Raw genomic sequence first — 116,566 nt, forward strand, 5'->3', positions numbered from 1 at the left:
AAATGTTAGCTATTATCATTCAAAAATAATTGTATATACTGTGTGTGTATATACACACACGTGCGTATATACCTTTTTTTTAAAAAAGAGATCTTTATACGATGTGTAAAATAAATAAGCTACAAGGATATATTGTACAACACAGGGAATACACCCAATATTTTATAATAACTTTAAATGGAGTATAATCTATAAGCGTTTTGAATCACTATGTTGTACACCTGAAAGTAATAGAGTATTATACATCAACTATACCCTAATGAAAAAAATTTTTTTTAATCCACTAAAAAAAAGAAAAGAAGAGAGATCTTTGCTTCCCATTCTAAAGACTTGAGCAGGTAAGTGCTTGACTCAAATTGTGGCCTTCCTAACTGCTCTAATGGCTCTTGAGCAAAATTGGAGTGCAAACCACTGCTTCAGGTTTCTAGGCCTGCACTGGGCTAGCAAGTGAAACCAGGCCAGAGAGTGTGCTTTTGGGTCTCTTCTCCCTTTCTCTCCTCTTAATCCCCTCTTATTCAGAAAGCCGGCTCTACTCCTTTCCTCACCTCCTCTTCCCCTTTCTTCTCCTTCCCATGCCCTTCTGCTCCTTTATCATTTCTCATCTTGGCATCTTTTGTTGTGCCTAGCCCAGAGCCAGGTGCCCAACAGGAGCTCGATAAATATTTGATGAATTGAATTGAATCCCACCTTGTCTACTGAAAGGAAAAGGGCATATCTTCTCTCACCCCCACCCTCACTTGCTCTGAGCATCCAAGCGAACTCACTTAAAGCAGGTCTGTCATTTGAGAAGGCAGACCCTGAGGGGTGACGAGAGAAAAGAGATTAAGGAAGCTATAATGTAATTATTTAGGCTTAACACTTCTATATATGTTTAATCTGATAAACCATGTTCTTCTCTACAAGTGAAATCATTACATTTGTAAGAGGGGAAAAATATCCCATATTATAGAAAAGGTTAGACTCTTCAACAGGAAAGTCAATAAGTGAACATGTCATAGGTGACAAGAAATATTGTTGAATAAGAGCCAAAACCAAGATAACCTTTGCTTAACTTTGTTACCAGCAAACCAAATCACCACAAAGTGAAATCTCTAGAAATTTGTCAAATATTCTCATTTCGGACCAAAGAAAGGATTTCTGAGAGGCTACAGCATTAGCTCTCAGAAATAACATGTATTAAAATCACTTGGAAAAATAAATAAACAAATAAAATCACTTGGCAGTTAGGGCTGATTTGGTTCCATTAGCCATGTTCTTCAGGTGTGCTTCCCAGGCCTTTAGGCCTGTGTTAGAGGCCATGAGGGATAGACATAGCCCGCGCCCTCGAGAGTATGTGACCTGATGGAAAGACAAGGCTCACAAAGTCAGAATACATAACCATGGGCTTTGGTAATTCTAGAAAAGCAGAGGATCTTCTTGGTAGTCAAGGAAGGAAGAGAATGAGAATTGAATTAATGCATAGAATTTTAATCACCTGAGAGGAGGTGGGGGCTGCAGCATGAAAAGAGGAATGAGCAAAATATATGTCCGAGGCCCAGGAGGAGGCAGGTCCGGCTGGAAGGGACTGTGGTGCCGAAGTGAGTGGAGATCAATAGGTCCAGGAAGATAAAGGGCCTGGAGCCATTCCTACTGTATTTTTATACTTTTTGGCAGCATTAAACATTTTTATTAAATAGAAAAAAAAAAAGAAGGGCCTGGAGTTGTAGTGCTGGGATGAGGGGTTTGATCTAGTTCCCTTAACAACAGGCAGCTAGTGAAGAGTTTTTCATGAAATGTTTCTGGAAGTGAACTTTAGCAGCTGTGTGTAGGATGGATTTTAGGGTGTAGTGACTTGGAAGCTGAGGGACACTGCTATAGTCATCCAGATGGGAGGTGCTGAGTCTCTGTACTAAGGCAGGCTACACTGCACTTTGCAAGAGTTTCTCAAAATGTGCACAGGGGCCCGTGTGCAACGTAATCATCTGGGGTGACTGTAACACATGCAGGTTCCTGAGCCCCACCCCACACTTACAGAATCAAAATCCGAGGGAGGTAGGGCCCAAGAATATCTGGGTTTTTAACAAGCACCCCAGTGATGCCTGTGAAAATTTGAGCCCTACTACCAGGCATCAACTCAAATTCCAGATGAATTAGTTGAAGGTCAAAAAAAAATCAAATCATACAAGCCCTAAAATAAAATATAGATGATTATACATCTGAAATTTGGAGGCAGGAGAACTTTAGCAGTGGGAAAAAACCACCACATACGTAGATTTTACAACATAAATCTGAAAAACTTCTATATGATAAAAATATAATTAAATTCAATCATAAACAAACAGAAAAATATGTACGACTATGGCAAAAGGTCATTTTCTTTATTGTATAAAGAGCTATATAAACTGATAAGAAAAACCCGATGACCACAATAGAGACCTTGGCAAAGGCATGGAGAGGTAATTCGCAGGAAAAGAAATATAACTGGTCAAAAAATGCTTTGTTCTACCTCACTAATAATGACAGAACATGCAAACTATATATCAAGTAGATAATACTATTTTATCTATAAAATTGATGAAGATTTAAAAGAGAACTGATATTCCTCAAAGTAGACCATGGACAGTGAGGCAGATGCTCTCATGCATTGCTGGTGGGATTGTAAATTGATACAAACTTCCTGGAAAGCAATTAGAATCCAGAGCCTTTAAAAATTTTATACTATTTGCCCCAGAAATTCCACCTCTAGGCATCTATTCTAAAGAAATAGAGATGTGAACAAAGATATATGCCCAGAGGCTCTCAAAGTTAAAAATAAGAAACCATCTTCAAGGTCCAACATTAGAAAAATAGGGAATGGTTACGTAAAATATGGTCTGTCCATAGACTATCAGAGAGACACTAAAAATTATGCTCGTAGTATGGTGTTAGAAGTCAGGATGGCATTACCTTTCTGGTGCAGGGAGTGGCTGGCAGGGGCTATGAGGAGGCTTCTGAGGTGCTGGTAGTATTCTATTTCTTCATCTGGGTGCTGGTTATAAAGATGTATTCACTTTGTGAAAATTCATTGTTATACTCTTCATATGTGTGCTTTTCTGTATGTGTTATACTTCAATAAAAAATTTAGCTTAGGGCTTCCCTGGTGGCGCAGTGGTTAAGAATCCACCTGCCAATGCAGGGGACACGAGTTCAAGCCCTGCTCCAGAAGATCCCACATGCAGCAGAGCAACTAAGCCCGTGCTCCGCAACTACTGAGCCTGCACTCTAGAGCCCGCGAGCCACAACTACTGAGCCCGAGTGCCACAACTACTGAAGCCCACGCACCTAGAGCCCGTGCTCTGCAACAAGAGAAGCCACCCAATGAGAAGCCCACGCACCGCAACTAAGAGTAGCCCCCGCTCGCTGCAACTAAAGAAAAGCCTGCGCTCAGCAACAAAGACACAACGCAGCCAAAAATTTAAAAAATAATTAATTAATTAAAATTTTTTTAACTTAAAATTGTCTTTGAAAAGTTTATAATGACATAGAAATATGTGTAGAAGGCAACCTTAAGTGAAAAGGGCAGGATAAAGAATTGTGCATTCAGTATGATTTTAAATTTGTAAAGAAAAAAATGCATTGGAAGGCAATATGCCAGCTGTTTACAGTGGTTGTTTCTAGAGAGTGGGCTTGGGGTGATCATTTGCAAAATTTTTTTTCCATTTCTGTACTTTCTAATTTTTTATACAATAGACAGTCATTACATTGAAAATTAGGGGGGAGAGAAAAACACCTAAAATATCAGAGAAAAAAAGTGACTTGATGAATCTTGGTGAAGCTCCCATAGTCCAGTATGTGGAACTGAGAACTAGATTTCATCAGTTCCCGTGGAAGTGATTTAGACTCTGAGGGACTAACTTACACTAAGCAGATTAATAGGAGACTGGCTTACAAGCCAAATGCCAGTGAGGAATACAGTATCTAGTGACTGACATATTCTTATCTCCTGTAAAAGGTTATACCTACCAACTATTAATGTACCTGAGAAACCAAACTAACGATCATTTGTAATTTGAATATATGGAGCTGAATGGTTTTGAGGGACCTCTTTGGCTGGGTTATTTGTAACACATTTTACCAGATCAGTGTTCCTGTTACTTGAACAATGCTGGATAAACACTGACGCTCCAATGTTCTTTTTCCACCATCTCTAACTAGTTGCCAGAATCTTCTGTCATTACAATATTAACTGCCTCCTAGCCTCATTACATGTCACAGTTGCCAAGGTAACAGCTCATCTTACATGAATTACATTCCAGGTTGGTAGCTCCCAGGTGAGATATTGGGAAGCATCTTAATCTCATCTGCAGTATATCTACAAATTATATTTACAAGAAGCCACTTCGGGGAAGAGTCACAGATGGCTAGGTTCATCCACTGTGAGCTTTTATTTTTTTTTTAATTTTCAATTGAAGAGTCTATCATTTTCTGATTTATGTGTCTGATTTTTTCTAAACTCTACCTCTTAGGTTTGGAGATACACATTACTTTTGGGGCCCTTCAGTTCCCTGATTAAATGTTAAGGGTTTTTGACAATAGTACTTAGGAGAATGGCACTGGCACTTACTTAGGGAAATCAGGGAATCTTTTGGGAGAGGGAGATGATAGTGCAACATCAAGTGAAGGTCCAGTGGCCATGTAGAGAAAGAGTTAACATAATAGGAAAGCTCTTATGTTGGAGGTGGGAGGAATTACCCTGGAAACTGTCACCAAACTACCTAGCTACCTTTATGTTCTGGTTTCTAGGGTAACACAGATATTTACTACCTCACATTTACATGGTTGGTGCTAATGTTCATTTTCTGACTTAATAAGGTCTCAACTCTTTGCTTTTCATAGTGTTGAAATTTGCAATTCAATGCCAGTAACATCCCAGCACTGACAGTCATCCCTTAGATCTAGATGTAGAGAAATAACATGGGGACACCTATCCCATGTCCTGCTCTACACTGTAATGCCATCAGTACATGAACCTTGGCTTCATGCTTGGGACTCAGCACCGAGGGCACAAGTTCTACAAATTACTTAGAGGCTAAAATTTCAGTCCTTTCCAAATCACCATCCTCAGCAAATACTCAATAATAAAGAGACTCATCTCTACTTTCTTTCCTGATGCTATGCACCTGGATTTCTTTTAAGAGCCATTATTAGGCTGAATGGAATGGTAGAACTAGACTGCTTTTAGGCATGCCCCCACTTTTATGTTCCATGATTCTGTGAAGAAACTGGTAGATGAAATACTTTCTGCCCCATTCCCATTGAGTTGTTTAAGATACACTATTTGGTTTCTGATCTTATAATTAGGATCTTTTCCAGAGGAACCCAATCACATTGGAAATGAAAGTTGATTATCCAGAACAGCCAATATAATAATAATAATGAGTATCCAGGGCTTCCCTGGTGGTGCAGTGGTTAAGAATCCGCCTGCCAATGCAGGGAACACGGGTTCGAGCCCTGGTCCAGGAAGATCCCACATGCCGCAGAGCAACTAAGCCCGTGCGCCACAACTACTGAGCCTGCGCTCTAGAGCCTGTGAGCCACAACTACTGAGCCCACGTGTCACAACTACTGAAGTCCATGCGCCTAGAGCCCATGCTCCGCAACAAGAGAAGCCACCGCAATGAGAAGCCTGCGCAGTGCAACGAAGAGTAGCCCCCACTCGCCACAACTAGAGAAAGCCCACTCGCAGCAACGAAGACCCAACGCAACCAAAAATTAATTAATTAATTAATTAAAAAAGATAATGAGTATCCAACATTTATTGAATCCTTACTTTGTGCCTCCCACTGTGCTCCGTGTTCTGTGTGCATTATTCCATGTAAGTACCTATTTTACAGATAAGAAAATTGGCGGCTGTATTTTATAGATGCGATGACTGAGACTTAGAGAAGGATCAATAACTTGACCTAGGTCACACAGTAAGTGATGGAACCAGAACTTAAATTCAACTATCTGGTGCCACATCTCCACTCTTAATCTTTTAACTTTCGGCCAGCGGTTCTCAAATTTTGATGCCAGCATGCATCAAAATTCCCTGGAGGGCTCCTTAAAACACAGATTGCTGGGTCTCATCTCCAGAGGTTCTGATTCAGTAGGTCTGGGGCAGGGCCTGATGATTTGCATTTCTAACAAGTGCCCAAGTGATGCTGATGCTGCTGGAGCATAGGACCTGCACTCTGTACTCTACTGCCTCCGGTCAAGAGCAGAAGAGCCTTGACCTTCTGAAATGAAGGACAGGGGGCTTGTGCTCTCCTCATGGCTCAGTGCTCAGGGATCCTGGGGATGTTCTGATCTGCAGGTTTCAGTCACTACCTCTGCCTCTCCAGGAAGACCAGACAACTGACTAGAGACTCCACCCTGGGGGAGTACACAGTGCATAGGCTGCCTTCATAGAATACAATATTTCTGGAAAGAGCTGGACATATCCTGAGTTAGGCTCAGTTTCTAACTTAGTCCTGACAGCTATAAAAACCTGCTGCATGTACCATGTGATCTTGGTTCTCCTTTGGATGTAACCTGAAGAGTTAAAATTGAAGCTCAGTATTTGCTGAGTATAGCTACCTGTCAGTTGGGATTTTGATATAACTCACACATTCAGTCTGAGGCTGCGGAGGGGCTTGATTAGCACCACTTGTGAAGCTGAGGAAAGAGCCATTACCTTGCAAACTCTCCTCAGAGCTGGTTGTTCACACCTACCTTATGAAGAACACATGTTGCCTACAGTAGGCAGAGAGAGGCACATGTTGAACATAACACTTACCCCACCATAACATTATTTCTCTTTTCACTTTTTCCACCATGTGCCTTGTAGTTTCCTGAGATACAGCTGAGGCCGCTGAGTTTCAAGGCAGCAGAGTGAGGTGTTCATTAGTGTAGCTGCACACTAGAATCGCTTGGACAGCTTTGTAAAAATACCAGTACTGGGGACCCCACCCCAGACCAATTAAATCAGAGTCTCTGCAGATGGGCCCCACTAATATGCATTAAAAACACATTTCCAGGTGATTCTAATGCTAGCCAAGTTTAAGGACCAATAATGATCCAAAAATATAGGCTCTGCTACGGGGCAGGCTCCATTTCTAGCTCTGCCACTTAGGAAAAGATGGCCTAACCTCTCTGAGCCTCGATTTCTTCTGTCTGTAAAAACTTGCATAATAATTGAACCCATTGGACTTGTTTCATAGGGCTGTCTGGAGGATTAAATGGGCTGGTGTATGTAATGCACTATAATGATACAGTGCCTAGCACAGAGCGATCTCTCTCTAGATGGTAGCCAGTAATAAAATTAAGACATCCCACTTCAGTCTACAGAGCAAGTCCTCAGATTGTGACCCTATGGGAGATGTGGGTGTTGTACCCACTCCTGGGTGGATCTCACAGTCTTTCAATCAGGACTGCTATTACAAGGCAAATGACTCTGCAGAACATCTACTGTACATCACAGCAAACCTCTCCCATAACAAACTGAGGAAATGATGCTTATTTGAATAAGACACAAGTAAATGCAAACCAGAAACAAAGTAACATTAATAGTCTAAGAGAGCAGCCCACAAAATACCTCAAGGGAATAATAGACCACTTGGGGTTCTCAGACCATACTTCGAGAACCACCAAAAGAATGCGGGACGATCTGTGCTATAACTGGTCGCCTCATTAGCAGTTACCCCAGAATTTCCAGAGCATTCAGGGGTCACAGTACAAAAAAAAACCCCAGTTCTGTTGCCTAGTGTCTCACTAATTTACACATTTATGTTAACTCTTCACTCTCTGCAGGCATGTGAGTTTGTGAACCCTTGGGCAGTCACCATCCAGAGACCTCTACAGTTGAAGCAAAAACCTACAGATATTTAAGTGGTAGGATGTAAGGAATGAGATGGATCAAGAACAGAATTTCTCAGGCCCTAAGAGACAACAAAGAGGGCTACCTCTTTGTAGGAACCAGGTATAGGGTCTCAGCTCAGTTTCAAGTTCAAGTTGAAAAATCCAGTATTCTATTTCGCCTCCAGAGCCAGATAAAGAATATCCATCTCAACCAATAGCCAACATCATGATAAATGATAAAATAGAAGTTAGTATAATGTAGTTGTTAACAAAATGAACTTTTGGTTTCAGACCTACCTGGGTTTTATTTTATTCTTTTAAAGATTTTTTTTTTTGATGTGGACCACATTTAAAGTCTTTATTGAAATTTGTTACAGTACCGCTTCTGTTTTATGTTTTGATATTTTGGCTGCGAGGCATGTGGGATCTTAGCTCACAACCAGAGATCGAACCTGCACCCCCTCCATTAGGAAAGCAAAGTCTTAACCACTGGACCACCAGGGAAGTCCTCCTACCTGGGTTTTAAATGCCAGCCCAGGGACATACAGGCATGTGACTTTGAGTAAGTTACTTAATCGAAGTCTAACAATGATAGTTCCTACTTTTTAGGGTTGCTATAAGGAATGAATGAGATTATGTATGTAAAACACCTAGAATGTCATTTGACACGTGGTAAGCCCTCAGTAAATGATAGCTCTTTACTAACTTGAAACAAAAGGCAAATACAACCAAATGTCATGATGTGAGTTACGCTGCCGCTGATGTCAGACATTGCTTTGGTGTACAGGGAAAATTTGAGCAGCAGAAGTGCTTAGTAAGAGAAAAGACAAATTAACTTGTCAAGTCCTTCCTCTCTCAATAGCAATAGATTCTTTCATAACAATGATTGTTTCCCAGTAGTAACAAGCATTGGCTTTCATGTTTCTTTTTGTGCTCCAAATTATGGTTCCTTGACATGTGGTAAGTGGGCCTCCATTTGTACTCTTGCCCCGGGCGAGGCAAATGTTAGAAGCTGGCCTGTAGCTAACACAGTAAGATGTGAAAAAGCAAGGAGGCATAAGTATTGGAAGGGAGACAACAATCATCATTATTTGCAGCTGATCCAGTTGTCTATCCAGAGAACACCCAAGGGAATCAATTGAAACACTCATAGATTTAACAAGAGAGTTCAGAAAAGAGTTCAGCAGAGTGGTTGAATACCAATCAATAGTTTTCCTGTAAGTCAGCAACAACCAGTTAGAAGATATAATGGAGAAAAAAAAAATCCATTCATGATGACAAAAAAATAGCATAAAATCCATAGGAATAACTTTAAAAAAAAAGTGTAGGTTCTACACAAAGAAAACAAGGATATTTGTACATCTCTCAGCAACTGGGATTTGAATAAATGGAAACTGATGCCATATTTCTGGATGGGAAGGCTAAATTTTGTAAGATATCAACTTTTAAAATTAATTACATGTTTAATTCAATCCAGTTAAAATTCGAAGTTATTTTACCTTGATAAAGTGATTCTAAAGTTCACCTAAAACAATAAATAGGGGAGAATGGCAAAGAAATTTTAGAAAAAGAATAATAGTGATGGGAGACTTGGCTTATAAGATATTAACATGTATACATAAGTTATAATATTTAAAATGTAGTACTGTCACAAGAATCAACAAACAAATCAGTAGGACTGAACAGAAAGCCTTGAGACTCACCTAGAAAAAGACAAGAACCTGATATACAATAAAAGAAGCATCACAGACCAATGAGGATAGAGTTAGTCAACAATATTAAATGTAAGAAAAGATGAAAGAATAGAACTACTTTAAGAAAATATAGGCAAATGTTTAATCTTCAGGTTGGGAAGAATTTTCTAAGCATAAAAGCAATGAAAAAAATCATAAAAGTATTGTTAGATTTGACTCCATCAAATTTATTGACAAACACAAACTGGAAAAATATTTAAAACATGATCGATGTCATACAGATCTCTTACGAATCAATCAAAAACCACTAACACTCAGAAATGGCAAAGGACATAAACAGAAGATATACATACGACTAATAAATATATGAAAAAATGTTCTAACACACAAAAATCCACAAAATACAAAATTCTAAATAATGAAATTAGTGAAGATGAAAAACGCACTGATACTCTCAATGCAGATCTGATGTGGTGATGCATATATATTTCTCTGCTGCTGATCAGAGGGTAAATTTTTTTCCTGGAAAGCTCTTTAGTAATACATATCGAGTCTTTTAAATATTCATATCTTCTAAATGAATTAAAGGAGCAGCAGCAGGAAACTGAGGAACAACGCGGGTTTAAGTTCAGTACCCCAACAGACGGCAGCCCTGCTCTGGACCTGGGGAGCTGCTTCCCTGCTGGCTCAGTTTCCTCATTCACGAAATGGAGAGAATTAGTAGTACTAATCTCACAATACATGCAAGTCACTTAGCATAGTATCTGGCATCCTCTAAGTGATGAGTAAATGTTAGCTGTTATTAAATTTGTATACATATGCATATGTATATATGAAAAATTCATAATTTTGACCTATTCACCTTCTAGGAATTTATCTTAAGGAAAAATTCAGGAATTCAGAAAAGACTGATATACAAGGATATGCAGAAGGAAAAACCATGGAAACAACATCAATATCTAACAATAGGAGAATAGTTAAATGAATTATAGTATATTCAAATGATGCTGGAGCATTATACAATCATTTTTAAAAGATTGTGTTTTTGAAGACAGTCTAATGATACAGAAAAATTGCTAACAACTGAAAAAAGAGCAGGGCATAAAACTGACTCTATAGTAGGATTAAATTTCGAAAAATAATTTATATATATTTTGTACATAGGTATTTAAGAAAAAGGTCAATTAAAATATTGACCCATCAAAATATTAAGAATGTTTATCTCTGCACACTGGGATCATGAGTTATTTTTTCCTTGTAATATTTATTATTCAGTATTTTATACATTTTTATAATTAATAGTGTTATTCCCATTATCATGTAATTTGAAAGGAAAATAGCATATATATATTCTGATCATTTGCTTAAGTATGTGAATGCGCTTCCCTAAGTACTCATTTTACTGACATATTCAATGTAGGACATTTGGAAAACAAATTATAAAGACAAACATTTCATTTCGGTTTATTCTTTCCAGTCTTTCTTTTATGTATGAAGAAATTTTCTCCTCTCTAACAAATCCTACTCTCTACTATGCAACAAGCCCATTGGGAGCAGGGTCTATGCCTCATTTATCTGTGTATTCCTACAGTGCCTAATTCACTTGTATGCACGTTGTAGTCACTCACTAATTTATAGGTAGAATCATAATAAGAAAAGAGTCTGAAATGCTTCCACTATAAGATATAAATGATTGCTAAATCTTAAAGTGTTACCACTCCCCAGGATATTTGCATTTAATTCATCAAATTTTTCCCAAGCAAGATATATTAGGATCTGGTGCACAACAGGGGTTGTTCTAGGTACTGTAGGGGATATACAGAAGTTGTTCCTCCCTTTTAAATGCTTATAATCTAAACTAGTTGTGGAGTGGATTAGGAAGGCAGAAGAAGCAAAAAGAGAACCACATCCATTGAGGTATCATTATGTTAGACACTGTGCTAGGCAATTTACTAACATGGAATTCTTACAACAAACCTTTGAGGCAGAATTTTCATTCACATTTTATAAATGTGGAAATGGAGGCTCAGATAAATGACTTATCCAAGTTCACAGAGTTAGTGGTAGAGCTGGGATGGAAACCCTGGACCTTCAGGGTCTGACGCCAGACTGTTCTCTCTCTCTTAATGAACACTGCCTCTCAAAAAGGTGTGTGTGTGTGTGTGTGTGTGTGTGTGTGCATGCACGTGCCCACTGTGTAATTGTGAGCACTGTGTAATTACAATGCTCAGCAGTATCAGGTAAGTGTCATATTTACGATACAAAATATTATACAGAGAGGCAATAGAGCAATGGATAAGAACCTGGGCTCTGGAAATGACTGCCCAGGTTTGAATTCTGTCTCTCCATATACTAGCATATACTCTAGGACAAGTTACTTAACTTCCCTGTGCCTCAGTGTCCCATCCATAAAATAGGAACTCATATCTAGCTCACAGTGTTGCTGTTAAGATGAAATTAGTTAATACAAGTCAAGGGCAGTGTCTAGCACTTAGTAAATGGTCAATAAATATTGGTTACTATCACAGGAAATCAGAGGAGGGAGAAATCATATCCAGCTGGCAGTGGATCAGGGAAGGCAAAGGAGGTGACATTGAAGAAAAGGCTGAATGCTAATGAAGAGTGATAGAGCAGGGAAAGGGAATGTAGGGGAGGTAGGAAATCTCAGGTTGGATGGGACCACGAGTGGACAGGAGATGAGGGGTGGCAGTGGGAATTACTGGAAGATAAACCTCCAAAGAGAGGCAGAGGTCAAAATGTGGAGGCCCTTAAATGCCAAATTTAAAATTCTGGAGTTAAACACTGGGCAATGGGAGCCATGAAAGGTTTTGGAGGAAGAGAAAGATAAAGCCTTCTTTGGCAGCAATCAAGCTGGACAACTTTGCAGATTTATCCTCGAGTGTTACCAACTGCAGAAACCACCAACTCTGAGGACTAATGTTTTGACTGAGGGAAAGGAAAAGGGGAGAGAAGGGGAGAGGTTGGAAAAGGGGAGTGAATAATTAAAGGACTATACAGATAAAAAGCACTCCTGGTGCGAAGTGATAGAACGGTCTTCCTTAATTCCTCATTGCAGAGGCAGCCCAGGGACTGAACTCGAAGCATAACCTACCTTTTCCCCCATTTAAGACTTGAAGTTTCCACCTCAGTTTAGGACTTCCTTTAACATCGAGACTGTGCTTTTGGCCAGTGCGGAGAGAGCGTAGGGCATTAGGACCCAGCGATTGTTGTAGTGAGAGAGGTTGAATCTCGGTCTCTCAATTTTTCCCTCGAGCTCCCTCCTCTCCCTTTGTCATTCTCGCTGCCTGCTGCCTCCGCAGCGTCCCTCTAGCTCTCTCTGTGCTAAGTGCCTGCGCCTTAGACAGACAGGGTGCGCAAAGCAGCAGTATTAGTCGGGACCTGCCTTGGTGACCCCATGGCATCCCCTAGAACCGTAACCGTCGTGGCACTTTCAGTGGCCCTGGGACTCTTCTTTGTTTTCATGGGGACTATCAAGTTGACCCCCAGGCTCAGCAAGGATGCCTACAGTGAGATGGTAAGTGAAGCAAACGGGTGATGAGGAGCGCACCCCCAAGGGATGGCGAGTACCTCTCCCCTTCTTTCCTTCCCGGTCCACGGTCCCAGCCCTTTCACCCCTACCCCCACCCCGGACCCTCCCTTCTCCCCAACAACTTTGCAGCTGGGAAGGAGCAGCTGGACGAGAGCGATTTCATTTGCGGGCTATGCCGGGAGCAACTGTTTTGGAGCCACTGAATGCCAGTTGGGGGAGGGGTTGCCCAGTGAGTACCCCCACCCCCAAGTAAACCGGAGGGCTGAGACCTGCGTAACACCTGTCATTGGCAGGAGCCCTTCCCTCCTTCCAGCACACCCAAAGTCCCGGCAGCCAGTCTGCAAGTCTGATTCCTTCCCTTGGAGCTAAGAGTTTAGCAAGCTGGAGAGTTTATTTATCTTGGGGAAGAACAAAAGGCAAGGAGGAAATAGCTGAGGGCGAATGGGCTACTGAAACAAGCAGTTTTTAGGGGCGGGGAAGGTATTCCTCATCCCTGGCGGAGAGCCGATGGTGTTCCCCTAGCCGCCTGGGCGTGTGTCTATATCCTCGAGACAAAGCCGTCTTGGCCCAAATAAAGGTCACGGAGAGCCTGCTTCTTCCCCTTCTCTCAAGGGACAGCTGGATGTTTTGTTTTATTTTGTTTTGTATATGGGCTAATCTGCAAAATCTGCAAAGTCTGCTTTTCCTCTCCTGCAAAATAGTCCTTAATCCCCACCTTGTCTCCTGTGGATGCCCAGGGCCAGGCCCTCTGCGGGTTTTCCCCTCCGCAGAGTTAGAATCACCTGAAGGTGAATGGCCAAAACATCTCCTCTGCAACCTGGGGGCTGGGCTGCTCTCCACAGTTGGGTGTGAAGAGGACTTGTTCCTATTGCTGTGGAGTACGAGGTGATGGCAGGGGATGTTTCCAGCACTTCCGCTCTCGCTTCTCCCCCTGTCACTTTGCCTCTTCATTTCCCCGCCCCAGCTGAAGAGAACCTGCTTCTCTCTGCTTTTGCCAGGCTGCCAGTAATGGGAGGGAGCCCATTAATGGGTTCTCAAGGTCAAGAAGGAAAAGAGCTTAGGGGAGGAACAGGAGGGAGAGAGAAGAAAGGCAAGAGGGATTCCCCATTAGGGCTAAGGCAAGGAGGAATACACGTTGACAGTTGACAGGAATAAATAGCTCTCCTGGAGCTCACTGCAGAGCCTTCCAGAGCCCCTCAACGTGAGCTGCAAGTGGATGGAGTCTGGCAAATTGTAGATGCTCAGAAATGTTTGCAGGCAGCTCTGGCTTCTGTCTCAGGGTTTGAGCTGGTGTTTCCCATGTCTCTCTCACCACAGGATCACCTTGGGGTCGGGGAGGGTGGCTGGGACTCAGGGGCCAAGGTCTAGCCCCAGTTGCAAATCCTAATGTGTTTCTCCTTCCCCCTTTCCCTCCTCCCAGAACATTTGACCAGATGGAATTGAAATCAGGTCAAAATGAGTATCCAAGGCAGCCTGCATTGGGGAGGGGAGGGGAAGTGGGATAGCAGAAGCCACCAAAGGCAGAGGGAAAGGGTGGAGGGGAATTGCCACTATATTTTTTTCTTGGCAGCAGCAGTTTGGCGTTAGATTATAAATAAATGCATATGCTCTTGCTTTTCTTTCCTTTTCATATATGCATACATTTATATGTTTGTGTGTGTGTGCCTTGGGTATATTTAAGCTTTCCCTTGCCTTAGGGACATAGTACCCTTCTTCAGTATACTCCCTGTCTCCCTATGTCCTGCTCAGCTGCTTTAGAGGCCGCCCAAGCTGCACCCTAAGTACAGTGTTAGGTTTTGCAGGCAATCCAACTAAGATGGAGTCACCGGGAAGCTTCCTATCAGCTTGGCAGGAGCTCATGAGGAGGACCAGCCACAAATGGGTTTGCAGTAGGTTTCTTCCTAGGGTGTGGAGCTATTACAGTTTAATGAAAGGCAGAAGAAATATATGAAGATTCCATATCATACAAAGGAACATATTTAAATAGGTATAATCTAATACAGCAGTACAGAACCATTGTGTGTGTGTGTGTGTGTGTGTGTACGCACAGTTCCGTGCTTCTGTGCTCAGGGGCATCTGGAGGCAATGGAAGAACTATATCTAGCTGGGAGGTAAACTTCACAGTAGCATGAAGCTTGAGGAGGATTTTCAGACCGCCGTTTTCCAGGGTCCCCTCCTGCATTGAGCATTGGACCCCAGGCTAGAGATGGCTTTCTGGCATAGGGCCCACTGCATAGTGCCTGGGCCGGCCCAGCTTTATTGTTGAATCCATAGGGAGTGGGGACAATTCAGTTCTAGTACAAAGAAGTTGCTCAGTTTATATTTGTTGAGTGGCTGGGTGAATGAATGAGTCATTGTAGCATTGTCTTAGCTTGTCACCACCCTTCAGATTTCTCTGGTTGGCTCTTGATGATGCAGCTCAGAAGCCATTTCTTGCCCAACCAGAGATCAGCTGGGATGATTATCTGGGATTTTCTGTTTTGCATTTAGGAGTGATTCCTCTGCATTGATGGAGTTAGTCATGTATTGACTGCAGTGGCTTTTTGTATAAAATCTCAAGGTGTTGTTGTTGCTCTTGTTGTTTATTTGTTCTTTAAAACATCTCTGTGAGGTAGATTCATTTTTTAAAGTTATGCTTATTTTACTGATGGATAAACTGAAACAGAGCAAGTTTAATGACTTATCCAAGATCCTAGGGTAAGCTGCTGTTGGAGCAGAGATTAGAAACCAAGTCTGTGACTCAATATTCCCAGTAGAGGAGTCATTAATGGTTACAACTGCTTTTTTGGATGTCAGAACTTACAACCGATTCTTGAAAATATCTGGCACATTTTTTTCTCCTTTTTTGGTACCAGTTTAACTGCCCCAATCCCATATTTTGGGGTTTCATTTTACTTCGAAACCAATTTTTCAAATTTAGAGTTTTTTTTTTTTTTGCTTTTCTGTCAACTATTTTTTCTTGTTCTAAAGCCATTAGTGTTATGCTTAGGTGTTATCCCCTCCGTGGAAAATCACTGCTAAAAACCAGACAGACAAATGACTATGAACTTCTTTCCTGTCTCTCCTGGGGAAGCCAGGAAAGGTTAGTGGAAGGAGTACAGACTTTGAGTCATGTAGGTTTGGGTTCAAGACCTGACACTCTTAGTGTCTGTCTCAGTTTCCTCATCTGTAAAATGAGGATAACAACCTACCACAGGAAGTTGTAAATATTAACTGAGATTACATATGGAAGCATCTAGTACAGTGTATGAATATGGTAGGTGTTCAAGAAATGCTCTGGGTTGAGGTGATGATAATTGATTCTATTTTATGCAATGGTTTCCTGACTAATTTGAATGGCCAGTTTAAGGGATTGAAATCAGGCATGTAAAAGAGCAAGATGCTATTTCCTTATGCCATGGTGAACAGACCTCTATGCGGTCAGCTAATATAGAAAACTCCACACCTGCTGCTGGGTAATACACAGTGGATCCCATGCAGAATTTCCGGATGCCTCTCTTGAATAGCCTGTTTGGTATGTGTCACTCCATACCTCCTCCCAATTTAGCAAGTGTCATTATAGAGTACTCTAAATCCCACGTGAATTCAACACGACTGACCACTCCCCTGACTAAATGCCTTCATTAATTCACTTGAAATTGTGAGACAGCACTTACAAATGCTGCTAAGCAGTTTAACATATGAATGGTTGACTTGCTCTAAATTTGGTGTTCAGCTCTTTGTAACAGTGGTTCTATCCTATAAGCACAAAGGGCCACAAATGGAATAGTAAGAAAACACCACAAATCCTGTCACATTGAAGCCAAAGGATTTTGACCCTGAGGAAGAGAGGGCAAAGTCTCTGACAGGGCAGGTCTCTGCCACTTCTTTGCATCCCCTTATAGGGAAGGTTTGTTGTTGATTTGGATGATTTGCTTATTTATAGTGAAATGCCCTCCAGTATTTCCCCAGGGTTTGTGTAGCCCTAGGAAAATACTCCAGATAGGTTTGGGCAGTTTATTTAATGTCCATAGGTGATCTTTTATACTTCCAATCACACTATTAATTGCTTTCCAACTACATAATAGTTGGAATGATAAGGTAATAATACTAAGATAATAATAATAAGATAGTAATTTACTGGTGCTTAGACTGTTCTCTGAGGTGGTACAGTACGTTTATTCCTTCAGAGAGGCAACTGACCCTGAGATGTGAAATGACTTTGCTTAGTTCACACAGCTAGCCATCCTAAGTTAACTACATTGAAATTTATGCCAGGGAGTTTATAGCCTCTCAATGGCCAACAGCTGTGCTTGTTTCAGAGCGACTTTTGACTGACAGTGGAAGTCAGACCCTTCTCCCCTTAGATGCAATCTGGGAGGGATCCACTTTGGTTAGTAGGACCAGGTTTGCCAGCTTCCTTTTTAGGTGGGCATTTTATGACAGTGGAAGGTAGAACTGCTTAAAAGGTGTTTTTCATTCACATGGATATTTGGCAATTAAACATGTGATGGTTTATTATTGCATTTAAGAAATGATCTATGATTCACATATGGCTATTTTTCCTACAGAGATTCAGGAAAATCATACTTGAAACAGTAAATTTTGCAGCACTTATGTAGCCTTTATGATCTAAGATATCAACCAGGCTGAGATTTTCAGCCAAAATATATTTTTGTCAGTGCCCTCTTTTGCTTTCATATAGTTTTTTCCCTGTAAATTGTATTGAAGTATAACATACATACTGAAATGTGCGCCTAAGTGTATACAGCTTGAGGAATTTTCAGAATCCCCCTGCGTAACCAGCACCCATATCAAGAAGCAGAACATGACTAGCATCCTAGAAACCTCCCTCCTGGCCCCTTCTGATTACTACCTCTCCAAGGGTAAATCCCAACTCCAACAATATAAGTTAGTTTCATCTGTTTTTGAACTTTATATAAATGGAATTATACAGTATATTAGCCAAAAATTTTTTTCTTTTACCTAACTAGCATAAGTGAACTAAAGTAAACCAGTTGTGAGCTGCTCAAGTTTAATGTAATTAATATGAGATCATGGCCCCTGGGGTGTTGTGAAGAATAAATGATAAAAAGAAAAAAGGTATAACTAAAGAAAGGCTCCATATGATTTTGACTCATGTCTGAATCATATCGTCTCATACGATAAAAACGGACCTGCTTGAATCATTGCTATTATCATTTAAATAATTACTGTGGCTTGCAAACATATGGATTTCTAATTGTGTGGTTCATTAATGATAAAATATGTGTGTGTGGCCCTTGGTTGATGCTATGATGTTATGATTCTTTGACCAAATCTCCAAAATGCTCATTTAATTTACAAAAGGGGAAACTGAGGTAATAAAATACTTAGTAATTTTCTGCAAGCAATTTAGGGGCAAAACTAAAATTGGAATTTAGCTTATCTTAGCCCAAAGGTATTGCTAGATGACTGCCTTTGATTAAAGGGATTTGAAACATTTGACTAAACCCTTCTGTCTCCTGCTTCCTTCCCCTATAAGGAAACTATGGTTTCAGGGTCTGGGTCATGGCAATGAAAAAGAAACAGACATAACAAAGTGAACTTCCAGAGCCTTTTGGGAGAGTGACTCAGTCAACTCCTTTTATTCTTACTGTCAGAACAATTAAAGTCGTTAGAGATCTAATTACTATAGACTTAAGACACGTGGCCCTTCTATTGTTGGAATTGAGGTGGCCCAGACCAAGTATTGTTGCTGCTGGCAATAGCAGGATACTCTTGATGTCTCTATCCTACTCCACAGGAGAAAGAATAAAGGGCTTCCTAGACTGTCAAAACCACATCCAAGCTTAGTCCCATCTCTAAGTTAAACATGACTTCCCTATCAGGAGTCCTGGAGAATAGATGCTATCTGTACCTACTCAGCTTTGAACTAAAGATTTGATGAAATGGCTTATCCACATGCAGTTTCCTCTTGAGAAAAGAAGGAAAGAAAGAAGCAACTGCTGCATAAAAATATCTACAGCTGCAGTTTAAGAGTTTAGATAAACAACTGAAAAAGTAATATGGAGTTAGAGCAAATGGAGAGAACAATGATCACTGAAGTCATAGGAACTTGATTTAAAGACCTGGAATTTGGCCTACAGATTTCACTATAGTATAGATAAAAATCTATTCCTAAATGATGGGTGGTTAGCCCTAGGCAAAAAAGGAATGTTTCCAGAAGGCATTCAGTCAGCATCTGGAAATCTTGGCTCTGCACTGACTGTAAGAAACTCATCCTGCTTCCTGTGTTCATTATGTCAGAAGGTTACACTTAGGATTTAGGAACTGCCTCTTGGGGAGCTTTGTGTTGCTAATTTAAAAAGGTCCTAGCTTGAAAGTGTTAAGGAAAACTCTTGGGTCTAGATTTCTTTCCCTTATGTCCCCCTGCTACCATCACCAGAGCGTTGAGGGAGAGAGAGTGGGCAGGTGGCATCTAGGTTAATAGTGAGAGGAAACTACCAGATGCCCTAATCCTCGGCTCAGCTCTGCTCCACATGGGTCTAGCTCAGTTCAGCCCAGGGTTTTACTCTGCCTACTGGTCAACCTCTCTCCTAATTTCTCTCTGAAAATCCCTGATTTAACCTAAAATGGGAAGAGGGAGGAAGAACGACTGATACTTTGTGTTTCACTATATGCTCAGGAACAGGTTAGGGACTAGAGGTGAATAAAGGTAAATAAAGACAGGATCTGACAGGGCTAGGATTAGGAAGAGGTGTGAGGCAGTGTTGTGCAAGTGCAGAATCAGATCATGCCTCCATTTAAAGTTGTGATATTTTATTTGTTGTGGATATTATTTACCTTAATCAATGAGTGTTTTGGTGCCTTCTTAAATTTTGCACTCAGGGGACATAGGCTTACTTCATCTTAGTCCCAGCCCTGCTCAGGAAAATGAGGCTCAGAGAGGGCAAATAATTTGCCCGGGGACACCAACTAGAAAATGACAGAGATGGGATTTGAAGCCAAGCCTGTTTGAATCCAAATCCATTCTTTATTTTTTTTTTTTTTTACTAAACCACTGGTCTTGAAACAGTACTCATAAAGGACTATCTTGTGCTACTCATGGTAATTAATCCATGAAATAAAGGTGCATTCACTAGAGAAATGACTTAACATTTGTTCCAAACTAGAATGTGTGTACACTATTCTAAGCACCAGATGCTCCTGACAGGTCAAGTTGGCTTTCTGCCTGATTCTTGTAATACTTGTCTTGCATCTGGTGCTTTTGACTATTCTCTTCTTAAAATTTTTGGCCCCTATGACCCCATCTCTCCTGGTTTTCCTCCTACTTTTCTGACCACACTTGCTTCTGTCTATTTTGTGGATTCTCTTCCTCCTCTCATTTTTAAAATGTCTGTCACACATTTTCCCACTGTATACATTCTACCTGGGCATACTGATAACTGTCAATTCTGTATCTTTACCCCAGACCTCTATTATTGAGCTGCCTACCAGACATCTCCACTTGGGTGTCTTAGAGATACTTCAACTAAAAAACTCCAAATTGAGTTCCTCATTCCTTCCTGCCCCATCCCCCTCTTCTTCTGGATGCATTCTTGACTTCTCCGTTTCCCTCAGTGTCCACATCCAATGAGACATCAATTCCTGTTGATTGTGCATTCAAAGTATCCTTGAGTCTCTCCCCTTCCCTCTATCCTTACTGTCATACTCTAGCCCAGTTCTCTCACCTGATCTCCTCGCTTCCAGGCATACCCCTTCCAATCCATCCTCCATGCTACTTCCAGAGGGACCTTCCTTAAAAGCAAATTATGTTGTTCCCCTGGCTTATAGGATAAAGTCCAGCTCCACAGCGTAACACTCCATGATCTGATTCATATCTGTCTTCTCTGTCTCATGTCTCACCCTTTCCCCCTTCCTCCCCCAACCTATGCTGAGCTGGGGCAGTGTTTGAAACACGCCAGTCTATTTTGTGCTTCAGGGCCTTTGCTCATCCAGCTTCCTCTGCCCTCGATGCCCTTCCCTTATTGATCTTGCAAACATCTGCTCTTCTTTTAAGATTCTACTCTAGCTTTTCTCAGTCCCCATCTAGGGAGATTTGACCACTCTGGTGTGCCTCCACTGTACCTACTACATAGTTTATTTCAGCACCCATAACACTTTATTGCACTTATGTACTTCCATAAATTTTCTTCTCATAAACTCAAACTTCAGGAAGGCAGGGCTTTTGAATGATTGATGTCTGTATCTGGAGTACTGAGTACAATGCCTAGCACAGGAGGCACTTAATAAATATTGAATGAATTAATGGATACTTCATGAAAACAAAGTAGTGGGCAAAACCAGAAAGACACTTGATAAAATCTCATCACTTTACTACAAAAGGAGGATTGGGTCAATCTGAATAGTGAAAAATATGATTATCTATTACTCTAAGGTCAGTATAATTCTATTACTTTGTAGTATATCCAGTGCCTCCCTTCTCTGTTCCATGATATCTGCCTTTGGGCTACAATTAGATCTTATACAGTACTCTCTTATATACCACTAACCATGCTGCTTTATAATGTTGTTTATGCATCTGTTTCCCCCCACTACACTGAGAGCTTCTTGACCCTATCATATTCATCTCTATATCTCCACCACATAATCCATAATAGGTATTCAGTAAATGTTTATTGAATTAAAATTAATGAACTTGAACTAGGCTAATCAAAGTAGTGTCTTGTAAAATCCTAGGGATTTATCTCAATGACCATAAGAACGATTTTTGTCTTACTATATTTTAAAGATATATAAGGGGCTAACATTTGCATACATTTAAATTTTGCTGTTTGCTTAGCACACACTTTTTTTATTTTTACAGATACCACAAATGTAAACTCCAACTCAGCTCTTTTTTGAATTAACACAGATTCCAAATTAGGGAAGTCCAAATTAGTGAGGCTTTACCGCCTTGTCTCATTTTTGTTGGTATTCATATGCATCTGGGTTTGGACAATGTAGGCACTAGAAAATGTGGATATGGCTAATCAGCACCAGTTTTTATGGGCCCAGTGAATTTTCTTTTAAATTCTTAATGTTGTTTATGATTTATAATCAGAAAAAATTTTTTTTAATAAAAGGTGCTTCCACTGCAGGGGCCATGGGTTTGATCCCTGATCGGGGAACTAAGATCCCACATCCCGCCCACATGGCGTGCCCACCCCCCCCCCCCAAAATTTTTTTTTTAAACTATAAAGCCAAATTCTCTTACCTTTGGTGCTGTTACTAAGGTTTAAATCACAGGGATCTCAGCAGATTGCTTGCTTTTTTCCTTAATTACAAGGCTTTTATTTAGGGGGCACAGTAAAAAAGAATATGACACCCATGTCTGGTGTGGAAAGGGAATGGTGGGGAAGAAGGACCTTGCTTGTGTTTTCTTCATTCTGTTAAAATCATGGTTAATGCAGCGATTTCCTTATGGTATTCCACTCTAGAAACGTGCTTACAAGAGCTATGTCCGAGCCCTCCCTCTGCTGAAGAAAATGGGGATCAATTCCATTCTCCTCCGCAAAAGCATTGGTGCTCTTGAGGTGGCCTGTGGCATTGTCATGACCCTTGTGCCTGGGCGTCCCAAAGATGTGGCCAACTTCTTCCTACTCTTGCTGGTGTTGGCTGTGCTCTTCTTCCACCAGCTAGTCGGTGATCCTCTCAAACGCTACGCCCATGCCCTGGTGTTCGGCATCCTGCTTACCTGCCGCCTACTGATTGCCCGAAAGCCCGAAGACCGGTCCTCTGAGAAGAAATCCTCGCTGCCAGGGAATGCGGGGAGTACCGGCAATGCGGTAAATACCGAGGAGCAGCCGTCCTTATATGAGAAGGCCCCTCAGGGCAAAATGAAATTGTCGTAGGAAAGCGGAAGTGCAAGAAAGTGGACCTTCCAGGCAGTTGCCTCCATGACACCCAGGAAGATGTCAGTGTGTGTTTTTCATTTGATTTATTTATCTTGGGGGAAAAGGGACACATATAACCTGCAAGTTAATGGCCCTATTGGCTTGTGTACACCTATACGCTAAAATGACCTCCCCACATAGATGTATGTGCACCACCTTTAATCACTCTGGGGCAACTCTCACATCTTGCTGCATGTACATGTATATGGCTAACTATTGAAGTGTATTTGTGAGATGGACTCCAGCAAGCATGTGACTGTGAGATTAAGTGTGGGAAAATGTTACTGTGTGTGTGTGTTTGCGTGTTTGCACACACGTGCGAAGGAGAAGGCTCTGATCTTGAACTAATCCTGCATAGATATCCTTCCCTTCATAGACTGATTCTGGTGAAGGCAGAATAAAATAAATCTCCTATAAAGAGAATCCTACTTACTTCTTGGTATAAAACAAACTATGTATTCCCATGGGAAGGGGGCATCCCTCACTAGATTAAGCTGAAAACTTAAACCTACCACTTTAGGAAAAATTTCCTTCAATCTGAGACACTGAGTTACACGTAAAATGAATTAACTTCTACTTTAACAGTTGTTTACATTGTAAATACTCCATACTGAGTTTAATTAAAATAAAGGAAATGTGCAGTCAATAGATAATCTAATTCTTCAAGTGATAAAATTGGAAGTTTCACCTTGCCTTTGTCGGAGCCCAACCTACTAAGCTCCTTTACTCACACTTGGAAACTGAAACAGTAAACTTTATATCGGACATCTTTTTTGGATTTTCTTAAGCCAAAAGCTGCCTCACTTCCACTATTCTCAGCAGCTAACCAGGATTTGGCAGCTGCTCCACTGTTGCGGTTGAGGGAGCGAGGATTAGTCCCGTTAGGAGTCTGTGAATCTCAAACTAGCTGTTCTTTTAAATCATCTGAAATTTGACAGAGGAGCCGTATCCAGTGTTTCGCTGCCAAACAGATTCACTATTCCTATTGAATTTTCATTGAGCTTTGCTAGTGTAAGCAGAGATCCAAGTTACCCCCACAGCTGTCTCCTCTACACCTCTTTATCATTCCAGTGAGTGGAGTTTAGCTGGGGGAAGGACATTTGATATAGGCTAGTTGGATTGAGCAGTATGAAAATTTGCTTTCTTCATTACGTACTGCTGCTTCTCCTTGTTAGATGTGCTTTGATGGTTTTAATATTATTGTGCCAGGGATGGGAAAAGGGGTGGGAGTGTTGTGTGTGGGGGGAGTACAAATTATTGTATTTTCTTCGATATCATTGTTCTTGTTGATTGATACCTCTCTGTCTTATTTCTCTCATTCTTTCAAAATAAAAATTTTTGAAGTTTGGAGGAAGTGGTCTGGACAAATAATGAAAATCTGGAAAGAAAGGGTCATGTCATGGGATTCAGGTTGTCTTATTTTTGAGTGGATGAGGGAGGAGGATAAAGAGAAGGGGGAGTACAATAACTTAATATACTAATGAGGTTACTAACTTTCCAATCTCATTTAAGTTTCCTCACACTTCTGTGATGTCAGCACATAAGACAGAAAGCCACAAAATTAGATCTCAATACAGTTCCCAGGTTTGGGGAGTTCTGCTTTATTAGGTGATGCCAAGGGAAGGTAGAAGAATGATTTCAGAAATAATTGCAGGTATATTAAATAAAGATGAACCAGTGTCTCTCACTATATATGCATCCACAAACTGGCACAAATTCCCGTGCCACAGACTTGTCACATTAGGCAAGTTATTTTACCACTCAGGGCCCCAATTTCATTTACAAAAATAAGGGGATTGAAGGCTTAAAATTCTTTCAATTTACATTTGAGTATGAAATGATTATGAAAAAATGACTCGAGAAATTTTCAGTTTTACTAGATAAGGAAGATCAGCTATCATAGAAAATGCTGAACACTCAGTTCTCATGCATGATTAAATATGATTTCTTGAAAGTACTCTGAAAACAATGTAAGATGTGGTAAATAATCATTTTTTGCTGTAGTCTTTCCCAAATACATCAACTTAGTCTGATTCTTCATCTCTCCCCAAGATTGCAAAGTTTCCTCCCACACTTTTGCCTATAGTTTATGGGTATATTTTGGCCTCAAAAAAATCAGTGAGAGTCATTAAATTTTTATCTTTCCTCTCCAGTTCCTACTCTAGTAAGAGACTAAACTAGGGACTAAGTTCAGGCCTCAGACTAAGCCCTTGCTGCTGTTTTAGCCAGTTTCTTTAAGGTCCATCGATTCCTCAAAGTTAGGAATCTTTACTTGTTGACTGGCCGGCTACCTACAAGATGCCACATCTGGCTCAGGACATACGTTTCCAGCATACTCTAGAAGGTATGCGTGCCCATCCTCGGTAAAAGGAGGGCGAATTCAGCCGCTGTCCTTTCCTCCCACCTCCTAGCGACAGCTTCAGAGGTGTCAGACCCTTTAACCTAATTCTCTTGCCCAACATGGGAGAAGCAGCCTTTATTGAGAAGTTTGCAGTTTCATATTTTCCTACAGATTCAAAGTCCCGACCTTTGGGGTCAATCTGAGCAAATGGATCACTGTAATTGGTCTTGTTAAACTCAAGAACCGAGACACTAATTGTTCCGTTTTAGGCACAGTGACGAATGGGAACAATATTAGAACAGTGGGAACATCAGCCAATGGGCTGATTTCAGCAGCAACTACCCGCTAGCCGGGCGTCCCCGGGCCTGGCGGGTGTGGCCGGCGGCTCTGCGGAATTGCGTTTGCGTCAGCGTGGGCGCGCGCGCCGCTTCGCGCCATTGAGCTGTGACCCAACCAATCAGGCTTCAGCAGAGCGCGTGGCTCCGCCCTGAAGCCCCTTGTGTCGCCGCGGAAGCGCATGCGCGGGGCGGAGCCCGCTCATTCAAATCCGGGAGGTGACGTTTGGACTCCAGAGGCTTTGGGACTGAGGAGTATTTTAGGTGAGGTGCTTTTAAACACCGGGCAAAGTGGGAGCCCCGAGGCCGAAGGGAATCAACCTCCTGACTTCTGAGCAAGACTGTCCTACAAGGTATCGGGTTTTTCCCCAGACCGGGAATCTGCCCAGTGGGTCAGTTGTCGTGGCCAAGTTCGCTCCTTGCTGGGGCAGGCTGTGAAAGGGGGTCCTTGGGGAGCGATGGGACGGTTCCACCGGAAAGGGCCAGAAGCTGCTCGCCCGCCCTTCTTTCGTAGGACCCGAGGAAACAACTCGGAACCTGGAACTTCTTGGTGGGTTAGACATACATATTGCTCTTCTGCTCCAGCCTCATCTGTTCTAGGGAGGTGGGGTTGATTGTCATTACGACCATTCCCTCAGTTTTTCCTATTTGAAGCCCAAAACTTAGAAGTCATTCTGGCTTCCTCTCTTTCTTTTTCCCTACATCCAATTCCTTTATTACGGCCTTGCCCAGTCTCCTTCCAAAACATTTCACGAATACAATCATTTTCTACCTCTCCTACCATTTACACCTTAGGCCAGGTTCAGATTGCAGTCATATCTCTTCGGGACTTTTGCTAGACCCTTTTAATTGTCTATTTCCACTCCTGCGCCCCTAACATTCTGTTTTCCGCACTGCAGCTAAAATGATCTTAAAACATAAATCAGATGGTATCACTCCTCTCTGTAACAGTCTTCCCTTCCCCCATAGTTGCCTATGACACTTAAAAACCAAATTCCTTGTTCTGGCTTACAACCCCAATATAGCAGTCCCTGTCTGCCTTTTTGACTTCGTCTCCCACTACTCTGTACCTCTTTCATGCCACTACCCCACCGACCCTCGCCTCTTACCGGTGTTGTTGCTGTTTCTTTAACACACAGAGCTCTTGCTTTAAGGTCTTAGCATGTCTTGTTCTTTCCTCTCCATGAAATACTCTTCCACCAACTCTTAACATGGTTGGTTCCTCCTGGCATTCAAATCTCAGCTTAAAGGTCACATCAGAGAGGCATTCTCTGAACACTTATTCCAAAGTAGCTTCTCACCCCCACCTCTCTTCTATGACATCACTGTATATTATGTTCACTATTAGTTATTTACTTATTTATTGACTCTCACAACTCCTCTTCACTCCACCCCCATAAGTTTCATGAGAGCACAGACCTTGACTGTTTTGTTATTTTATCCCCGGTGAGTAGAATTGTGCATGGCATATATTGTAGATGATGCTCAGTAATTATTTATTGAATAAGTGAATTATCGGGGCATGTTTCTGTTCTGAGAATCCTTGGTTTGGCCACCAGTTTGTCTTTAACTTAGCACTGACAAAGCAGGCAACATTAAAGTTTAAAAGCAAAATCAAGGCAGGGTGGAGAAAAATAGGAGTGGAGAAAGTAACATTGAGTTCATGAGATGGATTACTTTTGGACTCACTTATGTGATATAGCCCTTTTAAGAGAATTTGTTATGTTGCCTGTACTCTTACTGTTTTTTTCCCCTCACAAGGCCAGTTAGTGAATGTTACCTTGGAGAGTTGTTTCTGTTCCTATTTAGGTCAAGGGCTTTTTGAGAAAGTTAACCTATAGATTTTGTTGCCTGGATTGCTGTCAGTTTTTTTATTGTGTACCTGTATGCTAGGTCCTCTGTACTAAATGTGGGAATACCGGCATGTGTGATCCCTGTCTTTGTGGAGTAAAAAGGGAGGGACAGTTTGGCTGGTTAATGGTAACTTGACACTTGTTTCTGTATAGAACACGTGCAGTAATGTCACTTCAAAGGAAAGTTAAGAACTCTCAGGCACAAAAGAGGACTTCACAAGGTAGTAATAGCTATCAGACTAGACTCTCGGCCTGGAAAGTAAAAGAGGACCTAAGTGACTCAAAGAGCATCTCGAAACATGGACAAAACAATCCAGTGGAAGATTATGAACATGCTGATGATCAAGCAGAAGGCGCTCTGCAAATAGCACTGACATACTTTGAGAAAGGTAAGACAGATTGTTTTCCTTATGTTAAGTCCTATTCCTGTAAAAATATTCAGACTTTTTTTCTTAAGGATTTTTAAAGGAAAGCATATTTTTGCTCATTCGTGATTTTTGTTTATTTAATGGACATTTATTGAGCACTTACTACATATCAGTATGCTAGGTACTAGGGATATAGCAACAAAGCATGTTCCTGGCAGAGTGGTTTCCAAACTGTTGCACATTGGGATTTCCCGAGAATCTTTAAAACCCACTGGTACCTGGCATCCACTCTTAGACTTTCTGATTTTATTGGTATGGGATACAAGCTGGGCATTGGGATTTTTTAACGGCTCCTTGATTCCAACGTGCAGCAAAGTTTGGGAACCACTGCCCTAGTTTTTGCAACAGCTTAGTCTAAGTTCAGTGCTTTTAGTTAGTTTAGAGCAGAGAAGCCAGGGAAGGATTCAGTTTTCCTGCTTTGCTGTGAAGTGTTCTAGGGTTTTAAAGGCTTTGAAGGGTTTTTAGGGAGACATCTTTTACGTAAAGCTATTCCTTTGAAGAATCCTAATTGTAACTGTTGAGGCTGAGGAGTGAGAGAGTTTTAAAGTCCTCACTATTTAATATTGTTCCTCTTCCAGGTCCCGTTAAAACTTCACAGAGTAAAGATAAAACCTTGGAGAAACACTTGAAAACTGTGGAAAATGTGGCGTGGAAGAATGGGTTAGCTCCAGAAGGAATCGACATTCTATTAAATGCGGCACTCAGTGGCAAATTTGGTATGTCAAGGGGATAGATTTTTCAGTTTGCTATTTGTTTTGCCTTTCAGACTTTGAATTAGATTGTTGATTGGAATCAGCTGCAGTTAAAGAACTATATATTTTTCCTATTCTCTTCATAAAACCAATCTGATAAGACTATATCAATAAAATGGGCCTTTCTTGTGTTCAGACTACCTTATGAACCAAAAGTTTCTATGTGCATATGCTGAAAATGGCTAGTTATCACATATCTTTACAAATAAAATGGATTCTTGTTACCAAATACATGGGAGCCATTTTTAGTATTTCTCTTAAGAAGGATAGATAATAATTAGTGTTGCTGGAAGGCACATTAAGAGATCACTTGGTCTATTTTATTGCCTTTAGGTTCACTTATCTATGGCAAGTCCCTGTTGATACTGTCTCCATTCCAGTGTCTGTGGCCTTAATAGTCAAGATGTTTTTTCTTTTGTGCCAATGCTTCCTTTTCTGTTCTAAGTTCATTTGTAATGGCAGTGGGGGGAGAGTCTTAGAAAGAAATCATATCTGTCCGTTATTCTTTTTACTCGAGAAGAACCTTTTAACCTACCCTCACCCAAATTGAGACTTAGAGAGTATTTTAGCCTTTGAACATTCTCATTTTAAAGGTGAGGAAACTGAAGCCCAGAGTGGTTAAAGAGACTTGCTTAATCTCAGAGCTAGAACTGGGGAACTCAGATCTCCTAACTCCCCTTCTAGTGTTTATGCTGCACCACACTGCTACTGGGTTTTCTCCTTTTTTTTTTTTAAATTAAGACAACTATCAAAATTGAATACTTTATATACCATTTTCTAGCCCTTGCATATTGGGTTCCTTTGTGCATACCCTATCATGTTTGCAGGTGTGTGTGTGTGTGTGTGTGTGTGTGTGTGTCTGAGAGAGAGAGACAGCACATTACTAGCCGAATTCAGTATATGACTTCCAGGAATTTTAGTTCTCTATATTTTTAAAATTTTTTATTTATTTATTTTTGTCTGCGTTGGGTCTTTGTTGCTGCACGAAGGCTTTTCTCTAGTTGCGGCGAGTGGGGGCTACTCTTCGTTGCGGTGCGCGGGCTTCTCATTGCAGTGGCTTCTCTTGTTGCAGAGCACGGGCTCTAGGTGCATGGGCTTCAGTAGTTGTGGCACGCGGGCTCAGTAGTTGTGGCTCACGGGCTCTAGAGCACAGGCTCAGTAGTTGTGGCGCATGGGCTTCGTTGCTCCACGGCATGTGGGATCTTCCCGGACCGGGGCTCAAACCCGTGTCCCCTGCATTGGCAGGTGGGTTCTTAACCACTGTGCCACCAGGGAAGTCCCTAGTTCTCTATTTTTACCTGATTAGTTCTCTTTGTTTTCCTAGAAAGTTAAATTTGACCTAATAAAATTGGTCTTCTTCTAAGTGGTTTCAGATTGGTTTTGACAAATTTCTAGGAATTCATATTTAACTGATTAGTGTCTATTGAGAACAATTCTATCTATCCCTTCTCCCCTTAAAACATGTATAGAATGTACAGATGTTTTCTATTTTGGAATTTCTCTTTTCTTTTTTGATATCTCAGAAATTAACGTTTAGAAGGTTTTCGTGATGTTTTCCAGGTCTTGTTGCAAATGCATGCATGTTTCAAAATGCATGCCTCAGACTTAGAAACTTGTATGTAACAATTTAAAAAATAATCTCTGGCTTTCTAGTCTAATTTCGTTTTTCTGTTAAGCTGGAATTTGGTGACATTAAATGTAGCCTCATTAATTGCTTTTCTCCTTTTAGTTATTTCTGTGATATCCACCATCACTACCAGATCTTTATATGTAACTCTTTTGCTAAGTTGAAATACATATTGAGGGGCAGGTGTGCTAGAAATGTCATAATTAGGTACAAAGGGACTTTGGACTCTTTAGTAATTGAAAAGTCACTGGGAAGTAAGAATAGAGTCTTTATTGATTTCTCCCTTTGAATTTGGTGCATGTGTAAAGTGTTAGCGGTCAGACTGTTGTAAACTTTACAAGGGTTGGGGGATGGGAGTAGGGGAGAAGAGAGGAGTAAAAACAAGATACCACGAGACTGGAAAGCAGAGATTTTTATTCTTGTGATTCATTACCTGCCATCACTGCTTCCTTTCTTCTCCACAGAATGATGGGGTAGGAATTGATGAGATATATTGTTGAAGTTATATAGGATATATAAATCTAGAGATCTGATGTACAACATGATGACTATAGTTAGTAATATTGTATAGAATACTGGAAATTTGCAAGAGAATAGATTTCATGTGCTCTTACCACACACAAAGAATGGTAACTATGTGAGGAGATAAAATGTTAATTAGCTTGACTGTAGTAGTCATTTTATTATATATAGGTATATAGTATCTGCCGGGTGTTGGTTCCAGGACCCCCTGCGGATACCAAAATCCTAGGATGCTCAAATCCCTTGATAAAATGGCGTAATATTTGCATATAACCTACACACATCCTTCTGTATACTTTAAATCATCTCTAGATTACTTATAATACCTAATAAAATGTAAACACTATGTAAATAGTTGTAAATACAATGTAAATGCCATGTAAATAGTTGTCTTGTGTGGCTAATTCAAGTTTTGCTTTTTGGAACTTTCTGGAATTTTTCTTTTTTTAAACAAATATTTTCTGTCTGTGGTTGGTTGAATCCACAGGTGCAGAACCTATGGATATGGAGGGCTGATTATATCGTATCATCATGTTGTGCATCTTAAATATATACAATTTTTATTTAAAAAAATAAGAGGTCTACACTAGTAGGAAGAGAAAAGATGTATAAGATGTTTCTGAGAATGCTGCTTGCAGGCGAAGTTAAGAACAGTGTTATCTTGGTGAATGGATGTGATAACCATGCTATAATGCATGTAAGACAGCGTTTAAAGACCTGTATGTTTCTAAGAATGCTACTTGTGGGAGAAGTTGAGAACAGTGTTATGCTGAATGGATGTGATTACCACGCTATAATACCTGTAAAACAGTGGTTAAAGACACATGTATCCAAGATATTGTTGAGGCTTCTACTTGCATGAGAAGTTGAGAACACTGTTTTTTCAGTGAATGTTTGTGATCACCACTGTATAATGCAAATAAAATAATGTTTAAATACAAAAAGAAATTGATGATATACATGTATATTTAATTATTGAAGCCTTAATAAGCAGAAGTTGATATAGGGTATACACAAAACTACTCGCAAAATCACTTCTATTAGCAGATGGGAGGATAGCATAGAAGCCAAGAGAGTATGATGGAAAGATTGGACCAATATAGAATGATATTACTACCAGCTAATAGTATAGTTGTTTCATTCTGCTATCCTTCCCACTTTTTTGGGGGGGATGGAGACTAGAAATATATCTATTTATTCTTAAACATAGGAGCTCATGCAAGATATCTTAGAGTAGCTTTAAATAAATCAGAATCTATTATGCCATTTTAAAAAGTCCTTGAAATTTTCCTAGGAGTAAAAGACTTTTTGAGGTGTAATTCACGTACCATAAAATTCACCCTTTTGAAGCATACAATTCAGGGTTTTTTAAAAATTTTTTTTAGCATATTCATAGAGTTGTGCAACCATCACCACTATCTAATTTCCAAACATTTTCATCATGCCAAGAAGAAATCCTGTACTCATCCTCCCTTGTTAGATAAAAATATTAGAACCAAAGAATTTGCTTTATACTTTATATTAAAAGTTAAAGGTACATTTTTGTTTCAAACTATGTTTTGTAATGATGATAAGAGATATTGAATATTATTTTATTGCCTTCAATGTGAAGTGAAATTTTTAGGACCAAGAGTTAATAATAGTAAGGAAACAGTCAAGATCCTAAAATGTAGTTTGATTTAGAGTTTGTCTGCTTTCCAGGGAGTGCTGTAAACACTCGGATATTCAAGTGTATGATTCCAGCAACTCTAATATCAGAAGATTCTGTGGTTAAGGCGGTCTCTTGGCTTTGTGTTGGCAAGTGTTCTGGTAGCACCAAGGTAATCTTTTTAAACCCTTTGATGATAAGTCCTTCAGAACCACTTAAGGGCTGGCAAGGAAGAGCCACTTATGGAGTAATGGCAGTGGCCTTTTGTGCAAAGCCTGTAGTTTTGGAACAATGTAGCTTGATGCAAGGAGTCTGTTCAAACAGAAATTTTTACTGAGAGATAAAATCTATTATCCTTCTTTGTGCTAGAGGCTTTTAAAACAGCCCTGAGGTGGGGGGGGTGGAAATTAAGCTCCTTCCTCTGCAAGTTATATTTCTCTAAAGATAAGCATTTTGTCTCTCAATAGGTACTTTTTTATCGTTGGCTGGTTGCAATGTTTGACTTCATTGATCACAAGGAGCAAATTAACTTGCTCTATGGCTTCTTTTTTGCTTCATTGCAAGATGATGCACTGGTAAGTAAAAATTGGACAGCATCATGCATTGATCAAATGGTATGTGCTTGTATATCGATGCACTGTATGTGCTTCAAAGTGCCACACAACTTTCCTTACTTATTTTAAAATATATGAAACACATAGAAAAGTATAAAGAGTAACATAACAAACATCTTTACACCTGTCTCTCAGATTAACAAATAAAATTTTTAATGCATTTGCTTTATATCTTTTTTAAGGAAACAATTGTAACAGATAGAATTGAGTTCACATTGGAGTCTATTTGCTGATATAGAGCAATGATTGCCATCTTTTCCCTTTTAAACCACTTCAGCAGGGTCCTTTGGGTCACTTATTGTACAGTTTCTTGATTAACACTGCGAAAACCTCATCAGAATTAATGAGGAGAGGATTACTTTTCATGAGATGCCAATGGACTGATTTTGATTAAATAGCATAATTATTCCCATTGAAAACATTAATAACTCTAAGAAATCAATCTACTGTCCACATGGAAGACTTTCAGGGACCATCAGTAGTTCACAGACCATGTGAACCATTCATCTAACCAAATTCCTCTTGCTTCTGGATAGGGAATTCATCCATTGGTTTCATTTTTAAAAAATTGACTGTCTTCATTGCATTGATCGAGGCAATGTAGAAGATTCAAAGTTTAGCAGAGAGTTTCCATATTCCAGGGGTTTATAATCCAGTTGGGGGACTAAGGGAAGCAGATAAAGTTAAATAACAACGCATAAGTTAAATTATCAAAGACAGTATATGTTAACATGAGGATAATAATTGCTGTGATATTTCCAGGAAGGAAAGAACACTGTAAACCAGAGTGATTAGAAAAAGCATCATAAAGTATGTAGGCATTGAGCTAGGCCGTGAAGGTTGAGTAGGATTTGAGGTTTGATGTTTGATATGACAGGAATATTTCAAGCGAAGTTGTGAACTGTGTAAATTGTATTTCAGGAGACCTTAAATAGATCAGACTGACTTAATTACAATTGGTGTCAGGCAGTGGTGGGTGATAAGGCTGAAAAAGTTGGGTGAGGAAAAATTGTTGAGGTCTTTAAATGTGATGGTAAGGAATTTGAACTTTATCCTATATCCAGTGGGGAAATCACTGAAAAACTTGGGGCAGAACATGTTGAAAGCAACACTGTAGGAAGTTGTATCTAGTAGTGCCAAACATTATGAATTAGGATGGAGACTAGAGTCAGGAAGACTAGTTAGGAGACTAACATGATGATGACATCCTAAACTAGCAGTTCTCAGATATGCTCTGTGGACCCCTTGAGGCTCCCTGAGAACCTTTCAGGAGGTCTCAGTGGTTCAAGTTATCTTTATAGCAATATCAAGATGTTATTAGCTATTTTCACTGTGTTGACATTTGCACTGATGGTGGATAAAACTGCTGGCGCCTTAGCACAAATCAGGTCAGTGGGACCAGACTGTACTAGTGGTCGTTGTGTTCTTCACTGCAGTAAAAAACAAAAATGCTAGTTTCACTTAATAATGTCCCAAATGAAGCAGTAAAAATTACTTCATTAATTATATTAAACTTCAACCTGTGAGACACATCTTTAATATTATGTTTGATGAAATGGGAAGTACAAATAAATCCCTTCTGCATACTAAAGTACAACAGTTGTCCTGAGGAAAAGCACTTGTGTGATTGAGTTGTGAGCTAAACCAGCTGCTTTTTTCACAGAATACCATTTTTACTTCAAAGAGTGACTGACATATAAACTGTGGTTATTCAGACTTGGGTATTTGGCAGATGTTTTCTTGAAAATGAACAAAGTGAGCTGGTCATTTCAAAGAAAACAAGTGGCACTATTTTTTGCCAGTGATAAAATTTGAGCTTTTAAGCGAAAATTACAAGTTTGGAAAATTTGTATCTGCCACTGTGAACTTGACAGCTTCCCAATACTTAAAGACTTTCCTGATGAGGATGGTAGCAATATTAATGAATGTGATTTTTAGATATTGTATAATGAAATGTGTCAATATTTGGAAACTTGGTATAACTAATTTCCAAATTATCAAGTATGGTATTATGAAATTATGCATGGGTAAAAGAGCTATCCAAAGTGCAAGATATATCAATGAATTTTAATGGAACAGAGTACAAAGAGAGTTCATTGATAAGATTTCAGATTCCACATTGCAGCTGTTCCCTAAGAGACTATCACTTACCAAGTTTTAGTGAAGTATCAAAGACTAATATCCACAATTTTCTGAAAAGGCTATTAAAATATTACTTTCTTCTCCAACTACATATCTGTGTGAGGCTGGCTTTTCTTCATGTACTTCAATCAGAACAGCATATTGTAACAGATTTAATGCAGAAGCAGAGAATCCAGCTGTATTCTATTAAGTCAGAAACATTAAAGAAATTTGTAGAAATGTAAAACTGTGTCACTCTAAGTCATTTTTTTGGGAAAATATAGTTATTTTTCATAAAATATTTCATTTATTGTTAGCATATTTTTTAAATGAGTTAGTAAACATTTAAAAATTTCCGAGTTTTAGTTTCTAATATGGTAAATATCAACAGATATAAACCAGATAAACAAAAGCTCTTCGGGGTCCTCTAAGTTTTAAGAATGTAAAGAGTCCTAAGACCAAAAAGTTTGAGAATCACTATCCTAGACTCAGGGGAATGAAAAATTGAAAGGACAAATTTTAGGGGAAATTGTAAAGGAAGAATTGACTTGGTACCTATATTGGATTAAGGGAAGGGTCAAGAGATAAAGATCCAAGTTTTTAAGGCAGCATGACTCAGAATGATGGTACCTTTGACCATAAAAGGAAATTTGTGAAAAGGAGGTAGTTTTGGAAGGAATATAATATATTTGGCTTTAGATGTACAAAGTTTGAGGCTACATCCTGTAGAAATTCACTCAATGAACATTTATTAACCACATAATATGAAAGGCATTGAACTAGTATTGGAAATACAAATATGAGTAAGAATAAGTTAACTATAAGCCTCATATAATTAACTTATATGAGGCTTATATGCCAGGCACTAGTATACTTTATATACACAGTATTTCATCATCTCTAAGATGCCATCAGTGTTAAGATGCATCATTATCTTATGAACCGTTACAATAGAATGCTGCCATTAAAACTATCACATGATATGGATTTTAGGATTAGTTCTGTTTTCAGAGATGTTAAAATGTAGAGAAAGAAATGTTAGACTATGTAAAGTGTTTTTTTCCCAGTTCTGAGGGTCTGAAAGTTCTTTTCTTACATCGATATTCTAAAAGAAATTAATGAGCACCTACTATTTTCTATACTTGTGCTACCAGTATAGTAGCCACTAGCTTCATTTGACTAAGTGAGCACTGGGAATGTGGCTAGGCCAAACTGAAACGTGCGGTGAGTGTAAAACACACACCAGATAAGAAGTGGTTTTAACTCACATGAACCTCTTGCCAGCCTTATGTGGTATACACTTTTATCCCCATTTTAGAGATGAGGAAGCTGAGGCACAGAGAAGTCAAATAATTATCCAGAGTCACGTGACTAGAGCCAGGATTTATGGAAAATGATATTCCCATTTTAGAGATGAGACAACTGAGGCTTGGAAAAGTTATGTAACTTTGCTAAGGTAAGCTATCTAGTAAGAGGCTTAGCCTTGAAGATCTTTAAATGTAGTAGGAGAGAAGATAAGTACAGTGTGATAAATCCTGTGATAGTATCCACAGAGCTCCATGTGAGTATACAGGAGAGGTATCAAAATAAGACTGGGGATCAGGGTTAAAGTCATAGGAATTTGTTTTCAACAGGAAGAGAGACATGGGTGTTGATGTCAATAAATTTGTGGGTTAGTAAGGGACATGATTGAGGGAATTCCTGCCCAGTGGTTTTAGTGATTTTTTTTTCCTCAAAGTTTCACTTAAGTAGGAGGCAAGGTCTTCTGCTGAGAGTGAGGATGGGAAGATAGAATATTATGTTTGAGGAGAGAGTATACATTTTGAAATAGCTTTTGGTGGAAATAGAAATAGGAGGTTAGAGACACAGTTCTGAAGGCCCAGATGAGTTTAGGGAGCACGAATTTGTGATAGGTAATTTCTCCAGGGTGGGACAAGGAGGCAAGAGAGTGACCGCTGATGGATCAGGAAGTCTAGAGAGAAAAGGGAGAAGGTGAAGACAAAACAGGGCAGATTGGGAGCACACGCAGCTGAGGTTCAGGATGCCTTGGTGACATTCAGGAAATGTATTGGGGTTAAAAACTGGAATGATAGAAATTGTAGCATTGGAGTTTAAGATTTCAGGAGGGGATGGTTCAATGTGATGACAAGATTCAGAGTGACAATGGGGTGAGTTGTTGAAGTAGGGTGAGGGAATGAAGGTTATTGGAATTGAAATTTTCTCTATCCTTATGGATTTATTGTTATTGCTGCCCATTTATCAATTACAGAGTGAGGTATGTTGAAAATCTCCCACTATGAAGGCAGATTTGTTAGTTTTCCCTTAAAGTTCTGTCAAATTTTACTTTATATATTTTGAGTCTATTACTAGATATATGCACAATTATAGTTTTCATATTGTCCTGCTGAATCAAACCTTTATCATGGAGTTGCCCTTTGTTAGAAATGCTTTTTTTTTTTTTTTACTTGTAACAAGATGAGTTTAATAGTTATTTCATATCAAAAAATAGCCAGAAGGAGTATACAACACAAATATAGTGAGATCCATAATAAATTTCCCTTACTTTTTAAGTGGAAATAATATATATGACTTGAATTTATATAATTATTATAAATAGACTAAAGACAATATTTGTCCTTTTGTGACTGGCTTATTTCACCTGGCATGTCTTTGGGGTTAATCCATGTTGTAGCATGTGCCAGAATTTCCTTGCCTTTTAAGGCTGAACAATATTCCATTGTATGTATATACCATGTTTTGTTTATCCATTCATCCATCAATGGACCCTTGCATTGTTTCCACCTTTTGGCTGTTGTAAATAATGCTGTTACAAAATAATAATAATAACAATGAAATAATAACTAATAATGCTATTACAAACATGGGTGTGGAAATATCTATTCAAGGCTCTGCTTCCAATTCTTTTGGGTATGAATGCAGAAGGGAATTGCTGGATTGTATGGTAATATAGTAATTTTATGTTTAATTTTTTGAGAAGCTCCCATACTGTTTTCCACAGTGACTGCACCATTTTACCATCCCTTGCACAATGCACAAGCATTCCAATTTCTCTACATTCTTGCCAGCACTTGCTATTTTCTGTTTTTGTTTTGTTTTAAATAACAGCCATCCTAATGGATAAGAATTGGTATCTCACTGTGGTTTGCACTTCCCTAATAATTAGTGATGTTGAGCATTTTTCATGTGCTTATTGGCCATTGGTATATCTTCTTTGGAGAAATGTCTGTTCAGGCCCTTTGCCCATCTTTTAATCAGGTTGTTTGTTTCATTGTGGGAATTCTTTATATATTCTGGATGTTAACCCCTTATCAGATATATGATTTGCAAGTATTTTTTCCCATTCCATGGGTTACCTTATCACTCTTGTTAATAATTACTTTTGTTGCACAGAAGTTTTTAATTTTGACATAGTCCAGTTTATCTATATTTTCATTTGTTGTCTGTGCTTTTTGTGTCATATCCAAGAAATCATGGCTAAATCCAACATTATGAAGATTTCCCCTATGTTTTCTTCTAAGAGTTTTTTTTTTAAACATCTTTATTGAAGTATAATTGCCTTACAATGGTGTGTTAGCTTCTGCTTTATAACAAAGTGAATCAGTTATACATATACAATATGTTCCCATATCTCTTCCCTCTTGCATCTCCCTCCCTCCCACCCTCCCCATCCCACCCCTCTAGGTGGTCACAAAGCACCGAGCTGATCTCCCTGTGCTATGCGGCTGCTTCCCACTAGCTATCTGTTTTACCTTTGGTAGTGTATATATGTCCATGCCACTCTCTCACCCTGTCACATCTCACCCCACCCCCTCCGCATATCCTCAAGTCCATTCTCTAGTAGGTCTGTGTCTTTATTCCCGTCTTGCCACTAGGTTCTTCAGAAATGCTTTTTGTTTTAGTCATTTCGTTTGATATTGACATTGGCTAGTATATTGCTTGGTATATTACCATCTTTTGGTTTTTTGAAAAATCTTCTTTTGCCCTCATGTCTTAGATGCCTCTTTTATTTATTTATTTTTAAAAAACAATTTATGTTCTTTTTTTCTTTTTATATTTTTGGCTGCATCAGGTCTTAGTTGCGGCACGTGGGATCTTTCGTTGCGGCGCAGGCTCTTTGTTGTGGTGCGCGGGCTTCTCTCTAGTTGTGGCGCGGGCTCCAGGGTGCGTGGGCTCTGTAGTTGGGGCGCACAGGGTCCAGAGCACATGGGCTCTGTAGTTTGCGGCACGCGGGCAGGCTCTCTCTTTGAGGCTCACAGTGCGGGCTTTGTTGCCCCATGGCATGTGGGATCTTAGCTCCCCAACCAGGGATTGAACCTGCGTCCCCTGCATTGGAAGGCAGATTCTTTACCACTGGACCACCAGGGAAATCCCTTAGATGCCTCTTTTCAATAGCATATAACTAGATTTTATTTTTAAATCCTGTCTGACGGTTTTTCACTTAGTTTATTTACTTTTGTAGTGATTGTTGATATAGTAGAAATAAATTGAAATATCAATATCTTATTTTGAGCTTTCTAAATGATCTGCTTTTTTCTGATTCTTTCCCTCATCCCTCTTATTTTGGATTGATTGTGGTTTTCCCCCATTCTTGGTTGGAAATTACACATTCTGTGTGTGTTGTTTTAGCTGTTATTGTACCTATTTTAACATGCATATATAGTGTAAAATGTAAGACAGTGTCATCCTTCTTACTGCTTTTCTTTTGTTTGGAAAATGTAGTTATTTTTTTGTAAAATATGTCATCTAGCATATAATGGGTTTATTATTTTTTAATGAATTAATAACTTTATAATGTTCTCAGTTTAAATTTTTAATGTTTTTTTCTTAAAGTCCAAAGGTAACTAATATCTTTACCTTCATCTTGAATGATACAAGGACCTCAGAATGCTTTAACTCTGATCACACCCCTCCCAGATTATATGCTATTATCTGGTTTTAGTTCTGGCTCTTTCTTCTCCATCCTCCTCCACATACACATACAGTAGACATTATTATTTTCTTCACAGTTGGTGTTTGTTTAGATTTGCCCACATATTTGCCAATATCTTTGCTCATCATTTGTTTTTGCATCTCAGACCTTCAATCGAGCTCGTTTTCTAGAATAGTCTTTCAGTAGAATCTTTGATGGTAAACTCTGTCTTTGCCTAAAAATGTCTTTACTATGCCCTTGCTCTTGAAAATTGGTCCTACTGTGTGTAGAACTCTAGGGTGACAGTGAAATTCTCTCAGGACATTGACAATATTGCACTGGCACCTCCTTTCCATTGTTGTCAAATCAGTCTAATTGTAGTATGTCATTTCTTTTCTCGCTGGATACTTTTTAAAAACAGCTTTGTTGAGATGTAACTCACATACCATACAGTCCACTCAAAGTAAAATCCACTGGTTTTTAGTATGTTCACAGATATGTGCAACCATGAACAGAGTCAGTTTTAGAACATTTTCATCACCTCAAAAATCTCATACCCCTTGGGAAACCAAAAAATTCGTGTGACTTGCTTTATTGTGACATTCTTTCACTTTATTAAAAAAAAAAAAACTCATACCTTTTAGCTATCACCCCCATCTTCCTATTTAGAGGTTCTTAAGCAACTCTTAATCTATTTTGTGTCTTTAGAGATTTGCCTATTCTGGACATTTCACATAAATGGAATCATACAATATGGGGTCTTTTTTTCTTTTTCTTTTCTTTTTTTTTTTTTGGCTGCCCTGCGCAGCATGCAGGATCCTAGTTCCCCAACCAGAGATCAAACCCAGGCCCCCTGCAGTGGAAGCACGGAGTCTTAACCACTGGACCGCCAGGGAAGTCCCTAATATGGGGTCTTTTTTGACTGGCTTCTTTTACTTAGCATAATGCTTTCAAGATTCAGCCATGTTGTCAGCATGTATTAGTACTTCATTCTTTTAACCTGTTATCTTTTTTCCATAATGTAAAATTTACCATTTTAACTATTTTAAGTGTTGTTAATTGTTATGAATTTTTAAGTGTTATGAATTTTAAGTATTATTAATTGTTATTAATTGCATTCATAATGTTGTGCAACCATCACTGCTATCTATTTTCAAAACTTTTGTATTACCATAAACAGAAACTCTCTAGCCAGTAAGCAATAACTCCCCATTCCTCCTCCATCCAGCCCCTGGGAACCTCTAATCTACTTTCTGTCTATGAATTTGCCTATTCTAGGTGCCTCATATAAGTGGAATCATCCAGTATTTGTCCTTTTGTGTCTGGCTTCTTTCACTTAGCATGTCTTCCAAGTTCATCCATGTTATAGCATGTGTCAGAACTTCATTTTTATGGCTGAATAGTATTCCATTGTATGTTTATACCACATTTTGTTTATCCATTATCTGTTGATGAACCCTTGGGTTGTTTCTACCTTTTGGCTAACATGAATAATGCTGCAGTAAACGTTAGCATGCAAGTGCCTGTACAAGTCCCTGCTTAGAATTCTTTTGGATACATACTTAGGAGTTCTTCCAGGCAGGGACTGAGCCTCTTATAACCCAGGTATTTAGTATTATAAACTTCATAAGAGCAGACCTTTTTGTCTGTTTTATCCACTGCTTAATAAGTACTTATTTCATGAGTGAATGAATGAATAGGAACTATTCATAAATGTTTGTCAGATAATTGCAGTATACTTGAGTAGTTTTCATGATGCTGACGAGAGAGTTTCTTGCTCAGCATGGCAGGGGGGGAAGGGGGCCTGCTTTTTTTCCTTTTCTTTTCTTTTTTTCTATCTTTTAAAAAATACTTATTGAAGTATACATACACAAAATTACTTATAAGTGATCAGCTCAATTAATTTTTATAAACCGAACATATTTGTATAAACATCACCCAGATCAAGAAATAGGGATCCTAACTTTTAAAAGCATTAAAAGTCACAACTTGGCAGGCGCCTGACTCTGTAGTGACTGAGATGTGGTGGTTAACTATTTGCCAGAAAAGCAATTGTAAAGTCTTAGATGCACATGAATTTTTCCTTTCTAGATGTGATTAAAGGAGAATGTCAGATAGAATGCTGGGGCCTAGGGTGGCACTTGTTTCATACCCAACATGATAAGCAGTATTGCTAATGGTTCATATCCTAGGGATGTGAGGCAGTGAGTTTTTTTTGTTTTTTGGTTTTTTTTTACTGAAAGTTACTATGTTTTGTGTACAATGTGGCAGACTTGGTCATAACATGTATTCTTCCCTTAAAAACAAGAAGATCCTATATATAAATCCACGCTTATTACAAGTATGTTCAGTCTTTATCAACCCATTTCTAAGTAAAGGAGTGGCAATATGGAATGCTGTACTTCAAAGTTTAGAATCAAGACTACTAAAATATGAGTTTGTTTAAAGAAAATCTTTGCTTTTGTTGCCTTCTCTAGTCCTATTTAATAATTTACTTTTTCAATTTCCTAACATCTAAAGCAGGTATTGGCAAATTTCTTCTTAAAGGGCCAGGTAGTAAATATTTAGGTTTGAGTGCCATACTGTCTCTGTCACAAGTACTCACTCTGCTGGTGTAGTGCAAAAGCAGCTACAGACAATAAATACATAAATGAATGACTGTGTTCCAATAAAACTTTATTCACAATAACCAGCAGTGGGCTGGATTTGACCCACAGGTTGTTGTTTACCCATCCCTGCAATAGAGTATTATTTCCTTGTCTGATAAACAGATATTCTTAATTTAATGAACTCTAATTTATTGGGGTTTTTTTAATGTTTTATTTTATGGTTATCATTTTTTTTTTTTTAATGAAAGTAAAACACTGCCACCCGCTGGTCCTGAAGATATTCTACTCTAGTTTTCTTCTAGAACAGGTATCAGCAAACTTCTCCTGTAAAGGGCCAGATAGTGAATATCTTAGGTTTTGCAGGCCACTCAGTCTGTGTCACAACTGCTCAGCTCTGCTGTTGTAGCGAGAAAGCAGCCATGGCCAATACATAAATGAGTGACTGCGGCTGTGTTCCAGTAAAGCTTGATTTGCAAAAACAGGTGGACTGTAGTTTGCTGACCCCTGACCTAGAATAAAACCTCAACAAATGGACGCTCAAAATGAAGTGGTATAAGGGAACCAAGGAATCATTTAGTAGTTTAACAAATTTATTATGTGATATTTGCCAAACTGAGGGCTAAATGATTAATTAAATTCTGGTATATCCACTCACTGGAATATTAAGATCATTGAAAATGATCATTTTGAAGACCAAGTAACATGGGAAAATACTTCTAAGTGGGAAATCAGGATAAAAATTTTAAGTTTGTATCTTAATAAATACGGACCTACTAGAAGGAATACATGAATTTTTGTTAGGTAGAAGAATCTTTTTCTGGTTTTCAAATTGTCTGCATTGTTGTTGTATTCCAAAAATAACTTTAAAAATGGCATAAAGGGATGCCAATTAAAACTATTGTTTTTTTTATCACTACTATGTAGTATGAAAAAGAAGCTTTGTAAAACTATTGTTCAATGAAATCCCGAAGCCTTTTTTCTTAGTATAAGATTGACATTTGAGGAAAATGCATTGTTGCCCCGGTCAAGATATATTGTCATTTTTTTTCTTTTATTTTTTATATTTTGACAGTGCCCTTATGTCTGCCATTTGTTGTATTTACTTACCAAAAAAGAGAATGGTGAGTATTTTCATTCCAGTTGTATTACATTCACTCTGTAGAATTAGCATTTGTATCCGCCTTTATAAAGTTAACTGTTAGCATTAGTTCTATGACAGGGTTTTGTGGGATTTCTTTTTAGTACTTTTATCTAAGAGCATCTGCTTAATGGCTTAACTGAACAGGGTAATTATATTCTTGATGTGTTGTAAGGAGAAGCTACATGAACAAGGTTTCTTTTTATTCTGAACCACAGACTAGTACTTCTTTTCTTTACCTTTTCTAGTCAAACCATTTCGTGTGAGAAAACTGCTTGATCTTCAGGCCAAAATGGTGAGTACTGAAAAGACCTAAAACTGGCCAGTGTACTCTGTGCTAGGTACCGAGCTAGGCTTTGGGGATGTAAAATCGAATGCGTGTTTACCTTCAAGGAACTTAATTGCCTGGGGAGCTCAGTCAACAAAATAAAAAATCAGAATCAGACTGGGGTCAAGGAGGAGTGGTGATGGTGAGTAGAATTTAACTAGGCCAGGAAAGAAGAGAAGGGCACTCTTGGCAGAGGGAACAGCATGAGCAAAGCCAGGTCGATACCAAATAGCAGAAACCGTTTACAGAACTGGGTTGGTGTGGCTGGAAAATAAGTGTTAGGGAGTAGTCAAAAATGACTACTTTATTTTATTAAAGTGACTAGCTTATTTATTCTGTGGCTGTGATCTAGGAAAGCATTCTTTTCTGGATACTTAAACTTCAGTATATTCCCTTACTATTATCTCTTGTCCTTACAGCTCTCTTGCATTGTTATTTCCACTATACCTGCCAGGTAACAGAAGTCTGTGAAGGTTTGGGTGTAAAACAATAGGAAGTTGTAGTGCCTATGCCTAACTGTTGAAGCCTGCGCAACCTATGTAGAGGCATTCAAATTTCATGAAAAACACAAACACATGTGCACATGTGTGCTTCTCCGTTGTGAGGTTTCCTGTTGGTACAATTCAATGATTGTTCTTGCTTTATAGCTTCCTATTTTGGCGCTCTGGGTGCAGTATCTTCTCGTAGCTCTCTGAGGATAGTAATGGTAATGTTTTTGTCCAAATTTAATTTTATTTCACATTAATAGAAATTATGAAAAAGATGTACATTTTTCCGTGTTAACAGCAAAACATTTCAATGGAATAAGAAAATCTTACCATAAATAAGATCTTGTTGATTTGTATTAACTGAGACAAGTATATGTTAAAGTTAAAAAAATGACTCAGTACAGTGTCTAAAAATTTTTAACCCAGACATTAAATATATGGCTTCATTATTAATATTCTATATAGTACATTACTAAATTACCCCATTATCAATGCCTATTTATAAAGATACATTCATAAAATTGTTTTGATAAGCTGGATTTCGGTGACTTTGATCACATCCAACAATACCGAGCCTAGAAGACATAGCCATGCTCACATGTAACTGAACATGTAAAATGGTAACAGGCATAATCAGCCCGTGTAAGCAAATGTATTGGGTATGTGAATTTTTGATACCTGCAGAGGCATGTGTCCCCTCTATACCCATCCGTGCCCCATAACTTCCCATCATGATGGACACAAAACAGAGAAATTGTCTTTCTGGCGGCAAGCATGAATGGTGGGAAGTGGAGCAGGCACATTGTTATCTTATATGCACCAGGCCCTTTGAGAGCAGTCTTTGGAAAAGGAAGGGGGAGTTAGGTCTCATGTTGAAGGTGGGTAAGGGTGGTTTCTGGGATTCTCCCTCTACCAGGCATGAATCTGTGTGATTTGGGCTGATTTTTTTTTTTTCTGTTCCGAGCTTTGTCTCTGTTTCCTCAGAGTTCCTTTCTTGTTTGTTTGGTCTTTCATGGTAGAGGCTTTTCTCAAATACCTGGTAAACCTTGTTTGCCCATATTTAATAGTAAAGCACTAAAATGGTCATTGGAAACTTGTGTACGTGAGCAGGACTTGTTCATTGTAGGATCTTGATGTTTCATTGGGGAATCCCCCAGATGATGGTGTCACTTTTCCTAAGAAATTCTCCTGGGGACTTCCCTGGTGGCACAGTGGTTAAGAATCCGCCTGCCAATGCAGGGGACACGGGTTCGAGCCCTGGTCTGGGAAGGTACCACATGCCGCGGAGCAACTAAGCCCATGTGCCACAACTACTGAGCCCGCGTGCCTAGAGCCTGCGCACTGCAACAAAGAGTAGCCCCTGATCGCCTCAACTAGAGAAAGCCCACGTGCAGCAACGAAGACCCAATGCAGCCAAAAAATAAATAAATAAATAAAATTTAAAAAAAATTCTCCTGTTTCCTGACTAGAGGTTGTATTAGTCGGGCTTCTCCAGAGAAACAGAACCACTAGGATGTGTGTATATATAGAGAAAGATTTTTATAAGGGATTGGCTCACATGATTATAGAGACTCATAAGTCCAACATCTGCAGGGTGGGCCTGCAGGCTGGAGATCCAGGAGAGCTGATGTTCCAGTTTGAGTTCATCGGCAGTCGGCAGTCTGGTGGAGAATACTCTTGCTTGGGGGAGCTGGTCTTTTTGTTCGGTATAGGCCTTCAACTGATTGAATGAGGCCCACCCACATTATGGTGGGTAGTCTGCTTTACTCAAGAGTCCACCGATTTAAATGTTAATCTCATCAAAAACACCCTCAGAAACACCCAGAACATTTGATTTGGGCACCCCATGGCCTAGCAAAGTTGACATGTAAAATTACTTGTCACAGGGCTATAAACCTGGCTACTAGCACTCTGGGACTTAAACAGTAGAAAAGATTGGGGAAAGGTTCTGGTACACTCCCTCAGTTCTGCAAACTGTATGAGTTCAGCTTTTATCTTCAGTGAGTAAAACCCTGATGTTTGCCAGTGTAGTGAAGGAATTTGGGGTTCTAACTGCTTCTTATGTAGGCTTTCAACCAGTCCTTCTGTTTTTCAGCCCTCTTGCACCTCCACTTTTCAGAGGTATCTGATCCCTCAAATTCCTGAGCCTTTCTGGGAGTTCTCAAGCATGAATCTGCTGCTTTTGAGGCTTTTTCTGTTGCTGCCTTAGCTTTCGTTTTCTCTGTTCTGCCAAGTTGGTTATTGTTTGTCCATCTTCATTTGAGGTTCCGAAATCTTGTTGAGACCTCACATGTGCTATTGTCTGCCTTCTTGTTCTCTTTGAACTTGTGCTTTGTGCCTTTTTCCATTCCTTTACTTTTTAGTGGGGTTTTATGAGGACCCAGAATTAAACATGTATGTTCAGTATGCCATGTTTAACTAGAAGTCTCTCTCTCTCTTTCTTTTAAGAAAGTGTTAACTTTTTAACAATAAAGATAGGTTTAGTTAACTAGACAATAAGTTCTAAAGGTCTCTCCACTCCTAAATATTTGCTCTTTCAAAAACATTCCAACTCAAAGCAAACACTCTGATACTAATTGATAATGAGTACAGAGATCGGAAGATATTTCAGCATAGATAGCCTGGGTCATTTTGGTTTTGTTATCATAAATTTAATTTCAGGAAGCTATTATAAAATAGGAATACTGTATTTCTAATCCCCATTTTCTGCCTTCCTTATTTTGTATAGTATTTGATTCAACAAAATAGTAATATAATAAAACAGTTTGGTTTCTTCCTTGGAATTTTAGTGGTATGCTTCCTCTGGATAGCCAGATATATCAAACACAGGTATCCAGCAGTAAGGACTTCTGTCATAAAATTAATGTTTTTGTAAAGACTTTTTCAGTTATATCAAGCTGTTTGACTTCTGCATACCAATTGTTAGCTATCCTAGTGAATTTTCCAAGAATCATGAGGCTAAGGTATTAATATTTCCTTTGCTCTGTTTTCTTGGCTTCCCTTTTTGTCCTTCCACCTTCCTGTCTAAATCAAGAATGAGTAAACTTTGAGTCCTGAGTATTATACTAGTGAGAGTAAGCCATGCTAGCAGATATGACTGGTAAGCCTAAGGCACGGGCAGAGAAGAAGAGAGAAAATATAAGGAAGAAGTAAAATCTGGAAAAAGGTCATAAAAGAGAAGATGACAAGTTGGCGAGGGTTGCTTTATGGTAGTTGATTTAAATGTTTGAGTTTCTATTCCTTGATTTTCTATAGCATCTTCCTATAGCTATATCACATAATAAAATTAGGGTCTGAATATATGTTTAATCTTTTTATTTTATTGTTACTTTTTTTTTTCTTACTGGCCACAGAATTGAAAATTGAAAACTCTTATTTTATTTCAGGGAATGCAGCCTCATCTCCAGGCTTTGTTGTCACTATATAAATTCTTTGTTCCTACTTTGATTTCTGTATCTTTGCCTATGAGGAAGAAGGTAAGGGATTAAGGAGCAGTAAGTCATATCGAGATAGAAATACGTTGCTTTGAGTAAGTTAATTTATAGATTTGGAGTAAAATGTTTATAGCATATTGTTTTAAGATCTAATATTGTGGCACTGTTTCTGAGTTTTTTTAGGGATTAGCACTTCGTTTTGATTCCATTCAATGTACTCCATTCAATGTAATAGATTCCTGATTAGAAAAAAAAACTTAAATGGATTTGCATGGGTGTAAAACATTTCATAATCAATATACTTTGAATTAATGAAGAGTTTTAGGTTTTATGCTGCTCCAACTTATGGATACCTCCTCTCATGTACTTTACATTCAAATTTATAGATCTATTTTAAGAATTCAGAGAATCTGTGGAAGACAGCTCTACTTGCTGTGAGGCAAAGGAATCAGGGACTTCCTCCAGAACCTCTAAAGTTGATGTTAGCTAATGTCCATCCTGTAAAAAGAGTAAGTATCTAAAACCCCAAGTGACTTGCACAGTCTTCTTTTATTAAATTCAAACAATAACCATTCAGATGTTGGAAGAGATTATAGATATTTAAGTACATTGTAATTACCCAGTATTCTATGCAAACTATATTCAGACTCCATTCATTAAACCACCTTAACAAGTGCTTTTACACTTACAGTTTGTAATCTGCTTAGTCCATTGATAGATTGTTTTATTATCTTTCTTTTTTAGAAATGGAATTCTCACTCAGTTATACCAGTGCTAAATTCCCGTAACTACAGTAAAGAAAGTGGGAAAAAGGGGATGAATCTTTCTGATTATTTCAGTAGCAATGGATCATTTCCACTGGAACAGCTTAAAAGCTTCCCTCAACTCTTACAGAACATCCATTGCTTAGAGGTATGTGACTGGACCATGTGCTTATTTGCATTTTCCATTTGATCTTCATGGCCTTTATTTTTGTTATATATTTCCTATCTGATGGTTTCCTTGTTGCTCTGATCTCCTTTTTATATACTTACAGTTGACCAATTGTTCTGTCTTTGCAGCTGCCTTCTCAGATGGGCGCAGTGCTGAACAACTCTCTGCTACTACACTATATTAACTGTGTCAGAGATGAGTCAGTCTTACTGAGGCTCTATCATTGGTTGAGTCAAACATTACAAGAAGGTAAAAATTTATACTTAGAAGTGTTAGATGAATGAAGAAGGAATAAGATGGTTTACAAATGGGTTTCTTTTAAAAGGGTGCCAACTTCTAGACAGGAGGAGCCTTCATATGCTGTAATTATTTTTCCGGTAATCATGTATTCAGAGCCTGAATGCTGCTGTTGCTGTAATTTTAAGGGGTAGTAAGAAAGGAGGTGTATTGTTAAGGAAACACTGCTGGATGGCCACCAAAACTCACTGGGTGGCTCCACTTTGATGACTGTCACAGTCCAAGGCCTCTTCATCTTTGTATGTTCAGAAACTTGCTGTTAAGCCCCCAGAACCATCAGATTAATGCTAACCAAACTCAGAGACTGTTGTGTAAGCCAGAATGTCAACTTTTTATTTCATAATAGAAGTAATTCTTTCTGGTGACCAAAATGTTCATGTTTGCCGACTAGAATAGCTCCTCTCTGCTATCAATATATATGGGGACCACATTAGTCATCAGAAAGTTTCTTAATTATAGAACTGAAGGAAAAGGCAGTGAGGGAGTTTTTCATCCAGGCCATAGTAAAGCCTGATCATTTCATTCCTCCAAGGAGGTCGATTTCTCTAAACATAGTATTGAGTTCACCAGATTATTTCTTTCCTAGATAAGTAAATCCCGACTCTTCAAGTGTTTAAGGTCAGTTTTAGTCGGTTCCAGGATAACTCTCCTTTTCCTACTCAGTCTTTCTTTACATAGGATATGATACAGTTTGTTAGATTTCCACTAACTAAAGTTCTGCCACCCTTAGATTACCCCCAGCTCACCCTAATTGAAGTTTAGGCATTCTCAAACTTTTAATTCATACACTTACAGTCTTTTGGATTACTGTGTGGCATAAAGCTAATCACATTCATTATATGTGACATTTACTAGTTTATTTTTTCACTGTAAGCTTTCCCCCATATTACCAAGTTCTTGAGAAACATCACACTATCACTTCCACATATATATTATAGTCTCCAGTGTGAGTTGGCTAGGATGCATGAGACAGATAGCTTGTTTATATTTGTCATTTATTTGTCACTTTAGAGTTGTGGTGGTTATGTTTTGTGTAGTTTTTACTGTTGTGCAACCGGAGTCTTATGTTTAATATTTTTGTTCTAGAATGTATTTGGTACAAGGTGAATAATTATGAACATGGAAAAGAATTTACCAACTTCCTGGACACTATCCTCAAGGCAGAATGCTTCTTACAAGTAAGATTCTGCTTGTTTCCTACACACTTCACCACTTTAAAAAAAATTTTTATTTATTAATTAATTTATTTATTGGGCTGTGCTGGGTCTTAGTTGTGGCATGCAGGATCTTTAGTTGTGGCATGCGAACTCTTAGTTGAGGCATGTAGGATCTAGTTCCCTGACCAGGGATCGAACCCAGGCCCCCTGCATTGGGAGCGTGGAGTCTTAGCCACTGGACTACCAGGGAAGTCCCACCACTTCTTAATTTATTTAGATATCCATTAAAAACCTTTTCTTTAGTGCTTGACATCTTTTGTAAACAATATCTATTCAATTCAAAATTCATTATAAATAGAGCCAAGTTTCACTGTCGTTTATCTTTGTACTGTTGGATTTGAAGAAAGAATTTGTTAAATTATGCAAATAAGAGAGAAAGGTCTAGGGAATTCCCTAGCTGTCCAGTGGTTAGGACTCCAGCGCTCTCACTGCCAAGGGCCTGGGTTCAATCCCTGGTCGGGGAACTAAAATCCCGTGAGCCCCCCACCCCCCCAAAAAAAGAGAGAAAGGTCTATAATTTAAGAGAACAAACTGAAGATGTAATTGAATACATTAAATTAATTGAATTAGCCAGTAAGATAAATCTCATAGGGTTAATACTTGTGTCCTTATAATCAACAAACATTTTTTTGATTGTCGAATATGTTCCAGCCAATTAATTATTTGGCCTGGGTAACCCTGAGTTGTACTTTTAAGCTGCCACTCAGGTATCAGCACCATCAAGAAGCCTTTACTCAGTCTGGGTTAGATGTTTGTTCTACGTGCTTCCTTAGCTCTCTGTGTTTGCCTGTATCGTGGTACTTTCAGCATCTGTTTTTCTACACATGAGCTCTGGACAGGTGGGAACCATGTCTAACTTTTCTTCATGTATGGGTGTTCAACTTGGTACCTGATACAAAAGAGATTCTCAATAAATGTTTGTTGAATAAATCTTAAGGATTTGGTGTGAAACCATTGAATTAGAAGTTGGGTGTGGATAACGGTGGTGAGGATAAAAGGATGAATTTAGGTTGATTTTTTAGATTTCCTGCTTGGGAGGATGATGATGGGAATATAAGAAAAGCAGGCTAGGAAGGAAAGATATATTTGATTTGAAAGATGCCTGTGGGATATCTAAGAGGTCCAGTAGGCAGTTAGATAATGAGTCTAGAGCTCAGGAATGAGATTTGGGCTAGAGATGCAGAAATTTAGGACTCCTCATGATATAGGTGGTGGTTTTAGCTATGTTATAGATGCGATTGTCCAGAGAATTCATGTCATGAAAAGAAGGTCCAGAATAGAGTCTTGGTGCACGCCACTATTTAAGGCTCAGGACGACAAAGTTAAAAGGGAAAACCCTGGATCTTCACTCTGGTAAAAACAGAGGCAGCCTAGACATTCAGGCCTCTCCAGATGGGGCTGCCCAGAGTTTGGGTTTGGTCTATGGCCCCTAATGAAATTCCAGCCTTATTATACAACATTGTATGCACTCTATTGACTATCATGTACTCCAAAATAATACAGTGTCATTTATCTTTAAAAATATTCCATAACTTGACTTCTTACCTTCTTTCCAATTGGTAAAGTTTTATGGTGTTTGAAAACTATGTTGATAAAGATGGTAATGTATCCAAATATTAATCATCTGATCCTTTTTATGAGAAAGTCTGGCACCTAATCCAAGGCTTTTAATTATATTTATGACAAAAAAATTAGTCTAAGGGTAAAACAACTATAGCACAAAGTAAACTGGTTGTTTCAAGAGTAATTACGGCTGAAGAGTTCCATGCAAGGTTTTACTATCAACTTGTGTTACAGGAGGGGTTTTATTCCTGTGAAGCATTCCTATACAAGAGCCTTCCTCTCTGGGATGGCTTCTGTTGTCGATCACAGTTCCTTCAACTTGTGAGCTGGATTCCTTTTAGTAGCTTCTCTGGTATGTATCATGAAAATTTGGAGTCATTTAATTCAATGTAATATTAATTAAAAGGATTGAATAACTTTTTTTTATTATTTTTAGAGGTGAAACCACTTCTTTTTGACCATCTATCACGGCTCTTCTTTACATCAACTATTTATTTCAAGGTAAAAAAAAATTGTCTTGCTTAGATTCAATAGGAAATATTAGTCTGTGGCTGGTGGTACACAGTTTCAAACCCACACTATAGCAGTGTTTTGTAACAGGAGTTGCTTGGACCTGGACTTGAGGTGCTGCATCATTCAAATCACAGTTAATGTGTAGAATCTTCTGTTTTTAAGGTTTTGTTACATGTAATTTTCCTGAACTGTAACAGATGACAAAGTGAATGAACAGGTGGCAAATGAGTATTAATAAAAACAAACTGGGAAATAACTTAAGCATACTTAGTTTGATTGTTGTGGTTGATAATTTTGTAGATACACTTATTCATTTCTCAAATGTATATTGAGCACCCACTATGTGTTATAATATAGTCATTTTCTGCTAATAAAATTGTTCCAACCTTATATAATAAAATTAAAAGTTGTTACTATTTTGCGGTGTGCTCCAAAAAAAGACCACTGTGGCTTCCAGACTTAAGTTTGAGAGCCACTTTCTTATAGAATGGTTATTCCTATTCGAAAAGAGTGACAATATAAGTAATGTTTCTTTTATAACTTTTTTTCACCTTAAATCACTTACTGTTCACCACATTTACAGGAGAAATATATTGTCCTGGTTAGTGTTCGTCATAATCAAGTGGTACTTTATAATTACCTGTCACATTAACTGCGATTCAAGGTTTATTTATATTATTTGTAACTTTCTACCTTACCATGTCATGTCATTCACGTGACAATACACACTGCTTCTCCCAGATAACACATTTTCAGAGACTTCATTTTGCAACTTTCTGTGATTCTCTTCCGATCTTCTAACTCAGTTATTCTTTATTTCTTCTCTTATTCCACCAATCTAGAGTGCTATTTATCTGTAAATATTAGGTTAAACCATATGAATAGGTTTAACCTAATAGGTCAAAGGTGTTTGACAATTGGCAGTTTCATATGTTCCAGCCTAATAAGTATATATACGTTTATACACACATGCATATATTTATATTTGAGAGTGGGGGGTGGGGAGAGGAAGGGAAACAGACAGTAGGCCAAAGACAGAAATCAAGGGAATGCTCACTGTTTAATTCTCACTGAAAAGGAGGTGTCTATGAAGGAACCTTTTCAAGAGGTATGAAAAGAACCAGGAGAACAGTAGTGCCAAAGAAACAGAGAATACAGGCTATCAAGAAGGAGTGAAGGGATAATGTTGCTACATATCCCAAGAGGGTCCAGAAAGATATGGACCAAAAAAAAGTTTCTTTTGGAATTGATAATACAGAGGTCTTGGCTACCTTTGTGAGCAGGTTCAGTGGAGTGTGGGGGTAAAAACCAAATTGTGGAGGTTGAGGAGTTGATGAGAAATGAAGACAAGACAATGAGTATTGACTGTGTTTCCAAAAGTTTGGCTAAAAAGAAGAGGTAGAGAGAGAGAGAGAGAGAGAGAGATAGCTGTAGTGGGACTTTGAATCAAGGGAAGGTTGTAATCTTCTTTGTCCCCAGAGTGAGAAAAACCTGCACATGTTTATAGATAGGATGCAAGGAGCCAGATGACAAGAGGGAGAGGTTGAAAATGGGGGAAAGATGAGGGAGAGGCTGAAAATGGGGGAAAGATGAGGGATAATTGACCATGCAGGGTTTCAGAAAAAGCATGAAGGTATTGGTTTAAGACTAGGTAGAGGGATTTGCTTGAATGGGTGGTAAGAGGTTGGGAGGTACTACTTATTCTCTAAGATTGGGGACGAGGACATAGAGATAGGTGGACATGTAGATATATTTGTACAGTTTGAAGAAAGAGCAAGAAATTGAAATACTTGTGCCTAAAAATGTTAAATTTCTCAAAATAGGAAGTGCATTGTAGAGGACAGAATTGAGTAGGGGACTTCAAGACGGTGTTATGTGCTTCGCCATTAAAAAGAATGGGAGAGAGAGACAGCTAATTGAAGAGAAATATAGTAAAAGGATTATTGAGCTTCATTAAGGGCCCAGATGAAGTTGGAGACCATAACTTAGGAGTGTAGAGCTGTGCTTCTCAACCATTTTTTTTTAAGCCCATGCCCCCTTCTCATAAACCTAAGAATCTCATGCCTTCCTTTAATGTGGAGGCTGGATGGGGTAGAGTAGGTGAGTGGAGATTTTCTGAATATGTCATAGTAATATCGAATATCTTTTCAAGTGTTAAATTGGCACCAAAATAGAAGATTGTTTTAGGTGATTCTAAGGTTGCTTTCAACTTGAACATATTTATAACCTGAATGTGAGGTGTCAATTTCTAAAAAAAAAGAGATATTTTTTAAATTAATTAATTTATTTATCTATTTTTGGCTGTGTTGGGTGTTCGTTGCTGCACATGGGCTTTCTCTAGTTGCGGCGAGCTGGGGCTACTCTTCATCGCGGTGCGCGGGCTTCTCATTGTGTTGGCTTCTTTTGTTGAGGAGCACGGGCTCTAGGCGTGCGGGCTTCATTCAGTAGTTGCAGCATGTGGGCTCAGTAGTTGTGGTTTGCGGGCTCTAGAGCGCAGGCTCCGTAGTTGTGGCACACGGGCTTAGCTGCCCTGCGGCATGTGGGATCTTCCTGGACCAGGGATCGAACCCGTGTCCCCTGCATTGGCAGGTGGATTCTTAACCACTGCGCCACCAGGGAAGTCCCTAAAAAAATATTAATTGAACTGTGCTATGAAGTAGCAATAAGCATTCTATCACTGGAGATACTCAAATATAAATAGTATCTAGACCATCATTTATTAAGGATATTTAAGAAATGTTTTACTCAGCCGTAAAAAGAAATGAAATGGAGGTATTTGTAGTGAGGTGGATGGAGTTAGAGTCTGTCATACAGAGTGAAGTAAGTCAGAAAGAGAAAAACAAATACAGTATGCTAACACATATATATGGAATCTAAGGGAAAATAAAGGTCATGAAGAACCTAGTGGCGAGACGGGAATAAAGACACAGACCTACTAGAGAATGGACTTGAGGATATGGGGAGGGGGAGGGGTAAGACGTGACAGGGTGAGAGAGTGGCATAGACATATATACACTACCAAATGTGAAATAGATAGCTAGTGGGAAGCAGCCGCATAGCACAGGGAGATCAGCTCTGTGCTTTGTGGCCACCTAGAGGGGTGGGATAGGAGGGTGGGAGGGAGGCTCAAGAGGGAGAGGATATGGGGATATAGGTATACGTATAGCTGATTCACTTTGTTATACAGCAGAAACTAACACAACAATGTAAAGCAATTATACTCCAATAAAGATGTTTAAAAAAAAAAAAAAGAAAGGTTTCCTGTGTTAGGTTTTAGGATGGTATGGATTGCTTTCAAATTTATAGATATTATGATTTATCCTTACAAGTGTTCCAGGCACACTTATTTCAAGACAATATTTTTTGTATATGAATGAGTCCCTGGGAAATCAAGGCAAGGCCTGACAAAGGAAAAACTATAGGATTGTTTGTTTTCCACAATCACAGAAGATAAATTTTATGACCAACAAAAAGAGTAAATTGCAGTTGTAGACACAAGGCGAAAAGGGTGGCAAACTCCTCTATCTGTAGCAACTTCAAAGGATCTCTGAGGGGAGCTAATAAGGGGTGGGTGATGTAATATATGTTATGAATGAATGTAATTTAGAGAAACAAGAGTCTGTTCCTCACTGATAAGCTGGGGGCAGGCTTGTAGAGAAAATGGTAAAATAAACTTGTACTTGCATTAATCTGTCTCTTGGCGACCAATTAGGTTGGAGCAGCAGCTATTGGGTTCTGAATTGGATGTGGTTATCTCCACAGTCCCTTCCACCTCTAAGCCTCTGGTTTAGTCTGTTAGTTCTCAGCACTATGGTATGTCTGATGATTTTTTTGTTTTGTGTCCACAGTGTAGTGTTCTTCAGTGTCTGAAAGAGCTACTGCAGAATTGGCTGTTGTGGCTCTCTATGGACATCCACATGAAATCTGTGATGAACAGTCCTCTGTGAGTTATCTTATAACCCTCCATAAGAGTTGATCTCTACAAAACTGTTTGCATATGGATTAATAGTGTGGCATAAAACCTAATTGCTTCATGCAAATGCTTAATTGTACTTTTCTAAAAAAAATGTTTTTTGTTACTTTTCACTCTTCCCCACAATCCTGTGAGGAAGGTTAATTCTTCAAGTTTTATTCTATAAGTCAGAAAGCAACCCCCAAGCCTCTGAGTCACTTGCAAGAGTTAATATAGCAAAACATTGGCCAGCTGACGTTAGAACTTGCAACTTTGACTTCCATTCAGTTTAGCTCATTTTATAAAATGTGTTCTTGCTTATATGTGAAGTCAATTTTGATGATGGCTAGGAAGATCTGTAATTTTGCTGTACAGATTTTTTTTATGTTTCTCTGATGTATTTTGCTTATATATGTTAATTTATTTTCACTTTGTAATTAAAAAAGAGCCCTGAATTTCCATTATGTTCATTACTGTTAAATGTGAAACCTCAAAGTGAAAGTAAAAGCCTGACTGAATTTCAAGGAACTGCCTGATCAGGTTTTTTTCACTCTTTCTACCTAGAGTCTTTTGCTTCTCCTGTATTCTTTTTTAACATTAATGTTTTTTATATTATAGAAAATTACAAACATACTCAAAAGTAGAGAAAATAGTACAATTGTTACCCTTATGTACGCATCACCCGGCTTCAACAGTTATCAACTCATGGTTAACGTTTTTTCATCTATAACACCCCTCACTTTCCTCCTCCTTTGTACTAGATATTTTTTAAGCAAAACCCAGACATCATTTCAGCTGTTGAAAAATGATACCAGTATAACACCTAAAAAGTTAATAGTTCTTAATATGTTCAAATATCTAATGGATGTTCAAATTCCCTGTATTATCAGTCACATTCTTACTTTATAAGATAAGGATCCCTTAGCTCCAACTGCAAGTAGCTGGTGGTTGGCTTAGTTAGATTAGCCCAGATCTATTTTTCTATATGTTCTTTTCCCTATAGTTGTCTCCTACTTTGTTAGGAGAATAGAAGCTTCTTGGGAGTTGCCTGGAAACTTTTTAATTCTTCGTATTCATTATTGCAGTACTACCATATATCGTGTATGTCTGATCACTTTTAGAAGGAAATGGAGCATTAGTGAGTAGTGAAAGTATCTTGTAAAGCCATGCTTCTCAAAGTGTGGTCCCTGGACCAGCAGCATCAGCATCACCGGGGGTCTTGTAGAGATACAAATTCTCAGGTACTACCCTAGACCTACTGAAGTAAACTCTGGAGGTAGAGCCCAGAAATCTGTGTTTTAACAAATGCTTCCATAATTTCGGTGCAAGCTAAAGTTTGAGAACCACTATCATAAAGAAATTCCATTTGAATAGTTAACCTCTTCAAACACCTCAATTCTATTAAGAATAGTATGTTTGCATTTATAATCTTTGGCCAATTTGCAGTGTAAGTCTTAGGCACCCTAATACAGGTGCTTTATAATTTCTATATTTTCTTTCTAAAAATCCTAGGATCCTTTTTAATTAGTGTCATAAACTTTGAGAGGGCATTTACAAAGGGGCTCTGCTTTCTAAAATTCTTAAAACAAATAAATAATTGTAGGTAATTGTAGGTAACTTTGCTTGTCATAATACTACTTGGCATTATATAATATAGCTCTTAAGTTCTCAATAATTTTTCTATCTTGGAGATATGAGTGTAATGCTATGTCTCCATCATATGACCATATGCCATATGACTGTCAAAGAGGGAGTAAATTGTAGTTGTAGATCACAAGGAGAGAAGGGTGGGAAACCATTCTCAGCAGTGGCTCTCCAGGGGGCATTTTTGGTTGGCACAGTGACTGGGAAGAGGGTGCTAACATCTTTTAGTAGGTAGGAGCCAGAGGTGCTAAACGTTCTGTAGTGGGTGGGGAGTAGGAGGCAGTCCTGAATGGCGAATTGTGTCATCCAAAATGCCAGTAGTGTCCTGTGGAGAAACACTTTCAAAGATGCTACCTGAGCAATCATCATTGTACAAATTATTTCAGACACATTTTGTCAGGTGCTGCCAGAAATCATGAAGTACAGTTTTGCAAGTGATGGGTTGACTGTATGTATGCCCACCTATTTGAATGGTCTCTTAATCTTTCCCTGCTTGCTCTGGCACTGAATCATCATGGTGGTGGGTAATGGTAGAGTTATCATCATCTCAGACTCTAAGACTATATGCTATTCCTTTTTCCTTGTGCATAACCATTGTTGGCTACCTAGATCTGAGGGTAAAGCTATGAAATCACATTTCCCAGTCTTTTCCTAATCCACTCAACAGTGGATTGAAGGAGAGGGGTGGGGAGATGGATGGATTGAACTAATTATACCCATGTGTAATTTAAAGACACATGGTTCATTGATTTGGGAAGAATATAAAATATGTAGGTCTGGTTTTTACTAGAAGAATGAAAGATGCCAAAAATTTTGCTCATTCAGTTTTAGAATTGAATTCCAGTTAAATAAGTGAAAATATTTTTAACAGCATTTTAGTTCAGGAATTCAGGCAAAACTGGGTTTGGATTTGTGTACTTAGAAACTAATTTGCTGGCTGCTATGGTCCCTGGACATAGGTGATATTATCTAAAGTCTGGAGCTTAATCCTTTCTTTCTCTGGTATTTACTAGTAGAATGGTTGCTCAGGGATGTTCTATGAATTGATCTTAATGGTTCCCTAGAGGGCTGTATAGTTTTATGATTAATCACTGTGGTTTAAAAAAAATGTGAATTATACATTGGAGCACTGATCGTTTTCTGAAATTCCCACCGACTTTCTGCTATATATTTAATCCAGCTTTAGCTTGGAAAATGTGAGGACTTTTGCTAATATGGATCTTGGTTTCTTATTGCAGAGAGACAACTTTAGGTGGATCCATGAACTCTGTGTCTAAACTGATTCACTATGTAGGGTGGCTGTCCACTACTGCAATGCGCTTGGAAAACAACAGTACTTTCTTGCTGCACTTTATTTTGGATTTCTATGAGAAGGTAGTATACATCCCATTTTCCCTACTTAGATTTTTGTGATGGCTGTCTGCTTTACTAGTCTATTGTTTAAATTTTATGCACAACTATTAAGTTGGGCTATGACCTTATTAGCATACTTGAGATAAGCTATGTATTTTGAAGTTAATGATTGTATTCTGGCCTGAATAATTGACATTCATAAAACAAAGTGGAAAAAGCAAATGCTTTTTTTGAAGTCCAGGTACCACTTTAATAGACGTTCCCCTGAATAATGCTGGCCCTAGACAGAAGTCTGTCTTCAGTATCACTTTTTGCTCATCCATTGTACATTTCCAACCCCTGGTAAAAAAACAAAAATACCTTTTATTTCTTTAGCTCTCCACCCCCACCTTTCAACTGCCTTATCTCCCAGTACCTATGATTCTGGTCCTCTTCTATTGTTTTATAGTATTCAACCTAGACAGAACTATTATCTAGGAAGTACCCACTAATCTCAGTTTTCCTGGCTTCTTCCCTTCATTGATACCTAGTTGTCTTGTGTTATATTTGCTTGGAAGCATGCTCCTTTGTTTTCCAGGTTGACAGCTAACTAATATGATAATTCAGTATTTATAGGACTTAAGAAGAAAGAAATGTTCCCTTCCCCTTTCTCCCTAACTCTAAGATCTCTCCCCAGAAAAAAATAAAAGATTTTAATAACTACCTTGCAGAAATAATCCTCTATTGTAAGGTTGCTGTTTGGTGAGGTACATTTTTAAGCAGGTTGTGGCTACGTATTCTATTTATGAATCAGGCAGGCCCAAACCTGATGTTATATTATTGCTTATTCTCTAGTGGTGATTCTTTGGGTGAAGTTGGTTGAGAAGTTCTGAGGAATAATTTATATACTGGTCTTGTCATTCTTCCCAAAAGGTGTGTGACATATATATAAATTATAACCTTCCATTGGTGGTGTTGTTTCCTCCTGGGGTCTTCTATCCCGCACTCCTCAGCCTGGATTCCAGTATCCTGAACCAGCTCTGTTACATTATGGACAGGTACAAAGCCTTTTTACCATTTTATGAGTTAATACATCATAATTCCATCTTCATTTTCCAGCTATACAATAATTTATAAATATACTACAATAAGTTTATTGTATATAATACAGTGAAATATTAAATACAATAAAATTGTTATCCATTTTCTGCCAGGACCTTTGGAAATAGGAAACATGGCTTTCTTTCAGGAATGACCTTCCAACATGGGACTATTTTAACTGTGTTTTTAAAATGTCACTGTGGGGGATATGGATTAAAAGAATTCACAGTTAAGGATCTTTTGTGCAGTGGTACCGCTGCACTCAGCATTGTTAATTCTCATTGCTGTGTCTCAAAGAATAATTAGTCATTTACTGACAACTGGTTTAAGTCTACATAGCTTCTCTGGTAAAAAGAACATTTTCTGGGAGATAAGGGGAGCTATTACCAATTATATGAAACTGTAAGTATTATTTCTGATCTCTTCTAATTTTTTCACTTATGGACTGAAATTGCTCTTTTTAGCCCATAAGTGTAGACCCTTTTGGCGTAACTTATGAGACTATGCCAAGGTTAAAATGTTGAAAAGCTACTTAGAATAGTTCTCAGGCAAGAAAAGATTACATCTCTCAGTTTTCTCTTTATCCTTTCTACTGCACCTTTTTTTTCCACATTAGGAAAATATGTTTTGTAATATGTTTTGTATCAGTGACTGCTTTTGAGCCTCTATTAATTTTTAACAGTGAAACATTAAAAGCATTTCCTTTCTTTTTTATTGAAGTATAATTTACAGAGTCATATCTTAAATGCATATCTTAAATTTACAAGTACTTATCCTAAATGTATAACTCAATATTTGAGCCTCTATTAATTTTTATTCTTTGAGGAAAATGTACCACAAAAGGAAAAAAAAACTTAAATAGACAGCTGGATATTTGTGTATGTGCATATATTTACATTTAAAATGTAAACTTTTGTTTATGTTTACATATCAAAGGCATTTAATGGTAAAAGTTCTCTTCGTTCTGTCTTTAGGTATCGTAAAAATTTGACTGCTGCAAAGAAAAATGAGTTGGTACAAAAGGTATGGATGATGAATCTCTGTTTTAAATCACCATTGTTTAAAAATTGAGTGTAGAGATATATGATCTGTTGGGAATAAGAAGGAAAGGGAGAATAGGTGATAATGACAATTTTTTTTCTTTCCCAATAGACAAAATCAGAGTTCAGCTTCAGCAGCAAGACCTATCAAGAATTTAATCACTATTTGACAGCCATGGTTGGTTGCCTGTGGACATCCAAACCCTTCCAGAAAGGATTATACATTGACCCCGAAGTCTTAGAAAAAGCTTCAGTAGCAGAGTACAAAAACAGTTTAAATTTAGTCCATCATCCTGCTCTTTTGAGTTATGCTGTTTTCTTTCTGCTACAGGTAAGAGTATTTAAATGATCTTTAGATTTTCTATAGGAATACTATGATGGCAGAAATAGGAAATGCCATAAATTTAGCGTGTCTGAATTGCAAGACATGTGTTCAGTCATACTTTTTGAGTATCAGCTAACTTTTGGGCATTGTGCTAGGCTCTGGGGATTCAAAGTTAACTTAAGTAATTAGTTTCTACCTACAAAGAGCTTGGGCTTGTGGCAGAGACAAATTTGTGAACATTACTGCAATACAGTTAGGTGAAGTGAGAAGAGATACAATTGTGAGAAAGATGGGAGAGTGAATATTAGTTCAGTTCTACCTGGGTAGAGGTGGTGCCAGGTAAGAAAAGGGTACAGCGAAGTTGAAGCTTTAGTAAAATCCTTCTAGGCAAGATGGAAAATGTAGGCTAGATGATATTATAATTAGAGTTGGAGTCTTAGCCAAAGACTGCTGATTTAATGGGTTGATATCAGTATGTAAGCAAGGGGGTCTTCTCAGGACTTTACACCAGCCCTGTCATTTTCAACATTATCAGTGACTCAGAGAACTCAAATGGTGTGCATATCATATGTGTGGATGACACAACAGGATGGGATTACAAATACACTGATAGAATCTGGATTCAGAATTCCCTGAACAGACTGGAACATTGAGAAATCTAACAAAATGAAAAAAGTGTATAGAACGGGGGAGATATTCATTGAGTAAATGTTTAATATATTCATGTAAGAACCAGGCACTGTGGTGAACAAGACGCATCTGAGTACTGCCCTCATAGAGCTTGGAATCTAGTCAGGGAGGCAGTCATTAAACAGACATCTTACAATAACGAATAATGAATAATATAGGGAAAGTACAGAGAATGATGAAAAAATATACAGGGGGGCTTCTGTAAAGCCACTTCAGGCTTTACAGAAGTGATGCTAATTGGAGTTTTGAAGGATGAGTATGAGCTTGTCAAGACAGGAGCAGTATTTGAGGAAAAGTGCAAAGCTAGAACAGGGGACAGCAAACTTTTTCTGTGGAGGGCCAGACTGTAAATATTTCAGGCTTTGCAGACCACATGGTCTCTGTCAAGATTACTCAACCTTGCTGTTGTAGCATGAAAGTGGCTATAGACAATGAGTAAACAAACGGGCATAAACAGTTTATTTACAAAAACAGGCATTGGACTGGATGTGGTTTGTGGACCCCTATGTTAGAGCATGCTATGTTTGAGGAATTTAAGCAGAATTATAGGGCTTGAGCAGGGATTCTACCCTGACTCAGCAGCATAAGTACCCGGGCTGCTTTTCCAAAGTATACATCCTTGATTGCTTCCACCCTGACATTTTGATTTACTAACTGGGGTGATATCCAGGATCTGCTTTTTTTTTTTTTTAACATGTTTATTGGAGTATAACTGCTATACAATGGTGTGTTAGTTTCTGCTGTATAACAAAGTGAATCAGCTATACACATACATACATCCCCATATCTCCTCCCTCTTGCGTCTCCCTCCCACCCTCCCTATCCCACCCCTCTAGGTGGTCACAAAACACTGAGCTGATCTCCCTGTGCTATGTGGCTGCTTCCCACTAGCTATCTACTTTACATTTGGTAGTGTATATATGTCTATGCCACTCTCTCACTTTGTCCCAGCTTACCCTTCCCCCTCCCCGTGTCCTCAAGTCCATTCTCTACGTCTGCGTCTTTTTTTTCTTTTTTTTGAATTTTTAAATTTTATTTTATTTATTTTTTTATACAGCAGGTCGTTATTAGTCATCAATTTTATACACATCAGTGTATACCTGTCAATCAACGTCTGCATCTTTATTCCTGTCCTGCCCCTAGGTTCTTCAGAACCATTTTTTTTTTTAGATTCCATATATATGTGTTAGCATACGGTATTTGTTTTTCTCTTTCTGACTTACTTCACTCTGTATGACAGACTCTAGGTCCATCCACCTCACTACAAATAACTCAATTTCGTTTCTTTTTATGGCTGAGTAATATTCCATGGTATATATGTGCCACATCTTCTTTAGCCATTCATCGGTCGATGGACACTTAGGTTGCCTCCATGTCCTGGCTATTGTAAATAGTGCTGCAATGAACATTGTGGTGCATGTCTCTTTTTGAATTATGGTTTTCTCAGGGTATATGCCCAGTAGGGGGATTGCTGGGTCATATGGTAGTTCTATTTTTAGAACTATCTTTTTTAAAAATTTTATTTATTTATTTATTTATTTATGGCTGTGTTGGGTCTTCGTTTCTGTGTGAGTGCTTTCTCTAGTTGTGGCAAGTGGGGGCCACTCTTCATCGCGGTGTGCGGGCCTCTCACTATCACGGCCTCTCTTGTTGCGGAGCACAGGCTCCAGACGCGCAGGCTCAGCAATTGTGGCTCACGGGCCTAGTCACTCCACGGCATGTGGGATCTTCCCAGACCAGGGCTCGAACCCGTGTCCCCTGCATTGGCAGGCAGATTCTCAACCACTGCGCCACCAGGGAAGCCCTAGAACTATCTATTTTAAGGACCCTCCATAGTGGCTGTACCAATTTACATTCCCACCAACAGTCCTTTGCCCATTTTTAAATTAGGTTATTTGTCTTAATGGCTTATAAGACTCATGTCTGTATTCTAGATTCAAGTTGCTTATCAGATATATGATTTGCAAAGTTTTCTCCTATTCTTTGGGGTGTCTTTTCATTTTTTGGTTGGTATCTTTTGAAGCACAAAAGTTTTAAATTTTGATGAACTCTATTAATTTTTTCTTTTATCACTTGTGCTTTTTTTTTTAATGCCTCCTCATTTCCTTCTCCCCCCAGCCCCTGGCAATGACCAGTCTACTCTCTGCTTCTATGAGTTTGATTATTTCAGATTCATCATATAAGTGGTATCTTGTAGTATTTGCCCTTCTGTGTTTGGCTTATTTCACCTAGCATAATTTCCTGCAGATTTGGTCTCTCAGTAGATTGTGGAGGATAAGGGATATTGATTTCTCCTCATGACGTCTGTCTGGTTTTGGTTTCAGGTTAATTCTGGCCTCAAAAAATAAGTTAGGAAGTATTCTCTCTCCTGTTCTTTGGAAGAGTTTGTGAAGGATTGGCATTAATTCTTCTTTAAATATTTGGTAAATTTTACCCATGAAGCCATCTGGTCATGGACTTTTTTTTTTTTTTAATTTATTTATTTATTTTATTTATGGCTGTGTTGGGTCCTCGTTTCTCTGTGAGGGCTTTCTCTAGTTGTGGCAAGCGGGGGCCACTCTTCATCACGGTGCGCGGACCTCTCACTATCGCGGCCTCTCTTGTTGCGGAGCACAGGCTTCAGACGCGCAGGCTCAGTAATTGTGGCTCACGGGCCCAGTTGCTCTGCGGCACGTGGGATCTTCCCAGACCAGGGCTCGAACCCGTGTCCCCTGCATTGGCAGGCAGATTCTCAACCACTGCGCCACCAGGGAAGCCCCCATGGGCTTTTTTTAATGGGAAGGTTTTAAATTACTATTCAACCTCTTTTCTTTTTATAGGTCTATTCAGATATTCTATTTCTTCTTGAGTCACTCTCAACATTTATTTTTCTAGAATTTCTCTATTTTATACCATTTATATAATTTATTGATAATACTTTTTTTAATACAAATTTCTTTTCTTTTACATTATGGTTTATTACAAGATATTGAATATAGTTTCCTGTGCTATACAGTAGGACCTTGTTGTTTTGATAATACTTTTTATTTCTATAAAGTCAGTAATGTTTTCCCTCTTTTCATTCCTGATTTTAGTAATTTGAATCTTCTCTTTTTTTCCTAATTTAATCTAGCTAAAGGTTTGTCAATGTTGTTGATCTCAAAGAACAAACTTTTGGTTTCACTGATTTTTCTCTACTTAAAAAAATTTTTTAAATTTAAAATTGTGGTTAAATACATAACATAAAACTTACCATCTTAACCATTTTTAAGTATACAGTTCACTGGCATTAAGTACATTCACGTTGTTGTGCTAGTATCACCATCATCCATCTACAAAACTCTTTTCATCTTGTAAAACTGAAACTCGGTACTTATTAAACAGTAACTCCCTGTTCCCTCCTTCCATCAGCCCTTTGTTGCCTTCATTCTACTTTCAGTCTCTGTGAGTTGACAATTCTAGGTACCCCAATAAGTGGAATCATACAGTATTTGTTCTTTTGTAAATAGCTTACTTCACTTAGCATAATGTCTTCAGGGTTCATCCATGTTGCAACATGTGTCGAAATATCCTTTTTTAAGGCTGAAAAATATTGCATTGTATTTATATACCACATTTGTTTATCTGTTCATTCTTTGATGGACACTTGGGTTGCTTCCAGCTTTTGGCTGTTGTAAATAATGCTGCTATGAACACGGGTGTAAAATTCTCTCTTCAAGTCCTTGTTTTCAGTTCTTTTGGATATATACCCAGAAGTGGAATTATTGGATCATATGGTAATTCTTTTTTTACTTTTTTTGAGGAAACACCATTCAGTTTTCCATAGGCGTTTCCATATGAATTTTACATTCATACCAGCAGTGCACAAGGGTTCCAATTTCTCCATATCCTCACCAGTACTTAATTATTTCCTAGTTGTTTTTTTCATAATAGCCATCTTAATGTGTGTGAAGTGATATCTTACTGTGGTTTTGATTCATGTTTCCCTAATGATAAGTGGTGCAGAGCATCTCTCTATATGCTTATTGGCCATTTGTGTATCTTCTTTGGAGAAATATCTATTCAAGTCCTTTGCCTATTATTTTAATTGGGTTATTTGATTTGTTGTTGAGTTGTAGGGATTCTTTATATAAGAAGTCTAGATGTTAATTGCGGATATATGATTTGCAAATATTTTCCCCCATTTTGTAGGTTGCCTTTTCATTTTGCTTGATTGCATCCTTTGATGCATAGAAGTTTTAAATTTGATGTAATTGAATTTAGCTATTTTTTTCCGTCTATTTTTGCTTTTGCTGTCATATCTAAGAAATCTTTGCAAAATCCAGTGTCATAAATCTTTCCCCCTATGTATTTTTCTAGGAATTTTATAGTTTTTAGTCTTATGTTTAGATCTTTAATCCATTTTCAGTTAATTTTTGTATATGGTATAAAGTAAGGATCCAACTTCATTCTTTTGCATGTGGAGATTCAGTTTTCCCAACACCATTTGTTAAAGAGACTGTTATTTCCCCCAGTGAATGGTCTTGACACCTTTGTCAAAGATCATTTGACCATATACATGAAGGTTTATTTCTGAGCTCTCTGTTCATTTCCATTGGTCTATATGTCTGTCTTCATGCCAGTAATTATTTTAATTTGTAACTTTGTAGTAAGTTTTGAAATCAGGAAGTGCGAGATTCTCTTTTTTTATATTTTTTATTTCAATTATTTCTGCTCTAATCTTTATTTCCTTCTTGCTTTGGATTTATTAATAGTTTGCTCTCTTGTTTCTAGTTTCTTGGCAGTAAATTATATTATTGATTTGAGATCTTCATTTTTAACATAGATGTTTACAGCCCTGACTCATCAGCCGTGCTCACTAGGAAGGACCAGTGGCTTACATTGCTATTCTTATGGAATTTTAGTAGATTTTCTTGAATAAATTTTTTTATATTTTCTATATGTCGTTAGGGCAGTTTCCAAAGACTTTAAATGCTGGGTTTGTAAAAACAGTTTTTGCCAACTTTGCCCATTTTGCTGGGGAGTGGTTCCACAGAACTCCTTATGATCTCATCCTGGAAGTAGAACTCCATGTGGACACTTTTTATCATAGAGCAACCACTCTCCGTTTCTTGAACATCCTTCCAGAGACATACTGTATGTTTCTGTATAAATGATCTTTTTCAACACTTTTCTGCCTCTTGATTTTTTTTGACTTAATATCTTGGCTTTTGTTTCATGTTTGTACATAAAGGACTGCCTCATTCTTTTTGTTATCTCTGTAGTATTCCATTGTGTGGATGTAGTACCAGTTAAGCATATAACTTATAAATTGAGCATTTGAGTTATTTCTAATCTTGTTATTAGGTTATACTCTAATGAATGTGTTTGAACTATATATGTCATTTCATACATATGCAGGTGTGTCTGGTGGATAAAATTGCTCCAAGTGGAATTGATTTCAAAGGGTATATCTTTGTAATTTTGTTAGGTATTGTCAAATTGCTTTCAGTAGAAGTTATACCAATTTACATTACTGCTAACAATGAATGGGTGTCCAGTTCTCCATACCCTGTCAATACAGTTGCATCCAATTCTTACTTGGAAAAGTATGCGATGAATCATAGAGTGGAATTGATTTTTGTAAGTCAGTTCTTTTTTTTCTTCCAGACTGTGTGTGTATGTGTATTAATTATAAGATTCAGTCTCTAAAGTAGTAAATATTATCAACTTAGGCATAGGTAAGTAAAGTTGTTTTGGAGGATCAGGAATTAATATATTCTTTTAAATTGAAGTGTTTTAAAAAATATTTTAGGAAGGTTAATTCTTGAAGGTTTAATTCTAGCAGCATTGAGCACATTTGGCAAACTGTGAAACTACCATTTTGTAATTGATGATGTTTCTGTATGATTCTGAAAATACTAGACTTTAATGTCAATTTTCTTTTAAAAGAATGCCTTTTGAGCCTCGTCACCAACTAACTGCTCATTATCTAAGTATCATACCTTTGGAGTGGTAAAAATAACCTCTGATGCCGTGGTAATGTGATGTAATTCTGACAGTTTTACTTTGCTGAATTATCACATTGTAAATATTTCAAATTGGCCATATTTTTAGAGATAATTTAGTAAATTTTATTTGGCCAATCAGTTCTCAGTATCAAAAGAGCTCAGGTCACTTCATGAGTTTGGACATTTGTAGAGCTTACATTTCAGGAAATTCAGAAGCTCTAGGTTTTCTTATCATCAATTACCTTTGAATTAATAACTAGTTATTTCCTTATTCATTCAACAAATATTTGGTGTCCACTGTGCTTTGGACACTGGGAATACAGTGCTTAAGAAGATAGATACCATCTCTGTCCAAATGGAGTTTATATTCTAATGAGAACAAATAATAAACAAGTAATAAAATAAGTAAACATGATAATTTTAAATTTTTAGAAATGCTATGAAGGACATAAACAGGGTGGAGTGAGAGAGACTGTGACTGGGGAGTTATCAGGGATGGGTGTTCAAGGATGGCCTTTTTGAAGAGGCGACAGTTGACTTGAGATTTCTTCTAAAAGATGAGAATAAGCCAGCCTAGGAATAGCTGGAAGAAGAGCATTCCAGGCAGTGGGAACAGTACTTAAGGGGTTCAAAGAAAAAAAGAAGGCCAGTGTGGCTTAGATTAAGGAACAAGAGGGAGAATGGAATGAAATAAGGTTGGAGAGAAGCAGGGGCCACTATCTTACAGATCTGTTAGGAGTGCAGTGGGAAACAATTGAAAGATTTTTTTTTTAATTTTTTAATTTAATTTTATTTATTTTTTTATACAGCAAGTTCTTATTAGTCATCAGTTTTATACACATCAGCGTATACATGTCAATCCCAATCGCCCAATTCATCACATCACCACCACCGCCCACCCCCGCCGCTTTTCCCCCTTGGTGTCCATACGTTTGTTCTCTACATCTGTGTCTCAATTTCTGCCCTGCAAACCGGTTCATCTGTACCATTTTTCTAGGTTCCACATACATGCGTTAATATACGATATTTGTTTTTCTCTTTCTGACTTACTTCACTCTGTATGACAGTCTCTAGATCCATCCACGTCTCAACAAATGACCCAATTTCGTTCCTTTTTATGGCTGAGTAATATTCCATTGTATATATGTACCACATTTCTTTATCCATTCGTCTGTCGATGGGCATTTAGGTTGCTTCCATGACCTGGCTATTGTAAATAGTGCTGCAATGAACATTGGGGTGCATGTGTCTTTTTGAATTATGGTTTTCTCAGGGTATATGCCCAGTAGTGGGATTGCTGGGTCATATGGTAGTTCTATTTTTAGTTTTTTAAGGAACCTCCATACTGTTCTCCATAGTGGCTGTATCAGTTTAAATTCCCACCAACAGGGCAAGAGGGTTCCCTTTTCTCCACACCCTCTCCAGCATTTGTTGTTTGTAGATTTTATGATGATGCCCATTCTAACTGGTGTGAGGTGATACCTCATTGTAGTTTTGATTTGCATTTCTCTAATAATTAGTGATGTTGAGCAGCTTTTCATGTGCTTCTTGGCCATCTGTATATCTTCTTTGGAGAAATGTCTATTTAGGTCTTCTTCCCAGTTTTGGATTGGGTTGTTTGTTTTTTTAATATTGAGCTGCATGAGCTGTTTATATATTTTGGAGATTAATCCTTTGTCCATTGATTCGTTTGCAAATATTTTCTCCCATTCTGAGGGTGGTCTTTTCGTCTTGTTTATGGTTTCCTTTGCTGTGCAAAAGCTTTTAAGTTTCATTAAGTCCCATTTGTTTATTTTTGTTTTTATTTCCATTACTCTAGGAGGTGGATCAAAAAAGATCTTGCTGTGATTTATGTCAAAGAGTGTTCTTCCTATGTTTTCCTCAAAGAGTTTTATGTGTCCGGTCTTACATTTAGGTCTCTAATCCATTTTGAGTTTATTTTTGTGTATGGTGTTAGGGAGTGTTCTAGTTTCATTCTTTTACGTGTAGCTGTCCAGTTTTCCCAGCACCACTTATTGAAGAGACTGTCTTTTCTCCATTGTATATCGTTGCCTACTTTGTCATAGATTAGTTGACCATAGGTGCATGGGTTTATCTCTGGGCTTTCTATCTTGTTCCATTGATCTATGTTTCTGTTTTTGTGCCAGTACCATATTGTCTTGATTACTGTAGCTTTGTAGTATAGTCTGAAGTTAGGGAGTCTGATTCCTCCAGATCCCTTTTTTTCCCTCAAGACTGCTTTGGCTATTCGGGGTCTTTTGTGAAATATTTTTAAGCAGGGTTGTAGTATGGTTTGAGGTGATGTTTAGTGGAGATCACTTTGGCTTTTTAGTGGAGGATAGAGTTATAAGAGGAGGCCTGAGTGGAAGCAGAGGCACCAATTAGGAGGCTCTTGGTCTAGACAAAATAGATTGATAGTGATTTGTATACAAGTGATGGTAGTGAAGATGCATAGAAGTGAACTGATTGGAGATATACTGCAGAGATAGAGCAGACAGGGCCTGATGGCTTGATCAGAAGTGGGAATGAGAAAAAGGAAAGGACTTTTGAGTTTTTTGAATTGAGCAAGTGGGTTGATGGTGGTTCCATCATGGTGTAAGGTCTACAAATGTCCAAACTCATGAAGTGACCTGAGCTCTTTTGATACTGAGAACTGATTGGCCAAATAAAATTTACTAAATTATCTCTAAAAATATGGCCAATTTGAAATATTTACAATGTGATAATTCAGCAAAGTAAAACTGTCAGAATTACATCACATTACCACGGCATCAGAGGTTATTTTTACCACCCCAGAGGTATGATACTTAGATAATGAGCAGTTAGTTGGTGACGAGGCTCAAAAGGCATTCTTTTAAAAGAAAATTGACATTAAAGTCTAGTATTTTCAGAATCATACAGAAACATCATCAATTACAAAATGGTGGTTTCACAGTTTGCTAAATGTGCTCAATGCTGCTAGAACTAAACCTTCAAGAATTAACCTTCCTAAAATATTTTTTAAAACACTTCAATTTAAAAAAATATATTAATTCCTGATCCTCCAAAACAACTTTGCTTACCTATGGTGGTAAGAGGAATAATGATAGAAGAACAGGATAGGTTATTTTGTTTTTTGTGGAGGACAGGTTGAGAATCAAGTTTTGTTTTGACCTACTTAAGTTTGAGATGCCTGTTAGGTATCCAAGAAGAAGTGTAAGTAGGCAGTTTGAAATAGGGGCTTAGAACTCAAGAGAGTGGTTGGAACGAGAGAAATCAATATGGAATTCATCAGCATGGACTATACTTCATCAGTTCCAAAAACACACATTTTTTTTCACTTTTTATAACTTCTCAGAGATCAAGATGCATCTTGTGATCGATGTCAGCCAGGCAGCAATCATGATATAGTTGTCATTTGCTGTTTTTGAGTGCGCGCAGGCAGATTGCCAGAATCAGACCTTGCAGATTGGATGTCAGCAGCATGGGGGAAAGATTGGAGACGATGCTGGAGCACTGTTTTAAGCTCTCAAAACCAAATGACTTGGAGGAAGAAGGGAGGGAAGTGGTGAACCATACATGTTATGGACTTTCCTTGAAGTAAGGGCCAAAAGTAGGTTAGATTTATGCAGTTGGGACCCAAGCACCATAGCCTTTATTAGTTCCTTTAAGAAATGCTACATAATCAACACTCTGGCACAGAGGATGATATTTTGTGAAAAACATAGATATCCACAACCCTTGAGTAGAAAAGTAATTCAGAAGAGTTGGACTCTGAATGTGAAGTTTTAGAAATACTTTCACCACTTAATTTTGTTTATATTTACCATTTCATGTTTGTAAAAATGATATATGATCAAAATCTGCCTACATCTAAAACTCTTTCAATCATTATAAAATAAAAACTTCTAAGTGTTAAAAATGCATTGTGTTATATGTAGTTTAATAGGCAGAGTTTTTTCTTAGTGATACATAAAAAAAGTTGTTAGAATTGATGGCTCTTCAGTGAAGTACAGTAGGTGATAGTTAAAGCCGGGGAATAACTAGCTAGCTCACCTAGCTCTGAGTTTTTATAAAGAATTACAAATTCATAGAATCTACTGTATACCCAGACTACCTCACCAGACTTCATCCTCATCCTTCAAAACTCAATTCAGGTAATCATATTCCTCAGAAAAAGCCCACCTTCCATCTCCACCCCGGTGGCTGAGTACAGAATTTTAAAAAATGAAGCCAAATATTAGCAAAATGGTGCTCACTTTATCCACTGTGATTTTATTTTTTTTCTGTTTGTGCTTCTAGGGAGAAATATGGAAGGTTATAGTGGGTGCTTATTCAAAAGGAATCCAAGAGTGTTGGTAGGAATAGAACGTAGCAAATGAATCAGATAGTGAAGAGCCATCTTAATTTTCTGGTAATTTTTGCTAACCAAATATTTTCATCCCCATTTCTCTCCATTTTCTTTTCTGTTTGTTTTTTGTTTTTGTTTTGAAAGGAATGGCCAAAAGAAAGGAAAGTAAACATGAGCTCTGTTTGGGTAAGTAAATTTATTTTCATCATGTTCAGGGATTTCATAAAGCTTCATTTCATCAGAAGAATTTATACCTTTACTTTTTCCCAAATCCCAAGTCTGATGCCTAGACAAAGTCAAAGTGAGGTGTTTGCCTTCTGAATTAATTCCAATGACTTTTATGTGACTTCGTTGGCACATACCCTCTACATAGATAAAACTATTCAGAGTTTGACTCTTGCTGTTGTGTCTGTGCATCATCTTATTTTATAATACACTTGCATGTAGTCAGAGTGTCACTGTAATGCGTCTTATTTAACAAAGCCAAGCACAATTGTCTCAATATAGAAACTCTGCTGTGTACATATTTAATATAGGAAGTAATATAATAATGTCTGTGTTGTCTGTTTTAGATGTTAAATTCCTAGAGTTCAGGAATGATGACCCATTTCCATTTCACAAATACTTGTTCATTTGAACAGCTGAATTTTTTTGCCAATATAATAAAAGGAATATTTAGCCCTTAAACTTCGGGTACTCTCTGGTTTGACTGTTACTTAGTGACTGAGTTTCAGTTACGAACCTGGCCACTCGAGCTAACTCTTGGTATGTGCATCCAGGATGCTGGGAACTTTTCCTAGGCAAAGAAGAGGAGGTAGAGAATAAGCAAACGAAATATTTGATAAGTAATTTTCCCTTTTTTGTGCCTGCAGGGGAAGAAATGGAACTGGTATTTGGACTATTTATTTTCAGAAGGGTTACAAGGCTTGAAACTTTTCATAAGAAGCAGTATTCATCGTTCTTCTGTCCCCTGAGCAGAGAGCATAAATCACCTGATCAACATTAAATGAATGTTGACAGAAACAAACTGAGCATATGGGACTAAATTCCTTCCTTGTTGCTGGAGAGGTCAAGTGGCTCAACTTGAGTTTCCATACTCATTTCACCAACAGACTGCCATCCTCAGGGAGCGCTTAGACTGGCCTTCTATCCATGGATCAGGAGAGCCTCAGTGTGGCTAATTTTATTTTTCAGGATCTAGATTCTTTAGCTCATTAGTGAAAAATGACTTCATCATCAGGCTCTGCCTTCCACCAAATTATACATAAAGAGACATATCTGTTATGTGGTGGGATTTTTCACATTCTTGTGGACTATGAGCTGCATTTTTGATGGAAGAGAGCAGGTAAATAATATATAGTGGCAGTTAAGCTACAGACATATTCATGCAAAATACTCAGCTGCCTCTGTAAAACCTCTGTGGATATTGCCATTTTTCTTATTGTGAACAACCACACCAACACCAAGTTAAGAGGATACATTTCTAACTCTAAATGGTGGCTCTAAGTAGTTGGTAGATTCCTGGGCCTTCACTGGTAGCAGTTTGATGAGAGAAGGAAGGGAAGAGGATTGTGGGATAATCTACATTCCTATTTATACCAGTTTGATTTCACAAAACTGCTCTATTTTGTGTGTGTGCGCATGTATGTGTATGTATATATCCCATTTTTGAGTGTTTAGGTCCAAATAAACTAACTGTAACTATTTTCAGGAATAATTCTGAAGCTTTTAAAAAGTTGTATAATAGCTAGAGTATCTTGCTGAAAATTGACTACAAAATTTTGCTTCAGCGCTGCTGAATAACTCTCCCTCTTTTAATAAAATTCGTATCATTTGAAAGAAATCAAGCTGAATTTATTTTTATTTTTAAGTGCACATTGTGGCTCTTTTTTTTTCCTTTTAAAGCAAAACGGAACCCTAAACTATATTATTGGATGGTGTTCAAACTAGAAATACTATTTATTCATTCATTTTTGATTTAATACATATTTATTGAGCTTACTATGTACCATGTATTCTTCTGTGTGCTGGTTATACAGTATCTGCTTTTGTGGAATTTACTACATTCTATTGGAGAAGACAGATAATACAGATGTAAACAAATGTATAATATCAGGTGAAAAAGCAAGGAATAGGGACAGAAACAAACTGAGCATACGGGACTAAATTCTTCCCTCATTGGTAGAGAGGCCAAGTGGCTCCACTTGAGTTTCCATACTCATCACCAATTCACTGCCATCCTTAGGGAGTGCTTGGATTGTCTTTCTATCCATGGCTCAGGAGAGAGAGCCTCAATGTGGCTAATTTTATTTTTCAGGATCTAGATTCTTTAGTCCACTAGGGAAAAATGACTTCATCATCAGACTCTGCCTTCCACCAAATTATACATAAAGAGATGTACATGTTTGAGGGGGTTGCTACTTTAGATAAGATGGTTAGGGAAGGCCTGTTTGAAGAGGTGACATATGCAGAGGCCCTAATGAAATAAGTGTATGAACCATGTGAATATTTGGGGAAAGAGCATTCTGGGAAGAGGTAAAGGCAAGTAAAAAGGCTTAAAAATGTTAACTTACTTGGCATGTTTGAGGAATAGCAGAGGCCAGTAAGGTTACAACATAGTGATTAAGGGAGAAACATGGTAAGAAAAGAAATAGGAGAGAAAGCCAGAGAGTAGTTCATGAAGATCCTTATAGCCTGGTATGGATACGTAATGTGAAGCCATTAGAAGGACTGAGAGCAGAGGAGTGACATCATTTTACTTACCTGTATGGAACTGCAGTGTGGAGGTTAGACTGAAGAGGATTAAGGGTGAAAGCAGAGAGACCAGTTAGGTTATTACAGTGTTCCAGGCAAGAGTCTTAGACTAGTGTGGTGGATGATGGAGAGTGGGGGGGTAGTTAGATACTGGACGCAAGCTCTAAAGGTAAAGAAGATAGGATCTGCTGATAGCTTGGATATGAGGAGAGAGAAAGGGAGGAGTAAAGGATGACTCCTAGGTTTTTAACTGAGTAGCTGGGTGAATTCTGAAACAGAGATGAGGAACAGATTTGGAGGAATGTGGAATCACGAGTTCTTTTTCAGTCATGTTAGTTTGGAGATGCTAAATAGGCAGTTGGCTATCCAAATCTAGAGTTCAGGGTACAATTTGGTACTGACAAAATTGATTTGGGAATCTTTACTGAATAGCCATGACATTGGATGAGATCACTTAGTACAGCTTGAAAAGAAAGTGGCAAAGGACTGAGCCCTGGAGTATGCCAATGTTAAGAAGTAGAGGAGAAGAGGAGGAACCAGCAAAAGACTGAGAAGGACCCACCAGTGAGCTTAAAGAAAAGTCAGGAGACTGGTGTGCTGGAAGCCAAGTACAGAAAGTGTTTCAAAAAGGAAGGGTTATTTAATGGTGTGGAATGTAGCCTATATACCTGGATAAAAGAAGCTTTAGCTGCTTTGAAGTAAATCTGATAGCTTCCCCAATGGGTAACTATTTAGAGAATTCTCTTTTGTTTTTACATTTGTACTCCAAATAACTTCCCATATTGTTTTTCAGAACATGGTATTTTGATCCTTAAGATCATGTAGAACTTTAAATTGTGAGAAGGGGTTTGATTAGTTTTTATGAAATTTAACCAGTAACAATCTTCAGATCATGGAAGAAACTTTTCTAAACTTAAGTTTATGTTCTGGGAGAAAAAAAATTTCTCCTTTAGTTTGCCTTTTTGTTCAATAATGATTCCCTGGGTACCTTTTTGACCATATTCTTCTCTTGATCAATTTTTTAACCCACTTAAGAATAGATATACAGCTATGCAAGTATGCCAAATCTAGTTATTTGAAAAATCTTTTTTGAAGAATCTTCACGGCAAAGAAAAACAAAATTTAAATAAGAATAGCTATTTTGTTTCAGTGCCAAACATGTCTAGAAAAGAAAAGAAATAGAAAATGTGGTTTATTTTCCCAATTGTACAAAAAGAACACTTTGTTTACCCAGTATTTGTGTAAAATTGTTGATGTTATAAATATTGACTTAATATTCAGTAACACTGCTATTAGATTTCTAACATTTTATTTTTCTTTCTATCATAACTTCTCCTTTGGTCTTGGGGACAATCTGGAAAGAAAAGTAGATAAGTCTATGGTGCCTCACATAACTTTTATTAACATAGTAGAAATTCTCTTTATATCAGATACATTTTTTTATCATAAAATGGTTTACTAGATAGAAGAGAAATTATTCTCTAAAATTGGTATTATATTTTTAAGATTTTTTTTCAATTGATACTACTTTCACTTTGTTTAAATTATTAGGTTTTTTAATATAGAGAGCCTCTGTTTCTGTCATGTAAAAAAAAAATCAGTTTCAATTAAAGATGGATGCTATGGACTGAATGTTTGTTTCCCTCAGATTCATATGTTGAAGCCCTAACCCCCAATGTGATGGTGTTTGGAGATGGGGCCTTTGGGAGGTAATTCAATTGTGAGGGTGGAGTTCCCATTAATGGGATTAGTGCCTTTATAAGACGAGACAAGAGAGATACGATCTTTCTCTCCACTGTGTGAAGATCCAGCAAGAAGGCAGCTGTCTACAAGCTAGGAAGAGGACCCATGCTGGCACCCTGATCTTGGACTTTTAGCCTTCAGAATTGTGAGAAGTAAAGTCGTTTTTTAAAGCCACCCAGTCTGTGGTATTTTTGTTATATAGCAGCCTGATCTGACTAAGACAATGGGCAATAGTGTTTAACAGAATATACTGTTGACCAGAATCATTAATGCTTTATTTTTATAATATTCAGAAGAGGATATCTTCCCAAGGAGCATAATAGTACATGTGAATTAAAGTCCATTTTAAAGTATATAACAGGAATGCAACATTTTTCAGCTTGCCAGGAAGAATATTAGCTTATCTAAATAGATTTGGTGCACAGAGCTGGAGGCTGGATGTTAAGGAGTCCTTCAATTGCTTCTAGTTTTAGGTTCATCATTAGTGAATTGTACGACCTTGGAATTCACTTAAATACTTTGCCTCTTGATTCTCTCTTTGGTAAAATTTAGATTCTGATGTCTGTCTTTCAAAGGTTTGGCATATAAAACGATAGAAAATTTGTAGAATTTTCATTGAAAACCCGCAAAGGGGAAAAGAGATATAAAAGTTTTTCCTACTTTGGAAGCTGTATTTGATCAAAGTATATCTCATAGAAATGCAATTAAAGACTATCCCAGGAGGTATTGGCTTACTGAAGTAATGCACATTCTCTGTACTTTACTTTCTGTGTGAACAGAGGTTTCCTGAGCCTTTCTGAGAAAAGTGCTGAAAGTATGAATGAATAAGCACCTACTTAATAGTTTGACATCCTAAGCATTTATGAGTATTCCAGCCCTGGATACAATAACATAGTTAATATCACATATGAAATTGAACAAGATTGAATTTTTAATATGCTGTACTTTCCCCTTGTATCTATTTGTAGGTGAACTTTCTATTACCTGGGGTAGTGAGGAAGAAGATAGTATATAATTGTTTAATTAGACGTGAATTTCAACTTAAAAAAACTGAATCCTTTTTCTATTTGTAATCAGTTTTGTGGACTAGGTTAAATTCACAAACTTGATCGTCAGTTTCTGCATAGTCAAGCTCAATGGAACTTCTCCCTAGAAAAATATCTACCTAATTGGTCAAAATTAGCAAAGACAGTCATTGAAAGTCTCTGGAGAATGATAAAGGGATTTGCAACAAATTGAAAACCATTTATTCAAAATGTACAAAACTCAGTAATAGTGGTAGGAGTCTTTAACATGTGAGATAGAGGTTACACCCATTTTCCCACCCAACTCTGCGTTGCAGAAGAGGTATTACAGTGAGCTTGGCAGCCAAGTGGCAGCTCCTATCTCCCCCAGATACTGTTCCATAATATAGAGGTTCCAACAGGGTCAGAGAAAACCTCAAAGGCTGGCAACACCCTGGCCCTGCCTGAGGGACCTGACTTTATTTGGATTGTGGAGCAATTTGTGCCTCAAAGGAACTGTCCGAAATAAAAATCAGCAAACAATCAGTGGAGGCCAAAAGCATGGTATGATACTAATAGAGGCAGACCAGCCAGAAGTTTAACAGACCAGAGAAAGAGCCAGCAAAGGAGGCCTGGTGATATGGAAGAGTGTGCACATACCTAAGGCCACACTCTCTCAGGAGCAACTGGAGAGGAAACTGCTTTGCTATTAGTCCTTGACTAAATGTGAGACAAACTTGTAAGCTCCCTGAAGTGTGAAAGCAGTCTTGAAGCCACACAGGTCAAACAGCAAAAAATGAAAACCTTATTGGCTCAGGGGCTTAAGTACAACTACAGTCAATCAGTGGATGACTGCTAAACTATACTGACCCAGGGATTACCCTTAGGAACCCATGTGTCACGATGAAAAATAAAAAAATCCAAACAGGAAAATTAGAGGCTACACACTATGGGGGAACTGATTTCACAGAATTAGTCTAGCCAAGTTGCTCTAAGACTCTGGAGCAGGGACAATCCAGTGCTGTTACAATATATTACCTAATTGTTCAGATTAATAAAGAAATAGGAAATTGTGACCCATATTCAGGGAAAAAAAAGACAAATTGCCTTTGAGGGGGGATCAAATATTGAACTTAGTGGACAAGGACTTCAAAGCAGCTATTACAAATATGTTCAAAGAACTTAAACCATGTTTAAATAATTAAAGGAATATGTAATGACAATGACTCATCAAAAAGAAAATACCAGTAAAGGATCGAATACATACACACCACACCCCAAATGGAAGTGCTGGACTTGAAAACAGTGAAGAAAAATGAACAGAGCCTTATGAAAATGTAGTACAGCATTAAGCACACAAACACACTCATAATGGGTATACCAGAGGAGGAGACAAAGGGACAAAAAATATTTAAAGAAATGATGGCTGATAATGCCCCAAATTTGATGAAAAACAGTCTATACATTCAAGAAGCTTGGGAAAATACTAGCGAAGCAAATCCAGCAACATATAAAACGGATTATAATCCATGACCAACTGGGATTTACTCCAGTAGCGCAAGGTTGGCGTAACATCAATGTAATACACCATACCAAAATGTTGTTTAAAGAAAGTAAAAATACATCTAATAAATGCAAAGATGTCCCATGATCATAGATCAGAAGACTGAATACTGTTAAGATAGTAATACTCCCCAAACTGATCTACAGTTTCAATGCAATCCCATGTTCATTGCAGCTCTATTTACAATAGCCAGGACATGGAAGCAACCTAAGTGCCCATCATCGGGTGAATGGATAAAGAAGATGTGGCACATATATACAATGGAATATTACTCAGCCATAAAAAGAAACGAAATTGAGTTATTTGTAGTGAGGTGGATGGAGTTAGAGTCTGTCATACAGAGTGAAGTAAGTCAAAAAGAGAAAAACAAATACAGTATGCTAACACATATATATGGAATCTAAGGAGAAAAAGAAAAAAGAAAAGGTCATGAAGAACCTAGTGGCAAGACAGGAATAAAGACACAGACCTACTAGAGAATGGACTTGAGGATATGGGGAGGGGGAAGGGTAAGCTGTGACAAAGTGAGAGAGTGGCATGGACATATACACTACCAAACGTAAAATAGATAGCTAGTGGGAAGCAACCGCATAGCACAGGGAGATCAGCTCTGTGCTTTGTGACCACCTAGAGGGGTGGGATAGGGAGGGTGGGAGGGAGGGAGACGCAAGAGGGAAGAGATATGGGAACATATGTATATGTATAACTGATTTACTTTGTTATAAAGCAGAAACTAACACACCATTGTAAAGCAATTATACTCCAATAAAGATGTTAAAAAAACAAAAACAAAAACAAAACAAAAAAACCCCAGCTGGCATTTTGCAGAAATTGATAAGATGATCCTAAAATTCAAATGGAAATGAAAAGTACCATGAATAACCAGAACAATACTGAAAAAGAAGAACAAAATTGGAGGACTCATACTTCCCACTTTCAAAGCTTACTACAAAGCTACACTAATCAAGACAGTGTTGTACTGGCATAAGGATACACAAAGATCAATGGAATAGAATCGAGAGTCCAGAAATAAACCCATTCATCTAGGGTCAATTTGATTTTCAACAAGGATGCCAAGACAGTTCAATGGGGAAAGAAAGTGGTGCTGGGAAAACTGGATATCCCGATGTAAAAGAGTCTGGTTGGACTGTTGATCACGTCAAATACAGAAATTAACTTAAAATGGGTAAGAAGCCTGAATGTAATGTCTAAAACTATAAAACTCCTAGACAAAACATTGGAGTAAATCTTCATGACCTTAAGTTAGTCATTGATTTTGTAGCTCTGATAACAAAAGCACAAACAATAAAAGAAAAAATTCATGAACTTCATCAAAATTAAAAACTTTGTGCTTTAAATGAGACCACCAAGAAAGTGAAGAGAAAATTCACAGAATGGGAGAAAATATTTGCAAATCATATATCTGATAAATGTCTTGTATCCAGAGTCCATAAAGAACTCTTACAACTCACTAATAAGGACAACTCAATTAAAAAATGGGCAAAGGATCTGAATATTTCTTCCCAGAAAAGAAGGGTAATAAGAACATGAAAAGGTGCTCAACATCATTAGTCATTAGATAAATTCAATCAAAACCATAGTGAGATACCACCTCACACCCTTTAGGATGGCTATAATAAAAAAGACAGAAGTGAGGATGTGGAGAAATTAAAACTTATACATTGCTGCCTGGGCTATAAATGGTTGTAGCCACTTTGGAATACAATTTGGCAGTTCCTCAAAATTTTAAACATAGAGATACCATATGACTGGGCAATTCCACTCCTGGATATATACTCAAGAGAAATGAAAACATGTCCTCACAAAAACTTGTACACAAGTGTTCATAGCAGCATTATTCATAATAGCCCCAAAGTGGAATCAATCCAAATGTCCTACTGATGAACAGATAAATAAAATATGCTATTTCCATATAATGGAATACTGTTTAGCAAAAAAAAAAAAAAAAGGAATGAAGTCATACATATTATAATATGGACAAACCTCAGAAACATTATACAAAGTGAAATAAGCCAGTCACAAAAGAGCACATACTGTATGGTTCCATTTACATGAAAATGTCCACAGTAGGCAAATTGATAAAGACAGAAAGTAGTTAAGTGGTTGTCTGGGGCTGATGGGGATAGGGTGGAGGTAACGGGGAGTACTATAGACTGAAAGTTTGTGTGCCCCCAAAATTCATATGCTGAATTTCCAGTGTGATGATATTTGGAGGTGAGGCCTTTGGGGATGATTAGGTCAGGAGAGTGGACCCCTTATGAATGGGTTGAGTGCCCCAGAGAGCTTCCTTGCCTCTTTCACCAGGTAAGGTTATAGCAAGAAGATGGCTGTCTATGAACCAGGAAGCTGGTCTTCACCAGACACACTGAATCTGCCAGCACCTTGATCTTGGACTCCCCAGCCTCCAGAGCTGTGAGAAATAAATTTCTATAGTGTATATGCTACCCAGTTTATGGTATTCTGTTATAGCAGCCCCAAAGGACTAAGACGGGAAGTGACTGCTAATGGGTATGAGGTTTCTTTTTAAGACGATAAAAGTGTTCTAAGCTCTGTAAATATAATAAAAAACACTGAATTTTATGTTATTAAATTATATCACTAAAGCTCTTAAAAAAAATTATAAGAACTGTTTCAGGCTTCCCTGGTGGCGCAGTGGTTGAGAATCTGCCTGCCAATGCAGGGCACACGGGTTCGAGCCCTGGTCTGGGAAGATCCCGCATGCCGCGGAGCAACTGAGCCCGTGAGCCACAACTGCTGAGCCTGCGCATCTGGAGCCTGTGCTCCACAACAAGAGAGGCCGCGACAGTGAGAGGCCCACACACCGCGATGAAGAGTGGTCCCCGCTCGCCGCAACTAGAGAAAGCCCTCGCACAGAAACAAAGACCCAACACAGCCAAATAAATAAATAAATAAAATTAAAAAAAAAAAGACCTGTTTCAACTCCTGCTTTGGAAAAGGATGAGATGAGTAATCGTTTTTTTAAAAAAAATTATTTATTTATTTTTGTCTGTGTTGGGTCTTCGTTTCTGTGCCAGGGCTTTCTCTAGTTGCGGCGAGTGGGGGCCACTCTTCATCGCGGTGCGTGGGCCTCTCACTGTCGCGGCCTCTCTTGTTGCGGAGCACAGGCTCCAGACGCGCAGGCTCAGCAGCCGTGGCTCACGGGCCTAGTTGCTCCGCGGCGTGCGGGATCTTCCCAAACCAGAGCTCGAACCCGTGTTCCCTGCATTGGCAGGCAGACTCTCAACCGCTGCGCCACCAGGGAAGCCCGAGATGAGTAATCTTAAAGATCGCATGTTTGCATAATGATTATCTTAACTGTATAATAAGAAATTTGGAAAAATTATAGTCATAAAATCATTATTTGCTTCTCTTCTATGTCATACCTTGTCCTCTTCCAGTCTAGGAAATTAGGAATATGCAAAGAGAATTTTATGTGGTAATTGTGCAGCCATCAAGCATTTTAAAGAATTTTTAAAGGTAGATACCAGATTTACATGTTTATTTGAGATATTTTAGGGTCAGTAAGGAAAAAAGATAGGCTGGAATAATTTTCTAAAGTATAGATAGGCAAGTGGAAGTAGGTTATGAAATAGTGGGTAAAAATCATTGTAATATTGTTTCTCTTTAAAAAGGTTTCTGATCAATTTTAGAGGTATTTGCATATTTTTCTACCAAAAATAAAAATATAATATAGCTATAATGGATGTATTCAAACAAATAAAGTGCAACTGAACTTCTAACAAAATATTTAGTTAATTTTCCTTATTCTGAATGAGGATACAGCCAGAGTGAATGATATTTTAAATAGAAATGGGAAATTTTCACTTTTTTTTGTTTTAATAAATTTATTTATTTATTTTTGGCTGCATTGGGTCTTCGTTGCTGCGTGTGGTCTTTCTCTAGTTGCAGAGAGTGGGGGCTACTCTTCGTTGCGGTGCGCGGGCTTCTCATCGCGGTGGCTTCTCTTGTTGTGGAGCACAGGCTCTAGGCGTGCGGGCTTCAGTAGTTGTGGCACGCGGGCTCAGTAGTTGTGGCTCGCGGGCTCTAGAGCACAAGCTCAGTAGTTGTGGCGCACGGGCTTAGTTGCTCCGTGGCATGTGGGATCTTCCTGGACCAGGCATCGAACATGTGTCCCCTGAAATTGCAAGCAGATTCTTAACCACTGAGCCACCAGGGAAGTCCAATTTTCACGTTTTTATATGGATAATTGTAAAGAAAAACTTATTAATCTATTTAATTTCAGGTGAGAATTGTAAACGTTAAGCTTATTTCAATTATTTAACCGAGTTTCTAAGATGCTCTGTGTAAAAAATTCTCTCTTCCTCCACCTTCTGATCTCCTGTCACTGCCTCTTATTGGCAGACTCCAACAGTAAGCTTAGTTAGCAAGAGAGCCTGGGAAATGCACGAAGCATAGAATGGTAGGAGTAGAGTTGAGGGGCAATAAGTAAATTGCTGGCACAGGTCCCTAGAATTTAATTTTTACAGATTGTTGAGATGTTGTCTTAAGTGTTGCTTAATTCATCTTTGTATATAATATTCATATGAGTAATTGTTCTACCCTTTCCAAATCAATGAATAATCATTTTCTAACACAGAGGAAATAGAAGAAAAATAGATACTGGGTAATTTTGCTTTTTCTATTCCATTCTTTAAAGTTTAAGTATCTGGAAACTTTGAATAAAAACTTGAACTAATGGTATAGTGGTTAAGAGGCTAGATTGTCTAGTTTAGGATCTAGACTCTGCCACACTCTAGGTGTGTGGCTTTGGGCAAGTTATTTAATCTCTCTGTGTCTCAGTTTCCTTATATGTAAAATAAGGGTAATAATATCATCTTCCTTTTAGGGTTGTTATAAGAATTATGTGAATTAGTACATGTAAAGCACTTAGAACAGTGCTTAGTATATAATGATCACTTCATGAATGTTAACCATTATTATCATTACTTCTTCATGCAATTTACCACCGTTAAGTACTAATATGGAGGAAGCAATAAGCTTTCATTTCTCCAACATCAATTTGGTTTTGAAGGAAGTATTTTGCTTAACATGATAGTAATTGATGGACTCATAATCCTTACCTAGCAATTCTCCTTTGAAGTGAGAATCTTTAGTCAAGAAGACACTGAGGATTTTCAGGAAGGAGTTGTGAGATAGAGAAAATAGTTAACTTTGTTCTTGTTAATGTTTGACATTGATATATATTGTCAGAAAAACATACCAAGTGAAAGTAAAACTGACAATCCAGTGAATAGCCACTACGAAAAAAAGAAAGGGAAGCATTGGGAAAGAAATGGGGATGTCAGTAGTCTACTCTTGTTAAGCATCTTTCTATTGCAAACAGAAGAGGGATTTACTCCTGGAGACCAAGTGTAGGGATAAAGATATCTATGGGATCTGTAGTTACCAATAGAAGAGTTCTAGGGCAGACATTTAGAGTTGAAAGAAAAAGTACCCAGCCATTACTTAGGATGAATTTCAGAATACTTCATCACAAGCCTACAATTACTAAAATCCTAGAATCAGTAATAGTCCTATTTTTTAAAAAGTCTAAAAAGAGTATATTCAATTTTTTTAAAATAAATTTATTTATTTATTTTATTTTTGGCTGCGTTGGGTCTTTGTTGCTGTGCGCGGCTTTCTCCAGTTGCTGCGAGCGGGGCTACTCTTCCCTGCAGTGCATGGGCTTCTCACTGTGGTGGCCTCTCTCGCCGCGGAGCACGGGCTCTAGGCGCGCGGGCCTCAGTAGCTGTGGCTTACGGGCTCCAGAGTGCAAGCTCAGTAGTTGTGGCGCACGGGCTTAGTTGCTCCGCGGCATGTGGGATCCTCCCAGACCAGGGCTCGAACCCGTGTCTCCTGCCTTGGCAGGCGGATTCTTAACCACTGCGCCACCAGGGAAGCCCCTATATTCAATCTTTTAAAGAGAAATTCGGAATTGCAGAAGATGTAGATTAAGGCTGAATCATCTAGGTGAGTCTCTGAATGCTTGTCCTAGGATGAAAAACTTATTAGACTAGATGATAGTATGACTAGGAAAGAAAGTTCAATACAACTTTATCTAGTTTACCTATGAGAATTTTTTTTAGATACAAGGTGGAATTAGAAAAGTGTTCTGATTATCTCTTGTTGCGTAACAAACCACCCCGAAGTTAAAATTACTGTATTTTTGTCTCCTCACATTTTTGTGGGTTGACTAGGCTCAGCTGGGCAATTCTTGGCTGGGGTTGGAGTCATCAAAAGGCTCTATTGGACTGGATGTTCAAGGTGGCTCATTCATATCACTGGTGGCTGATGTTGGCTCTGGGCTAGGAACTCAGCTGGGGCTGTCAAATGGAACAACTACCTGCTCCCTCTCCATGTGGCCTGGGCTTATCACAATATAATGGCTGAGTTCTGAGAGGGAATAGTCCCAGTGGCCCAGGTAGAAGCTGTAAGGCTTTTTCTGACCTTGCCTCAGCATTCACACACTCACTTCTATCTATTGGTTAAAAGAAAGTCACGAGACCAGTCAAGATTCAAGGGGAAGGGAAGGATATGGGATAGGTCACATAGGGTGTGAATACAGGGAGGCATGGGCTCATTGGAGGACCACCACAGGAAGAAAAGACAATAATGTGTACATTTTGGCTTGTAGAGAAGAGTCGAAGCAAGAAGGAAATGGAATGAAATTATACCACTGAGGAATTACTGGGGAATATTCAGCATGGGAAAGAGAGTGAAGGGAATTAAGTATTGTGTCTATGATGAGTAGGCACTGTACAAAGGTGAATAAAATATGGTCTGCCCCCTCCAGGAGTTAAGGTCTTTTGGGTGAATATTTTGAAAATATCTCCTGCCTATTGGTTTGTACTGTGTGTGTGTGTGTGGGGGGGGTGGGTAGTTGAATGTTAGCACAAAAATGGTGGTTTTACTTTATATTTTATTCAAGAGGGAGAATTGTGGGCAGGGGCTTAGTCATAAATGCCTTTTGTGCTAAGCTAAGGAATTCAAACATATTAAATGGTATGAAGAACCACAGCAGGTATTAAATAGAGGAGCAACATGATCAGATTTGGGTTTTCGGAAAGCAAGAAGACCAACTAAGAGGTTTTTGCTGCAATTAAGGCAAGATGGGGCCTGAATCAAGGCAGTAGCTATAAGAATAGAGAGACTGATTAGAAAGATTTAAGAAGTAGACTCAGTATCAGACTTGTGACTGATGATATAGGAGTGTCTTATCAGCCCAGAATTCTCAGGTTTCTGACCTAACCTCCTGGGTAAATAAAATAGTACCACTCACTGAGTTTGGTTTAATCAGAGTCCTTTGATTGCAAACAGCAAAAAATTAAAATAAAAATGCGTTCTCTGGTTAGGAAGGGTAAAGAAAGGGAGAAGGTAATGTTTTTAAAAAGTCAAACACAAGTTTAAATGTGTGATTCCACTTATAATTTAACCTTGAGCAAATTACTTAGCCTCTACTAACTTCAATTTTTTCATTGCAAAAACGGGATAATATGAACTACCTCCCAGGCTTGTGGTAAAAAAATAAATACCATAATAGACATATTGTACAGCACAGAAGATACTCAATACATATTAGTTAAATTAATAAATACTTTTCTTATTCTCCCATTGCATTCCTAATGTCATAAGTATATCAAGAATGGAGGAAGCAGAATATGAAGATCCCCAGGACAGGATATTTCTGAGGCTGGTCAGTAATATTGCTGTAAAAGCCTGGCAAGAAACTCCTCACCAGCCCCACAGAGAAAAACTTCCATCAGAGAAAAGTCCCCTACCAAAGATCTCTCAGGTGGAGCCTCTTTTTACTCCTAGCTCTTCCTTATGTCCTACTAGGCCTTATCTTTGAAAAATAGTAATTCCAATATAAATATTAGGATCAGTCCTCATTCATTCAACAAATATTTAATGATCCGGTACTTGTGTATTAGTCAGCTCAGGCTACCAAAACAAAATACCACAGACTGGGTGGCTTAAACACAGACATTATTTTCTCACAGTTCTGGAGGCTGGAAAGTCCAAAGTCAAGGTGCTAATTTGGCTTCTGGTGAGAGTTCTCTTCCTGGTTTGCAGATGGCTACCTTCTTGTTGTGCCCTCACATAGACTTCCCTCGGTGCATGTGAATGGAGACAGAGAGAGAGAGAGAGAGAGAGAGAGAGAGAGAGGAAGAGAGAGAGAGCACAAGCGAGCACTGGTCTCTCTTCCTCTTCGTACAAGGACACTAATCCCATCGGATGAGGGCCCTACCCTTATGGCCTCATCTAACCCCAGTCACCTCCGAAAAGACCCTATCTCCAAATACAGTCACATTAGGGGTTGGGGCTTCTACATACGAATTTGGGGGAACACAAACATTCAGTCTATAGCACTATGTATAAGCATTGTGATAGACTAGATTTAGAAAGCTAAAAAAGAAAAGGTTCCTGACATGGTTCATCTCCACAGTACACACATATAGTATAGCAGAGTGGTTTTGGAATCACACAGGCTTGAGTTTGAGTCCCAGCTGAATGACCTTGTGAAAGTGACTATCAATTTGTGTCTCATTTCTCTCATTTGTAAAATGAAAAAAACAAGAGTACCTAATTCATTTAAAAGATATTTGTTCTGTAACTACTATTTGCCAGCTTTTCTACTAGAGCCATAGGGTTGTGGTATAACTGAAAGATCATAAAAATATATAATGTGCCTAGCACAATATAAATATTCCGTTAATGTGAGTTATTGTTATAAGGCAGAGCCTCATTGAAAATTGAATTCCAAGGCTAGGATTTCCAAGTCAACATGTCCAAAACCAAAGTCATCATTCCCTCCTGATATGCCTCTTACCTCTTAATCCTCCCCCACCCCAGACAGATAAATAAATAAAGTCTGTTTTTCCTCCTGAGTTCCCTTTCTCTATAAACATCTAAGGAGTCATCCAAATTAGCCATGTCCATCACCTTTGATTTTTCTCTTTCTTCCCCCACACTGAACTGGTCACTTGGTAGTGGTATGCCGGCTCACACTGGCTCAAGAGAGCTGACTGAGCGCACCTCTTCCCAATTCCACATCCAGCGACATCTAGTGGTACCTTTTTTTTTTTTAACATCTTTATTGGAGTATAATTGCTTTACAATGGTGTGTTAGTTTCTGCTTTATAACAAAGTGAATCAGTTATACATATACATATGTTCCCATATCTCTTCCCTCTTGCGTCTCCCTCCCTCCCACCCTCCCTATCCCACCCCTCTAGGTGGTCACAAAGCACCGAGCTGATCTCCCTGTGCTATGCGGCTGCTTCCCACTAGCTACCTGTTTTACGTTTGGTAGTGTATCAGCCATGGGGAAGTATTTACACTACGGAAATCAACAAACACTGTAAATCGGGGCTTTTTTTTCCTTTTCTTTTCTGGAGAGCCAGTTGTTTACCAGCACATCACTGCTTCTTAGTGTGTTCAAATCTGCCACCTTTCAGTTCCCACTACCACTACCCTAGATATAGCTCTCATTTCTTATCTAGCCCTTTGCTAGAGCCTCCTCAATGGTCTCTTTACCTCTGCCTATCAAGCCTCCATACTCCCACAGAGCTCTCTTTGTTAATGTGGATTGGATTGTGTTTCATCTGCTTAGAACACCCCATTGCCCAGAGGAGTAAGTCCAGCCGCTTAACCTGACTTTCAATGCCCTTCACATTCTGCCCCACCTTACCTTGTTCCAGTCTCCCGGGCATCACTCTCACTTTGCTGATACCTTCCACTGTAGTCCTGCTCAGCTATTCACTTTCTTGAATCCACCATGCACTTACGTACCCCTGAACCCTTGCTCATGTTGCTCTCATCCTGGAATGCCCTTCCCTGCCTGGTGACCAGTTTAAACAGCAGCTCCTGTTGGAAATCTCACAGACTCTCCCCTTGTGGTCAGAATTAATTTCTTAGTGACTGTGCTATCAGGCTGAGCTTCCCCAAGAGGAGGAAACAGTGATAAAAGTCGTAGTGATAGCAGTAGCAGCAAGCTTTCAATAAGTAGAGATCTTTTGGATAGCTTGGTCCTTGGTAGATTTAAACAGGAAAAAAAAAAGACTAGACAGCGTGGGCGCTAAACAAGGTGGCTCATCTCTGTGGGGGTCAGGAAGTATAACCAGAGAGTCACATGGCTGGAAGGGGCCATCTCTTTGCTTTCAGCAGAACTACTCCTAACCCACTTTAGACAAGCAAAGGAGAACTTTTTGAGAATGTCCTATAGAAGAGAAAAATAATCCTAGCAAACTACTTGCCTTGCCTGGTACCTCCCCCTCACTGTGAGCCTTGTTACCCTAAGTGGGAGGTGTGAGGGACTGGGATACAGGAATCCAGAGAGTGTGCCCATGCGTGGGTTGGTAGCTCATTGGAGCTTTGGGTTCATTCTGCTCAGTCTGCCATTGCCTTCGATCCCTCGGAATTAGATTGGTCACAAATGGTTGTTCACCAGCCCACTGTTTCTGAGGTTCAGCCCATCATGAGTGGAAAACAAAAACAGGGCCTTCAAATGGCACAGGGATTGAGAGAAAACAGCAGACCTGGCACAGGAACGCCCAATGATGTTAACACACTGTGTGTATGCCCTTGGGGCCCTCCAGCCCTTCCCTGGGAGGACCAGAGACATTTCACTGGGTTAGTTGTTGTTTAAAGACTATGGAATGCCAGTCCAATGAGTGACTGGTGCAGCAGAGAACATAAACATAGAATTTAATACAGTTATGGCTACAATCCTATAACAAACAGAAGTGCCCACGTATGATTTTATGTCACTTTGTGAATTGAGTTCAAGAGGTTCTGACTCTAAGCGCGGTATGCAAAATAAAAGCAGTTAGTGCAGCTGTTACCATTGTACTCTCCAATCTGGAATTAAGTTACAGGCAGAAAGTGTAGACTATTTTTCCCACTTCAGTTTAATCACAGTTTGGAAGCAGGAAGCGCATTTGTTGCTTCTTTTCGGACCCTTGCAATACTCAGCATTACTGTGCACACAGGAAACACTCGATAAATATGAAAGCCAGGAAAGGGTTTTAAAGATTCCTGCTTGACAGCCATTAGCATGGGCAAAACAGTATTCTCACCTTCACGTCCCACTCTCCCTAGTTCCTTTTGAGCCTTGTCTCAGCAAAAGACCCTCTACTCCCTCAAGTTAGTCCTAAATCAGTCTTCTCCTCAGTTGGCTCATCAACTGGATTTTCTCTCTGCCATATTTGTCTTTTCTTGGGGTCAACTGGGTACCCCAACTCACAGGACTAATTCCAGGAAAAGTGTTGCTGGGAGGAAGTTAAAATAATTTGTTAGGTTCCGGGCTTTGCACCTAACAATCACTTCCCTAAGTCTGCATTGTCCTCTTCGTCATGTGATGGAAAACTGGACAGGCAGGGGCTGGGTTGTGTTAGCAGGAATCATTTACCCTAGAGCAGAATGCATTGACGTGCAATAATTTCTTCTTTGGTGTTGATATTCTTCTGAAACTTCCGTAGTGCAACAAGTAGTTCCCTGAAATCCAAGTGTTGTTTCTACTTTACCTCCTCCAATCATGACACTTTTCCTACCACTCTTCTCAGCACGTGCTTCTTCCCCAGAGCAGTTCCAGCAATGGGCCCATGAAACTGGCCGAAGGGCTGTAAAATTTTATTCCCATCCATTGATCCCTGACAAGTTTGCTCTGATTCTGCATGAATAGCAATATTAGCTAGCATTTATTGAAAACTTCCCATGGGCCAAGCAATGCACTAGCCACTTCACATATGGATCTCATTTCGTCCTTATGTCTACTCTATGGCATGAGTAATTTTATTTTCATTTTACCAAGAGAGAAACTAAAGTCAGTAAGCAGGCATTAGAGTCAGGATTTGAGCCCAGGCAGTTGGCCTTCAGAACCTGTGCTGGTGACCCCTCTGCTATTACTACTCTGAAGTATTCAAATTAGTAAGTGCTCAATAAATATTTGAATAAACAAAGAAATGATTAGAGGTCTCTATTTTTCAAAGAGCTTCCTCCAAGTCCTCCCTCAGGCAGAATCACGTGTTTTTACAACGCCCTGGCCCATTGCCCTGAGCAGGGTTTAGACAGATGGTTGAGGGCAATTAGGTTGTGCTTGACTTTTTCAAGCACAATTGAGTCCCACTTCAGAGAAGTAGATAGAAGTTCAAAAGTGAAATTACCTTCTCTGGTCTGTTGAATATGAGTTAGCTGTGCTCAGGCAGCCCGCTTACTCTTAGCTACTCTCAGGAGAAAGGCTTGGGACCTGGGGAGTAGGTATCCCAAACCCACAACCTCAATAGCTGCAGTTTTCTCATGGGTAGAGGTAGAGGTAAAACAGGGAGGACACACAGAACTTCAGTCTGATAACATGATTTCTTTAAAATTATTGGGTCACTTAATCTTCATATGCCTCAGCCTCTCCATGATGAAATGGGAGCAATCTCTTTGGCTTGCTTTCTATTTCCAAAGCAAAATACAGAATCAAAATGCTTCTAAGACTGCAAAGGTTCTCTGAAGGCTTAGCTGATTGCAAGCATCATTTCCAGAAGTTGGGGAGTACTGGTGCAAAGAGGTGTGATGGGAACAATTCAGGTAAAATGGTAGATTGGGGAGAGGGCAATGAGGAACTGCCGGAATAGGACTTGTTTGTTGTTGCTAAGAAGGTTGCAATAGGAGATTATTATTTATAATGCACTTTAGATTTACAAAGTACTTTACAACCATTCTTCAGTGCAGTCTTACAAATTGATGTAAGACTGAAAGTAATGAGGCCAAGTCTGAAAGAGCCAGCCAGTGGGTAGTAAGTATGAATAGTAATTGAAATGAGAAGATGACAAATATACTTCTCAGGCTCAGTACAGTATACCTCTAAGAGCCTTGTTCCCTGCTCTTGTAACTGTTTCCAAGAAGACTCTGGATTCACGCTGTGGCTGGGTAAGGGTGGAGAGCCAGTTTGCTTTGGTGATGTTTGAGGTTGCTTAGCACTGTATTTTGAGAGAACTGCATCTGTTTTGCCCTGATACCCCTCTGTACTTCCCTTGCCTTATTATAGCACTTCCCTCATTCTACTTTGTTTTGTAGTCGTTTTGGGTAGGTGACTGGCTCCCCTATTAAACAGGAAATGTGGCTTAGTCATCTTTGTGTCTTGGTTTGGTGTTAGAAATGTTTTACCTGATAGGCCCTCCCTTATAGCCCTCCAACCCGAGGAACCAAATCAATTCTAGCTGATCCCAGTCCTGGATGCTTTAATAATAGGCAGATCAAGCATATACTTAGGAAACCAACTAAATAGAGGCATTAAAGATTTTTTTTAAAAGAATTGGATATTTGATATTTCAAAAAAGGATTGACACAATGAAATACAAATTCATACCCTCTAGTATGGCTATAATCAAAAAGACAATAACACGTATTGGTGTGGTGGGAATGTAAAATGGTACAGCCACTTTGATAAACAGTCTGGTAGTCCCTCAAAAGTTAAACAGAGAGTTACCATATAACCCAGCAATTCCATTCCTAGGTATATACTTAAAAGAATTGAGAACATGTGTCCATACAAAAACTTGTACACAAATGTTCATAGCAGCAATACTCAATAATAGCCAAAAAGTGGAAACAACCCAAATGTCTATCAACTGATGAATGGCTAAACAAAATGTGTTATATCCATACAAGGGAATATTATTCAACCATAAAAAGGAATGAAGTGCTGATACATGCTACAACAAAGAATAACCTTGATAACATTATGCTGAGAATAACATTATGCTGAGTGAAAGAAGCCAGACACAAAAGACCACATATTGTATGATTCCATTTATGTAGAATGTCCAGAATAGGAAAAATCTACATAGACCAAAAGTAGATTAGTGGTTGCCTAGGGCTGGGAGGGAGTGGGGGGTAAAGGGAGTGACTGATAGGGGTTCTTTTGGGGGGGGAAAGTGATGAAAATATTCTAAAATTGATTGTTGTGAGGGTTGCACAACTTTGAATATATTATACGCCATTTAATTGTACACTTTTAATGACTGAATTATATGGCAATAAAAAAGAATTGCAGTAGTAATTATGGGAAAGGTCAGATTCTGTTGAACCATCTTATGCTTAGTTTATAGGTTTACATCTTATGTTTAGTTTATAGAGTTTGTAACACTATCTCTTCGGTGCTTAGGGCTTCTAAATGTCTTGATCTGGACTTGCTCAACTCTAGCTGCCCATTATACATCACACTGAAGCTTCCTCTCTGCCTTCTCCTTCAATATGATTTGCCCTGTATCCCATACCTGTCTGGTGATTAGAATGAAAGTGATAAACTAATGATTATAATATATCACGACTGAAGATAGCACTTACATTTTGACAGATGCCTTAACCTGAAAGAAGTGATTAGTAGGAAATTGCAGGTCTCATGGCAAGGCCAGCAGGGGAAATCATTTTGATTAGTGATAGCATTTCAGTCCTCCTCAAATCATACCAGGTAGATACCTATCAACTCTATTCACCCCTATAAGGTTGAATCTGAGGAGGGAACAGTGTGGTAGCTCTGAGTTTGATTGGTTATTGGCCAGAGAACACTGTGTGAGGCATCCTTTTAACACTGACAGTCTCACCTTGAAATTGTCACTTTGCCTCTGCCAAGCAAATATCTTGTCTGTCTTGTGAGATGTGTAGAGCTCACTACTTGATGTAAAAGATAGCTCTTGTCTGTTAGGTCCAGGCTTTCTTTCTTTCTTTTTAAAAATATATTTATTTATTTATTTATTTTGGCTGTGCCGAGTCTTAGTTGTGGCACGTGGGATGTTTGTTGCTGTGTGTGGGATCTTCATTGTGGCGTGAGGGATCTTTAGTTGCTACATGCAAAATCTTTTAGTTGCAGCATGCATGTGGGATCTAGCTCCCCAACTGAGGATCGAACCTGGGTCCCCTGCATTGGGAGTGCAGAGTCTTACCCACTGGACCACCATGGAAGTCCAGGTCCTGGCTTTCTTTAGATTCCAAAACAACTTCAAGATTTAGAGGCATCACTGAAAGGGGACTCTACCTGTTGGTGGCTAAGGTACTTGCCAGATGTTATGCCAATATGTACTTTTGAGTGCAACAAGAAGTGGTAATTTCTAGGATGTGCCCTGCTTTGAATATTGATGTCCTGCCTAGAAGAAGGAGAGAAGTGGGAAGAACATCAGCATTGGAGTCAGATGGATTTGGGATGGAATTCCAGCTTGCAGGTCTTATTAGCTTAATGAACTTGAACAGCTTACTTAACATTTCCGAGATGCAGTTTCCTTGTTTATAGAGTTGGGAACAATAATCCTTACCTCACCTAGTTGTTGTGAGTATTACAGGAGGTAATAGCTGTCAAGTGTCTTACACTGTGTTTGGCACAGAGGCTGAGCTCCAAAAATGTTAGTTCCCTTCTCCTCTCAATGCAAGTTACAAGCAAGAAATGCTCATCTTGGCCCAGCAACCTAAACACAATGAAAGTACAAATCAGTAGCAGTGTCCTTTAGCCTAGAAAACCAATAGTTCTTATCGGGTTGTACATCCTAGCCTAGAATCTCATATGTGAAGGTTGTTAGTGTGTGTGCATATATCTAGCCTTCTGGGCTGGAAGGAGGGATGGGAAGGTTGATAATGTGAAGGATGTGAATAAGACTCTGACTGCCTTGTTGGTATGTCTGCTTAAAGCACTATAGTATCTGATCTATCATGCAAACAGGGAGCTAATTACCTTTCTGGCTCTGCTTCCTTAGCTGCTATAATCTACTCTGGGTCTTTATGTCTTCTGCAGATAGAAGAATCACCAGGACGTTGAAGCAATGGAAATAGTAATCTCTTATATTTAAATAGCATTTTATAATTTCAGTATGTTCAATATATATTCACATCCATTATCCTGTTTGATTCTCAACCTAATCATGTGAATAGGGCAGATATTACCCTCTTTCCGGTGGAGGAAAAAACCCTAAGGCTCATAAAGGTTAACAGCAATTTAATAGCAAAATTGGGACTAGAACCTTTGTCTTCTGACTCCTAATTCAGTGTTCTTTCCACTGTACCATTTTTACTGTAGCTTGAATGGTTTTGGTCTAAATGGAATATATTTAAAAACATAAATAGAACATAATATTTGGTTATATAACATCCCAGCTGCTGAGTCTGGTGTAGCAGAAGCTTGAAAAGCAGAAGAGGGTGGGAGGTAACCAAGTGTGTAAGATGTGTTCCACATTTTGAGATGTTCAGCAGAAACAGCAGAGGGTGTTCAGGACATTGACTGGGACAACACTGATTCTTCAGCCCTTCTCTGTTGTGGCTTCACCTTATTCCTTACCAACTTCAATGACAAAATCCAGCCTTTTCAGCAGTGCGCCCCTACATTCCTAACATGTTCCTCCAACTTATCACCAAATTCCCTGCTCCGTTGTCTATGTCATACACACTTGGTGAAACTCCCTCCCCCCTACTCTCTGACTCATTCTCACAATCCCAAGTTCTCAGGCATTTCACCTCTGTCTGCCCCTCTACTTAATCCTTTCTATTTTGCTACATGAAATTCCCATTCATTGGAAGCAATCTCTGCTAGATAAACAAAACAATGTGGCAAAAAGCACTCTGCAAATAACTGGCAAATGTTTATTATTCTTTACTGTTTAATTTTTTATTGAAGTATAGTTGATTTACAATGTTTTCAGTGTACAGCAAAGTGATTCAATTATACATATATATATAACTTTTTCAAATTCTTTTCCATTATATGTTTTTACAAGATATTGAATACAGTTCTCTGTGCTATACAGTAGGTCCTTGTTGTTTACCTACTTTATATATAATAGTGTGTATATGTTCATTTCAAATTCCCAATTTATCCCTCCCCCCTTTCCCTTTTGGTAAAAATGTTTATTATTCTTATTCTCTGCATTTTCTTAGTTCTACTTTTTATGTCCTAGCCTTACCTGAAACCTGGGAATTCTTTGCCCTGATGATGTTTCTTCCCTCCAAACTTGTTGGTAAGACAGTTTTGACCTGGTTGTGTGTGTGGTGGGTTCCTATAGGGCAGAGGGGAGGGCTTTCTCTAGTGGGGGAACATTCTTCCCAGTTCCCAGCTCATGGGAGTCAGCAAACTTCCTTCTCCTCACATGTTTTTAGAAAGCAGGAAAAAGTGTCAAAAGCAAGGAAAAGGTTGAAGATGAAAACCAGAGAGAGACAAAAATTTACGAAGTTCCCAGAGAAGATAGGAAGAGAATGGTGTGAGGTCATGAGCAGAGGTATTGACCTTGGTGAGGAAAAAGCAGGGGGAGGTCCTTTGTCTGGGGATAATGGAAGGGGAAGAAGATAGAAAGAAGTTCTGAGGCAGAGAAGACTTTTGCAGGGATAGCTTTCACCTTCTCAGCAAAACAAGAATGGAGGTTATTTGCTGAGATAGGTGGGCATGGGTTGGGTGTTTGAGAAGAGTAGAAATGATTTGAAGTAATACTTTTGGTAAACATGGTCAGGGGGGCAATGAATAAGGTTGTGGAATGACAATGGGAATTACCTATACTACCTCTCCCCCACCCACCAAGGACAAAAAAGCTATTCACAGTTTATTTCTCTTTTAGCGACTTGGCAAGTAGTAAAGCTAGGAAGAAATGATAAAAGGAAAGGAGAATATGAGGAAGATCCATTAAGGATGGGGACACTGTCCCACCCTCACTACCAACTGCTCTGCTTCAGGCCCTCATCAGATGAGTACTACAACCACCTCCTACTAGGTGTCCAAGCTTCCCGCTTTCCTCCCCTCCAATTCATCCTTCATTGTACTCGATTGTATTTATGTTTCATTAGTTGTCTCACCCATTAGACTGTGAGAAACTTGAAGGTAGTTTTCAAGTTTTCTCTGTGCTCTTGGGGTCTAGCACAGACCTAGCATGCAGCGGGCACTCAATAATTGCTCTTCGCAAATGTTGGCGAGGATGTGGAGAAAAGGGAACCTTAGGACATTGTTGGTGGGATTCTAAATTGGTGCAGCCACTATGGAGAACAGTATGGAGGTTCCCCAAAAACCTATAAATAGAACTACCATATGATCCAGCAATCCACTTCTGAGTATATATTAAAAGAAAAAAAACTAATTAGAAAAGATACATACACCCCTATGTTCATAGCAGCACTATTTATAATAGCCAAGATATGGAAGCAACCTAAGTGCTCATGAAATTTTGCCATTTGCAACAACGTGAGTGGACCTGGAGGGTATTATACTACGTGAAACAAGTCAGACAGAGAAAGACATATACTGTATGATGTCACTTATATGTGGAATCTAAAATATACAACAAACTAGTGAATATAACAAAAATGAAGCGGACTCACAGATACAAAGAACAAGCTAGTGTTTACCAGTGGGGAGGTGGGAGGGGTGAGATGGGAGAGGGGATTAGGAGACACAAACTACTATGTATAAAATAAATAAGCAACAAGGATATCTTTTACAGCCCAGGGAAATAGAGCCATTATTTTGTAATAACTCTAAATGGAGTATAATCTATAAAAGAAATTGAATCACTATGTTGTACACCTGAAACTAATATTGTAAATCAACTACACTTCAATTAAAAAAAATTGTTCTTTCAATGAAAGCCATTAGAATGATACTTCTAAAACATAAATCTGACCATGCCACTTCCCTGCTTGAAACAAAAACAACAAAAACATAAATGACCCTAGTGCCTCTGTGTGCTTCCAAAGCTTCATCTCCTGCCGCATCCTGCCATTTCCCACCTGTAACCCCATCTTAGCTTAGTCAAAATGAGTTAGTACTTACAGTCCCTTAGCAAGCTGTGTCCTCTCAGCTTTGTGCCTTTGCACATGCTTTCTCTCTGCCTGAAACGCCCCACCTATCCTTGTCCACTGAGCAAAGTCCTGCTCAGTGACGCTAGGATGGGTCTCAAACATCCTCCTATAGGTTACCAGGGTGGAGATACAATCAAAGCTTGTGGCCTGACCCCCTTTCATCTTTCTTTGTCCTCATCAGAAAACTAGTTGAAGCTAGCCTATGTGCTTGCTCTGGTTTGTTGAGATGTCTCCTGGGTGAAAATGGGTCTCCCTGGGATTTAAATGTCAGAGTGAACTATTCTATCCAGTTGCGATGTTCAAGCCAAGATATTACCTTTCCTGAAACACAGCTAGAGACTCTACCCACCTTGACACCCTCCAGGAAACAAAAACCAAACAATCCTCTTCTAAATACACCAGAAGACCAACGACAGTAAGGAACGTACCTTCGGTAGCCTATGAGACGGCACCCACTGAAAAGCCACAGGAGCTGAACAGGTAATATAAATGACTAGAGTACAGTGGGCAGTGTGGGAACCATAGCAAACTGGAGCACTCCACCTCATCTCAAGGTCATTTGTCTTTTCCCTTTCATACTCCATTCATAGCCTTAACCAAAATTTGTGTGGACTCTGCGCACTTGGGACTTCTCAGAGAGAGAAATCTTACGTCTAAGGTCCCTTGTGTTTCTGACCTCTAAAGGGAAGGGAGACATTTTGAGGAAATAGCCTGAGAAAAGACAAAAAGATTAGAAAAACTATCCAGGGACTTCTGCCCTAGTCACATTTGTCTCAATGACCTACCTAGGCTTGACATCTGATCAGGCCACTACAAGATAGATGGAGACAGTATAGCATCATGGTTAATCATGTGGGCATTGCCCAGAGACATCTAGGATAAGTCTTAGCTCCATAATGCATAGCTGTGTGACCTTGGGCAAGTCATGTAACCTCACTGTGTTACAGTGCTTTATCTATAAAGTGTGTGGGGGGATAATAGAAGCTATTTTTAATCTGCTATGAGGATGAAATGAGCTAATAACATGTTCAAAGCACTTCAAACAGTGCCTAGCCTGGAGTAAATGCTCAGTAATGTTAGCCATAATTATAATCTAATAATTAAATCTTAGGTGTTGCTAGCTGATAATAGCTTAACGTTTTTTTGTCTCACTGGTAATACCCTCATTTTACACAAGAGCTCTGAGTGCCTAAAGCAAAGGAACAAGGAGGGGGGGTCTTTTCCATCATGATCGGGTCAACGGGAGAGAGATTTAGGGAAAGATTTTGTTGTATCCCTCAAAACAAACTCTGCGGGTTTATTTTCCTGGAGGCTGGTATTGTCTTTTTGTAACAGCAGCCTGAATGCTTTCTCTAGAGATAGAAAAATTAAGGAGGATTCTGACTGCTCATGGTGATCTGGGCCAGTCCAAGTGCAGTCAAAGTGGGTAGCAAGGGCTTCCCTGGTGGCGCAGTGGTTAAGAATCCACCTGCCAATGCAGGGGACACGGGTTCGAGCCCTGGTCCGGGAAGATCCCACATGCCACAGAGCAACTAAGCCCACGAGCCACAACTACTGAGTCCGCGTGCTACAACTGCCGAAGCCCGTGCGCCTAGAGCCTGTGCTCCACAACAAGAGAGGCCACCGCAATGAGAAGCCTGCGCACCGCAAACAAGAGTAGCCCGCGCTCGCCGCAACCAGAGAGAAAGCCTGCCTGCAGCAACGAAGACCCAATGCAACCAAAAACAAATAAATAAAATAAATAAATTAAAAACAAAAGTGGGCAGCAAGTACCCAATCCGGCTCGCTCTCCTTCTTCTTTCGAAACCCAGGTTCGGCTTTGACTTGGTGTGCCAGCGCACTGGTGCCAGGAGTGAGCATGGAGTCAGGTCCCCATGTGTTTGGTGTGTGTTCTGTGCTGTGCCAGCCCAAACAGTTTCTCAGAGTGTTCCTCTGGTCTTTCTTCTAGCCAACTGCCCCCTCCAAGTCATTCTGAGTCAGTAGTAAAGGGCTCCTGGGGCCCTGGATCTGGATGGTACTGAGAAACCCTGCACGCTGCCAGGGCTAAGACTGGGGCCAGGCCGGGTGAGGCTGGGGAGCTCAGAACTGCTCTGGCGGGGGTGTGTAGACTGAGAAGCCGGATGTGCTTCCAAAACCCCTTCAGAAATCAAAGGCCCTTTCTGCGCCTGCATGGGGGCCGGGCAGGGGGGGCCGCTCACACAGCTCTAAAAGCCTCGTTTGGGGGAGGGAGCAGTTGGTTCCCATTTTCTTTGCTCGTTTTAAAGAGGAGATCAGGCCTTATGGCTAATCTTTTACTGAAACCAGCAGCTTAAGTTTTTAACATTTTTATCTCAAAAGAACACACATACACACTAGTTATTTCCTACCTGAGGATTTTCCATAAAGATAAAACTAATAATAATAATAATAATAATTCTCAGTCTTTGTAGAAACTTTGTAAACACTAGTCCCAAGTCCTTTGGGCCAGGAAGTATTTTGTCTTCTAAATTCCATTGCCATCAGAGCTTATAGAGTTCTTAGAGGCAAATCAGTAAAGTTAAGCAACCCACCCCCAAACCAACCTGTTTCTCCTTCTCATACACACCCTGTTCTCAGAAATGGAGAGAGGAAAGAAGAGTGCTTCTCTTATCCTTTGCCCCAGCCTGGAGCTGCTGGGGCTTTAATTATGAGTATGTTTGTGTAGGAGGATGGGGATGGGGGCCTTCTGACTGCTATCCAGCCATCCAGCCATCCATCTATCCATCCAGCCATCCATCCATCCATCTATCCATCCAGCCATCCATCTTTTCAATTTACTCATTCAACAAATATTTATTGAGTTAATGTACTGTGTGCTGGGCACTCCGTAAAGGGGTATAATCCCCTCCATCCCTTTAGTGGCTTCTCCCAGGTCTCTCAGTGTGTTTGGCGTTCATACCCTCTTCTCTTTAACAGGGGTGACAGTTAAAGTTGTAAGGGCTGGTATGGACAGAGGGAAGGAGAGTGACTGGGGTAGTGGGTGAGGGGAGGCACGGAGGAGCTGTATTTTCTTAAATCATTCAAGGCGCATTTTGCTGCTCTCATTGTCAAGGCTTTCTCTACATTTAGATCTAAGAGGAGGTAAGGATGGAACTTACGGGTGACCGGCAGACTGCCCTGGGCCCAAGACTCTACCTTGGGTACAAGTGATGATTCTAGAGCAGAGGTTTCAACCTCTAACACAGAAACTGAATCCTGGACTGGCTAACGAGGGGCCCTGCCAGCTGCTGGCTCTGAAGTTGGCTTTGGCTCTGAGCTAGATCTGTGGAAGTTGAGGCCCAGGCTCCTCGCTCAGCAGCTTGTATTGATCTCTCAGCCTCTTTTGTCTCCTCCTCCCCAGTGGAAGCCTCTCCCCCTCTCCCCTTCTGCCTCTCAGCGTCTTCCGCTTTCCTTCTCTGCTCCTAATAAATTGAAATCTCCGAGAGAGCCGCCAAGGCTCTGGTAGTTCTACAAAACTGTCCTTGCTCTTCCTGCATTTGCCCAGTCAAGGGTATCTTTGCCTGAGGTCGGAGTGATGCTGTTAGTCCTGTGATATGATTGCATAGCAACACAGAGCGGTTCCGAGAGGGGAGGAGGAGCAGGAGAAGGAGGGCAGGGAGGTGGGAGAGACAGAGGGAGAGTGTGCATACAGCAGCTGTCAGCATCCCTGTCTCAGGGACTTCTTTGCTGATTCACACAGGCAACCCAGCCCTGGCCGCCCAGCTCCCAGTTGTCGCCTGCTCCTCAGACCTGCTGGAATCAGAAGGTAGGCCACAGAGAAATGATTTCCAAGCCTCACCCTTTTTCAGCCCACTGAGGGGAAATGACTGAGGGAGGGGAAGCTCCAGAGGTACTCTGTGTGAGCCCGTGTGTGTGTGTGTGTGTGTGTGTGTGTGTGTGTGTGTGTGTGTGTGTGTATGCACCTGCCTGCCTGCCTGCCGCCTGATTGTGCCTTTAGGGGAAAACTTGCATTTAAAAAATGCCCACAATGAAGTAGCCACCGCTTGGATTCATAGAAGGAAAAAAAAAAAAGATGCCCAGGAATAGAAACTCTATCCAATTTGAGCAACTATGGTCTAAAAATGAATAAGAGGAAGGTCCGCAGTTTGCTGCTTTGAGAGGAGAGGGGTATTTATTTAGTTACTTGTTTGTTTATTTAGTTATGTCTGTTCTCAATGACAGGCTTTTTGTCCACGGATGGATTTCCTGGAGGGAGGGAAGGGAAGGGGTGTGGAAAGCATTAGCTGAAAAAGGAGGAGAGAGGAAACGTGGGACCTCGGAGCAGGTTTCCTGAACAAATGAGTGTCTGGCCAGCAGACAGGACACAGGAGCACTTCCTTGGAGCAAACCGGGCTCTGACCTAGGAGCCTGGGGTTGAAGGCGCATCCTAATCTCTGCATTTACTTCCTGGCTCAATCCGGCTTCCCCCGTTGCAGTTTTCCTCTGGTTGCTTCCCTTGATTTCCTTTCTAGCCCCTGTAACCAGGAGGCTCCTCTCCATTCTTGAGAGCAGAGCTTGGAGAGCTTTGAAATGGGGCTCACCTCTTCTGGCATCAAACACCCTGTTCCTTTTGCTCTCTTCAGCTTTCCCCAGCATCAGGCCCAATGCCCCAGCCTGGTAAGTAGGCCTGACACTGTGTGGGTAGTTAAGGCTTATCTTGCCTTTGGTAGGCAGGGAGAGCCAGGCCTCAGAGGTGCAGGGTCCGAGCAGGTAGCTGGGCAGGGCCGTGCTGGGGTGGAGTTGGGTAGAGAAGGAGGAAGGGCAGCAGGAGCAGCTGCCTGGAAAAGAACATACTTTTCTCATGTTTTCCTTTTGATTGTTCAAAAGAACAAAAGCCTTTAAAAAAATCTCTCTGTCTCATTCACCTTAGCACCTGACTTTTCCAAAGGAATCCTTGTTTCTAGATTAAAGGCCCTCAGGTAAATCACCTTTTAAAAGGCCCTGTGGGAGCCACAAACCTCAGGGCTTTGGATGGGGAGATAGTTCCAGAGAACCCTGGGATCTTCTAAGGAACCCCTCCCCACAAAAGGCAGTGCTGCCAGTGGAAGTGATAAGTGTCCTGTCCCTGAAAGAAGTCGGAGCCCCTCTTTTCCTGGGTGCACTGGCCTCGGCTCTGCACTCCTGTCTACTGCAAACCAGTGCTGGGCGATGAAGGCACTTAGGGGTCCTCTTCCCGTGAGACTTGTCCCCCAGGAATTCGGCCCTGAGCTCTGGGCCAGAGCACTCCTCAGCTCTGCAATCACCCAAAGGAAGGGAACACGGCTTGAAGCAGCAAACTTAGCAAAGGCCCAAGAGCCAGGTACAGAGGGCACATCTGGGATGCAGCACTTCTAACCATAGATACTCAGAAGTTTCTCATGTTAAATCTGCCAAAGTGCGAGATAGAATGGGCTCTCACTAATGAAGCCTAAGAAGATAGCCTTCTACACTGGCCAGGAACACTCACTCAAAGGAAACCCACTCTGTGGAAGTTAAACTAGGAAACTACATTCCACTCTTACAAAAGATTCTAAACGTCCATCAGCAACTGAAAGAGCAAGTGAGATAAATCCTTCTAGGATGACATTTACCAAACCGATGTTCCACAGAACACTGTTAGGAAAGAATGTTAATAGATTCTGTTTTAAAATAAGGAGTGGTGGTGGTGTGTTGCACGTGGTGGGGGGGGGACATTTTCTTTCTTTTTTTTTTTTTGAATTTTATTTTTTATACAGCAGGCTCTTATTAGTTATCTATTTTATACATATTAGTGTATACATGTCAATCCCAATCGCCCAATTCATCACACCACCACCACCCCCCCACCCCACTTTCCCTTCTTGGTGTCCATACGTTTGTTCTCTACATCTGTGTCTCAATTTCTGCCCTGCAAACCGGTTCATGTGTTCCATTTTTCTAGGTTCCACATATATGCTTTAATATATGATATTTGTTTTTCTCTTTCTGACTTACTTCACTCTGTATGACAGTCTCTAGATCCATCCACATCTCTACAAATGACCCAATTTCGTTCCTTTTTATGGCTGAGTAATATTCCATTGTACATATGTGCCACATCTTCCTTATCCACTCGTCTGTCGATGGGCATTTAGGTTGCTTCCATGACCTGGCTATTGTAAATAGTGCTGCAATGAACATTGGGGTGCATGTGTCTTTTTGAATTATGGTTTTCTCAGGGTATATGCCCAGTAGGGGATTGCTGGGTCATATGGTAGCTCTATTTTTAGTTTTTTAAGGAACCTCCGTACTGTTCTCCATAGTGGCTGTATCAATTTACATTCGCACCAACGGTGCAGGAGGGTTCCCTTTTCTCCACACCCTCTCCAGCATTTATTGTTTGTAGGTTTTTTGATGGCCATACTGACTGATGTGAGGCAATATCTCACTGTAGTTTTGATTTGCATTTCTCTAATGATTAATGATGTTGAGCATCCTTTCATGTGTTCATTGGCAATCTGTATATCTTCTTTGGAGAAATGCCTATTTAGGTCTTCTGCCCATCTTTGAATTTGGTTGTTTGTTTTTTTGATATTGAGCTGCATGAGCTGCTTGTATATTTTGGAGATTAATCCTTTGTCTGTTGACTGATTTGCAAATATTTTCTCCCGTTCTGAGGGTTGTCTTTTCATCTTGTTTGTAGCTTTCTTTGCTTTGTAAGAGCTTTTAAGTTTCATTAGGTCCCATTTGTTTATTTTTGTTTTTATTTCTGTTACTCTAGGAGGTGGACCAAAAATGATCTTGCTGTGATTTATGTCAAAGAGTGTTCTTCCTATGTTTTCCTCTAAGAGTTTTATAGTGTCTGGTCTTTCGTTTAGGTCTCTAATCCATTTTGAGTTTATTTTTGTGTATGGTGTTAGGGAGTGTTCTAATTTCAGTCTTTTACATGTAGCTGTCCAGTTTTCCCAACACCACTTATTGAAGAGGCTGTCTTTTCTCCATTGTATATCTTTGCCTCCTTTGTCATAGATTAGTTGACCATAGGTGCATTGGTTTATCTCTGGGCTTTCTATCCTGTTCCGTTGATCTATACTTCTGTATTGGTGCTAGTACCATATTGTCTTGATTACTGTAGCTTTGTAGTATAGTCTGAAGTCAGGGAGTCTGATGCCTCCAGCTCCAGTTTTTTCCCTCAAGACTGCTTTGGCTATTAGGGGTCTTTTGTGTTTCCATTCAAATTTTAAGATTTTTTGTTTTAGTTCTGTAAAAAATGCCACTGGTAATTTGATAGGGATTGCACTGAATCTGTAGATTGCTTTGGGTAGTATAGTCATTTTCACAATATTGACTCTTCCAGTCCAAGAACATGGTATATCTCTCCAACTGTTTGTGTCATCTTTGATTTCTCTTATCAGTGTCTTATAGTTTTCTGAGTACAGGTCTTTTGCCTCCTTAAGTAGGTTTATTCCTAGGTATTTTATTCTTTTTCTTGCAATGGTAAATGGGAGTGTTTCCTTAATTTCTCTTTCAGATCTTTCGTTGTTAGTGTATAGGAATGCAAGAGATTTCTGTGCATTAATTTTGTATCCTGCAACTTTACCAAATTCATTGATTAACTCTAGTAGTTTTCTGGTGGCATCTTTAGGAATCTCTATGTATAGTATCATGTCATCTGCAAACAGTGACAGTTTTACTTCTTCTTTTCCAATTTGTATTCCGTTTATTTCTTTTTCTTCTCTGATTGCCATGGCTAGGACTTCCAAAACTATGTTGAATAATAATGGTGAGAGTGGACATCCTTGTCTTGTTCCTGATCTTAGAGGAAATGCTTTCAGTTTTTCACCGTTGAGAATGATGTTTGCTGTGGGTTTGTCATATATGACCTTTATTATGTTGAGGTAGGTTCCCTCTATGCCCACTTTCTGGAGAGTTTTTATCATACATGGATGTTGAATTTTGTCAAAAGCTTTTTGTGCATCTATTGAGATGATCATATGGTTTTTCTTCTTCAGTTTGTTAATATGGTGTATCACATTGATTGATTTGCATATGTTGAAGAATCCTTCCACCCCTGGGATAAATCCCACTTGATCATGGTGTATGATCCTTTTAATGTGTTGTTGGATTCTGTTTGCTAGTATTTTGTTGAGGATTTTTGCATCTATATTCATCAGTGATATTGGTCTGTAATTTTCTTTTTTTGTAGTATCTTTGGTTTTGGTATCAGGGTGATGGTGGCCTCATAGAATGAGCTTGGGAGTGTTCCTTCCACTGCAATTTATTGGAAGAGTTTGAGAAGGATAGGTGTTAGCTCTTCTCTAAATGTTTGATAGAATTCACCTGTGAATCCATCTGGTCCTGGACTTTTGTTTCTTGGAAGATTTTTAATTGCAGTTTCAACTTCAGTGCTTGTGATTGGTCTGTTTATATATATATTTAAAAATTTATATATTTTATTTATTTATTTTTGGCTGCATTGGGTCTTCATTGCAGTGCATGGGCTTCTCATTGTGGTGGCTTGTCTTATTGTGGAGGACAGGCTCTAGGCACGCAGGCTTCAGTAGTTGTGGCACGTGGGCTCAGTAGTTGTGGCTTGCGGGCTCTGGAGCACAGGCTCAGTAGTTGTAGCACACGGGCTTAGTTGCTCCGTGGCATGTGGGATCTTCCCAGACCAGGGCTCGAACCTGTGTCCCCTGCATTGGCTGGCGGATTCTTAACCACTGTGCCACCAGGGAAGCCCCTGGTCTGTTTAAATTTTCCATTTCTTCCTGGTTCACTCTCGGAAGGTTGTGCTTTTCTAAGAATTTGTCCATTTCTTTCAGGTTGCCCATTCTATTGACATATAGTTGCTTGTAGTAATCTCTCATGGTCTTTTTTATTTCTGTGGTGTCTGTTGTAACTTCTCCTTTTTCATTTCTAATTTTATTGATTTGGATCTTCTCCCTTTTTTTCTTGATAAGTCTGGCTAAAGGTTTTTCAATTTTGTTTATCTTGTCAAAGAACCAGCTTTTAGTTTTATTGATCTTTGCTGCTGTTGTCTTTGTTTCTATTTCATTTGTTTCTGATCTGATCTTTATGATTTCTTTCCTTCTACTAACTTTGGGTTTTTTTGGTCTTCTTTCTCTAGTTCCCTTAGGTGTAAGGTTAGTTTGTTTATTAGAGATTTTTCTTGTTTCTTGAGGTAGGCTTGTATTGCCATAAACTTCCCTCTTAGAACTGCTTTTCCTGCATCCCATAGGTTTTGAATCATCGTGTTTTCGTTGTCATTTGTCTCTAGGTACTTTTTGATTTCCTCTTTGATTTCTTCAGTGATCTCTTGGTTATTTAGTAACTTATTGTTTAGCTTCCACGTTTGTGTGTTTTTTACGTTTTTTTCCCTGTAATTCATTTCTAATCTCATAGCATTGTGGTCGGAAAAGATGCTTGATATGATTTCAATTTTCTTAAATTTACCGAGGCTTGATTTGTGACTCAAGATGTGATCTATCCTGGAGAATGTTCTGTGCGCACTTGAGAGGAAAGTGTAATCTGCTGTTTTTGGATGGAATGTCCTGTAAATATCAATTAAATCTATCTGGTCTATTGTGTCATTTAAAGCTTGTGTTTCCTTATTAATTTCCTGTCTGGATGATCTGTCCATTGGTGTAAGTGAGGTGTTAAAGTCCCCCACTATTATTGTGTTACTGTCGATTTCCTCTTTTATAGCTGTTAGCAGTTGCCTTATGTATTGAGGTGCTCCTATGTTGGGTGCATATATATTTATAATTGTTATATCTTCTTCTTGGATTGATCCCTTGATCATTATGTAGTGTCCTTCCTTGTCTCTTGTAAATTTCTTCATTTTAAAGTCTATTTAATCTGATATGAATATTGCTACTCCAGCTTTCTTTTGACTTCCATTTGCATGGAATATCTTTTTCCATCCCCTCACTTTCAGTCTGTATGTGTCTCTAGGTCTGAAGTGGGTCTCTTGTAGACAGCATATATATGGGTCTTGTTTTTGTATCCATTCAGCCAGTCTATGTCTTTTGGTTGGGGCATTTAATCCATTCACGTTTAAGGTAATTATCGATATGTATGTTCCTATGACCATTTTCTTAATTGTTTTGGGTTTGTTTTTGTAGGTCCTTTTCTTCTCTTGTGTTTCCCACTTAGAGAAGTTCCTTTAGCATTTGTTGTACAGCTGGTTTGGTGGTGCTGAATTCTCTTAGCTTTTGCTTGTCTGTAAAGCTTTTGATTTCTCCATCAAATCTGAATGAGATCCTTGCCGGGTAGAGTAATCTTGGTTGTAGGTTCTTCCCTTTCATCACTTTAAATATATCATGCCACTCCCTTCTGGCTTGTAGAGTTTCTGCTGAGAAATCAGCTGTTAACCTTTTGGGAGTTCCCTTGTATGTTATTTGTCATTTTTCCCTTGTTGCTTTCCATAATTTTTCTTTGTCTTTAATTTTTGTCAATTTGATTACTATGTGTCTTGGAATGTTTCTCCTTGGTTTTATCCTGCCTGGTACTCTCTGTGCTTCCTGGACTTGGGTGGCTATTTCCTTTCCCATCTTAGGGAAGTTTTTGACTATAATCTCTTCCAATATTTTCTCTGGTCCTTTCTCTCTCTCTTCTCCTTCTTGGACCCCTATAACGCGAATGCTGTTGCGTTTAATGTTGTCCCAGAAGTCTCTTAGGCTGTCTTCATTTCTTTTCATTCTTTTTTCTTTATTCTGTTCTGCGGCAATGAATTCCACCATTCTGTCTTCCAGGTCACTTATCCATTCTTCTGCCTCAGTTATTCTGCTATTGATTCCTTCTAGTGTATTTTTCATGTCAGTTATTGTATTGTTCATGTCTGTTCTTTAATTCTTCTAGGTGTTTGTTCTTTAATTCTTCTAGGTCTTTGTTAAACATTTCTTGCATCTTCTCGATCTTTGCCTCCATTCTTTTTCCGAGGTCCTGGATCATCTTCACTATCATTATTCTGAATTCTTTTTCTGGAAGGTTGCCTATCTCCACTTCATTTAGTTGTTTTTCTGGGGTTTTAGCTTGTTTCTTCGTCTGGTACAAAGTCCTCTGCCTTTTCATTTTATTTATCTTTCTGTGAACATGCTTTTCCTTCCACAAGCTGCAGAACTGTAGTTCTTCTTACTTCTGCTGTCTCAGGGGGGCGTTTTCTATGGTCCAATAATTTTTTGAAAATGCTTCATAACTGAATTCTCCTCTTGAAGAGTCATAATATATATAAACGTATTAAAGGCTCTGAGAAGTACTGCTGTAAAGAAATCTGTTTAATTCTGTTTAACCCAGTATATCCCAAACAGATTTGACCAGGGAACTGTTTTCTACATGGAAAAAAATGTTTGTATCTTGCACACACAATTTTAGAAATTGCTGCTCAAAAAAAAAAATCCTGGAAGAAATTGACATATGGAAAAAACTTTAAAATAATCTAATCCAGCACCACATTTTTAAGTGTGAAAAAATGAGAGGTTAATAAAATTGTTCTTTCTGAGTATTTGAGAGAATGGAACCCTTATCTCCTAATTCTTAGTCCCCCTGTTCCCATTTGCTGCTCCTCTAGCAGGTTCCCTCCTGTTGAACTAGTCCCAGGAAAATGAAGCAGGTTGAAGGAATAATCCTGTCATTTTGAGTGAGATGTTTGTATCTTATACATTTCTTTAGTTATTTTGTTATATCCGAAAATTCTGAATTTCCCTTTCAGCCTGGGATTTGTTGCATTCTTTTAAACAATGTGCTATGAAAATTTTTAGACATTCAAAGAGGTATAAAGAATAATATAATGAAAATCAGGATATCCACCACCCAGCTTAAGAAAAAACATCTCCAGTAGACTTGAAACCCTCTATCCTTCTGTGATCAAAGCTTCCTCCTTTCCTCCCTCCAAAGTAACCACTCTCTGGATTTGGCATTTATTATTCTCATGCATCTATTTATACTTTTACTATATATGTATGGGTCTTTAAGCAGCATATGCCACTGCTTTATGTGTTTTTAAAATGTATATCAATGGTATGTATTCTTTTCCAATTTGTTTTTTTCTATTCAATGTTATATTTGTGAAATTCATCCACGTTGTGATATGTGACTCTAGCTCATTCATTTTTCACTATTGTATAGTATTCCATTTAATGAATATGCCATGATTTATTTATCCATTCTGTAGTTGATGGACATTTAGGCTGTTTCCAGTTTCTGGCTCACAGTTAGGGCTACTGTGATCATTCCTGTGTAGATATTCTTATGTGACTATTGCTATTGGGTATATATCTAGGAGGGAATTGTCCCGTTGCAGGGTATGAGAATTTTCACTTTTGGGAGATATTGTCAGATTGCTCTCCAAAATGGTTTACTAACTTATACCCCCACCAGCAGTGTATAAAGGTTTTAGATGTATTGCATTAATTGGTTCTTTCTTTTTCCCTTTCCAATTCCTATATCTTTTATTTCATTTGGTTTTCTTTTTTCTTTTTTTTTTTATTGGAGTATAGTTGATTGACGATGTTGTGTTAGTTTCAGGTGTACAGCATAGTGATTCTGTTATACACACACACACACACACACACATATTCTTTTTCATATTCTTTTCCATTATGGTTTATTACAAGATGTCGACTATAGTTCCCTATGCTATACAGTAGGTCCTTGTTGTTTATCTATTTTATATATAGTAGTGTGTATATGTTAATCCCAAACTCCTAATTTATCCCTCCTCCCCCCCTTTCCCCTTTGGTAACCATAAGTTTGTTTATTAATTGGTTCTTATAATACAATTCTCCTCATGAGGATGCATCTCTGATCTTTCTTGCCACTGGAAAAGAAATTTTATTTCTCAAAATTACTTGACACCTACCTTCTCAGGAACACATTTCATTGTTTCCATTTGTAAATGAAGGGGTTGGCCTAAATAACCTCTAAGGTCCCTACCAGCTTGACAATCTGTGTTCCCATGAGTTATTCATTAGTGAGAGCATCTGAAGCAGAACCTTGGTTTTTGGTTACATTGCAGGAATTATTTTAGGAACACATAACAAGGTTTGGTACAAATGAAATGTGTGTCTTGTCTCTTAGTGCCATGCTGTCAGGTAGAAAGGCAGTGCTGTGAGAGGGAGGACCATCATGCAATGTCACCTTGGACTGGAGAGAGGAATCTGTAGCTCACAGGAAGGGGTCTTCTTTTCACTTCCCTGTTCTTTCCTGAGCCTCTCATGATTTAGAAGTCTTCCTTATTTATTTTCTTCCAAGAATAATAAATGATTGTTGTAAAAATTATATATATATATATATATATATATATATATATATATATATATATATATATATATATATATAAAATATGTACACACACACGAAGTGTATAAAGTCAAAATGAGGGTCCCCTTCATACAACTCTCCAGAAGCAATGTCGCTAAACAGTTTTGTATATCCTTGTAGGCTTTCTTTCTGTGCACACACAGAAAAAAGGTTTTTTACAAAACTGGAGTTATACCAGACATGTTCATTCTGACACTTTTTTTTTAACCTAAAATATATATCTTCAGCATCTGTTCAAATCAGTGAGCACATATCTACCTCTTTCTTTTTAACAGCTACATAATATTCCATAGCATGAGTGGCTGCAATAATAGAAAAGATTTGAGTACTTACTAGATGTCAGAAACTATGAATTAGCTCCTTACAACAAGGCTATGAAGTATGTCTTTTCGTTATCCCCTTTTTTACAGATGCAGGGACTGAAGCATGAAGTCAGGGAGCTTGTCCAAACCTGTGCTGTTAGGTCTTGGAGTCAGGATGCAAAACCTAGTGTGCTGGCTCAGAGCCCACACTCTTCACTGTTATGCGGTGCCGCCTCTCCGACACAATCCACTTAACCAGTCCCTTGTTGATGGACGTTTGAGTCGATTGCAGTTTTGCTATTGCAAACAATACTGTAGCAGACACCCTCATCCACTTCTGCAAGTAGGATAGGTTCCTAAACTTCTTCAGTTTATAGGTGGAAAGAGCTTATTCATTTGTTCAAAAAACATTTACTGAGCTCTAAGGCACTGGGAAAGCTCTGAGGTCAGACTGGGAGAGTTGACTAGCATTTTACTTCCCAGATGTCCTTGGAAGGTCATTTAAATGCTCTGTAGGATTTGCCAGCTGGGTGATACCCCAGACCCACTGCATTCTGTCCATTCTTAATTGCTTGTGTCTTTGCCTGGGTAGTGGCATATCTGAGTCAGCCCTTGGGCTCCCACCTGGTGGCCCATAGCCAAGAATCTTCCCTACTTACTAAGTGTCAGTGACCACAGTGCCTCAGAGCCTGGGTTCTAGAATTTACAGAGGCAGAATAGTGTAGCAGTGAAGAACTTGTATTCTGAGACACACCAGCCTGGATGTAAATCCCAGTTCCTCACCTCATAGTCACAATATCACTTTGAACAAGTTACTTACTGCCTATGTGCCTCCGTGTTCTTACCTGCACAATGCAGACAACAGTAGTAACTACTTCATAGGACTGTCCTGAGGAGTCAATGCTTGATGTATGTAGACTGATTAGTTAATATACGTAAAACATGGAATACAGTAAATTTTAACTGTTATTATTTATTTGACTGTGGAAAAGCTGCTACACCTTCCTTTCCATAAAACAGTTGAAGATGTCCATGGCACTTTGGTGAGGAGTGGGGAGGGAAGGAGAGAATAGCCGTTAAATAGCTAATATACTCACACAGCTCCAAATTCAAAAGGTACAAAATGATATTCAGTAAAAACTATATCTCCTATTGGTGACATGGGGCTTTTGTGGGTGTGAGTAATTATTCTATTTCTCAACCCAAGCCATGATTATATGGGGATTTACTTTGTAATAATTCAATATATTTTACACATATGTTTTATGCACTTTTTTGTAAGTTATATTTCTCAGTTTTAGAAAGAGAGAAAATAAGGAAAAATCCCAAAGGAATGGAAGGAATTCTCCCATCTCTGTCTAGTAGCCACTTGACGCCATTCTCCAAAGGCAATCAATGTTAACGGGTTCTTTTCTATACTTCCAAAGATATTTTATTGCATATATAAGCGCATATTTTCCTTTTTTTAACACTAATGTAAACTAACCACTTTATTTTTTTTCTTCTTTCCTTTTTACTTAAAAATATATCTTAAGAGATCATTCTATATTGGCACATAAATAGTTCTTAATTCTGTTTTTAACAGCTGTATAGAATTCCATTGTATGGATACACCATTATTTATTTAACAAGTCCCTTAGTAATGGACAGTTAGGTTGTTTGCAGTTTTTTTTGCCATTTCAAGCCTTGCTTCAAATGCTAATGTTCTGTACACATCATTTCACACAAATGCAAGAAACGTGTATATCCAAAGTCCTTCTCTTCATGCCCCTTGGAATTTGTACCTACAAAGTTGAGGACCTGTACACTCACCTGTTTGGAGTTCAATTCAATAGATCAAGTTAGTTTTTGTCTCTTAATCCCATACCCCTATCTCACCTCTTCCTGATTCCCTCTCCCCACTGGTAGCCACTAGTTTGTTCCCTATATCTGTGAGTCTGTTTTCTTCTTGTTATATACACTTGTTTGTTTTATTTTTTAGATTCCACATATAAGTGATAACAGAGTATTTGTCTACACATAAAATAATTAAGCAACAAGGATATATATTGTACAGCACAGGGAATACAGCCATTAGTTTATAATAACTTTAAATGGAGTATAATCTATAAAAATACTAAATCACTATGTTGTACACCTGAAACTAATATAATGTTGTAAATCAACTATACTTTAATTAAGAAAATCAAGTCAGAAAACATTCACCGAGTGCCTGCTCTGTGCCTGGCTCTGTGTTAAAAATATGTGAGGTAGAAATAAATATTGGGCATGAATCTTGTCCTCTACCAGCCAACAAACTTGCTTTCATGCTGAAATCCTGGTATTCCACATATATTTAAAGCTTTTATCTCTGCCTAAGTTAAACAATGTCTCCTCTCTGAATCCTCCCAGAAGGGCCTGTATATGGCTTTGAGAACTAGGAAAAGAGTATTCCTATTGGGAAAAAGCCACAGCTTGGTATCTAGCAGGATCCCTAGGGGAGAGCACAGATGAGTTGGTTCCACGGCAAAAGCATCCTCCATACTACTTCATGCATCCAAAGCTTCTCTCTCACCTTAGCTCAAAAACATCCATAAATATATCCTATATCCCTCCAGCTTGAAGTGAACAGTTCCTACTCTGTGACCTCTCAGAGTATGATTTCTGTGCCCCACATAAGGTATGAATCATTTCTCCCCTGTGATAGTTGTTTGTATGTCTTATTTCCCACACTCGACCGTTTGGGTACCAAGCCAGATTCATCTCCAATTCCTCACATACTTTGCAAGTTAAAAGGAGGAATAGGAAGAGAACAATCAGTATGTACAGGTAGTAATTGGGACAGGATGGAAATAAATAAGAGGCAGCAAGAAGAATCTTTATGTAGACCAAAGAGCGCTGGCAAGGAGTCAGGAGGTCCAGGTTCACTTGTGTCTCAGCATCTTCATCTGTCAGATGGGATCATAATTCTGGCTGGGCCAACCTTACCAGGTCCACTGAGGATCAAGAAAGACAGTACAGCAGGCTACAAAGGCATGCCCTACAAATACAGCAAATGCTAGCATTTTGATGTGTGGCAACTGTTAAACATTAACATTTTAGCAAACCAAGGTCTAGAGAGGTGAAATGACTTGTCACAATCAGTGGCAAAGTCTGAACATAACAGAAGGTAGTCATGCTAGTACTAGAAACAGTTTATTCCTTTTTGGCCTGTGTTGGGATTAGAAGATCTGAATTCCCTGATTCCTGGATTTGTTTTATTTTTATTTTGTGAAGCATCAAACTAACATCAGGTCAGTAGAGGAGAATAGGAAGGAAGGAATTTAATCTGTAGAGAGGTGAACCTCAAAAGAGAAAAAGGGATAGTTTATGAAAGAAAAACTACAACTGGCCACTAAAAATGTAAGGAAAAAGTTAAGCATTTCTAGTAATTAAGGATACAAAGTAATCCTCAAGATGCCATCTTCACTTACAAAATTGGCAAAGATATTTTAAAAATAAGAATACTAACTGCCGGCAAGTGTGCTGGGAAACTGGCTCTCTCATACATTGGGGGTAGTACAAAGTGATCTAACTTTTTTCTAGGGCAATTTAGAAGTATGTATTACAAGTCTGGGACTTCCCTGGTGGCGCAGTGTTTAAGAATCTGCCTGCCAACGCAGGGGACACAGGTTCTATCCCTGGTCCGGGAAGATCCCACATGCCGCGGAGCAACTAAGCCAGTGCGCCACAACTACAGAGCCTGCGCTCTAGAGCCCATGCGCCACAGCTACTGAAGCCCGCGTGCCTAGAGCCTGTGCCCCACAACAAGAGAAGCCACCACAATGAGAAGCTGGCGCACTGTAACAAAGAGTAGCCCCCGCTCGCCACAACTAGAGAAAGCCCTCGTGCAGCAACGAAGACCCAACACAGCCAATAATAAACAAAGTAAATAAATTAAAAAAAAAGAAGTATGTATTACAAGTCTGAAAATGGTTCATGCCCTTTGATCCAGGAATTTTCCCTTCTAGGAAATTATCCTACGGAAAGAATCACAAATATGCACAAGGCTGTTCATTGCAGTGTGACATGTTTAATTGTTA

General features: G+C 39.0%; 2 protein-coding genes across 3 annotated transcripts; both read left to right on the forward strand.

Moving 5' to 3' along the window:
• The first annotated feature begins 12,846 nt into the window (after positions 1 to 12,846).
• Positions 12,847 to 24,186, forward strand: TMEM35A (transmembrane protein 35A). Its single transcript, XM_068533391.1, has 2 exons — positions 12,847 to 13,065; positions 22,521 to 24,186. Exons 1-2 carry the CDS (start codon positions 12,946 to 12,948, stop codon positions 22,932 to 22,934), a joined length of 534 nt encoding a protein of 177 aa, XP_068389492.1. The 5' UTR covers positions 12,847 to 12,945; the 3' UTR covers positions 22,935 to 24,186.
• A 1,690-nt stretch (positions 24,187 to 25,876) lies between these two features.
• On the forward strand, positions 25,877 to 74,855 carry CENPI (centromere protein I). 2 transcript variants are annotated; one of them, XM_068533127.1, is made up of 21 exons: positions 25,877 to 26,005; positions 27,659 to 27,894; positions 28,512 to 28,649; positions 32,536 to 32,654; positions 32,950 to 33,057; positions 43,829 to 43,877; positions 44,143 to 44,189; positions 48,097 to 48,186; positions 48,531 to 48,653; positions 48,889 to 49,056; positions 49,206 to 49,326; positions 50,461 to 50,552; positions 52,389 to 52,506; positions 52,591 to 52,655; positions 56,516 to 56,610; positions 59,502 to 59,637; positions 60,529 to 60,653; positions 61,671 to 61,719; positions 61,849 to 62,067; positions 73,195 to 73,236; positions 73,923 to 74,855. In XM_068533127.1, the coding sequence occupies exons 2-21, from the start codon at positions 27,672 to 27,674 to the stop codon at positions 74,022 to 74,024; spliced, it is 2,229 nt and encodes a 742-aa protein (XP_068389228.1). In that variant the 5' UTR covers positions 25,877 to 26,005; positions 27,659 to 27,671; the 3' UTR covers positions 74,025 to 74,855. The 2 variants fall into 2 exon arrangements, with proteins under 2 accessions (XP_068389228.1, XP_068389229.1); XM_068533128.1 differs by having other exon boundaries at positions 25,877 to 25,916.
• Positions 74,856 to 116,566: the final 41,711 nt, after the last annotated feature.

This window comes from Eschrichtius robustus, chromosome X (genome assembly GCF_028021215.1).
Source record: "Eschrichtius robustus isolate mEscRob2 chromosome X, mEscRob2.pri, whole genome shotgun sequence".
Classification (NCBI taxonomy): Eukaryota; Metazoa; Chordata; class Mammalia; order Artiodactyla; family Eschrichtiidae; genus Eschrichtius; species Eschrichtius robustus.

What these genes read in the sequence shown, in the direction of transcription:
- TMEM35A (XM_068533391.1), top strand. Translation starts at nt 12,946, where the DNA reads ATGGCATCCCCTAGAACCGTAACCGTCGTGGCACTTTCAGTGGCCCTG. An exon ending in AGGATGCCTACAGTGAGATG is followed by an intron (nt 13,066 to 22,520) that starts GTAAGTGAAGCA and finishes ATTCCACTCTAG; the next exon opens with AAACGTGCTTACAAGAGCTA.
- CENPI (XM_068533127.1), top strand. Translation starts at nt 27,672, where the DNA reads ATGTCACTTCAAAGGAAAGTTAAGAACTCTCAGGCACAAAAGAGGACT. An exon ending in AGGCAGAATGCTTCTTACAA is followed by an intron (nt 50,553 to 52,388) that starts GTAAGATTCTGC and finishes CTTGTGTTACAG; the next exon opens with GAGGGGTTTTATTCCTGTGA. An exon ending in AAAATGAGTTGGTACAAAAG is followed by an intron (nt 61,720 to 61,848) that starts GTATGGATGATG and finishes CTTTCCCAATAG; the next exon opens with ACAAAATCAGAGTTCAGCTT.